The sequence below is a fragment of the Phyllostomus discolor genome, chromosome 2 (assembly GCF_004126475.2).
Source record: "Phyllostomus discolor isolate MPI-MPIP mPhyDis1 chromosome 2, mPhyDis1.pri.v3, whole genome shotgun sequence".
Taxonomy (NCBI): Eukaryota; Metazoa; Chordata; class Mammalia; order Chiroptera; family Phyllostomidae; genus Phyllostomus; species Phyllostomus discolor.
Window position 1 is genome coordinate 168,190,858 of NC_040904.2, and position 141,895 is coordinate 168,332,752.

Consider the following 141,895-nt stretch of genomic DNA (forward strand, 5'->3'; position numbering starts at 1 on the left):
GGGTATTTGGAACACACACACACACATATGCACCTTAAAACGCAGCAGCTGGTGGGAGATTTCAGCTACTAGTTTATGCACATTCGTTCATGTAACACCAAATTTCCCTGGTAGGCAGGCCTGTTCCCCTTCCTTTAGCACAGCTCCTGCCTTCTCTGCGGCTCTCCCTGCCTCTCCTTCCCTGTGGCCAGTGGCCACCCCCGCAGGCCTGCTCAATGGTTGTTTCCTTGCCACTCTCGCACCGGGATAGCCTGAGCACCAGCCCGAAGAATGTGCCTCCAGGAAAGTGTGGGATCCCTGCTCTTGCCTTGGTCATCTCCCCACTGGTCCCCGGCCCTGTCTAGCCTTCATGACCCTCCTTCTAGCTTGCTCACCTACCCCGCCCAGAGAAGGCAGGAGCCTGCCTCTCCTCTGCTTCCCTGCTCCACCACTTGTCACAAGTGGCTCCTGAGTGACTGGCTGTGACCTGCCAGTCCTAGGGAGGTTTGGCTCAGTGCCCATCAGCATTCCAGCCCCCGGTCTCTGCCCCCACCCCAGGAATGGGCAGGGAGGAGGTGGGAGAACTGAACTGGAACCATTCTGGGGGAAAGGAGCTTGGGCAAGCATCATGGGACCTTGAGCCTTCCAGAGCCAAAAGGTAGAGCCCCCAGGATGGCATCTGTCTTCTCTTCTCAGTCCCTCTTCATGTCAACCAGCCACGGTCAAGGTAGAGTCCCAGGGGACCTCTCTGAGGCTTCAGCGGCCCAGGTACCAGGCAGAGACCTTACACTCTCTGGTCTCCAAGCTGGCGCTTTCTGCAGGAAGTCTGGCCCACTGGCGGCCTGTTAGTTAAAACTTCCTCCAACCTCCCACTGTCCATTCCACCAATCAACCTCAAATGACATAGCCGTGTCTGTGAACAAAGTCTGCAGCAGCAGACAAAGGGAGAAAAGAGTGGAGGCAAAGAAGCTGCAAGGAGGGAGGGAAATGGAATAAAATGCCATGAAAAAACTGAAAGCCAGGACTGGTATAGCTCAGTGGGTTGAGTGTGGGCCTGTGAACCAAAGGGTTGCCGGTTCGATTCCCAGTGAGGGCACATGCCTGGGTTGCAGGCTAGGTTTCCAGCAGGGGACACATGGGAGGCAACCACACATTGATGTTTCTCTCCCTCTCTTTCTCCCTCCCTTCCCTTCTCTCTAAAAAATAAATAAATAAAATATTTAAAAACAAAACTGAAAACCACCCCCCATCCGTCCCACCCTGCCTGGGTGTAGGCCCTCAGTGGGCACCAGCTGACTTCCCACAGTTCCCATTCATTCCATTTCCACCCATAATCACTAAGCACCTGCTTTATGCCAGATGCTGTGCTGGGTAGGGAGGCCCAACCAGATTTGTGTGATAGGGAGACAAAAGAAAATTCCATTAGACTCTGCGGTATGGAAGCCCTGTATCTGCTCAGTTAGATCTTTAGTGTACAGCAGCGTTGCTGGCTGTACCTTTCCTTGCAGCAAATGTTGTGAACTGAATCTGAGGTTCTGTGGCATCACCTAGGAAGGGCGAGGAAGGCAAGTCTGACTGCGGTGACCAGGAAGGCAGTGCAAAGTGGTGATGAGGCATGCGGGCTCTGCGGTTGGACTGCCCGAGTCTGGCTCTGCCCGGTGCAATGTGTGACCTAGGGCAAGTTACTTCACCTCTCTGAGCCTCAGTATCCTCATTTGCAGGTAGGGATTGTTCTGAGGACTAAAAGATGATGTCTATAAAACAGTAAACACAATGCCCTGCACGTGGTCAGTGCTGGAAGAGGCCATCACTGGGCTGGAGCAGGTGCAGTGGGGATGAGGCATAATACACGGCTGTAACAGATTACTCATGAGCTGAATCAACCAGACTTGGTGGCTGATTGGATATAGGAGGAGGAGGGAATGAGGTCCCTTGCCTAGGTGGTGGTGAGGCTCCTAGAGCAGGGAGCTGAGAGGGGCAGGGCAGGAGGAGGAGCAGGTGAGTGGGAAGGGAGTTTCAGACCTGCCTAGTGAGACGGACCTGTGGAGATCCAGGAAGCTGTGGGCTCTGCAAGTGTAGAGCTCATCAAAGAGGGCCGGGTGGAAGGAATACAGGCCAGAATCAAAGCCAGGGACTGAAAAGCCCTCCTTACCCATTCACCCTCCTCGGCTCTTCTTTGGGAGCCTCTGGAGTCCCCTGACATCTGCCTGAAGGGAATGGGCAAAATGCTGGTTGTATGGGTAGACTGTATCAAGGCACCCTGCTCTCCAGCTTCCGTCATCTGCCTGTTCCTCACCAATTCTGGCTCTGCAGCCTGTGTGTCCCCCCCTCCCTGGGCATGGGGGAAGTGATTCTGGATGTTGGCTCCCCCCACCCGCCCTTGGTGGGATCTATCGGTATATTCGAGAGGCAGGACTGCAGAGGGGTAAAGCACAGACTCTAACTGCTTGGGTAGAATCCCTCACTGCTCCACATCTTCCTAGCCATGAGACCTTAGGAACATCGTTTGACCTTTTCGTGTCTCAGCTTCCTCACCTGTAAAGTGAGGTAATAATAATACCTGTCTCTGCATTGTTATAATGATTAAATCAGGGAATGTACCTATGTAAACTGTCAAGGACAGGGCCTGGTACATGTTAGCTGTTATTATTATTTATCTGTCTGACACGCCTGCCGGGCATCCCATGACAGTCAGAGCGGGGTGGAGGCTACGCCAGGGCACAGCATGACTGTCCCCAAGATGACTCACTGTCTGCCTTGGGATGTCCTCCTCAGACACACTAACCCAGCCCCTGCCCCTCCAGGCTGCAGCCGCCATCAAATGTCTGCTGAGCAGTCATTCCACGGGCCGGTCCCCTCCCAGGAATCCTGAGCCATAAAAACGTGCTCCGTCATCGGCCTTGGTGGGTGACAGAGGGCTCTGCCCCCCCGCCGCCGGTTACAGGACTGGGACAAGAGGAAGGTCCAACGCCAATGATCCCCCTTGGCTCCCAGTGAACAGGTGATCACCAGGCCACCTTCTCAGTCTGGGGTGGGGGGAGGGAATGAGAGAGACACACAAAAAAAGAAGGGCACGGGAATGGTGGTGTGGAGGGGCACACAGATGGGGGAGAAGTGGGTTTGGGACACTTTCATTTTCACTGATTTGAATGACTGTCTTTAAGCCCTGCACCGGCCTCTCAGCGCCCCTTTCCTCTGCTTCCTCTCTTAGACACACAGTGCAGACTAGAAGCACAAATGTGATGTTTACATAGTACAGCATAGCACGGGGTTAAGTGAAGCCAGGCAACTTGAGTGTAAGCCTCAGTGTCATTATATATCAGCTGTGTGGCCTCGATAAGTCACTTAATACCAGAGCCTCAGTTTCCTCAGCTGCAAAGTGGGAATAACAGCGGTACTGCTTCACAGAGTGGTGGCAGAGATTGCACACATGTGAAGCATGTGGAACTGTGCCAGGAACTCACAGGCTGCTGCGGCCTGCCGCGGGGTCTAGAGAAGCGGACATCTGGCCTCACTCCCCAGCTCCTTTCCCACACGCCCCAAGTAGGGGCAGCGTGCATGGCGTCCAGACTCCACTGAGAGTCTCTGGAAGCTCCCCCGCGAGAGCTTCTAGACCAGGTCACTGGCCACCCACCGCAACCCGAAACTTCAACTCACTCCCTACCTCCACACCAAACTCCCCCTGAATACCCGTCTCCAAGCACACCTGTGACCCCAGCCTGTTACCCCTTCCTGCCAATATCCAAGCTGTTCTTCCTTCTTCCAGATTCCCAGAACTGGGATAGGTGGTTTTGGGCTTGGGGCCAGATTCATCCACAGGTCCCCCTCTTTCCCTGGAGGGGCATTTAAAACTCCACTGTGGTTTCTCAAAGTGTGGACACAGCAGAGAACCTGGGGGCGTTTATTCAAAATACAGATTTTCCATTTCATACCAGTAGGATTGAATCTGAATTTGGGGGATGGAATTTGCACTTTGATAAGCTCCTGGGAAGATTTTCTAATACACAGTAAAATTGAGATTTTAATCAGAAAACAAGCAGCTCCACCCCAGCTCCAAGAAAACAATCATCGGTGGAACACAGGGGCTCCGCGTCCCGGAGCTAGGGGAAGGATCGTTAGAGATGTGCTTTCCCCCAGTCCAGGCAGGCGCAGCAGCACAGGGAAAACGACACATATGGGGCCGAAAGGGAGCGAGTCCTAGAAAGCCCGGGGCGGGGCGTGCGCCTCTTTCTACAACCCTCATTAACTTGCGGAGCAATTACCCGGCGCTGCGGGAGTCGAGTCGCTGTCGCAGAGCCTCTGTCTCTCCACGCTGTCAGAAGCAGAAGTGAGGCAAAGAGGACGGTGGTGGAAACTGAGGCCCAAGGAGGGGACACTCCTTGGTACAGAGCCTGCACAGAACTCTGTCGTCTGGGCTTCCACCCACACAGCCGCCAGGGAGCGCGGTGGGGGTGGGGCGGGGGCGTAGCTCTCAAAAACCCCCTGGTTTCTTGAAGCTCAGCCACAGCTTCATCCATCCCAAGGCGCATTCCTTCTTCTCCAGCCTCAACTTTCCCAACCGCGCCCGCCCCGAGTGTGCTCGTAGGGCGGGGAGTGGGGGCATGTTTTGTGATTATGGGAGCGCAGCGGTGGGAGGCTGGGCAGCGGGATTCCCCACCGGAAAGCAGCCGAATCCCTCTCTTGGGCTGTTCGAGAACCTGAACCGAAACAGGAGGTTGGACGCCCAGGCCGGGAAGCGCGGGAAGCGGCCCCAGCCCGGATTTCCCTCCCGGGTGGGGCTACAATGACTCACCCCCTCCTCCTTCCCCCCGGTTTCCTTGTTTGCATTTCTCTTCCAGGCCACGTGGCGGCCGGTGCAGCCACTCACCGCCCCTACCCGGTCACCTGGGCCTAGCGGCCTCGGCACACACCCCGCGGCCTCGGTACACCCCCCAGGCCGCTCCTCCCCACTGGGGTTCCTCAGGGCTGTGGCTCCTGCCCGCTCTGCATACCCGAGAGTCCGGTCTCCCCTCCAGCCCGTGCCGCCCCATCCCCTACACCCTCCGGACTGTAAGGCGGGGAGCCTCCTCTCCGCCCCCTGGGCCAGTCAGGGAGGGGAAGGGGGCGGGCAGTGCAGGGGGTGTGACAGCTCCCTCCCGGACCAGTGCCAGCTGCAGCCTCGCTTCAGTGCCCTGTGCCAGCTGGCTCTTTCGTCTGGGACGGAGGCGGAGGTTCGGGGCTCCTGTCTCTGAGGGGGGATCCCCCCCGACCCCTCAGCCCTCTACCCACCCAAGAGGAGCCTTTCCTCCCAGCCTTGCCTCTGGCTGCTCTGGCAGGCGGTCGAGCTAGAAATTGGCCCTGGTCACTGCGCCTGGGACTTAGAGCCCGCTCCCCTCCAGGATCCTCCTCTCCGAGCTGGCCAGGACTCGCTGGGGGTCCCCCCAGCCTTTTGCTAGAGCCTGCACGGCTGGGCGAGCTTGAGAAGGAACATGAAGGTGGGTAAGGTGGGGCCAGGGGCGAGGAGAGGAAGTGGACCCGATGGGGATTTTGGGTTGGAGAGAGAGGGTTGAGGATTGGTCAGGGGTGAGGGAGGAGGGGAGAAGGGTTTGAGCTGAAGCTGCATTTCTGGGGGATCCAGTGAGTCTATAGCCTCAAACTGGAGGTGGTGGATATCCCTGCAGGGACTAGGGCAGCAGGGTGGGGCAGAAGTTCAAAGAAGACCGGGAAGGAGGGCCGATCTCCCGCCAGCCAGCGGGAGACCCCTAAGTGCGCCAGACCGGCAGGCCCCAGCGAAGGTCTTCCTGTCCCTCCCCCAGCTCCTGGCAGGGTTGCAGCACCTCCGCCTGCTCAGTGCAGAGGATTCTAAGGAAGTGGTGCTGCCTGGGGGAGTTGTGCCCTGGTCCAGCTGCCTCAGCCCCATGGCTGGTCGCCTTCCTCCCTTCCTCACAGGTTGGCTGGCCAGGTGAGAGCCGCTGGCAGGTGGACCTGACTGTGGAGGACAGTCCCGCTCTGGGAGCACCACAGGTGGGAGGCCTTCCGGACGTGGTGCCAGACGGGACACTGCTCAACATGGTGCTAAGGAGGATGCACCGGCCCCGAAGCTGCTCCTACCAGTTGCTTCTTGAGCACCAGCGCCCCAGCCGCATCCAAGGACTTCGCTGGGTGAGTGCCCATCACCCCCCCAGGCTAGGGACCAGGGCTGGCGAGGTGTGCGGGGAGGGGGAGGTGTGGATTGGGAGCACAAGCATGCTGGAGGCGGCCCAGCTTGCTCTGGGGCTGTAGGGCGTACCACCGGATGGACAGTGGGTCAGGCAGCTTAGCCTCGGCGTGCATGGGTGGCTCACGCAGCTGCCTCAAGTGCGTCTGTGTGTGTGGTATCCAAGAGCCCCCATTTAACACGGAGGGAAGAAGCAAGGGATTTGCCATTTATCCATCACCTCTGTGTGCCTTGGGCTAGGTGCTTGTGTGCTCTCTAGGTGGGGGTGAAAGGCATGAGTGAAATACTGGGGACCAGGTCAAGTCAGGGGTGAGGTACGCTTGGTTACCATTCTCTACACATCACCGTGGCAACATTCTCTTAATGAGCGACTGAGCTGCACCAGTTCTGCCTTTCGATTTTGGGGTGAGGTGGTCATGTGACCACTGCTTGGCATCTGGCTTTGGGGTGGGGCAGGGAAGGATTCTGAGAAGTTTAGAGGATCTGAGATGACCGGAGCCCTGCCTGCCAGTGGAGAACAGCGCGGAGCTGCAAGGGTGAAGGAGAGAGCCGGGCGGGGGTGGGGGGTAATGGTTGCAGGTTTCAAATCGGCAGAGCAGCTCTCCTCAACCACTCAGACTTGACAGAGTGACTTCACCTAAGATACAGTGTGTGTGCCCACCTGTGTGTGGGCGTACTGGGAGGGCACTTGGATACTGGGGAGGGGGGGGAGAAGTGGAGGAGAAGCAGGAACAGGTGACAGACTTGGGAGAGCTTATCCCTTACAGGCAAGCCCCACTGAGTACAATGACCAGCACCTTCTGCCTCCTTCCTCCTGCCTCTCTCAGCCGCCATTTATAGTTACCAAAACCTGAGGCTGAGTAGAGAAAACGGAGGCCCACCAATATGGGGGGGGGGTCATCTTGCAATCAGAATTGAGAGAGGACTCCAGGAGACAGTCCCCCAAGCCCTCCTTCCCAGTGTCTTCCAGATAAGGGGCCTCTTGGGCCCGGGTGCTCATGATGGGGCCCTGGAGGGGACAAGGGAGCTGGTCACTTCTGGGCCTAACTCCCCCCCTTCCAGGTCACTGGCAGTAGCTGCTGCTGGGAGCCAATGGGCTGGAACACTCCCTCCCTCCTTCCCTCTGAGGCTATAATTACTTGTGCATTTCCTGTCCCCTTCCCAGCTTGCAGAGGCAAGGTGGGGAGCAGAGGAAAGGTCAGGTGCTAGGACAATGAGGTCACTGGAAGATCCCCTGGGACCCAAAGTCTGGGAGCGGGTAGAGGAGGCCGCCAGCCTGTCTCCTGATGCCTCCAACCCCTGGTGTGCTTGGGGAGGCCGGAAGGGTGGGGTGAGGGTAACTGGAGTATAAATGGGGTCAAAGGCACAGAAACAAGGCCTCTCCCCTGGCAGGTAGGGGGGCAGGTGGGAATCGGTGATCAGAGGGAACTTTTCGGGCTGGGACAGGGGCCCCACCCTCTCCTGATGACCGGCTCTGGGGAATGGAGGTGGGGTAGTTTCAGCCCATTGTGTCTGTATTTGAGACTCTGGGCACCTGTAAAGCTGCACCATTCATCTCTGGATGATGCCTTTGACCCATGAAGAGCTCACAGGAGGGACAGTGCCAGGCAGGGAGTGTGCACACACAGGGTAAAGGGTGGACATTGTGAGGGGGTAGAGTGCTCGGTCCCAGGAGGGCAGTGCTGGGAGTTATGCAGCCCATGCCCACCTCATAGAAAACCTACCTCATGGAAAACCTCATAGAAAACTGAGAGGGTTGCCCTGGCTGGTGTGGCTCAGTGGGTTGAGTGCCAGCCTGTGAACCAAAGGGTCACTGGTTCAATTCCCAGTCAGGGCACATACCTGGGTTGCAGGCCAGGTCCCCAGTAGGGGGCTCTTGAGAGGCAACCACACATTGATGTTTCTCTCTCTCTCTCTCGGTCCCTTCTCCTCTCCCTAAAAATAACGAAATGAAATCTTTAAAAAAAAATTAAAAAACAAAAACCCAAGGGGGAGCCCATCAACTTCCTGAGGCCTAAGGAGAGCACTTTCTGTTCCTGCTAGACCAGGACAAGAGAAAATATAAGCAGATTACACCAGGAAGGCCTGAGGTTAGATACAGAGAGGACTTGCCAACTCTGACAAAGGTGACACTGGGATGAATGGAATGGAAGAACCTCTCCTTTGGAAAACATAAAGGGGCGAGGAGATTGTCTGGTGTCTGGGAACCAGTGGAGGAGGGATCGTTTGGTCTCGAGGCAGGGGCAAGATCTGGATGACCTCTGGTGGGTCCTGTGAGCTCAGAGACACCTGGGGATGCTTCTCTTTGAGTGATTGTTGTGGGGGTGGTGTCACTGTGCTCTAACTCATTCAACCTGTCCAAATAATGAGAGCAGCTGCTAGTTATCTAGGACTTATGTCCCAGGCACTCTTATGAGGGTACCTACGACACATATGGCCTTTATTGTATCAAATACCCTCACAAGAGCCCTGTGAGACAGATGCCAATGTCATCGTCTCATTTTAGAGATGAGAAAACAGGCACAGAGAGGCTAAGTGACAGGTCCAGAGTTGCACAGCTGCTAAGAGACAAAGCTGGACTTCAGTCTCAGGTAACTTGGCTGCAGAGTCCAAGCTCATGGTATACTTTTTCTTGCTGCAGATGGTAACACTGACACCCCAAAGCGTCACCCCACCGCATACATCCTGTCCCTGTCCGCCCATGCGTAGCTCTGGCCTGAAGAGTCTAGCCATGGCCTAATGGAACTGGACAGACAGGGCCCCATGTGACTGCCTCGCTCTGTGCCTGCCCTGCCAGTGGGGCTCTGACAGTCAGCCCCACGGAGGGAGGGTGGGTCAGCCCGTGGCGCTGGTGCCACGGGAGCTAGCGACAACCCCTCTTCCACCCTGAGTCGTTCCTATGAAGGCGTGTGAGGGGGCGGTGGGCGAGGCCCTTCACCCTGGCTCATACCTGCTACTTCTTTGCTACAGAGAATCCCTAAGCTGACGCTCAGGGTCATCAGGTCAGGGACAGGGTCAGGCAAGGTCCATGTCTTGCAGTGTCCAGGTAATAGGTGCCCATCATGAAATAAAGATTAATCAAGTTACTCAACATTTACTAAGCAGTTACTAAGAGCCAGGCACTGCTCCGAGTGCTCTCTCGTACTACCTCATCGGCCCCTCGTGCTGACTCTGCAGAATAGGCGCTTTCACCACCAACCCCGCTGTACAGCTGAGGAAACCAAAGCACAGAGAGGTTAATGAGCAGCGCAAGGTCACAGAATCAGCGGGTAATGGGTGAAGCAGGATTTGCACCCAGACCCCACACACTGACCACTGTCCCTGAAGAGCACCCCCACCCCAACATGGTAGGGGCCCAGAGGGACTGTGGTGACAAACCTATTGAACTTTGTTTTGCCCAGGGTTCTCCAAGCCTACTTGCCCAGGGAACATTCCTGAGGGCACACTACCTCTACTGTCTCAACTTCCGTGGCACAGTGGGGGAAACGTGGGGCAGCTGCCACGGAGACAGCAGGGCAGAGTGGCTCCGAACATGGGCTTTGGGACCAGACAGGCACAGTGTGATTCCTGGGGCTCACATGTACCTACTCTCGGGGCTGCTTATGTAACCTCGCAGCCTCCTCTCCAGTGTGAAGGGGAGACAAACACCTACTTTCAGGGTCAGCCTCGGTAGCAGTTTTTCGAAGGATCTTTCATTTCTAAGCAGTGTTTAAATTACTTCATCTCTCTGGGTACCTGCTTTCCTTGGCAAAATGAAAGGGCTGCCTTCAGGTCCCCTCCTCAGCTGTACAGGCCGGAGCCCCCAGCGTCTGACCCTCACGCCCACCTCCTGGGGCAGGGCCGGAAATGGCTTCAGCAAGGCCTGTGGATCTGGGATCTGGGTGGTGACCAGCCTGGCCACATGACCTGGCACCTCCCCTCCTGATGTGCCCTCGGGGTCAGAATAATACCAGGAAGGGAGAGTGTGCTGGAGTCTGGGTCGTGGGCACCAAAGGGAGTTGGGGCAGGGACTGGAGCCACCTGGGCATTTTGACACGAACAACAACAAGTCATTAGCACTCAGCACTGTTTGTTCCAGGGGCTGGCTGAGGAGCATGCCTGCCCTTCCTCCTTCCCTGGCTCCTCCTCCTCCTCCTTATTTCCTGTTGCTAAGTCTCTAGGGCTCCGTGTCTGGCACCAGGCTGGGCCCCATGACCCAGGCAGGGATACCCTTGGGACACCTAGTGACTTCCGTCCAGCGCTGGGCCAGGCGCCTACGCATGCCAGACCTCCGGCGTCTGCCTGGCACATGGTGGAAGATGCCAGAACCAGGGAAGAGGGTTCAGGCCCCAGGCCTGGTCGTACACAGCTCCCCAGCCAGGTCATTTTCAGGGCCCTGAGTGCAGATGAGAAGGCAGGAGAACGCTGGTGAGAAGGAGGGGGAAGGAAGCGGAAGCGGCAGGTGTGGTGGGTGGAGCGAGACCAAGAATGTGAGCACTTCTGGTAGGAACTGGAGCTGATCCACGGCTCTCTGGCTGTCTCCAGTGTGTATGACTGAGGTACCTAGTACTTCACCTCAAGAGTTTTGTTTCCTCATAAATCAAAGAAGACAAGTATGACCTGCCCCGCCTAGCTCACATCTGACCCTGTTTAATACAGGATCAGAGGGAATCACAGAGGTGCTCGCGCTTTGTAAAGCGCTCTGCCATTGGGAGGGCTCTTACAGGGTAGGGTATCCTGTCCAGAGATGTCCACACATTTCAGTTCTCTGGTGGCAGAAGAGCAGGGGCGGGAGAGGTTTTCACGGCCACCATCCCAGGACACATAGGGTGGGTGGCATGATTAATACAAAAGGAGGGGAGACCTTGTTAACCCATGTTTCTGCATGAGCCCGGTCTTCCAGAGCCAGTCCCATGTACTTCCAGGTCCTCCTCACTCTTCCGGGGTTGAGGACGAGCAGGAGCGTCTCAGAAAGGAAAAGGGCTCTCGAGCGAGCAGCTGCCCTGTGACTGTTCACAGATGACTAATAATAGCCAACATGTACATACAACCATATGCCAGGCAGTGCTTTGAACATTCACTGTACATTAAGTCACGTAATCCTTCCAAAAGCCTAACTGGGTATTAGGAGTGTTTTATAGATCTTATAGACAAGGAGACTGAGGCAGGGAGAGGTTAAATTATATTTAACCTCTCCCTGCCTCAGTGACACTGCTGGGAAGTGGAGGAGGAGGGGTTTGAACCCAGGAGCGTGGCTCCAAGGTCTGTGTTAACTTGCAGGCGGCACCCAGGCCCGCACAGGGCAGGAGGTTTGCCCGGCGTCCCGGGGTCGGACGCAGACCCTGGCTCCCCAGTCAGGCCTTGGGGCCCCAGCCCAGGAGCAGGTGTTCCAGGCCTCCTGAGCCACTCACTTCTTGGCCTCTCAGGTCCCCGTGCTCTCCTAGGTGCAGTGTACCTGGGTGCCTGGGCACACCTGGGCCTGAGTGAGCAGAAGTGGGATCGCGGGCTGCTCCTCTGGGGGGAAGTGCTGAGGTGTCCGGGGACGCAGTAGCAGTGTGGGGAAGAGGTGATGCCCGGGCATGTGGGGCACTCAGTGAGTATTTGTTTACAGTTGTCCCCTCTTATCTCAGGGCTTATGTCCCGAGACCCCCACCACGCCTGACACCAGGGACCGGACTGAATCCTGTGTACACTGTGCTTTCCCTACACACACACACCTTTTCACTTAAGGAAGCACTGTACTGCTAGTCTTCGGCATGCCCAAACCTCTGGCATCACGACTGGTGCACTCCGGGGTCATTATTAGGTAAAATAGGGATTGCTCGAACACAAGCTCTGGGGTTCCACAACAGTGGGTCTGATGACCCAGATGGACGCTGAGTAACTGACCGGTGGGGCGTTTATACAGTGCGGACATGCTGGACAAAGGGGTGATTCACATCCCAGGGAGATTTTATCATACTACTTAGAATGGTGCCCAATTTAAAACTTTTGAATTGTTTATTTCTGGAATTTTCCATTTAGACCACAGTTGAGTATGGGTGACTGAAACCTCAGAAAGCAAAACCACAGATAAGGGGGAGACCGTCTTTATTGAATTAGTAGCTAAATGGACACATTTGGAGTTGGGGACTGGGCTGGGGTGGGAGATGGGGGTGGGGCAGGGTCCAGGAGCTGGGTCTGAAGGCCTGGCCTTGACCTGTGGACCCTTCCCCTCGCCCTCAGACGCCACTCACCAACAGCGAGGAGTCCCTGGATTTCAGCGTGAATCTGGAGCAGGTACAGGCCTGGTGGTGGAGCTGGGAGGGGGCAGCACGGCCTGGGCATCAGGGCCTGAGCCAGATGCTCTCCCCACCCCCCGCCCCAGGCGTCCACAGAGCGGGTGCTCAGGGCTGGGAAGCAGCTGCATCGACATCTCCTGGCCACCTGCCCCAACCTCATCCGAGACCGAAAGCACCACCTTAGACTCTATCGGTGAGTGGAAGCCTTGCTTGCCTCCTCGCCCGTCTGCTCTGTTTTCTCTTGCTTTCATTCTGTCCCAGACATCTGGGCCTGGCCCTGCTTCCAGCAGCACTGGGGCTAAGCCTAGGAAGATGACTTTCGGATGGAGAGTTCCTCCCTCTCCCTTTCTGCCATTTGACTTTCCTTCCTTTTCCCTGTCCCCCTCGACTCTTGTAGGCAGTGCTGCTCAGGTCGGGAGCTGGTGGATGGGATCTTGGCCCTGGGGCTTGGGGTCCATTCACGGAGCCAAGCTGTGGGAATCTGCCAGGTCCTGCTCGATGAAGGGGCCCTCTGCCATGGTGAGCCTGAGCCCAGGGAAGGGCACCCGGGGCTGGGCAGGCCTGGGGAGCAGGCGTCTGTGGGAAGGAGGGGTGGGCATTGCAGTCTATACCCACACAGCCTCAATTTCCTCTCCTCCCACACGCCTGGGCCTCTTCCCAGTCAAACACGACTGGACCTTCCAGGACCGAGATACCCAGTTCTACCGTTTCCCGGGGCTGGAGCTGGAGCCTGCAGGAGTCCATGAGCTGGAGGAGGAGTTGGTTGAGGCCATGGCCCTGCTCTCCCAGCGGGGGCCTGATGCCCTGCTCACTGTGGCGCTTCGAAAGCCGTGAGTTGGCACTCTGCACCCTGCGCCCCCTGGCCCCAGGTCCCACATGGCACCCAGACTCCATTGGTTTCTCACTCTCCTCTCCAAGGGGATCCCTTGCTTCTCATTGAGGGAAAGGACCCTGGCTGGATCAGAAGCCCCAGCTCTGATCTGCATTCTGCCACAGACTTGCTATGTGGTCTGAGCCCTCCTTTCCCCCCGGACCTATTTCTTCCTCTGCAACTGAGAATGTGGGGTACATGGCCTCTGAAGACCCCGCCCCCTCTGAGGGGCAGCGATGGCTGAGAGAGGGTGGCTTTTGGAGTCCTCAGGCAGGTCTGGGTTCATGTTCTAGTTCTGCCAGCTACTAGTTAGGTGGCCTTGGGCTTTTCCATGCCGGCTTCCTCTTCTCTCAAAGGAGAGCGAGAATGCCCACGTCATGGGGGTGTTGTGAGGGCGGACTGGAATGCTGCACATGCAGCGCTTCGTCCAGGTTGGGCACACAGCGTGCACTTGGGAATGGCTGACCGTTAGTGATGACAGTCCTCGCTGAGGCACCGGCTGACCCCAGACCTGTGCTCGGTGGGTGAGTGGTCTGCGCCCCGGCCTTGGGCCCAGAATTCATCCTTTGCTTCTGCCCTCCTTGCCTGCAGCCCAGGCCAGCGCACAGATGAGGAGCTGGAGCTCATCTTTGAGGAGCTGCTGCACATCAAGGCCGTGGCCCGCCTGTCCAACTCGGTCAGTCCGCAGGCCCCGCCCTGCCCTTTCCCCAGGGCCTCCTCTTCTTGTGAGCACCCTGAGGAGGCACAGCTGCTGGGCCGGCAGATACTCGCCTCCCCTTCTGCCGATGGCTTGGAAATTTCCATTTGATTTCCTGCTTCCAGCATCCTTGTGTGAAGATTCTTCTGCCTCTCTTAGCCCATTTCCCTGCTTTGCATGGTCTCCAGCCAAATCCCAGGCCGACTGACCGGCTACCTCCCTGCCCCTGAGCACTCACGTCTTTGGTCCTCACCTCTAACCTGGCCCTGGGCCCCTGGACGTGCCCACTGACCCTCCCCTCCCTGCCCCCCAGGTGAAGCGGGAGCTAGCGGCGGTCCTGCTCTTTGAGCCACACAGCAAGGCAGGGACTGTGTGTAAGTCGGCCATTGACAGGCAGCTGGGCACCAGGGACATGGGTGTGGGTGGAGGCCACGGAGGAGAAGGGGTGGGTACCAAGGGCGTGTCTGATCCGTGCACCTCTCAGTGTTCAGCCAGGGGGACAAGGGCACCTCGTGGTACATTATCTGGAAGGGATCTGTCAATGTGGTGACCCATGGCAAGGTGAGTCCTCCCTTCTTCCCCAGCCTCCTGGGGGGTAACCACTCCCTGGTTCCTGCCCTCATGGGCAGTGCCTTTGGTGGGCCCAAGGCTGTTGATCACCCTGGTCTTCTCCCGTCTCTGTGCTTCTCCCCGACACGGGCCTGTTCCACGAGGGCTGGGGGTTGGGCAGTTGGGCTGTGACTAAGACCTGGCTACAGGGGCTGGTGACCACACTGCACGAGGGAGATGACTTTGGACAGCTGGCTCTGGTGAACGATGCGCCCCGGGCAGCCACCATCATCCTGCGAGAAGACAACTGTCATTTTCTCCGAGTGGACAAGCAGGACTTCAACCGTATCATCAAGGTGCTGCTGCTGGGGATGGGGAGGGCAAGGGACATGGCCAGGACAGTTCTCTGGAGAAGTGTGGGGCAGCAGGAAGGACCAGAGAGCCTGTGAGGAGGCACGAGAGAGAGAGAGGAGATGGAGAAGCTCAGAGACAGTTGCTGGAGGTGGGAGCACAGCCCTGGGCCTGTGAGGAGGCCCACAGCATGCCGATGAGGTTCATTGAGCCCTGTGAACCCCACTCTGTGTGGGAGACCAGGGGGCAGTGGGGCTACAGAGTGGTGGGGGCCGTGTAGTGGAGGGCTGGAACCACAGAAGGGTGAAGCAGAGGAGGGGCTCAGGCTGAGGAGGGATGGGAGCGAGGAGCAGACCCAAGCTGGGGAGTTGAATGGGCTGGGAGAAGGGCTGAGGGCCCTTTTGGGGCTCAGGGTTTGGAATAGGGTGGGGGTGGAAGGACAGGCCTTAGAAATGGGGAAAGAAACAGTGGTGTGTGCTGAGCACTGGGTGTGGCTTGTTCTCCAGGATGTGGAAGCAAAGACCATGAGGCTGGAAGAACACGGCAAAGTGGTGTTGGTGCTGGAGAGAACCTCTCAGGGCGCTGGCTCCTCTTGCCCCCCAACCCCAGGCAGGAACCGGTAACATACCCACCGAGCTCCCTCTCCACCCACTCTCCTTCCTGTTACCAGGCTTTACTCACTTCCTCGGTGTCATACCCCTGGCCGCTGGCCTTCTGAGGGTGGAGAGATATCCAGGGACTAAGGTGCACCCCCCTGCACCAGCCACTCCCACACCCCAAGATGGGGCATGGCTGGCAAACAGAGAGGAGTGATATGACTGGTCCCTGGCATCTGCCCTAGTTGTGGTCGGGGGAGTGGCGGCACAGGGGCATGGATTTGCCATTTCTACTAGGTATACGGTGATGTCTGGGACCCCGGAGAAGATCCTAGAACTGCTGTTGGAGGCCACGAGGCCTGATTCCAATGCTCATGACCCAACAGGTAGCGTCAGGAGACACCTACCTGCCCTCTGACTCATCGGGTGGTCAGCCCAACCTGGGAGACAGCCAGGCACCTGCGTCTGATCTTGTGGGGTGCTGGATTGGTCTGTGGGGCCAGTCATCAGGAAGTCCTCATTCCTGAGCTATTGGCTTGGGTAGGGAATGCAGTCACGGGGGCTGGGCGTTGGTGGTACCTTGACCATGTGGGATTGGGGGATGGACACTCCAGCTGTGCGTGTACCTGTGTACAGTGGTCTTGACCTAGGAAGTCCCACCTCCCACATATCTCCTCCTCCCTTCCCCTGCTACAGAGACGTTCCTCAGTGATTTCCTCCTGACTCACAGAGTCTTCATGCCCAGCAGCCAGTTCTGCGCGGCCCTCCTGCACCAATATCCTTCCGGCCCCAGGGTGACTAGGACGCTGTGTGGAGTAGGGCGAAGGAACTGCTCATGGCATGGCTGTGCCAAAACCTCCAAAGCACCAGCCTCATGCTGGTGCCAGGCCCGGCTTGTCAGCATCCTGCCCCTCCTTTGCATGAGGTGTGGTGAGAGGCTCAGTTGGATGCTGTGGTTTCCTTGACTGGTACCCACCTTCCATGCGGAGCCCGCGGGCGGCAGTGAGCAGGAGCGTAACACCTACATCTGCAACAAGAGACAGCAGATCCTGCGGCTGGTTAGCCAGTGGGTAGCCCTGTATGGCCCCATGCTCCACACTGACCCTGTGGCCAGCAGCTTTCTCCAGGTACCTGGGAGTGAGGCAGGGCTGGACAGGGCTGCCCAGGTGGACACAGCTGCAGCATCTCAGTGAATCTTGGCTCCTCCCAGAAACTCTCAGACCTGGTGAGCAGGGATGCCCGGCTTAGCAACCTGCTTCGGGAGCAGTGGCCAGAGAGGCGGCGACACCACAGGTGATGCTTTGGCTCTGAGTTAACTTAGAGCCAAACGTGCATGACCCGCAGTGACTCAAAACTGAGAGCACCAGTTCTGGACTCAAACACGTGCCTTTAAATCCAGGCTGTACCGCTTACAGCTGAGCTGCCCTGAGCACATTGCCCACAGCCTCCTCAGGGCTTCAGGCCTTTGTCTATAATCTGAGTGAGCACCCACCTCATCGCATGCATGGAATGAGTTATTACCCCTTCGGGGCACAGAGCAGGGCCTTGCACAGGAGCACACCATGCGAGTGCTGTCTGTGGTAGCTCATTGGTCTGGTCCTGCTCGTTTCAATGAGTTGTTCCCGCTGGTCCCCTCGCTGTTTGCCCTCACGTCACGCACTCAGCCATTCTCGCACATTATGCTGTCATTTCTGTGTCACTCTCCTGTCCCGAGTGCACCTGCTGTTCTCACTTCCTCCATCGGGCACATGTTTATGACCGAGCTCTATCAGTGCCAGTTCCTGCTGGCCCTGCCCAGTAAATATCCTAGAGCTCGGCTTCCCCCTCCCAGACGTTCCCGTGGGGACGCTTACCTGAACTGGTGACTGATCCATCTGACCTCTGGGCCCACTTCCCTCTTGAACTCTTTTCCCCTCCCCCGCTGGCCTCGGAAAGTCACGGGAGCTAGGGCCCCAGCTTCAGCCCCAGGGTCACTCCTCTCTAGGTCACGTTCACCAAGCCTGAGAAACTTGGAGCCTCGGGTGAGGGCGGGTGGGATCCAGAGCTGGGGCACCTCCCTGCTGCTGGCCCTGGGGTGTCCGGCCCTCAGGGGTCGCTGGCCTCCAGTCTCACCTCCCTTCTCCCTTGCTCCACAGGTTGGAGAACGGCTGTGGGAGTGCGTCTCCTCAGATAAAGGTGTCCGCTCTGAATCCACTCCCCCCACCTTCTTCCCTCTGCTCCTCTGGGACTGCACAGCCCCTCCTTCGTCCCCCATCTCAGGGGCAATGCGAGGAAGGTTTCCCCCACAGACACACCCTCGGGTCGGGGTTGGCACTCATGTGGGTTTTGTGTGGTGCTGGGGCCAGGTCTTATGGGGACACAGAGGTCTAAGGTCAACCCTTCACCCCACCCTCACCCTTAGAGCCAGTCAGCGGTTGCTGCCTGGGAGGGGAGGCATGGTGCCTGAGGCAGCCTCTGAGGCCCAGCGGCTCCTGGTGGCCATGCTGGGAGCCCAGAGGAAGGCAGGACCCTGCTAGGAGTCAGAGGTAGCCAGTGCTGTTCCTGGCAGGGCCCAGGGGGGAAGGGGGACAAGAAGAGGTGACTGGAGCTGAGATTTGGTTGAGTAATGGTGGGGAAAAGGACTGGAAAGGTAGGTTGGGACTGCTGCATTGGGAATAAAATCCCGAGGCCTCACCTGGGCTTTCTGGTGTCCCCATCCCCAGCTGCCCCTCCCACCTCGCCCATCACCCCTCCTCCCTGCCGAAGATGCTTATGGGCTCCTTCTCTTCTGTGGGTGAAGCTTGTTCCCACCTGAGTGCCAGAGGGGACAGCAGAGGGAGCCAAGGATGCGGGCAGGGGCCTGGCATGCAGGGCCTTGTGGGCCGTAGCAAGGGGTTTGGTCCTTGTCCTCAGAGCAGTGCGAGTCATTGGAGGTGTCTGCACCAGGGATTGACAAGACTGGATTTGTGTTTTGCAGAGGGCAGTTAGGGAGCCTACATTTATCCAGCAGACAGTGATGGCTTTGAAGCCAGGTTAGGAAGCTTCATCTGTGGTCAGGCAGATTGGAGGAGGAGGCAGGGAGGCCCCGGAGGGGTCAGGGCGCAGGAGAATGGCTGGGCCATTGGAGTAGATAAGGTGTGAGGAGATGTGGGCAGGTGGCACTGGAGGGTTGGCCTGGGCTGGGGAGGGGGACGCAGGGAGACCCACTTCAAAGGACACGCTGACAGGCGGTGGGGAAGTGGGTGAGGCAGGAGCCTTGAGCCCAGGAGAACGGCCAGGAGGAGAGGTCTGAGAGGCAGGACGAGGGGAGCCGAGGGAGCACAGACGGGGAAGGATCCAGGAGGCATCTGAGGCCAGGGCTTGGAAGAGAGTTCAGCACCGGTGGTCTGGTTTTAAGAGTCTTTCACATGCAGATGGCATGTGAGGCTGCTGGAGAGGAACTCAGAGGAGAGCTCTAAGACTGGGAAATCCAGGGGTGAATCATGGTCTGGGTCTAACCTGAGCTGCCACATTCAGCTTCAAGGAGGACGAGAGTTCATACAGGGGTTGGGGAGAACAGTTGGGCAGGCAGAGGGGCTGTGGTAGGGGGCCTTTGCCCAGCAGGGGCTGCCCCCTCAGCCCGCTGTGGCTGGGGCCCGGGGAGGAGGGGTTGTGGGGTTGGAGAGGGCAGCCCACACAGCCGAGTGCTGGTAGGTGAGAGGGTGGAGTAGGGAGGCGCAGGTGAGCATTCCACCCGGGCCACTCAGCAGCTGTGCTGCCCTGGGCGTGGTGCTTGACCTCTCAGCCTGGTTTATCTGATCTATAAAGAGGGAATAACAACAACAACAATAACATTTTTGTCAAAGGATTATCCTAAATATTTAAATACTGTATTTTGCCATGCATAATAAGCAGCCATGTTTTTGGCCCAAACTTTCAGAAGAAAAACCTTTCATTTAAATTTTTTAATCCAATTATTTATTTATTTACTTATATTTAGATACTTGTTTTTTTGTATTATAAAGGAATTTTAGAATCTGTTTTTGAACATATGATGGTACAAGAAGTTTTACATCATAGATAATTACAAAACACAAGAACAGATACCAGGTACAAGAAATGTTATGTACTGGTAACCAATTAGTGCTACCCATATATAATGCGCATCCTTATTTTCTCCCAAAAATTTGGGCAAAAAAGTACATCAAAATACAGTACTTAGAAAAAGCGTGTCCTTAGCCTGGCATGTAGCAAACAGCAACCTAGCAAACGGCACCAAAGGACGCCAGGGAGGAGAAAACCAGCCGAGGCACGGTCCCATCAGAACAGCTCTGGGCCTGGGTGGTGGGGGCTGACACACTGCAGAGGGGCGCCCCCTCCGCCTTAGCCCTGCCCCACCCCTCTCAGTCCCAGGGTCTTACCTGGCTTGGGTTCACTCAGTGAGCAGGGCCCTGGGTGGTTTGCATGCCGGGCAGGTCCCATGCTCCCAGTGACGAGGCCCCGCCCTGGCCCTGCATGTTCCCCTCTGTGTCCTCCCGGCCTCACCTTCTTTTCCTCTCAGGCCCGGAACATACCTGTTTGGCTCCCTAGCCAGGATGAGCCCCTTCCCAGCAGCAACTGTACCATCCGAGTTGGGGACAAAGGTTGGTGGTCTGAGCCAGCCAGGACATGGCCCATACTCTGCTATGGTCACCCTTGACCTCAGTGTGTCAGGCCAAGGATGGTACCCTATACCCCTTGGGGCATCAGTTCCAGCCTCTCCCTCTGCTTGGCTCAGGGTCTCCCACCTGCTGTGTGCCGTGTGCCTACCCAGGCCTCTCCTTAGCACCCTTGCCTGCCTCCTTGGGACCCCACCCACTGCTGGCTGCCTCTCTCTCCTGGGGTGGGGAAACCCAGCAGCCCCTCCCACAGCTCAGTTTGGTCTTCCTCTCCAGTCCCCTATGACATCTGCCGGCCAGACCACTCCGTGGTGACCCTACAGCTGCCTGTGACAGCGTCAGTGAGAGAGGTGATGGCAGCGTTGGCCCAGGAGGATGGCTGGACCAAGGGACAGGTGCTGGTGAAAGTCAACTCTGCGGGTGGTGAGTTGTGTGTCTGAGTCAGGTGGTCCCACGGGCGGGAACCCCCTTAGAGCCATGCCCAGCTCCCCCAATTAAAATCATTATCATCTTTATCATCATCAATGTTAATATGGGAGGTTGATGATGTCTCTTCAAAGTGCTTTAAGTGTGGTGCTTAACAGCATGAGCTCTGGAACCTGCCACCCACATTGGATCCCAGCCCTTCAGCTCTCTGCCCGTGTGTCCTTGGGCAGGGTGCTTCATCTCCCCGTGCTTTGTTTTGTCACCTGTAAAGCAGGCATGATGAGGGTACCTGCTTCAGGGAGGAACTGTGACGACTCAATGAACTCATCTGTGGAAGTGTCTAGAATGGTGTGTGGCACACTGCCCTCCTTGGGTATTAGCTGCTACTACTGTTATTATCGTGCATACATACTCATTTAGTCCAGTAACAATACTACGAGATAGGTCCTTTTATCCTATTTCCAGACAAGGAAACTGAAGCTCACAGGGATTAAGCAACTCCCTCAAGCTCACATCGTGAGTGTAGCCAGCTGGTTGGGAGCTCTCAAGGAGAAAGAGGAAGGCCCGCCCCCATTAGGGGTTCCCCAGGGGGTAGAAGCCCTATAAGGAGGGGTCTCAATATTGGGGGTCTGCCAGGAAGATGCCTTCTCAGGAAGTCCCATTCTTCAGAGGCCCCTTCACTCCCTCATGCCCATTCACCTTGTCAGTCAGCAAATGTATTAGAGGATCAGCTGTGGCCCAGCAATGCTTTAGGAGCTCGGGGTGCTGCGGCAGGGAAGATAATGCAGCGTGGTGGTTAGGAGTGTCGACCGGACTCCCAGACCTGTGTTGGAGCCTGAGATCCACTGTTCCCTAGGTGTGCGATCCTGGGCAGTTGTTGAACCTCTCTGAGCCTCCGTTTCCTCGTCTGTCAAATGTGAGCCATAACTGGACCTATCACATAGGTCTGCTGTGACTAGCAAATGAGATGGCGTGTGTGAAGCATGGAGCATGAGGTCTGGCACCAAGTCAGTGCTCAGAACGTGGCAGCATGGGTTTTTGAGACCTGCCTTTGAAAAACTTGGGACATTTAAGAAAAAAACAGTTGTCTGTGAAGGATGCCACACAGGCCTGACAGCTGGAGCCCAGGGTAGACTGGAATTCGAGACATCCAGAGAATAGTGGCAAGGAGTGGAGGCAGAAAAGCAAAACCTCCCTTCAGGACTTGGGTAGAAAGGATGAAGTCACCTGTGCCCATTAGTGCTCTGGAAGACCTGCCCTCTGGTGGCCATCTGGAGAGTTGCAGTTGCCCAAAGCCAACAGTTATTGACATCTTGTCAGAAACCAATATTTTATTATAAACCCCTTGCTCTGTGTATATTTACTTATAAGTCATACACATGAACTCCTACACTAAGGTTATGTAACTATAAAGTGGCACACAAAATAGAGTTGTAAAACAGATAAGAAAAAACAAATTTAAGTAGAAGAGCTAATATTTTTTCCTGGACAAATGGATGGCAAAGCCTACCTTACTTTGGAAGCTACTGGTCTAGGGAATGAGGACTCAAACGTGACTTAAAGCACAGTCCCAGTCCACATGAGCTGATGAAAATCAACACCAAGCCTTCTCTAAGGCATTTCCCAATTTTCATAGGACTATGAAAGGTATCATATACTTTTAGCCACTACTTAAATTATTTAACTTGACTGTGCATAGTCAGGGCAAGTCTTATTGTCTCCATTTGACAAAGGAGGAAACTGAGGCTCAGGGTGATTCCCATCTTGCCCAAGGTCTTCCTGTCTCACTAAGCGTCCTCTTTCATCCTCCTCAGGTGTGCTACCCTGGGCAGTGTGTGGATGCGTGGGCATGTGCACCTGGGTGTTTAGAGCACTGGCCCAGGAATGTAATCCTGATCCTGGGAGAAGAACCTCCCAGCCCCCGCAGCAGGGCCACTACCCTGCCTCCAGCTGCTCCCTGGCCCTGCTCCCTGTTCCCACCCAGTGCAGCCTTTGCTCTCTTTGCAGATGCCATTGGCCTGCAGCCAGATGCCCGTGGTGTAGCCACATCCCTGGGGCTCAACGAACGGCTCTTTGTTGTCAACCCACAGGAAGTGCATGAACTGGTAGGAATAGGCAGGGTGCCAGGACCCAGGGAGCATCTGTGTTTGGGGGGTGGTAAGAATGGGTGCTGAGGGAGGGTCACAGAAAAGAGGGAGGGGGCCTGGTCTGGCTGCTGCTGGGCCTGAAGGGGCAATAGGAAGAGTGGGCCTCAGCTGATGGGGTATCCCAAAGGGTGGGGGCGGGGACAGCTGGTTGGGAGCTCTCAAGGAGAAAGAGGAAGGCCTGCCCCCATTAGGGGTTCCCCAGGGGGTAGAGGCCCTACAAGGGGGGGTCTCAGTATTGGGGATCTGTCAGGAAGATTTCTTCTTGGGAAGTCCCATCCTCAAAGGCCCCTTCACTCCCTCAGCACCCCTGCCCACCCCAACACTCTTCTGATCCCAGTACAGAGTCTCTCCCAAACTCTCTTTTCCCACCTGATCTCTTTCCTCTGGGTCCCTTGGGCACCGCTCTGAGTACTGTCCTACCTGCAGACCCCACACCCTGAGCAGCTGGGGCCCACTGTGGGCTCTGCTGAGGGGCTGGACCTGGTGAGTGCCAAGGACCTGGCAGGCCAGCTGACGGACCACGACTGGAACCTCTTCAACAGTATCCACCAGGTGCAGGGTGCAGAGCTGAGGGGAGGACAGCAGGGGGTGGGGTACCCCCCCGCCTGGCATGTGCTGATCTTTTGTGCTACCCCCCACGCAGGTAGAGCTGATCTACTATGTGCTGGGCCCCCAGCATCTGCGGGACGTCACCACCGCCAACCTGGAGCGGTTCATGCGCCGCTTCAATGAGCTACAGTACTGGGTGGCCACGGAGCTGTGCCTCTGCCCCATACCCGGCCCTCGGGCCCAGCTGCTTAGGAAGTTCATCAAGCTGGCAGCCCAGTGAGTGCCTGGGGGTCTATGGGGGTCTATGGCAGAGGCCCTAGGCCACTTTTTCTTAACTGAGCCCCCATCCTGTCCCTGGTCAGCGTGTTGCCAAATCTGCCATCCCCTGGTCCCCTGGAACCTCTGCCTCCCCACCGCATCCAGTTCCAGTCCCCGAGGAGGCAGCGCTGGCCTGGCCTGCCTGGGTATGGGTGGGTGCTAGGCCTGGCTGTTGTGTTGACATGGGGCTCTGTGGGCATGGCTGTTTCCCCTGAGGGTCTCTGGTTTTTTTGCTGTCAGCCTCAAGGAACAAAAGAACCTCAATTCCTTCTTTGCGGTCATGTTTGGCCTCAGCAACTCGGCCATCAGCCGCCTGGCCCAAACCTGGGAGGTAGGTGTGACCCGGAGTGGGGGCCAGGTCCCCCGCCACTCCCCCGCCAGCTGACTCTCTCCTGAGGTCCGGCTGCAAGCCCATCCTGGGTGTCCTGGTGGGGCCATGGCTCCTGCCCCAGAGCAGTGACGTCTGCATCGCCCTCCCCTTCACAGCGGCTGCCCCACAAAATCCGGAAGCTGTACTCGGCCCTCGAGAGGCTGCTGGTGAGTACAGGCCTCAGGGCCTGGTTCCCTCTGCACACGTTCAGGGAGCTGGTGTTGAGCATCATGGGGGTGGAACACAGAGTGTCGTACCCTTCGGGATGTGTAGGCACTGGGGGGTGGTGACCTTTGCTGTGGCTCTGAGGTCCTGTGTGAAGACCGGACAGACACACCCGGTGTCCGGCCCTGGGTCTGAGGCCTCAGGGGAGCAGCAGGGGGACGCTGGGCCCCAGTCGCCCCGCCCCAGGCCTCGGGAAGCAGGCCCTAGCTCCAGCACCCGCAGCGTGCAGGGGCCTGTCAGTGGGCCCTCGGGACACTCCAGGCGCCTGTGGGCCAGACCGGGCCAAAAAGTGAGGAAGGATTTGAGGAGACGAACTTCAGCTGCCAGGAACTGTTGGGGTTTTGGAAGTTTTTGACAGTGTTTGAGAGAACTGGCTCAGAGGTGTTTTTTTTCTCTCAGGATGGCTCTCGGAGCTCTTGAGAAAAAAATTCACCTCATGGGGCTCAAGAGGTTCAAAGGAGCTTACCTGCTGGGGGAGGGGGCGGTGGACAGAGAGAGACACAGAGACACACACACGCACAGAGGGGCAGAGAGAGAGAGAGAGAGAGAGACCCATGGAAACTCAGGGCCGCTGTGGCTACCAGCCATGAAGTTCCCTTGGGGGCTAATTGGAGGCCAGGCAGCCGCACGCACACACAGCCTTTCGGCAGAGCCCGCTGTGGTGAGATCTGGGGTGAGGAGAAGCTGAGCCCCAGCGGGGATGGGCATACGGCTCTTCTGGGTGGGGCGGGGCCTTGAGCTGTGCCTTGTGTGGCGGGTTGTGGAGTGGGGGACCCCCGTCTCACTGACTGCTCCCCCCAGGACCCCTCCTGGAACCACCGAGTGTACCGACTGGCCCTCACGAAGCTCTCCCCTCCTGTCATCCCCTTCATGCCCCTTCTCCTCAAAGGTAAGAGGGCTGGAGCTTCCCCTCCGGCTTCCGTCCTGTTCCTCGCTCCAGGGCCTGTCTGTACGTCCACCCAGCCCGCTTGGAGTACTTTCGCTGTGCTGACGCCTGGGGTGGGGGCACAGAGGTGAATTAGGTGTTCACAGGCCAGAAGCAGAGGCAGGACATGCAGGCAGACATCGGTGATGTTACATGGCCTATGATCTGAGGCCGAAGAGATACAAGGAAATACTCCAGGAGGTCGGGGGGGAGCCAGAGGGAGAGGGCCGTGCGGGGGCAGGACAGGCCCTTCACCTTTCCTGGGCTGCCGAAAGGGGAAGGCGTCTGGAGACCTCTGAGCAAAATCTGTTTCTTTGCAGACATGACCTTTATCCATGAGGGAAACCACACCCTGGTGGAGAATCTCATCAACTTTGAGAAGATGGTGAGTTCAAGGAGAGTGGTTGTTTACTACTGGAGTGGGTTGGGGGACACGACTATGACCTTGGAAGGGAGCAGGGCGTGGGAAATATTCTACAGTTATTAATAATGTGAATGTGAATATTTATGTTAACATAGTATGCCTAACCCCATTGTATCCGGGAGGGCCTGCTGTGGGGGGTGCTGGGGTGGCAACCTCAACTGTCTCACGGTTCAAGGGGAGCCCCTCCCAGGCCTCTTCCTCTTGGACCTTTGTTCTTCTTCCCACGTCCTGGCTCCTGCTGGGCCTCTGCCTGTGCTTCGGAGAAGCAGACGTGACCCCCTCTCATAGCTTCCTAGTCTCTGGGAGCACCCTGCTCAGAGGGAGCTCGGGTTCCCAGCGGCTTCACATGCCAGGCCAGGCCAGGGTCCTGCCCTGAGGCCAGGCCTCGTGTCCTCGCTCTGTCCACAGAGAATGATGGCCAGAGCCGTGCGGATGCTGCACCACTGCCGAAGCCACGGCTACGGTGAGAAGGCTGGTCCCCTGCGTGGGCGCCCCCCGCAGCATCCCCTGTGGGGCTTGGCTCTGTCTCCCTAACCCCCGCCTCTCCCCCCACCCAGTGCCTCTCTCACCACTGAGGAGCCGCGTCTCCCACCTCCACGAGGACAGCCAGATGGCGAGGATTTCCACGTGTAAGTGGGGGCAGGGTGGGTGCCGAGTTAGCCGTGGCTGGCATGTGTAGGCGCTTGCATGCATGATACATGTATGATACTCACTGATAACTTTACCACGCCTCTAGGAGGAGGGGGATGTCACCCCAGTGTAAAGGTGCGCCAGCGGGCCGGTGTACTGAGGTGACCTGCAGGAGGCCGCACTAGTTAGCGAGAGAGCCTCGACCCAGGCCGTCTGGCTCCCGGCCTGCATTTAAAAAATCGGCCCCCCGTTGCATGAAATGGGATTAACCACGCTCCACGGTCCCGGTCACACTGTTATCATGGGCCCTTTACTTTCCTTCACGTGCGTGTTTATTCTGATAGTGTCGGGAACATTCTTGCACAGCCGAGCACGAGCACGTGGTCAACTCTGCTTCTCTCTGTGTGACGGTCCCCTCTCCTGTCCCCTGGCCTCCCACCATCCTCACTGTGATCCTGAATTTTGAGTTGCTTGGTTTCTTGTTTTTGTAAATATGCATATATACATATATATTTTAAATGCCTCATTTTAAGTGTGTGTATATATACATATATATATGACAACAAAATGTTCTTTAGTTTTAATTGTTTTCAAACTTCGTAAAATAGGTATTGTTATGCTATATGTAATCTTGGGGGCCTGCCTTTCTCCTGCCCCCAGACCGGTGGGGGGCGGGGCAGCCGAAGGGCAGGGTAGATGGCAGAGGGCAAGAAGGCCGGTTTGCTCCTTGGAAGGGGAAGGGATGGACTCTACCAGTGGTGTCTGTGCTCTCCCTGAACTGACCCCGCCCCCCCACCCTCATTCCACCAGGCTCGGAGCAGTCCCTGGGCACCCGGAGTCCCAGCAGCACCTGGGCCTACGTCCAACAGCTGAAGGTCATTGACAACCAGCGGGAACTGTCCCGCCTCTCCCGGGAACTGGAGCCATGAGGAGGGGCTGGGGCCGGAGCAGCAGGCACTTCCCGCCTGGAAAGCCAGGGCACGCCCGGGCCGCGGGGCCCACAGGCTGGCCACAGCTGGGCAGGGCTCTCCGAGAAGCGGGCTCGAGGCCCTGGATCTGGCGGCGTGGAGGCAGCTGTCCCCTGTGATGACTGTCGGCCAAGGAGGACCTCAGAGTGTGATGAGCGGGCCCGTGCCAAGGAATGGGGGGCAGAGAGACCCTGGAGCGGGTGGGAGAGCAGAGCAGAGCAGGCGCTGGGACTCTGTGTTCAATAGAGCGCTCTCCACACCAGGTTTTTTCCGGATTCTGTGCTTATGGCTTTGTTGTCCAGCGCCCCCTGGCCCCTGGGGTTTGTCTCCACGAGTGTGGCATGTGTGTGGCAGGGGTAGGGCTGGGTGTGGGGAGGGCGGGTCCTGCTTTTCTTTCCACAGCACAGGAGATAAACACTTGGGTGTGGTCAAGGCTGTTTGTTCTGGAGCGGTGGTCCCTGAAGAGCCTTATTGTTACCCCGAACTAACAGATGGCTGTGTTCTGAGCCCAGCCCTGTGGGGGGGTGCTGACGGTGCAGCTCCCCAGCCTGAGTGTGGTCTCCAGGACCCAGGCAGGGCTCCCAGGTGGCTGACTGCTGTCCAGATCCAGCGCCACCCCCCCCACCCCCCGCCACCGCACCTGCTGGAGCCGGGAGCCCCTGTCACCCGCTCACCAGGGAAACCCTCGGCTCCTGATGGGGGTCTGAGAGGACTAGGACAGCCCAGCTACAACTTGCTCCTCCCACTGCCTCCTCCGGCTCCACTTCCTGTCCCTTGGCCTGGAGCTCATCCTGGCCTGTCCCCAGGTGCTCACACTGAATCAAGGCCTGGCAGGGGGGGGGGGGGGGGGGGGCGGTGGTCAGTGTCAGAGAGGACGCTGAGGTGTAGGCTTCTGTGGGGAGTCCATCCCTTGCTGAGGCCTCACAGGCTTCCAGGAAGTCAGGAGTTCTCATCAGTGGTGAGAATGTTCCCAGCAGGCTCTGTCAGCATTAAGTCCTCTTTTTGGCATGTCCCTTGGGGACCAGTTACTGGGAGGACCCGTCTCTCCCCTCTGCCCCCCCATGGCCCTGGGCCTGGCTGGGGGAGGTGGTGTGCTGTCTGCCCAAGAGGGACCTCTTGGTGTTGGGAGTGAGCTTGGGGCAGGTGTGGAGTAGCAGGCTCCAGGGCCCATAAAGGAAGTTGGCCCTGCACCTGCTCAGCGGGTACATCTGCCAGGGCTCAGGCTGGACACGCCCCACCCCCCTCACCCCTACACTGCCATACTTCATCCTGTGCTCACAGATGCATGCAAGCTGCTTCCAGAAAGTGTCAGAACCTTAGCAGGAGGCAGCACAACTGGGATTAAACCTCAGGTTTCCAAGTGAATCTGAGCCAGTCCATGAACAGTTCTCTGCCTCTGTTTCTCCATCTGTAAGATGGGTGTGATCTCAGTCCAGTTCTTGGTGACAAGCCAGTGAAGCCAGTGAAACTGCAGCGCTGCCCCCACAGCTGACATGACAGCTGTGGGCAATCCTGTGTCCTCAGCCTGACGGAGGGATAGCATCACCTCAGGTGAAGCCAGGCAGAGTCCACTCCCCAGGGAGAACCTGGGCTGGAGCAGGTGGCGGGGTAACCAAGCCAGTTCCCTTGCCCAGGGTGGAGATGGAGGACCACTGGGCACAGAAGCTTCCAGAGCTGAGCAATCAGGACAAGGCCGAGCCTCAGTCTTCATGAGTCAGGACTCCCAATGGCTTTCTTCTCTTCTAAACACATTGTCAGGATTTCGGCATGACCGCAGCCTGCCACGGCCCGACCCCATCCTCTCGGACTCAAGGGAGACCAGCCCTGTGTGAAAGGCCATGCCTGGTGAGGGCTGGCGTCCCCATCAGTGTTTCTCCTTTTCTCTGTGGTCACACCTGGTCCCTACAGGACCTTGGTGACTTGTGAATCTCCCTGCAGCCTAGGCTGCCCGTCAGCTTCCCAGCTGCTTCTGTCTCTTGTGCAGGACCCCTCTGAGCCTGGTGGGACAGGCCTCCCCAGGAGAACAGTGCCCGGGGTGGCAGGAGGACAAAGACTTGGAGTGAAAGGCCCCAGAGACTGGGCTGTGTCACCGCAGAGGGAGAGGCTCTAGATCACAGTGACTCTAGCTCTGAGGGGTGTAGCCTTCTGTCTCCCTGACTGCCCAGGGGTGGGGCATCCTGGCAGCCCAGGCTGTGTGTGTGTGGTGGGGGGGAGGGGGGGGCGCGGCGGGGCTCCCAGCTTCAGGAGAGCTATGATGGGAGGAGGAATTCATGGGATGGCTGGGAGAAGGAAGCGTGAGATCAAGCCCTTAAAATACTCCTTTACCTAAAGGGAGGTAGAGCACAGAGGCAATGTGTGTGCCTTGTAGGGCAGAACAGGATGGAAGGGGCAGTTCTTTCTCTCAAGTACACACATACTCCTACCCACCCTTACCCCTCATCCTTAGTTTCCCTGTGCAAGACTGAGGCAGGCTGGGGGCCAGGTCAGGACTCTACATTGTGGGGTGCACACCAGGGAGGCACACGACTCCAGCAGGCTGAGCAGGATCTGGTAAAGGAGTAGGGAAGGCTGGGAAGACCAGCCCTCCAGCTGCTCCAGCTTCTCTCCCTGGGAACCAGCCCCCCCCCCGCTTCTCTCTCCAGTCCCACTTGAGCTGGTGATCTAGCACCCTCCACCCCTATTGCAGTCAGTCAGCCATGGTGGTGGCTGCGTGCAGTTAGAACTCATGGTGGGGGAGAGAGGTCTTGATTTGCTTTCACGCTCGGCTTTTGTTTTCTCAGTGACCTTGGGTCTCTGGCTGCTCTGCTTCCCAAGTTGCAAAGATTAAGCTTCTTAGTATACTTGCAGCTGTCATTCCCAGTGCAGTCATACCTCAGTACCTGTTGGCTTCAGAACTCGTCAAACTTGCATTTTGCTAAGAAAAGACGTTTCAGCACTCGGTGCTTGCTTGGGACTCGTACTCGCTAGAACTTGTGAGTCACGATGCCGCCCCACAAAAGAAAATGCTTCGTCACTTGTTTACTCATGGGTTTTGGATTCACCATGAATTCCAGAATGAATTAACGACTAGAACCGAGGTACCACTGTACTTACCATGTTAATTGGTTTGAATCGTTTTCATTCTTTCTAACACACTTTCTATTATCTTATTTGGACCCTGATGATAGGGTAGGTATTTTTACCCCTGTTTACAGTCGAGGAAATGGAGGCACAGAAAGATTTGCCTGAGGTTACATTACTGGTCAATGACGGGGTGGACTGGTGAAAGAGCTGCATGAGTTTCAGCCATGCCCACGCCATGGGCCTGCTCGTCCGTAACCTCTCCTCATGCCCCGGGGCCCCCAGCTGCAGTCTCCCCAAACCCCAACATTTCAGAGCCCTGGGCATGTAAGTCCTCTTCTCCTTCCACCCGCCCTCCCTCCAGTTTGGAAAACTTACTAGGGGTCTGGTAGAGGCCCTGAGTGAGACAGGCAGTCCTGGCCCCTCAGGGGGCAGAGCACCTAGCCGTGTGGATGAGTGCAGAACACGGCCATCAGAGGGACAAGATGCCTCAGAGGACCAGTCCAGAGAGTGGTGGGTGCCTCGGGTGGCAGGGTCTCACTGCTCACCCCCAAGCATTGAGGCCCACGGCTGCTCCCATGTTGAGACGCAGGCACGCAGCCCTAGTCGTGGCAACTTCCGCCCCTCCCACCCGCCCAGAGCCATGCGCACCAGACTGCAAAGCTCTGCCTCCCAGAGTTGGGGGTGCTCTGCCTCCCAGAGTTAGGGGTGCTCTCACTGTACCCCCAGTACAAGGTGCTCCCCACTGGTATAACCTGTGTCCTGAGTGTCAGATACAGTGGCTGGGGCGAAATCTTTGACCTAGTGGTTGCTGTTCCCTCCCTCACCTCCATGGACATGCAGGCCAGAATGTGAATACACTTCCAAAGTGTGTCCTGATACCCGGCCCCTGCACAGAGTTCTGGGCTTCTCACTCGTCTGCCAGGGCCATGGGCTTGAACTAGTCCATGTGCACTCAGTCCTGTCCAGTTACTCTGGGCACCCCTCCCCGAGGTTCTGGACTCTTCAAGGCCTGCGCCTCACCCTCCTGCTGCCCAGCCTGACGGGGCACCTGACAGGGAACCTGAGGGCACTCTCTTCGCAGGGCACAGGTGGCTGCCATCCCTCCCAGTGAAGATGATGACAGGCCACTCTGAGAAGCTGTGCTTTGAGAGCTCCGAGCCTGACTCAGCTACACTCAGAGAGCGTCTTCTCTCCCATGCCTGGGGCCTTCCCGGGGCACGCGGCCTTAATGAGGCCACAGGCAGCTGCTGGTGGTGGTAGGGGATGGAACGCTGAGGCAGGAGCCTGCATCCTGTGACTCCCCGGAGAAGGAAGAAGGCTGGGCTCAGAGCCCCGGCCCATCTTTTTTTTTTTTTTTGAGAAAGTGTGAGATTCTGGTGGCTCATGTGCGTTTAGACTGATGAGCATGGACCCCAGGCCAGGGACCTGGACACTTAGGACCCTGCCTGACTCCGTCTGTCATGCTCTTCACCCTTGGGAAGTGCCCCCGGCCTGTTTTCAGGCTGGGGTGTGAGCCTTGGGCAGCCAGAGCTGTTTCCAGGGTGCCGGGTGGAGGAAAGTGCAGGCTTTCCTGGCACTCAGAGGACTCAGCCAGCAGAGGGGTGGAGGCAAGGTGACGTGTTGCTAGGGCCATGACAGCAGGGCATTTTAAGCTTATTTTGCTTTCCAGAAAAGTGCTGTGCAAACCAGAGTTAGGCGGCGCCGGCGTGAGTCAGGGTGGTCCTCCCACAGTGAGCCGTGTGTGGGGTGGAGGAGTTGGGACTCAGCAGTCACATGGCCCTGGGTGGGTCCCTCTCCCTCCTCAGGCCTCAGTTTTCTTACTTATAAACAGAGATTTGGACTCGGAGCGTTTGGGGATGTGCTCCTGCCATTAGTGTCAATGGCTTAGGCAGCTCAAGGAATCAGAACGAGTGAGAGGGCACAGACTGCCCTTGGTCATGAGGCCGGCGACCCCTCCAAGCATCTTCCCAGCAGTGGCCTCCAGCCAGACTGTCATCAGGATGGAGAGCCTGCAGCAAACACCATTTTATTAGAAGGGTCCTCAGAGAGGTTGCTGTCCTTCCACATTGCCTCCTGTAGCTCGCCCGAGTCCTGCTGGTCTGTGGAAGGTCCCTGTTGTGTGGATTTGACTTGGTCATATCCTCCCTGATATGACTTGGGAGGATTCTAAGGGGAAGAAGAGGAAGGAAAGAGCCTTGAGACAATGGCATTAGGGGAGTTGACATGACATGGGGCAAGGGGCAAGGTCCAGAGTTTTCCCCAGCACATATTGCAGTGGCCCTGGGAACACAGAGCAACCCCCCTACCCCTAAGGGAGAGAGGTAGGTGGCCAGCTCCATCTTGTCGACTTTGCTGGGGCTGGGCCCTGCAGGGGCAAAACCTGTGTGCTGGAGGGAGGCTGTACCCTGGTGGCCCACAGAGGAGGTCAGCCTTCTCCGTTTCTCCTCCCTCTTGGTCCTTGGCTGTTGCTAATCTCATCATATAAAGCAAAAGGTGAAGGAGGCTGGAGCTGTGGGTTTATTCCCCATTGAGGCTCTTGGCTTCCTGCAAAGCAAGGCTCAGTTCCCCGGAAAATAGGTGGTTACCTTTAGCGACCAAACCGGGAAAGCTAGACAGTGTAGGTCATTAATGACTCATCCCTAGGACTCAAAATTATTTTTAATGCACATTTGTTTTTGGAATTAAAAAAAAAATCAAATTATGGAGAGGTACAAGAAGCTGCCACTTTGTGTCTCTGTTTTAAATGTCATTTTTCCAGGGAGTACTTTCCTAATCATCACATGTAAATAAGATTTTCCGTGGCCCTATTTTGTTGTTTAATATACATTTGTCTGGTCATTTTATGTGCTGTGCATTTTTTAAAGAGCTTTGCAAGTATGAATTCATTCAATAGTCACAAAAGTCTTGTAAAATAGTCTTACTAGCTCTATTTTAAGTTACAGGGGAAACTGAGGCATAGAGGTCAGGAATATTGCCTAGGGTTGAGATGAACAGCTGGTGAGTGGAAGAGCTAGGATTTGAACCCAGGCAGTCTGGCTTTAGAACCGGTGGTCTCAGCACTGTGTCCTACTGCCCCAGTCATAGATTTCAGTGTACTTGGTCCATCCTCTCTGTCCCCCTTCAGACCCCGAGGTCCTCGCTTTTGCATCTACTTGGCGTAGCACAGTCCAGTGAATGAACGAGTGAACGAGAAAGGGGGAAATTAATTGCCCACAATCCAACTACCTTAGCACACTAATTACAATAATTTTGACAGATTGTAGAGCTGATTCAGCTCATGGGTCAGGAATGGCTCCTGCCAGGGCATCCCATCATCATCTTTGTGAGGAGAGAGCAGCTGGCTGTGCCAACACACCTGGGGCGAGAGACCAGGGAGGTGCCTTGCCCCAGTGCCCGGCTTCAGTCTGGCCTCCGCCAGGCTCTGTCTGGGTCTTGCCCTTGCTCACACCCTTCCTGTCTCTCTGAGCCTCCCTGTCACTGTCTGCCTGCCTCTTCCTCTTCTTCATTCTCACCTGTGCCTCCAGCCTCTCCAAAACCACTGGCATTGGAGAAGTGAAACAGAAATTTATTTTCTGATCACTGTTGGGCATGTGAGACAAACATCAGCATAGCCGGCAAACACGGAGGCAGGTGGTGGCCTTGGGATTCCCCAACCTGGAGTCCCACGTTCTGCCTGATCCCTGTAGTGGCCACCCTTTGCAGTGGTGGTACCAAGGGGCTTAGGTCCCCCAAATTCCCATTAGTTCCAAATGAACATATAATACAGCTAAAATGATGTGTTTGCTATGAAAACACAACAACACATAAGTCTCTAGACCCCATTATACCCACTGCCCTTGAGCCTCCCCTCCCCCCATGAACAAACTCTGGAGCCTCCAGATCTCCTAGAGGGGTCCACCGGCTCTCTCTGTTCCGCTCACCATCTTCCCTTTATAACAAGTGGGGCTGGAAGGCTCAGTTCATTCGTTTGTTCCTTCCTTCCTGGTCCCACGCACATGTGGACAGTTACCTATCACAGGTTGGATGACAATACAAAGCAGTAGAGGGGACCCATGAGACAGGGTATCAGTGTCAAGGAATTCCAGAGGCAAGCTGAAGACACACCTGTACGGGTGAAAAGTTAGACGACAGTGCGTGACAGTGCATGGTTAACAGCACGTTGGCAGCAACACCTCTCAGAGGTGGCTCTGATGTGTCACAGGACAAATACCAAGAACTGCGTCCATGGGCAGGAGGGGTCCTGCGGGCTAGAGGGAGGAAGCCCGGCTTTGTGGAAGGGGGGATTTGCACGGAGGCTGGGGGGTGAGCAGCAGATGGACAGCTGGCTGGGGGTGGGGGAGCAGGCGTTCCAGGCGGAGGATTGGCATGGGGCCTGGCCAGGAGGAGCAGAAGCACAACCTGGGACTCTGTGATGAACGGCTCAGGTGGCGTGGCTGGCTGACGTGCCCAGGTCAGGCCATGAGCGTGACGCTGAATGTCAGGGCTGCGCACAAACTTAAAAAGTGCCTGGAAACCCACGTGTGGCACGCAGTGTGCCAACCAGTCTGGGAGAAAATCGCTCATGGAACCTCTCTATGACTCCTTCAGTGAGAAGATGTGACAGACTGATGTGGTTCACAGGTGATCAGGTGCGGGTGACCGTCCTGGGCCTCTATCTTGGTGCACCCACCTGCCACAGTGGGATGGAGGCTGTAGACCCAGTGTCTTCAAGTGCTAGGGTCCCCTTGGGGGGCCGACTCCAGGCTGCAGCTGAGCTATACAGCTGCAGGACCCCTCCCAGCTCTGGTCCTGTGCTGGAGAGACTCCGTCTTGGTTTGACAGAGGACAAGGGTGGTGAAATAGGCTGAGCTAGGTGTATGTCCCCTGTGTCAGCCTCTCCCATAGCCTTTTGGTCCTGAGAGACCCCTGACCACTTTGGTACCCCAGACATGAGTGGGGTCTACTTCACAGTAGCCAAATGCTGGGACTGTTCTCTATCCCACTAGAAACCAATCAATTCCAAGAATAGTTTTCCAGCCCAGCCTGAACCCTGCCCATCCAGGGCCTGCACAGACCAGGCCCACAGCGGGCACCAGTCAATATGTACAGGTGGAATCCCCCGGCCCCAGATTGCTGACCACCAACTGCCTCCCAGAGCCTTGCCCAGGAGGTGTCACCCTCTTCCTCACACTCCCAGCCTCCTCAGAGGCCACAGCTGCACCCTCTCCTCACTTTCTGACGTCTCTGTTGGTGTTCACATCAGTGGGCATGCCACCACCATGCACTCCTCACCACTGTCCCCCCACCCCAGGTATCCGGGCCCCAGCCTCCTGGGACTCTCCCCTTGCCAGCTGCCTCCCATGGCGGCTCCTTGGGAAGTGTTTTCAGTCAGAGGGAAAGCAGTTGTGAGGAGCTAACTGGGAGGAGAACTTAGAAGGCTTAGAAGAACTTAGAAGGCAGCAGAGTTTTCTGTCCAGACCGGGTCAGCCAAGAAGAGAAACTGTCCACAGTGTAATAATAACACAAGAATAAACTCTGTTTTGTGTACTCACAACTGTAAGCCTAGTCTTGCCCACCCCTGTGTGTACATATATGTGTGCACCTAAGTTTATCTATGAGGCACCTTTGCATGAATGTATGGATATATACTCATGTGTTGACCGAATGGATGTTTTTCTACTTTTCTATCTACTTTCATCCACATCAGCTTGCCTTGGGCTGCAAAGTCCTGGGGTTTGGGAACAAGACCTGGGCAGGGGAGTGGGAGGGGGGTGAGCAGCCAGTAGCCCTGAGGAGGCAGGGTGCCTTAGCACCACAAGTATTCAAGTAGAGGCAGGACAACCGCGTAGGATTGTTTAGGGCATTGCACCATCATGTAAGAAGTGAAACTAGGTGGCCTCCGAGGTCCCTGTAATTCCAGTGAATCTGATTCCAGAGCTCATTGCACGGTCATGCAGACATAATGGCATGGTTGCTGCGGCGCCGTGAAGGTGCGATGCTTCCGGTGACGTGGCATTGGTGCTCAGTGGGGAGGACTCTGGCCAGAGACTTGGCTGCGTAGCTTCATAATTGTGTGTTCCTGGGCACATCTTCCAACCTTTCTGTGCCTCAGTTTCCTCACCTGTAACATGAGGATGACAAGAGTGTCAGTTAAGAGTTGTAGTGAGAATGAAAGAGCACGCAGGAAGTGCTTCACGTGTGACACAGGGTGAGAACAACCATCAGCACTGGTGGTGGTTGTTCAGTGGACGTTGTGGTCTTGTCGGAGGACCTGGTCTGAAGCACCTGGGTCCTCAGATGACCCACCTGGCTCTATGGGGTCAGTCTAACTGTCTGCCCAGCTCCCAGCCTGCCCCTGACCTAGAATTCCCCTGATGGGGGGCGTGCACACACCCTCGAAGCTCCATCCCACAGTCAGTTCAATTGGACATCAGGACAGTGGACATCTCGTCCACTGGCCAGAACCACTTCCACTCTGATAGCTTTGGCCTCAGCCAGTGTCCCTGCTGTGGACGCTTGGAAGGGACAGATCATCCAATCCCAGACTCTGAGGTGTCGTTGCTTCCTGGCTCAACCAGTGACACTCTGCTTTATTTCCTAAGCTAACCGGCATCTGAGCTATGCTCATGTGCTGTAATCTAGGAAGAATGAGAACTCGGGCTGGCAGTGGCCCAACAGCCTGCTTTCGTGTTGTGCAAATGAAACTCATGCAAACAAAACAGCCATTTCTGCTCCTACTCCCTTTACCTGGAATTCCTTCCGAAGAACTGGGCCGGACTTCCTCTTCGGTTGTGTTTCCGGGGTGTGTCCCTTCCCAGGTGGCTCGCCCAGACTGTCCTCTCTGCTCCTGAGACCACGGCATATGTGACCTCATCTCCACACAGCAAGGGGTTGGGAGGTTCTCCTTAACCCGTTGACAGCTGCTCGACCTGGGACAAGGGCAGGAAGCCTCAAAATAAAGTCTGAGAACTTGGAAGGGATTGTCAGATCCAACCCCATCTATTCAAAGGTGAGAAAATAGAAATTGAGAGGAAAAAAGTTCCACTGTTAAACTACACTGGCTGAGGAGGGCATGCAACCCCCACAGCAAAAAAAAAAAAAAAGTCACTGGAGAAGATTCTTAGTTGCTGCCTTAGAGTTTTGTCTTTTTATATGCGAGTTTTCCGAGAGGGCTGGGAATCCCCGTGCAGCACTCTTTCTGGGAAGGGCGCTGCACTTAGCAGATTGACTCTTTAGTAGGGGGGGGGAACTTGGCAGCCCTGAGTTGCTACACCTCTGTTCTGAGACTTGGGAAGAAAGGACCCCTGAGAGGCCTCGTCTCTCTCCAGGGACGGTCTTTGGGGAGAGGAGTGTGAGCAGGGGGAAAAGGGAGTGAGGCCCTGGGCTCCCAGCAGAGGAAGGGTGGCTCCTTTGGCTGCCTTGAAGAGGCCTCCGGCCCTTCTCGGGCCTCATAAACCTGGAACCCATGAGAACCTGAAACATGTAAGAGCTGAGATGCTGACTCAGTAAGAGTTAGAGGCCCATTTGCATAATATTTCTAAGGTGACTGATTTATATGTGGCTTGATGGTAACAAGAACAGCCTTTGTTTTCAACCCACTAACCCCGATGCTTGCTGGAGCACTTACTGTTAATCAAACTGGTGATGATCATCTTACTATGTTTCTCCCACTGAGGCCCAGCAACTCAGAGAGGAAGCCAGCCTGCAGCCCCTTCCCTGTGGAAAAGCTGGGCTTGAGGCTTGCAGGTGAGGGATGTTTGGGAGACATCAGCCAAAGATAAGCCCACGGGTGCCCCTAATGTGGACAGAGAACCCCCTAACTTAGGCCCATCTTGATATGCCTGCTCATATGACCTATTTTCTAGCTACAGGTGGCTAGCTAGCATTACCTGTTCTAAACATCTGGCATTACCTGCTGCTAAGTCACCTTCCCTCTGGCTTCAAACAGCTGGAGGGCCCCACCCCCTCTCCACCTCCAATCCATCTGGGATCCCTCCCTCCTTTTTTTTCTTTTTGGAAAGATCTGGAGGTACCAGATCCACAAGTTCTGATGTCTTTAAAAGGGCCAGCCTGAGAAATAAGGCTCATTTGAGAGCTGTGATATTCATCTTGACTCCAGTGGAAGTCCAACAGCCAGTCTCATTTTGGCCTCCAGCTGGGCACCATGAAGGCCTGTGTCCCCCTGCTACTGGCCGTGCTCTGCGGCCTGGCCTGGACCGGTAAGTCTCTATCTGGTGGTGGTAAAAGTGGTCCTGGGGAAAGAAGCGGAGATTTGGGGAATCTCCGTGGTAGGGGGTGAGAGCAGTGGGACGAGGAAGGATCAACTCTGTCCCACATTCATAGAGCACCTTAGACGGGTCCTTGTCTGAGGTGCAGGAGTTGCCTCTGGGGCAGACTGGGCTGTGTGGGGGCTGATGCACTTACAACACGGAAGCCACTTCCTGACGGCTTGGGAGGCCAGCCCCAAACATCCTTTAGTCCAACCTGACTTTCAATCTCTCCAGTGTTTGGGTTTTTGGAGTCATTGTATGATATAAAGCTGGGGTGGTGGCCTGCTGGGTTTGAGTGGCCTGCCTGTCCTTGGTGACTCCCTCCACTGCCTGGGGATGGGTGACGTTGTCTGGGGTGGGACCTTTCTCTGGGTAGAGCCTTAGGAGAAGGGCATGCTCAGGGGGAAAACTGGAAGGAAGCGCCCCAGACCAGGAAGCAGGCTGTGTGCTATCTGGGGCTAGACACGTGGTCCGAGGAATTGGTCTTGTCCCAGTGTTAGAGGAACGAACACAAAGAGAAGGGTCCCAGCCCACAGCTACTAGCGGTGCAGGGGATGGGATGGGATGGGATCACTGTCCTGTTTGGTAGCTGTGCAAAACGCTGATGCCAGTGTGTTAGCTGTGGTTAGTGAGTGAGTAATAATGAATGCCAAGGGAGGGAGCTGAGCTGAGATGTGGGGAGAGTGCTTGGCTGCCTGGAGGAGAGAGTCAGAGCTTGATACCCACCTAGACTCGGTGGTTCTTGTATGGGAAGGACTTTTGTAAGGGCTAAATAAGATAATGTATAAAAAGCACTCTACATGGGGTGAGATCTCAATGAATTGGGGCTTTATGATTATAAATATTCCAGGAGGAACTTACTCTCGGAGTCATTTCCAAGTAGGCTGTGGATAAGGAGACCCCTAATGGCATTTCCAGGTGGAAAGCATTTGGAGAGGAAACTATTCCCAGGCCTCCCAACCCTGGACAGGATCGTGTACCCACACTTTGCGATTATGGCAGAGCAGTTGGAAATCAGCTCTGACTGGGCCCCGGGTGGCCCAGGGCCAATGGTAGAGAGTGAGGGAGGACATGACAACGCCTAGCCTAGCTTAGTGGGGAAGAGTGGCCACTGGCTTGGTACATCCCAGTCTCAGGAGAGGATAGCAACTGAAGACTTTGGGTCCCTGGGTGGGGGTGGGGAAGGCAGGCATCCCTGAGGGCAGAGGCAACAGCGGTTTCACATGTGCCAGTGGAGCTCTGACCCTTGGGGGTGGTGACCTGATCTGGCTGTGGGATTGATGGGAGAGCGAGGTTCAGTGGCTAACGCTTCTTTCTTTCCTAAGGTGGGAGGGGAGAGGCTGTGCTCTTGTCTATCCTATTTCAACATATCAGAATTTTGATGCAAGAATATGAGTCACATGGGGAGTCATTGGCTGAGGCAAAAAGCTGGTCCTGAAAATGAATTTTCCGGTTGACTAGGTCTCCATGGAAATAGCATCCGGGCCCCTGGAGAGGCACAGATATAGTTGCTCCAGCCATCAGAGGGGCTCAGCACTGGTACATAGAAACACCTGGGCTCTTTTGGTGGGCAGTCTGGGTAGGGAGTGAGCATTCTAGTATACTGACATCTTGGAAGGTGCAGAGGAATTTAGTGTTTCATTGTGCGGGGGTTACAGTTCATGGCTAAGGTCTTCATGGGAAATGGAAAGACAATCTGAGCCTAACAGAAGAGAGACAGGGGCAGAGATGGGGCAGCGGGATGGGGTATGGGGGGGGAGGCAGATGGGGGGCGGAGCAGTGATTCAGGTGCCTGGCATCAGGTGGTGCACTGGTGTGAGTACTCAGGGTGACTAGTCATCTGAGTGTTCCCCAGCACAGCAGCACATGGAGGGGCCGCTCCACCCTCAAATCCCAAGGTCGTTTGAAGCCCACCAAGTTTACAGGGAAGTGTGAAGGATCCCTGGCCCAGGCTTCCTACTGGGGACAAAGTTCTTGAACAGACATGAGACAGCCCACTCCCACCGGGCCAGTGGGGGTGTGCTCCTGAGCACTACAGAGCTGACTATTCACTTGCAGCCCGTCTCAACCGGTGCCAGCTGCTGGAATGAAGTGAATTCTTTCCTTGGACTCTGCTGATCTGGCCCATTAAAAACGTTGCCCTTTTTGTCTGAATTCTCTCCCTTTGGATTCTGGGTGTACTGCCAGGCTGGCTGGGCAGGCAGCTGACAGAGCCTTTCTGCCTGGCTGAAAATTTCTCTTTAAGGTCTTTGCATTCAGGTTCTCAGGGAGAATCATTTAAGATTCAGAGGAGTTCCCCTGGGCCTGAGGGGAAGAGGAGCCTTGGGCCTGGTCTTTCTTAGGGACAATTCACTAGACCTGAGGCCTGCACACTGGAGGCCCTGCACACAACGCGAAGTTGCCTCAGGACCTGGGTTAAACTTGGTCTGACACCTCTTTGATGTAAAGAAAACAGACCTGTAACAATGATGTCAGCTAGGAAACTGTCAGCAACATAAATGCGCTGGCACCCAAGCCTACCTGCAACCGAGGGAGGGAGTCAGCTAGACAAGCGTGTTGGCAGGGAGGGAAGACTGTTCCAGCCAGTCTGAATTCTGGTCACGTCGAAGACGGGCATACAATATTGCCACTGTTTGTTTGTCTAACAAACACTAATATGGTGCTACTCTGTGTCACGCACTGTACTAAGTGCTTTACAAATATTAACTCATTCAAGTCTTATAAATATTCTACGAGATGGCCTCCATTATTACTCACTTTTACAGATAAGGAAACTGAGGCACAGAAAGTCAAATAACCTGCCCAAGGTCATGCAGCTAGAAAGCAGCAGAACTAGAATTCCAGCCCCAAGCATTTCAGTGCCAGAGTCCAGGTTTTTGACGTCTCTGCTCTCACCCTCATTAGCACAGTACAAGCTCTGATCCCAGAATCCAAAGCAGTAACTAAACCCATATTCCTGACACTCGCCTCTGCCCCAAGCCCAGGCTAAATTGAGATACTATACCTGCATGGAATCACAGTTAGTGCCAAATCCCAAATCCAGTCTAAGGCAAAACTGGGCTAATTCCTTCTCTCCCAATCCTGACCCATTCTGCAACCCTGAATGTGATCTGAAACCTACCCCCAATCTTCACTCAAACATGAATACAAAATTGTTACTTCATCAATAAATTTAACTGAAGCCCAAATTTGAACTGTAGCTCTTAATCTAAACCTAACTAACCCCAACTGTGGCCTAAATTAGGTTTCAGTTTCCTCATTCACACAAATTCCGATGCTGACAGTAATTCCGACTCTGATCTTGACGTTCTTAGGAACCCACAGCCTGACCCTAACTAACCCCAGCACTCACTACATCCAAACCTCAGGAACCTCAAATGGAAAGAAAGGCTCCGTTATCGCCCTTAGAAACCCAGAGTGGAAGGAAGGGCCCCCACAGCCAGCTGTCGCCTTGGCTTGAATCCTCCACTGTCTCTGCTGTGGTGGGCGTGGTGGGGCTTGTTTTTTTAGGGGTGGTAGTGGGTTCATACCATTTCTTTTAAAATTTCTTGTTTTATGCCCCTGTGACCAAAAGCTTGTTTCTGTAAGCCATTTGGCTGGAGTCAGGGATGTGGTCTGTGGTTACATAACAGATCTTAGTCCAGAGGCCAATTTTCACCCACACCCACCTCATTCCCCACCCTGAGATAAACTCATGTGAATGCATTCCAAAGATTCAAGAAATAGAAAGATATGGGGGGGGTGGGCAGAGGGGCCAGTGTAGGATGCAGAGAAGACCAGATGAAGGAGAGGACAGAACAAAGAAGCAGGAAACATAAAAGGCACAGGGTGAGAGGAAGAGCTGGAGGGGACGGGCAGGAGGGGAGGGGGAGAGGGCGGGCGGGACCACTGAAGTGGCAGCGACCCACCTCTGCCCACAGCACAGGTGAATGGCAGCCTCTGGGCCACACTCAGCCCACAGACTTTTTCTTTGGTCTGCCTGAATTTTTTAGAAATTGGGAAATTTCACAGAAAAAAATGAAGTCTTCTCTTGGAAGACCTAGAGGTGTGGCAACACGGAGCCCACGTGCCAACATGGTGGCACAGGGCTAGAGCCAAGGGGGGCTGTCAGCTTCAGGCAGGGCCTTGCTCCAGTTCGTCACGGACCCCACCTCTTCCTACAACCCCCCTGCTCCTTCGCTCAGTGACGGTGCAGGTGCAGCCCCAGTGGGTGTCTGCGTCGGTGAACCTGGTCTGCATGGTGGACCCTGCAGCATGTGGTGCTGGGCGGCGGGCAGTGGGAGGAGGTTTGTGTTGTGCATGGGAGGCTGTGGGTGGGCTTCCCCCTTGAGGACAGCAATGGCCTTTCCTGCCCGGTGGGGCCCCTGCCCTTGACTTGAGCCCTCCAGCATGGGTGCCTTGATTAGGAGAACAGGATCTTCTCTGAGCTGAGTTTGTGACCTTTAAACTGCCTATAGGAAAAATGGACTCATGCGCATCTCACCGTGATGAGAAATTTAATTGTGACGCTGCCTGCCAGGATGACCTCTAGGGTTGCCGGCACTGGGACTGCTGTGAAGACTATGAGTACCTGGGTATTGGGGAGGCGCCTTGTGGGAAGAAGGGCCTGGAACACACAGCAGGCTGAGCCATGTCTGGGCCAACTCCTCCTGATGGCTGCTGGCTTGGATGGCCAGCAGTCTAGGGCAGGGCCGATGATGAGGCTCAGAGGGCCTGGGAGGAGGATGCTTAGGGACACGGCAAGGTTCAGGGATTTGGCTACCACTTGTCCCAGGTATTGTAAGATAACCCCAGTGTAAAACCCCAACTTAAAACTAAATTGAGGCCTGAAATATCTGTCTGAATTATCAGGGTTAATAATATCTTGAAAGTTTAAGTAATCCCCCCCCAAAAAAGCAAAATGATAAAAAATGTTATTTTATTATGTATTCCATACCAATTGTTACTCAACACTTTAAATCACAAAAGTATAAAAAGTGGCAGCAAACCTTTCCAACTTGCATGCCACCAGGAAGGCTTCACGGCATCATAATGACTGTCCCCACTCACACGACTTCCTACGGTGAGGAGACCGAGTGGCCGGACATCTCCAACCCGTCAGCCCTAGTCCAGCGATTAAATGGGACATGTGTTGCCCTCAAAAGTCAGTCCTTCTGCTACTTCAGTCGCACAGTTTTAAATGAGTCACTTAAAAAAATCACTTTGAATAATCACTTTGTCTGTATGCTGCCAGTGTTTCAGACTCCCAGACAAGTGATCTTCTGCTTTATGGCAAAAAGCCATGCTAAGTTCACTGTCAGGCTATGTGTCCTGACTCCCAATTTGGAAAGCATGCTCACTGAAGCCATGGTAGGTCCTGGCCAGCAAGACTGCTGCGCGCTCGTGCAGACGGTGCACTGTGCAGGGGCACCTGGTGAGCAGGCAAAGCGGACCGAAGCTGAATCTCTATTCTTGCTAAGCCGTGCGCCAAGGGCCGAACTTGTGCCCCTGGAAAGGAAGGAGTGCCTCTTCCTAATTTGCTCAAAGGTGGTGTCTGCTGACCAGCCACGTGCCCACAGAGCTGCTCTCACCCAGAAAGGAACTTTATTCAACAACACAAAGAACACCATATGCACTAGCAGAAGTACATCTGTTGAGCAGGCTCAGGTAAGGAGGAACAGGCCCAGAGCTCACTGTCAGAATCGGAGCCTGCCCGTTTCTGCTGCCTCTCTCCCCCCGCTGAGCAGAGACACAGGAAGGCCTGTTCACTGTAGACCACCAGGATGGCCTTTCTAGTTAGAGATTATATTCAGTTTAGGAGCCATTTAATCTCCAACTCTCTGATTTGCAACTCGTAATATTATAAATGATGTCTGAGGCTCTAGATCAGCTCACGAAAGTCTGTCAGCACACAGTGTGACTGAGTTGAGAACCCTGTGAACTGTCGGCACGCAGAACACAGCCTGGCACAGAATAAGTGATTGGAAGACTTTTGGTGGCTGAATGGTGACCTGACCCGTGGCTCTAATGGTAATGACACAACATTACCCAGTGAACTCACTAATAGATTCTGAGTCACTTGGTAATAGTGTTGCTTCTTTGGGGGAAATTGTTCCACTGTGTGATGACAGAAGAGCTCAGAGTCCCCAGGAAGATTTCTCTTCTCCATCCCCACCCCACCCCATCTGGCCTCACCAGTCTGAGGTCTGAGGCCAGGGCAGAGGCTGCAGTCACTCAGCCTCCAGGCTGAGGGAATGGAGAGCAATAGGAACCCGCTGTTCTGAACATGCCCTCCCCTCAAACACAGCCTCTGTGGCCACTGTCCAGTGCGTTGCAAAGAAAGAACGGAAGCTGGTATCTCAGGAAACAATTTTTGTTCTGGGAGGTCCTGGGAGGAGCCCACCCTTGACTCTGATGGGATGTCAGTACAGGTGTGGCATGTTCCTACATAAGGGCCTTTTCACCTGGAGAATGTCAACCCTATCCATCTATCAACTTCCGTTAGAGAAAAGCTGTAGCCAAACCTGAGTTTTCAGTCCAGAAGAGACCACCTTCGGTCTCCCCCCCCACCTTTTTTTTTAAAGACTGAACACCTTTTTTTTTTTTAGATTTTATTTATTTATTTTTAGAGAGGGAAGGGAGGGAGAGAGGGAGAGAGAGAGAGACAGAGAGAGAGAGAGAGAGAGAGAGAGAGAGACATCAATGTGCGGTTGCTGGGGGTTCTGGCCTGCAACCCAGGAATGTACCCTGGCTGGGAATCGAACCTGGGACACTTTGGTTCCCAGCCCGTGCTCAATCCACTGAGCTACGCCAGCCAGGGCTCCCCTCCCCTTTTTATGAATGAACACACCGAGGTCCAGGAGGGGAAAGTGGTAAGGAGGGATGTCACCTGGGGAGGTGCTTTTCACTTTTTATAACAGTTTTCAACAATCAGCCCTCCTCTGTCTTCCGTTTTCAGTTTTTCTCCTCCTTCACTTGGTGTTTGCTCATTGGACCCTAGCTCCTGATTTGTATTTTCTTCCACTGCATATATTTGTCCCTGAGGCCAGAGAAACTGAGAACCAGAGATAAAGGGGAGGGATCCCTCGGAGATGGCTGGTGACTCTATTTCTCTGCCTTTCAGCTAAAAGGGACCCCAAAGAGCCAGAGCCATTCCTGGAGCTGGAGGAAGACACGGAAGAGGCCCCGGCTAGCAGTGAGTCCGCCTCCCCAAAGGGGACCTGCAGGAGAAAGGAGAAAGGACATGAGAGGGTGGCAGGGGAGGGGTACACATACCTACGGTGATGGGCCCAGGCCTCAGTCAGACAGACCCCAAGCCCAGCCCCTGGAGGTAGTCGGTCGCTGGACTCCTGGGGCCTGGGCAGGAAGAAGCCTGAGGACCTCAGTAGTCTGGGGTGGGGCGGGGGCGGTCAGCAGGAAAGAGAGCCTGAGGCCCGGCGCAGAGGCCGGAGAGGGAAGTGGAAGAGATTTTATTTTTAGAGTGGGGAGATTATAAAAACAACAGGCCAGAAAGTCGAGCGGGGCATCAGAAAGGACTTCCTGACTGAAGGGTGTGCACCAGTGAAGCTTGTTTGTTTTCCTTCCCTGGAGATCTTTAACAGAAGAGTCAGGGGAGCAAAGCTAAGTAAGAGTGGGGAGCTAGCCCTGACGGAGCGACCCCTAGAGGTCGGCCCGCACACACCTCGCCCTGTTCTCTCAGACCGGTACTCGGCGCCCAACTCCTGCCACAGCCGCTGCCAGGAACCCTTCGACAGGCGCCGCCCATGCCACTGCAATGCCCGCTGCCCAGAGTTTGGGAACTGCTGCAAGGATTTTGAGAGCCAATGTGGTCACGGTCAGTCTCCTGCTCCCTTTAGCCTAGCCCCGGGGACTCTCCAGAGCAATAGTCCTCCAAGTGGGGTCCCTGGGCTGGTGGCATCAGCTTTGGGAATTTATTAGATATGCTTTACCCTGGACCTACTGAATCAGAAACTCTGGGGGTGGGTTAACCCTAACCCTAACCACCCCCCCAATTCATTCCCCCCATCCACCCACCCCTCTGTTTTAACAAGCCGTCCAGGTGATTCTAAGGCATGTCAGATTTTGAGAACCGTCCTAGAGGAAGGGGCCAGTGTGAACATTCTCTGGACTTTCTGTGGGCAAGGCTGTGTGCTGATTTTGAGGATACTTAAGGCCCAAGGCCCCTGTCCTCTGGCTCCTGGGGGGCCTGATGGCAGCCCCTCTCCCTTGCCGCCAACTTCTGGAAGGTGCTCGGGAGGTGAGGCACACAGACATGGCCTCCCTCTGGCTCTGAGACTGCCCTCCCCAACCCCTCCCAGAGGGCTTCTCCCGCAGCAGCGACGCTATAACCGGGAAGGAGCTGCAGGCCATCTCGGAGACCATCTACAGGGTGGACACCAACAAAGCCCAGAAGGAAGACATCATTCTCAACAGCCAGAAGTACATCTCACCCTCTGAAACCAGAGACCAAGTGGACCACTGCCCAGAGCCGTGAGTTCCCTTTGCTTCTCTCCCTCAAAGTTTCTACCCCAAAGCTTCTCCCTCAGTTCACTTCTTTGGGTGCCTCAGCTCTTTCCTCCTCCAGGTAGGCAGGATCAAAGGGAGAGGGGAAAAATAGGTCTCCTGAGGCAAATGAAGACATGTTGGGGGGGGCGGGCAGATTTCTGTGATTGGCTAGGCCGACAGTGACCTCATGCATGGGCTTCAAGAGTACCTGAAGTCCCCACTCCGCTCCTCAACCCAACCATCGCGGGCCTGCCCTGGCCCACCTGGCCATTCCTGGAGGGGTTTCTACTCCACCTTCAGGCCTCTGGGCCTCTCTCCACCTCTCTAGGCTCTTCACATATGTCAACGAGAAGCTGTTCTCCAAGCCGACCTACGCGGCCTTCATCAACCTCCTCAACAACTACCATCGGGCGACGGGCCACGGGGAGCACTTCAGTGCCCAGCAGCTGGCCGAGCAGGACAACTTCCTCAGAGAGGTCCTGAAGACGGCCGTCATGAAGGAACTCTACAGCTTCCTCCAGCACCAGAGTGAGTGAGCCCTCCCCAGGCCCCGCAGAGCAGAGCTGAGGACTCAGGTCTGTCTGCAGGAGAGCCAGGAACCTCTGGGGCCTCCACAGTGGGCAGGTTAAGAACATGTGTGGGGACTCCCTGGAGGTCAGGGTACATTTGGGAGGGGCGGGGATACCGGGCCAGAGAGGAGCCCAGAGAGATCATGGACCTAAACAGGAGCTGAAGAATCCTCTGCCTGGCCTGGAAGTCACCCCATCTTTGGAATTCCTCTCAGCTGCCTTGTTTACACTCCCACTCACTGCTTCAGTCTCAGGGTTCTCCGCAAGGCCGTGAGCCCCCCACTCCACGCAGGGCACGTGTCAGCCACCTCGGCTGATCCAGCACCACGGCTGCTTTCCAGGCTCAGAGACTCCCTGATTCTGCTCCTTCCTCCGGCTCTAAGTCCAGGAAGGAGGTCGGCCCCCTCCACTTTTTTGTTGGGAAAACAGCAACAGAAGATCAACAAGACGTCAGAGGGGAACGTTCTACCGGGCAGAGTTCTGTCTGGTGGCTCCAGACAGAGACATGTGAATCAGACCAAAAAAGGTCAGGGCTGCAGGGCTTCTTGGCGCGGGCTGTGTTTGTCAGTGTCCTCCAGATTCCTCTCCTGAGCTCCAGGCAGCCGGCCTTTGCCTCAGCGCAGCTCTGCCCAGGTCTTCCCTCCCTGGCCACGGGATGGCTTCGCTCCTGCTCACAGCTGGCTGCCACATTCCATCCAGGGACCTCCCAGTTCAGAGTTAGTGACTGCTCCGTGTTTACGTAAAGTCAGTGACAAATAATCCCTGTGAAGAGGACACAATCCTGCACTGCCCTCTGGTGTTCTCTTTGTTGTAAACACATGAGAGAATCTTGGTGGTCAACACTGAGCACTTCTACTTTTTAAACGAGAGAAATGGAGGCCCAGACAGGCTAGGTGGCTTGCATGAGGCCACACAGGAAGTTGTAAGCAGAGGCAGGCTGAACCTCAGGGTTCTGGTACCGAGGCCAGGCTGTTCCATTACTCGTCTTGTCTTCACCCGGCTCCCTGCTCAAATCCCACTTGTCCTTCAAGTCCTAGCTCCCACCCCACTGCATTTATGAAGCTGCGCTTGCCAAGCTTACAGCTGGCTCTCATCATCTCTTCAGAGGTAAAAGGTTTGGGGTGTGGCCCCAAACCACCTTGGGCCAGGGAGACTTGATTACAGTCCTGGCTCTGCCACTCACTAGTGACGCGTCCTTGGGCCAATTATTCTACCTGTCTGAGCCTTATCTGTTGAAATGGGGTCTCGGAGGATTTAAGCTTGTAAAGCACCCAGTGGAAAAAGCCTGGTACCAAGTAAGTGGTAGCCCTTTAGATTGTGAAACATTCTGCTATTTTGTGTCTATTTAGTCTTGCTTTCCAATTGTGTTTTAACTCCTTGAAAGAAAGGAATCTGTCTGGCAGCACTTTCCTATCCTCCACACACAATTCTGAGCCTCGAACAGTCAGTATTTGATGGCTCCTTAATTTAGACCCCCCAGTGCTGGCCTTTGCCTTGGGTCCCAGCTGCCATCGTAACAGCCCTGCCTGCCTATCCTATGGCATCTCTTCGGAACCTAGTGCAGAGAGAACTCACGGTTCCTGCCCCTCCTCAGTCTTCCCCGTCTCATACATGACACCACTCAGGGGTGTCCAACCTTGTGGCGTCTCTGGCCACACATTAAATACACAAACACAAATGAAAACTGATGAACAAAAAAAAAGCTTCTAAGTAAATTTACGATTTTGTGTTGGGCTGCACTCATAGCAATCCTGGGCTGCGTACAGCCTGTGGGCTGCGGGTCGGACACCCTCATCCAGTTGCTCAGGCCAGAAACCCAGGAGTTGTATCTGATTCTCCGCTCCACCTCACTGCACCCCATCCCCATTTCTTCCACCAGTGATAACATCCATCACTCTACCTTCAAAATCTATCCCTGGTCTGTCCACTTCTCACCCTTCCTACACGGCTGCCAGCGCAGTCTAAGCTGCCGCCACTGGGTACCCGGGCAAAGCGTTAGCCTCAGATAGGTCTCTCTGCTGCTCACAGGCCCTGCTGACCTCTTTACACACACAACCAAAGTGATTTTTTAAAAACAAAGCCCGCAACACAAAATTCTCCTGCTTAAAACTCTTAGTGGCTCTCCCATCACCCAGCAGCTATAGAGTTGTTAGAGTTGTCGGTCTCCAGAGCTAGACTGTGGGGGCTCAAGTGCTGTCTCTACCTCTTAATAACTGTGTAATCTTGTATGAGTTGTATACCCTTTGTTTGCCTCAGTTTCCTCATCTCTAAATTGGGAATAACTAGCACCAACCTGATGTGAAGATTCAATGTGAGGATTGAAAGCACTTCACATAGTGCCAGGCACAAAGAACATTCTTAGTAAATCTAAAATATTTTTTGTTTTTTTTATTACTGTTTGACTGAGATCCAACCCTTCTACCGTGGCTTCCTTGATCTGGCCCCTGCCTACCTTTCCCCTTCTGCTCATGCTGCTGCAGCTGCATTGACTTTCTTTCAGTTTGTTGAACATCAAGCTCAAGTTGTTCTGGAGCTTTCACACTTGCTGTTCCCTTTACATGGAAGAATCTTTGCCCCAGACCTTTGCAAGGCTGGCTCCTTATCTGTCTGGTCTCTGATTAGTGCTACCTTCTTAGAGTAGCCTTTCTGGTCTTCCTTTCTCAAAGAGCTCCTACCCCATCCTCATCTTCAGTCTTCATGGAATAATCTTTATTTTCCTCATAGCACTTATCTGAAACTGTTGGTTACTTATGGTTTATTTTTTTATTATTTGTCTCCTCTACTGGAATGTAAACTATAAAGACAGGGATCTAGTCCTTGTGATTCCCTGCTAAATCCTTCACCTTTAGATCTGGGTCTGGCACAACACAGGTGCCCCGTAGATCGCTGTTGAACGAACAACTGAATACATTTGGTGGTTGAACCCACGTGTCTCAACATGATGGAGCAGGTGTCCCTTCCTTCCTTCCCAGGATTTGGTCCTGCCTCCCGTTCTCCTAAATCTTCTCTCTTCTTCCCCACAGACCGCTACAGCTCAGAACAAGAGTTTGTTGATGACCTAAAGAACATGTGGTTTGGCCTCTATTCTAGAGGCAACGAAGAGGGGGACTCAAGTGGCTTTGAACACGTCTTCTCAGGTGGGGTCACTCTTCTTGGAAAGAAAGAGATGGAAAGACAGCTTCCCTCCGGAGCAGGGCAGCACTGGGCATTGAGGAATCAGCAGCCACGCCAGCTAGCAGGGAGGGACATGTCTACTCCCAGGCCAAGAGGGTGGCATCTGAGGAGCCACTGTGTAGGGAAAGTTTCTCGGAGTATCTAGGGGAGAAAGAGGACCAGATGCTGGGGCTCCCGAGGGGCACATGTAGGGAGACCTTTTTGGGGCTATGTCTGTCCATCTCTGAACGGTCCTCTGCCTCTGGGACTTGGTCAGCTGCTTCCCAAGGGGGCCTTGGTCTTTCTCCCCACTACACCAACCCATAAAGCTTCCAGCAAGTTTGGTCACCAGAGTCAGCCAGGAGGAGGATTTCTCCCAAAGGCTTGAGCCTTCCTGAAGTGAAGGTTAGGGATGTTAGGGACTCTGAGAAGTCTGGGCAAGGGGCTGAGCAGATGAGCAATCTAAAAGTCAGAGACTTGAAAAGGGAGATGGCCTTGGCATGGGAGGGGAGGAAGGGGTTAGGAGGGAGGCCCAGATCACCCACCTTGAACTCTTCATTATAGGTGAAGTCAAAAAGGGCAAGGTCACTGGCTTCCATAATTGGATCCGCTTCTACTTGCAAGAGAAGGAGGGCCTGGTCGACTATTACAGCTACATCTATGATGGGCCTGTGAGTACTGAATGCGCCCCCCCCTGGGCTGGAAAGCCTTGTGATACCCAGACTGCCGGCCCTCATTCTGTGTTCCGAACAGTCAGACTTGCCTCTCACCCTGACCCCCTAATGGGGACTGTGAGTGTGGCTTCCTCCCCTGTTGAACAGCAGGTTGAACAGGCCAGGACACTGGGATTCCCTTCCAAACAGTGGAGGTTCCACAACTTCGGGGGCAGGAGGTGGAGGACACCACTTCTGGAGAAGGGTAGGGGCAGGAGAGGGTTCTCAGAGGGGAAAGCCAGACGTGCCATTACTTCCTGCCTGGGTGTTCTCAGTATGTGGTCTCTGCTGGAAATGTCAGTTTGGCTGGTCGGAGCTAAACTCCTCATAGTTTATAAAATTGAAACCTTTGCTGCCAGATGCCAGAAAATACTCTGGGAGCAATAAGTGGTCCTTTCCTTCCGTATGTGAGGGCACAGGGAAGCTATGTCCCTGTTCCCCAGCATCGGTCACCTGGCTGCTGACTCCGGCTGCCCTGCGAGATACACGCTGGCAGCTCCAGACAGAGGGTCTGAGAGGGGCTTACACTTCGCAGCAGGACAGACTGTTTGCTCAGTTGATTTAAAGAACCCAGCCACCCTGGAAAGCTTACACAGGCACCTAATGGGCCCTCAACAAATCCTGGCTGAATGCTGCCACTTGCCACCCCTCTGCCAGCCTCCAGCTCGGTGTCATTCACCATACCCCCTCTCCGTCCACAGTGGGAGTCTTACCCTGATGTGTTAGCCATGCAGTTCAACTGGGATGGCTACTATAAGGAAGTGGGCTCAGCTTTCATCGGCAGCAGCCCCGAGTTTGAGTTTGCACTCTACTCCTTGTGCTTCATCGCCAGGCCAGGCAAAACGTGAGTACTGGGCCAGCCAGCCCCGGGCTGGGGGTTGGGGGGGAGGATGTCCTTAGCCAGGGCTGTCAAGAGACCTGGATTCTGCCACTCAGGGGCTCAGAGGGCATGGACAAATCACAGTTCTGGGCCTCAGCCTTCTCCCTTGGGAAATGAAGCTGTTAGATTGGTGGCTGCCCACTTCATCTGAGCAGCAGAACCCTTGTCCCTCTTTCCCCCAAGTGAAATCTTATGCAGGACCTTAACGTATAAAACTGTGAGAAATGGCCCTGCCTGGCGTGGCTCAGTTGGTTGGGCATCATCAGTCCCCAGTTCAATTCCCAGTCAGGGCACATGCTGGAGTTGCTGACCTGGTTCCCACTTGCGGGCATGTGAGAAGCAACTGATTGATGTTTCTCTCCCTCTCTTCCTCCCTACCTTCCACTCTCTCTAAAATGAATAAATAAATAAAATCTTCAAAAAAAAAAAAAAAAGTGAGAAATGGAGTTGCCCTGATGCTCCAAGCCTCTCTAGTTGCCCTCCCCCGACCCCACCTGAGGTTGCTTGGGGAACCTCAGAGCTCCAGAGAGTTCAGTTGGAACCACTGGGCCTATATGCGCTAACATTTGAGGACTCTGGGTTCTGCTACTTTTAAACCCTAAGCAGACGTTTAATTTCTGGGGGCTTGGCTCTAGGATCTGGGGTTTTAGAATACTGCTCTGGGAAAGATGAGAAGCAATGTTCTTTAAGAAGACAGAAAATAAGGCATAGATTTTGAAAGGGTTCCATGCAGGCAGGGAGCTGGAGGCAGTGGCTGAAGTAAGCTGCGGTAGCTTCCTTAGGGGCCTTTTAAGACAGCGTGGAGTCTTTCTGCATGAGATGGGACAGAGGTGAGTGAAACAGGGGTCCCATGATTTGACAATGTTTTCTGCAGGTGCCAGTTAAGCCTGGGTGGACATCCCTTGGCCATCAAGACCTATTCCTGGGACAAGTCCACCTATGGAAATGGCAAGAAGTACATCGCCACAGCCTACGTGGAGTCTTCCACCCGATAGACCTTGGAGCCAGAAAGGGGCCTGAGGGCAGTGAGAGCTCTTGCAGGACCAAGGTGCTATCTGCTTTGGGCTGGAGAGGGGATGGAGGAGACCGGGAGGGATTCCCAAATCCAGACATGTCCAAGGGGAAAGAGAAAAAAGACACAAATGAAAATGAAATAGAAAAATGCAGGGAAACGGTCAAATCTTCATCCTCCACCATGTTGGAGCAGCATCCAGACACAGAAGATGCGGCCCTCCATAGCTCTTTGCCCCGATGGGAGCTGGAACTGTGAACAAGTCCTTGACCCCTCCAGGCCTCATGTTTCCTTTTCATGTCAAGGGAAGCGTTTACCCCCTTTCCTCTTTTTGGGGTTGGTGAGAGGAACCTGATGAATTATTACTGTGAAGGTGTTATCTATTGTTCTTAGGAAGAATGACTGACAGAAATTCAAGATTACTGTAATGGCTGTTATTGTACACAGCCCTGCAAACTGCATTTCAGCCCTATGTTGGAGCCTCAGAGATATCAGGCCATGGAAATCAAGCATTGGTATTTGGTCTTTTCTAGGGCTACATCCTCTCAGAACAGGGTCTGGGAGAACTCAGACACTGGACAGAGAGGGGAATGGTTGACACAGTGAGCGGGGAAGTGGACTTCTCCAGGCCGGAAGGGTTTTACAGCTGGCTCATTAACTGCATCAAGAACGTTCCTGCTTGTTGACATTTAGTGCAATTATGGAGCTGCATTTTGATCCTGAATAATTTGTGGGAGTGCTCCCATAGGATCATTTTGCATCAGAAGAAAGGAGCCTATAGCTTGGTGTCACTAACGATTATTTTAAGGCTTAACCAGCAGCCATAATTTGTATAAACTCTAGAAGGGAAGACCAGGGCGACTGCATTTCAAACTCAATTATGCATTTCTCCCTTAACCCTGCTGGGAACCAAACACTGTTTCACAGAGCCAGGTTTGAACTATAGTTAAGAGCAGTGATTTTCAAAAAGAATTTTTAAAACATGCAATACCTGACTCTAGTCAGGAACACTGACCTCTTTTCCCTTAGATTGTAAAAAAAAAAAAAAAAAAAAAAAAAAGCAGCCAACATAACAATAGTTATCCAGTGTAAATGCCCTGTCTTAAACCATAAATAGATAGGTCATATGATAGAGTTGCATCTTATTGGTCATGTCGCATAATAAGGTTGTATTGGATTGGTTAATTCTCGGTACTAGAAATCTTTATATACAAATATAGGGACCTGTTTTTTAAAAAGTCATTTTGGAGCAAAAGGGATAGGTCATGACAATTATTATTTTTTGTCAATCAATCAAAATTATATATATTTTTTGTTAGATCAGCAAAAATAAATACTTTTTGGTGTGTCACAGAATTTTAGTAATTAGTTTATGTATGCTATGAGATGGAAAAGGTTGAAAATTACTGGTTTAGAGGGTTCAAATCTCTAATTAAAGTCATTTAAGAAAATTTGAAATGTGTCTCTTTGTTGGCCTTCGTACTGCCTATCACTCCCAGAACCAGTAATTAGAGACAAGGACTGAATCTTTATGGGCACTTTATTGAGACGCCAGTAATCTAAGAAGACAGTGGGTTATGCACCCTAAAAACCACGTTCACACCTCATCTCAAGCTGTCCTTTTCATAAGGAGAAGAAAAGGGTAGGTCAAGGGTTTGGAAAACGGTTAATCTGATAAGAGTTTCAGTCCTGTGATCATTTTCCTTGTATTTCTTTATCTACCTATCAGCAATTCTTTATCCACTTCTTCCCCTGGAACACACTGACTCAGATACTTTACTTGCAGACCCCCTGGAGCACAAAGATTAAATTGCTTGTTGAACTCCTGGAGTCACAGAGGTCACTTATTCCAGTTTCTAGAACAACAGCTTTCCACATGTATTAATCACATAAGCCTATCAGTTATAACTAAAGCTAAATGCTTTAACTCTTGAGTTCTCATATCATGTTTTTTGTAATTGGCCTTCCTCGAGTGTCTGTCTCCCTGCCTTTTCCCAGGAGCAGGGCTAGGAATGATGCTTCTGGTTGTAGTGTTTCATCAGGATGGCTTGGATAGTGTGGTATCTGGGTGAAGTCCGTGAGGACTCACCAATTCTCTCTAACCAAGATGGGGAGAGAATTCTTCCTAGTGTACTTGTAATGTGAAGAATGGAAGAAGTGTATTTACAGCTTCTCGTTCCCCACATAGGAGCTTGGAAGTTGACACTCCATTCTAAAAACAAGTAGACAACTGAGTAGACTGAAAAACCAACAACCTTTCTTGGATCTGTAAGAGAAGGGAGGACACAGGCAAAACACTGCCCTCAAGATTGGAAAGACAGGAGAATACAAGGCTTACTGGGGAAGGGATCTGGAGCACAAAGCAGTGCTGGGGGTTCCGACACAGGCAGGAGAAAGAAACCATTTCGAAATACTCAGAGCACTCTGTCCTTCTTAATAAAGCCTGCTGTCAGGGGCAAATAATTAGCTAGAGTCTAACCTGAGGTGGTGTTATCAGCGGGAGGGGCAGGTTTGTTAAAGCTCTTACCATGTCCCAAGCTGTGCTAAATAGGCCTTTCACATACATTTCCTCACTCCAGCAGCTATTTTTATTTTCACCATTTAAATGATATCTAAACGACTGAGGTTTATATTAAGCTTCACTTTACAGATTACATTCTCAGTAAGTAGCAAAATCAGGACTACAAAATTCAAGCCTTTTTCTCATGTTATAGTGAGTCTGGATTTCTAGGAGTTTGACTGATTGATTGATTGATTGATTGATTCATTTTTCAAAGGATACTTATTAAGGCCTGGGATAGAGGTTCCTGGTTGTTCCTCAATATCTGCTCTTCTCTTCTTATTTATTGAGTTATTAAGTTTTCAGGTAAGCACATGACTGCCAACAGTTAAAAACTCTCACACTCCTTTGGAGAGAAGGGGGCTCCCAATACAGGCATAGTTTTTTTTTGTATGACAATGGGAACCTCAGAATTGGGTAATGATGGACATCAAGACCTTTGGACTAACTCCTCTCACTTTGATTCTGTACTCACTAAGCAGCTGTCTGACTATTGTAAACTGAGAGAGAAAAGAATTACCCAAGGGTCTAGTAAAATGAAATTTTTACTAGAGCAGCCAGCTGGCTCTTTGCTCTTTCATCTCAACCGACTCTGCAAGAATAAAAAAATTGCTTTTCTTAAGAAAATCTATAAACCAATATCTACTTAAAATTTTTACTATTAGATTAATTTTAAAACACAAAAACTCAAGTCAGTTATCTATCCCTTTAAGACAAAAACCTAAAAGAATCACTTCATTAGAATAGTTTAATAACACTTAATAACTATGACTTTAAAATACAAAGATATCAAACAACTATACAGTGAGAAAAATGTGACCTAAATATGTGACCTTGTAAGGGAGGGCTCCATGGTGGCTTTCCATTGACCATTACCTGGATTAGTGGCTTCTCGTCTCAACTGCACAGCCATATTCTATGCTTTAAAAAAATCATGAGCCCGGTTACACTAATTAAATCAGAATCTCTGGGTATGGGACCTAGAAATCAATTTTTTCCATGCTCCCTAGGTAATTCCAAAGTTCATTCAAGCTTGAGAGCCACTGATCTGGATTTTTGGGCTAATGTTTTAGAACACTGAGGTGTTTCAAATGGAAAGTTTTTGCTTGTTTCTATGTTTTCGTGGAATTAATTATTTCTGTTTTACAATTAGCGTTGTCATGAAAATGAAAAAAGCTCACTCACATTGGAAGCAGAAACAAGAAATGTTACAAGCTTCATATTCTTTCTGCTTTGTAAGCCAGGCACATCTAAGACAGACTTTAATGCTCATACGCGTTCTAGAAAGAGACAGACACAGAAAAGGAAAAAGTTTACTTGCAAAGGTGTGGGGGGCGGGGGGCGGACTGAAGAACTGATTTACCAAATATAAGCACTTAAAGGGAAAAAAATCCCTGTAACACTGCCAGAGTTACAAGTTTACATAGTCTGTTCGCGGCAGGGAAACAGTAACTTTCTCATAAATGTATCATATTCGGGAAGATCGTGACATACCGTTAGACACCAGCCAGGCAAATATCAGGGATTAAATCGTTTGAGGGAAGTTCAAGGAAATACTTAAAGTGTTACTATCTTGGGAACAAGTCAGGACGACCCTGCAGGTTTTGGGTTATTACCTCCTAAAGAAGTTTGGTCAGACTGCGCTTTAAGACATCTGTCAATTCCCCAACCTAGTTCTACGGAGAGAAAACGCGCCGTATCTGACCGTCTGCGCATGCTCCGGGGGGCGGGGTGAGGCACGCGGGGACTTGTGGGAAAGCGCAGGAAGGCGGGGTCTTGCCCGCGTCGCTGTGGGCTGGACGGGCTGGAGGTGTGGGCCTTAACGGGGTGGAGAGGTAAGCCGGCTTTTCCGTTATCGCAGAGGAAGCTTTTGGGGTCGTCTGGCCGGTGAGGGGGCCGCGGCCGTGGGTTCCGGGTGAAGCGTTGCGACTGAGGGCGGGCTATGGGAGCGCGGCGTTGGGTTGCCGCGGTGTCGTCCTGGGTAGCAGCGTCCAGGAGCGCGTTCCGGTCAGGGTTCGCCCCGTGCGCCCGCGCCTGGACGTTCTCCTCTGCTGAGGGCCGCGCACCCCGTCTGCTCCGGGAGTCGGGCTGTTTGCGGTGGTCAGCACCTCAGATTCCTCGCGTAGGGAAGACCGCGGTGGGGCCCGCCCCCTTTGGGCGTGTGTGTGTGCCGTACTTGCCTGCATATTGGGTGTGAGAGTGATGCTACCCGAAAGCGCTGGACGTTTCTGGTTGCTGGACTGGACCTTTGTCAGCCCCACCGCAGGTTGCGCGAGAGTCGTTGGGCCTGCGGGAGTAGCAGAGGTGATGGGTGAAATGGGAAAGGTTTTGACCCCCTACATACTCTTAGGGGCTTGCTGCACTTTATTCATATTTTTGAATCCGCAGCAAAGCATTGTACTAGTTTTTTAAACAGTTGTTCCTGCGTGATCAAACATGGACACTGCCCAAAAGGAGCTTACTCTTACTTGAGTTTCTGAGTCTAGGCTGGGGGTCAGAAGACCTCTTTGCGTTTGCAGTCATCTCTTCCTCCCCCTAAATGAATCCCTTTTCTAATCACTTCTCTCTCCTATCCAACTCGCCCTTTCCCCTCTTCCTTTGAGCTTGGAATCCCCTCTGACCCTTTGGTGACCTTGCCCCATCACTTATCCTTTTTCTTATATCCTCTTTTACCGTGTCGCTCCCCAGACCCTCCAGCAGCCCTGCACCACTGAACGATGAAGATGAAGATACTTCTGGGAATAGTTATGACAAATGCGCGGATAGGCGATCTGTAGTGGTACGGAAGTCAGAGTGCACTTGCACAAACTTGGTGCCGCCTACTGCACGCCTGGGCTACGCGGTAAAGCTTAGTGGCCCTGGGTGCGGGCCTGTGCGGCTTGTTACTGTGCAGAAGAGCTTTGGTTAAGTGATGCACAAGAGAAAATGGTGGGTGAAGAGTCTTGGTAAACACGACATGGTGTATGAGGCTGCTGGTGTAACGCCGCATCTTGTTTTACAGCAGCCTTTTTTTTAATAAGTAGAAAGAGTAAGTAGAGTGTAGTAACTACGTAAACTAGCAACATAGTCTTTTATTATTATTATTACTATGAAGTACTATGTACTGTGTAATTGTATGTGCTCTACTTTTATATGATGGTCAGTGCGGTCGGTTTGTTTACACCAGCATCGCCACAGACACTTGAGTAATGCATGTATTACAATGCTGCAATGTCACTAGTGATAGAAAGTTTTCAGCTCAGTTATCATCTCATGGGACCCCAGTTGGATGTGTGGTCTGTTGACCCAAACCTGCTTATGTGGCGCACGAGCAATCTTACATTATCAAAGACAAAATGATGTCAATCTTCATATAGTAATCTCATTTACTTAGCTCATTTTGTTTCCATTCTTTTTAAAAACCCCATTAAAATTCAGTAATCTCTGTATGACTAAACGTAAAGACCATATTTAATCTTTAAAATTTTTTTCCCCCATACACCCTCTGTGGCATTTGGTACTGCTAACCTATCCCACCTTCTTGAACTCTTGAAAATGCTGTTCTGTAACTCCGAGTTTTCCTCCCAACTCCCTGGAAGCTACTGCCCAGTTTTTCCTATATCCACGTCTCTTTCTGGGTTTGTTTCCTAAATATTAGTGTTCTCCAGAACCACCTGTAGTCGTACTGCACCCCAGTAGTCGTAGTATTTTAACATGTCCACATTCCATGGTTGTAGGTTCCACCTTTATGCCGGTGACACACAAATTTATAACTCCAGCCCTCTGTAATTACCTACTAAGATATGCCCTCCTTATGTCCCATAACCACTCAAATAAAACATATCCCAAACTAAAATATCTGTCTTTTCATTTGTCCTCCAATCCTGAAACCTCTTATCCATTTACAGTTGTGATTCCTGACTCAAAATGTCACCACTGACCTAACCAGGCTCCCAAACAAGAAAATCTGAGACACGAAGTCTGTGCTCCACAATTCCTCAATCTAGTTAGTCATGTCCCTTTTATTTTACCACGTCAATACTTTCACATAGCTTTCTGGCATTTCAAGATCAGTTTTATTTCCACCTTGTTAGCCTTCTCTTCCGTGGAAGAGTCCCTCCTAGTCTCTCACTCTGCCTGCCAAGCCCTTCATGTTAAGTCACTTGACTGGCCCCTTTTGAAACTCCACTAAAGTTACAGCTCCTCTGGGGATTCTTTTCTTGAATCTACCGCTCTACCCTCTGATTTATGCCCGTCCTTTGTGGTCATTCTCATAGCATTTGCATGTATCTCTAAGCACAGTGTTTCTCCCAGGGGTTATTATGCCTCCCAGGGGACATTGGACAGTGGAGACATTTTTGGTTGTCAGAGTCTGGAGGGGAGGTGCTGATACCATCACCTAGTCAGCAAAGGCCAGGGATGTTGCCAGCCATTGACAACACACAGGCTAGTCTCCCTCCAGTAAAGAATGATTCAGCCCACAATGCCAGTAGTCCCAAGGCAGAGAAACCCTGCCTAGCATAGTATTTTGTTACTCAGTCTTTGATTGTTTTGTTTTCTTCACTAGACGAGGGACTTTGTCTTACTTGTTTTTGCATCCCTAAATCTTGATACAGGATGTATGATGTAACAAGTTTAGTAAATATTGAAAGAAAAAGGAGTTAATTAGGATAGATTTATTAACTCTAGAGATGAGCAGCCAGTCTGCCACCGTGGACTGCTTGGCCAGTTTCATTGATTCTCTCCCCATTGCCTTTCTTTCATATTGCATTGTGGAGATGCCTAAACTTGTTTGTTCTTAAAAAAGCTTTTTTTATTTGTTTATTCAGCAAATACCCATTTTTAAAAATAATATACTGATATTTTCTTTCTTCAGAATCTCTTTTATCCGTACATCCTGGCCATATATGAGAGGTGAAAAGTAATTGATTAGGTTTAAAAAAATAAACCAAGTAAATAATTCAATTTCTTATGAGAGGTTGGTTGGTTCAAACTCTGCAGGCCATAATGACGTCAACTAATAAAGCAATTGAATTACAACTGCAAGTGAAACAAAATGCAGAAGAATTGCAAGACTTTATGAGGGATTTAGAAAACTGGGAAGAAGATATTAAACAAAAGGATATGGAGCTAAGAAGACAGAATGGTGTCCCTGAAGAGGTAAATTTCTTTTTTTAATGGCTAAAGATGTTTTTTAATTTTAATCATTGTTCAAGTACAGTTTTCTCCCCCCTACTCCCATTCCAGCCCACCCACCCAACCCTCCCTCCTTCACCCCCATTACCCCCCACCCCTAGTTTTTGTTAAAGATTTTTTTAAAAGAGTTTATTTATTTTTAGAGAGAGGGGAAGGAGGGAGAAAGAGAGGGAGAGAAACATCAATAGGTTGCCTTTAGCACGCACCTCCCCTCTCCACCACCTGGGGACCTGGCCAGCAACCCAGGCATGTGCCCTTACTGGAAATCAAATCCACGGCTTTTCGGTTCGTAGGCTGATGCTCAGTCTACTGAGCTGTACCAGCCAGGGTGTAAATGTCCTAATTGAGTTCTTACTTCAGAATCCAGCAAAACTATTTATTTTTAAATAAAGCAGCTTTTAAAATGGGTTGTGAAAGTACTGAAATTGAAGTGATTTGCTTCCTGCTAACATTTAAAAAAAATTTTTCCTTTTGAAAGTATTTGCAATAGTTGTGTTAACTATAGTAAGACAATTTTAAGGTTTAGTGAATAGTTAGTTACTGAAAGGAAGACCATATGATAATTCTTAAGTGAACAGCATCATAAAATATGTAGGTGTGTACATATATCTCATATATCATATATAAATATATACTCAGTGACATTAACACACACTATTGCCATAACAACGTAGATTACCTAAGTTCAATCAACCTTTTTCTAAAGACTTTTTTCTTGCTGTATGTAAGGATGTGGAGGCAGTTTAGTTTGCCATTGTACTATTGCCAATTCATTGTACTAAGGCTGAAGATCAGTTAGTTTTTGAAGTTTGAATTGAGGATTGTAAATTAAGTATATAATTAAAATTTCTGGGTAATAACTTTTCTTGTGACTAAATAATGCTCAACATTTGTCAAAGAATGAGTCAAACTTTTCAAGCATAAATTATTATAAGTGAAGTTAGTAAACTGGTATTTTTAAGCATTTGGAAATTAAATTTAAAAATACTTCTTACATGAAATATAATTTAGTGAGAATTTTAAATGTTGCTAGTTATACAAAAAATTAATAGAGTGGTGCTCAAAACGTATTTTTCCCCCCAGAATTTACCTCCTATCCGAAATAAGAATTTTAGGAAAAAGAAGAAAGGTAAAGCGAAAGAGTCATCTAAAAAAACCAAAGATGAAAACACAAAAAACAGGATAAAGTCTTATGATTATGAGGCGTGGGCAAAACTTGATGTGGTAAGTTAAGTTAGTTATGTGCTTTTTAGTATTTGAGTAAAATTTTCTTGGCATTAGTTGAGAGTCATGAATTAAATGGAAAATAATATCAAGTTCTTACAACTGCTTTTTTCTCTTATAAACATTTTATGTGTAATAAAAATTTAATTATATAATTCTTCATTTAACCAGATTAGTTGTTCTCCTGTAGTTATTTTTCAGTGAACAGTGGCTAAAACAGCCAGGATTCTTTTCTTTTTTCCTACTTTTCTTTCTTTGCAAAAATAGCACATAGAGGTCCCGTGTGTTCTTCACCCAGTTTTCCCCAATGGTTACATCTTAACTATAGTGTAGTATCAAAACCGGGAAACGGACATTGGTGCAATGAATGTGTATTTGTGGACCATTTTATCACATGTGTAGATTTGGGTAACTGCCATTTCAGTGAAGCAGAGATCTCCTTTGTGTTACACAGTTGTAGTTGTACCTACTTCCCTCCTCCCCACCATCTCTAATCCCTGAATTCTAAGGTAGTAATACTCAGAAGAGAACAACTGCCAGTATTTTTTTTTTTATATATACTGAAGGACCTGTTGAATAGTAGCTGAAAGAGAATGCCTTTGTGTCTGGTCTTAGGACTGGGGCTTATGACAGTAAAAGCAGGTCTGTCTTGATGTCAGGAAGGTGGGCTTCACCCTTCTAGACCAGGTTTAGCAAAGTGTAGTGTGTGCCTCCCATCTCCTACCATGACACACAGTGTAACTGGAGAACCGGTGTTCTGCATCGGAGCTCCCTACCCAGGGCTCCAGGCAGCCACTGTCAAGTCAGGGAACCTGTGAAAGAGGACTTGAGTCTGACCCATCTTAAGGGGTGATTTAGTTAGGTTGATTTGGAGTGTACATTCCCTTTCAGTCTTTTAAACGTGTTTACGTAATATTTGATTCATACAAAAGAGCATATGGAGATACATGTTCTGAATCATAACAATAAAATGAATACAGGGATGGGCAAAAGTAGGTTTACAGTTGTTCATATGGAAAACAATACAATAATTAATAAGTAATAATATAAGAATAAATTTTGTTTTGCGTACTCACAATTGCAAACCTACTTTTGTCCGACCCTTGAAAGAAACCTGATACTGGGCAAGAAGTTGAAAGGCAGAAACCAGTCAGATCGCTGTCAGTAAAGAGTCAGCTAATGGTGGCTTAAAAAATTATTGCACATTAATTTGCTGCCCACCTACATGTCTAAAACCAGAAAGAAGTTCTTTTGGCGAGTGTACACACTGTAGCAACCATGTAGACACCTACATTACACTCAACAAAAACAAGTGCTGTCTTAGTTACCAGACTGAGAATAGCCCAACTCAGCAAGAAGTCTAGTGTACAGGGATGGGCAAAAGTAGGTTTACACTTGTAATAGAAATAAATAATGCAATAATAAGCAACAGTACAAGAATAGACTGTTTTGAATATTCACAACTGTAAATCTACTTTTGCCCACTCCTGTATGTGAATCCACCATCTAATTTAAAGAGAATTTTTCCAGTCTTGTTGAAGCTGCCAGTTTGCTCCTTTCCTATCCCATGTTCTTTTCTACCCCCAAATGTAACCACTATTCTCATTTTTATGTTTGTTATTCTTTGCACTTTTCTGTTTAACAGTTTTATTGAGATATACAAGAAATCCAAAAAATCTTAAGTGTATAGCTGCCTCGATTTTTACTCATGTATTTATGTGAGAAACCACCGTCCAGATCAAGATACAGAACATTTCCAGCAGATCACAGTTTCACTGTGAATGTATCAAAATTAGTGTATCCATTCTATTGGCATGCATTTGGGTTTCCAGTTTTGAGCTATTATGGTAAACCTGCTGTGAACATTTTTGTACATGACTTTTGATATAAGCATCTGTGGTAGAATTTGCTGGGTCATAGTTTATATGTACATTTAGCTTTAGAGGATACTGCCAAATGGTTTTCCAAATTAGTTGAATTTTTCTTAATGAAATCAAGCAAGGCTAATTGACTCGGGAGTGCTGGCACTATTACTTGAGTAGTTTGCCATTTGTATATACTGTAAATTCAGTATTGTCCTGATGTAAGAAAAATATGGTTTTGGGTCTTGAATTTATTGATGTTGGAAATGATACTTTCTGAACTTGTGAGTTATTCTCTGCTTAGTATCATATAGTCTGCTTTCATTTTTTTGTAACTTTACCCCCTCTTATAAAGCCCTTTTTCTTTGCATAAGTTAGTATCTTATAATGCTTTTTCCTGAAAAGCACCATTTCAGATGATTTTTTAGAGAGGCGTTTTCTACACAGTCATTTACTCATTGAACTCCAGTTTTGTGTGGCCAGCGTGTCATGGTTGTGCTGCATTGCTTGACCTTGTCATTCTAGTGTATCTATACAAGATAGAGGTGCTTGCTTACCATTCCATTCTGGTTCAGGTCTCAGCCACTGCTCTAGTGCACTGATGTCACTGATTTTCTACACATGTCAGCGTAGGAGGGTTGGGCAGTCTTGGCTTTAATGTTGGTAAGCTGGTGGTAGTTCTAGCATTTTCATGCTAAAACACATAGCTGAATTTCAGTCCATTTTTTAACATTCACTCAATGAAACTAAGTATAGATTACATTTTGTTTTTAACTTACCAGCAATTTTTTCCTAAAGTAAATTATTTTAAATAGTATGTTATTTGTTAAATGCAAAAAGGATTTCATTTATATAATTAAAATTTTTGTTTAAATGAGCTTCAATGAACTTTTTAATGCTTAATGGTTTAAAAATCACTGCAAATTATTTATCATATATGATAAAGATATGATTGTAAAAAATCTGTTGGGGTTCATGAAATGACTTATTACCTTGAAAGGAATGTGTGAGTCAAAAGCAATTGGGAATTGCTACACTAGCATATTACATATTTTCTTTGGTAGAGCAGCTACATTTTAAAGTGTAATGCAAGACAGTATATTTCAGTTTCTGTGTTTCAGTCTCTTCAATTGAAGATCATGGGTAGTTATACCTACTTCATAGGTTGTGAGAATCAGTAGTTAATGATGCTTTATAAGCAGCAATTGTTTCAAAAAGAGAAAAGAAAAAATATTTTTAGAAAAAAAATTTCTTTGTTATTGGTTGCTGTTACGTTACTTTGGGGTTACTTGCAAACTTTGCTTACATTAAACCATAATATCTCACTGCTAATAGTTTGTGATTTAGGGGTGGTTTGTAGACTCAATATATTGATTTAGATTACTTTATGAGTTCAAAGTCAGATTCTTTAAGTGGGTTGGATCTTGGTTTTCTAAACAAGGTACCTTTTTCTCTGTATGTAACTTAACAGTGAGAGATTATTTGGGTTGCTTTTGTAGGCCTTTCAGTCTTTAGAGCATAACAATTTAAGTTCTGTTGAGTGTCCTTTTTTGTAGGTCTTTTTTTTAAATGTTCATGTACTTATGAGCACTGTTTTACTTATGATTTCAGGAAAGTATTCTTGATGAACTTGACAAAGAAGAGACTACCCATGATTCTCTGTCTCAAGAATCAGAGTCAGAAGAAGATGGAATTCATGTAGATTCACAAAAGGCCCTTGCTCTAAAAGAAAAGGTACTCTTTAATAGTTAGCTTTAGGTTCCTTCAGATGGGAAGGATGTATAGAAAATCATGTGGATTCCAAGATTTCTTTAGCATAGTTTAGGGATGTTCACCCTCTAATTGTTTATTGGCTGTATCCCTCTCGGGAGGCACATGCTTAGTGGTTAGGAGTGTATGTTCTGAAACTAGATTACTTGGATTCAAATCCTGTCACAAGTTCTTTAAATTGCGTGTACTGAGTTTTCTCAGCTGTAAAATAGGATTAATATATTTTTTAAAGATTTTATTTATTTATTTTTAGAGAGGGAAGGGAGGGAGAAAGAGAAACATCAATGTGTGGTTGCTGGGGGTCATGGCCTGCAACACAGGCATGTGCCCTGACTGGGAATCGAACCTGCGATGCTTTGGTTCACAGCCCGTGCTCAATCCACTGAGCTACGCCAGCCAGGGCTTAGCATTAATATTGTTAATAAACCTCAGTGGGTTATTGTGAATATTAAATGGATTCTTTCATGTAGAGTGCTGGGACTGTACAGAGGGTCGTTCCACGGTTTTAGTAGTAGATGGGAGTAACCTAAAATCAGCATATGACTCTTGACATGAATATTACATCCACTCCTCCATATCTCAGTCCATCTGTGGTTACTATTTGGAATATTCATCTCCCTGAGGAGTGCCTCATGATTATAAAACTAGATATATTGTTTTTAAAAAATGTGGCACTCTTTTCACATTAAACTTCATCTCAATACCTTTTTATGGTTACATTTTTTGGGGTTATTATTATCAATAAAAAGTATATAATGTAAATATTTTACTCATTTTTCTGCTAGGACTCTCGGATTGTGTTCATGCTATGACTGTATAGTGAATTTCAACAGTTGTAGAAAAGACCATTTGCTTCGTCGTCTTTTCTTCCTGTTAGCCTTGATCACACAGCTAATGAGTTATATAAACACATGGATAATATTGAAAAAAATTGGGTCTGTAATTCTGTGCCAGTATATATTTGACTTGTATGCTTTTTCAGGGCAATAAGTACTTCAAACAAGGAAAATATGATGAAGCAATTGAGTGCTACACCAAAGGCATGGATGCCGATCCATATAACCCTGTGTTGCCAACAAACAGAGCATCAGCATACTTTAGAATGAAAAAGTAAGGAATATCTGTAAACTGTGCCTATTTTATGTATATGGAGACTGGCATTTTAAATAATTTTTCATGATAAAATGTGTGGAAAAGTTGAAAAAGTACATTTCTTTTCAGCTGTAAATTCTTATAGCTCATTCCTATTATTGAGCTATTTTATTTAAGCCATTTTAAAAGTCAGGTGCTCAAACAATACCCCCATAACTCATTTTACTGATGTGTTCCTCCTCCAAAAATCAAATAATTCACAAAAGAAAGAAGAATTTGACTGGTTAAACATTTTTAGGAATCAATTTCCTCCATTATTTTGAAAAATGATTTATCTACTATTTACCCTTGAGAACTTTCATTATGGTAAACATAAAATATGTTCCAACATTTATCTCTAAGTCATACTGACTGTTTAAATACATTCTTACTGTTAAAAAACATAAATGTGTCATGGTCTTATTATAAGTAGGGAACTGACCTATCATAAGAATTTTTAAAATGACAAATACCATCAAGGAAGACATTCTTACTGTTTTTTTTTTTAAATTTATCATATTCTTTTTTTTTAAGATTTTATTTATTTTTTTATTTTTTTAGAGAGGGAAGGGAGGGAGAGAGAGAGAGAGAGAGAAACACATCAATGTGCGGTTGCTGGGGGCTCTGGCCTGCAACCCAGGAATGTACCCTGGCTGGGAATCGAACCTGGGACACTTTGGTTCCCAGCCCGCGCTCAATCCACTGAGCTACGCCAGCCAGGGCTCATTCTTACTGTTTTAATTATCATTTGGAAGTATGAATTATATTGGTGTCTGAATTTTTACTGTTTTAAATAGCATATTTTTAGATCTTTGAAATTTATGCTATTAATATCCTGACAAAGGATAGGTGGATATTTACATTTTATAATATTTGATATCTATAGTATGTATAAGTGAAGAATAGTTTTAAATAATTCCATTTGAAGCCATCATATACTTTTAAGAACCAGGACATTACTATTTTTGAGGCCACCTTGATAAGCCTTTTACATATCCTGACCATTCCTCTCTCAGTTAACCACTATTTGAATTGTACATTATTCTTTTGATTAAGAAGTTTATTATCTACATATCCTGCTTAAGGTATTAGATACTTTGCTTATTTTTGAACTGTAAAAGATTATTATACTGAATGTAATCTTAAATTTCTCCGAATATTAAATTTCTCAGGTTTATCATGTTTCACATATAGCTGTAGACCTCTCTTTTTCCCTGTTAGTTATGGTTTCTTTTTAGGAATATACCATTATGTATCCCTTCTCATGTTGCTGAATTGTTGATTTCTTTCTTTTTTCCTCTCCTTCCTTTCCTTCTTTATTTATAAACAGTGATACTATGAACTCATGAACGCTTTTGTACGTGTTTCTTGGTGCTGGGTGTAGGGTGCTCATGTGTTCAGCTTTAAATGGTGACGACCAATTGTTACGAAGGCAGTTGTACAAATTTACATTTCCTATTAGTGGTATGTAAGAATACCTGTTCCGTATGGTTTTTAAAAGAAATTTTTAATTGAATCTATTGGGGTGATATTGATTAATAAAATTATATAGGCTTCAGGTATACAGTTCTGTAATAGTTCTGTAATACATCATCTGCATATTGTATTGTGTGTTCACCACCCCAGTTCCTATTCTATTTCTTTACCAGTGTTGATATAATAGGGCTTCTTGATTGTTTCCAGTCAAGGGATTATAAAATGATAATTCACTGTGGTCTTAATTTGCATTTTCCCAGTTTCTAAGGAGACTGATCATCTTATATGTTTATACACTACTTATATTTTCTGTAAAATGCTTGTTTTGTTTTTAGCCTCTTTTCTGTTAGGTTGTTTTACTATTAATTTTGAAGAGTTCTTTATTCTGGATACTAATTCTTGAGTGTTTGTTTATAATAATCATCTCCTAATTTGTAGCTTATCTTCTTTCCTTTCTTTATGGAATCTTGATAAACAAAAATTCATAACTTTATTGATTTTTAGAAAAAATGTTAGCGCTTTTTAAAATACAATTTGTTAAAAGTAGTTTCCTTTCCTGGGATCATCATAGTCTCCTATATCCTAAAAGTTTTTGTTTTACTCTTCACATATGCTAAGTATAGCATGTTTTACTTTTTATGTATGCTAAAAGTAGAGTTCCAATTTCATATCTTTTCATATCATCATCCCAATTGTTCCATCCCTAGTTACTGACTGTCCATGTTTTCCTTGTGGATCTACAGTGCCACCATGTCACATGTCAAGTTTGTATGGGCCTCTTTTTCATCTCTTTCCCTGTTCTTCAGGTTGCTCTGTTGCCTATTGCTATACCCATTCCACACTGTCTTTAATTACTATAGCATCATAATTATGTCTTGTATATGGTGTACGGTATGTTACCCTACCTCATTCTTCAGGAATGTCTTGGGTGTTCTTGAACTTTTGCTTATCAGTATAAATTTTAGAATCATCTTGTCAAATTCCTTGAAAAATTCTGTTTGGATTTTGATTATAATTGCTTTGGATTTATAGATTAGTTTGGAGAGAATTACATTGTTATGCTTCTGTACCTTATAGGTTAATGTGAAATATCTCCACTTGAGTCTTCTATATTTTTTTAAGATTTTATTTATTTATTTTTAGAGAGGGAAGGGAGGGAGAAAGAGAGAGAGAGAGAGAAACCTCAATGTGTGGTTGCTGGGGGTCATGGCCTGCAACCCAGGCATGTGCCCTGACTGGGAATTGAACCTGCGATGCTTTGGTTTGCAGCCTGTGCTCAATCCACTGAGCTATGCCAGCCAGGGCAGTTTTACAGTTTTCTGCATGTGGGACTTCTACATCTTTTGTTAGATTTGTTTTTTGTTGCTGATCTGTAGTAAAGTAGCCAGCTTGCCAAACTTTGTTATTTGTAACACTGTCTCTACATTGTTTTGAGATTTTTAGGGGGACCATCATATCATCTGAGAATGTCAGTTTTGTTCCTTTCCAGTCCTTTTAGCTGTCTTTCTTTCTTATGGGACAGTATTATGAGGGCCTATAGTACAATACTGAGAAAAAAACAGTAATAGTGGACATTCTTATTCTTTGTTTTAAAGATATTGCTACTTAACAGTTTACTGTAAAAAATTACTGCTTTTAATAGGCTTATTAAGTAAAAGGAGGTGAGAAACATCCCTTTCATTGGAAAATTAATTGCCTTTTTGGGGATTTCAGAAAGAAATTTTGAAGTTAACAAATTATTTTTATTAACTTTAATTTTTTAAATTACAGGTTTGCTGTTGCTGAGTCTGATTGTAATTTAGCAGTTGCCTTGAATAGAAGTTATACAAAGGCTTATGCAAGACGAGGTGCTGCTCGATTTGCTTTGCAAAAATTAGAGGATGCCAAAAAAGGTATTAATATTTTCCAGGTCATCAGTATCTAAAAAACTTCTTTAATGGTTTAATTTAAAAGATATTATACAAAGAATATTGGGTAATCACAGTTAATACTTTCAGAGAGCTTCTGTATTGGTATAAAGTTCATTTTTATAATTTAAAAGTTATCTTGATATTTTGGGAAAGAATGCATTATATGCTGCCAAGTAGACTTTGGTTCAGATTCTCATTCCACCATGTACTAGCTGTGTGACCAGGGGAAGGTTGTATATCTTCTCTGATTTTCAGTTCGTCATCTGTAAATGGGGATGAAAACATCTTGTTGGCTCTTGTGAGGCTAGAGATAATGCATGCAAAGCTCTTAACATATTTGCATCATATTACTCCATAAAATTGGTTTGTGTAATATAAATTATAGTCTGAGTAAAGTTGGTATCTAAAAGAGTCTGCTGCGTTTTGGTTTTATGATGACTTACGACAGCAAGTATCCTTCCTGGGGCTGGAGGGAGAAGGTGATCTAGTAGGATTTTGTCTGTCTTGGGGGAGAACGGGGAGAGCCCAGTAGCCTAATGTTAGTATTTCTTCATTCCTTTCAATTTTGCTGTGGGACAGTTGCCTGGTTGTCACATGTAGCAGCAAATGATGATTGTTTATATATATATATATGTCTTTCAAATATTCTTTATCTTCTGTTTTACTCAGATTATGAAAAAGTGTTAGAACTGGAACCAAATAACTTTGAAGCAACAAATGAACTCAGGAAAATTAATCAGGTAAACCAGTTATTTCAATTCACTAGATTACTTACTGCCTTTTTTTATGAAGTAAGGATTTTAGTATAGATTTTGTACTGTAGACTATTTTTAAGATTTTACTTACTTATTTTTAGAGAGAGGGGAAGGGAGGGAGAAAGAGTGGGAGAGAAACATCAATGTGTGGTTGCCTCTCACACACCCCCCAACTGGGAACCTGCCCTGCCTGCATCCCAGGCATGAGCCCGGACTGGGAATGAAACTGGTGACCCTTTGGTTCACAGGCTGGCATTTAGTCTACTAAGTCATACCAGCCAGGGTGTACTATAGATTATTTAATATGGACATTTTTCTAATTTTAATTCTTTATTATACTATAGAGTTTTACCAAATTTGCAAAAAAGGTGTAGTATAATGGTATTTAAAGAACCTTAACTAATAATCATTTTAGAAAGTTGTTTGAGATCTTTAGAACTACTATTGCTTTATTTTTTCACAGGTAGACAGAACTGTTTTTCATTATCTGATTCTCTTTTTTTGTTTGTTTTGGCGTGTGTTTTGATTTCTGTACTCAACTTTTGCATATTTCTTTGATTTTGTAATTTTTAAGTTGCATCTTTGTAATTTATATCATAGCAAAAATCTTATTATTTTTGTAACAGTAAGAAAATAGTTATTATTTAAATGTAAAATTTGTTTTCAGATGATACTGAACAGTTACATTCCTTTCACTTTGCCATTGAATCGGTTATAATTATTTTACCATATGTTGAAACTGAGAAAAAAGTGACGATGATTGGGAAAAATCTTCTTTTAAATATTGCCATTATTTATTGCACATAAAATCTGTTGGTAAATATATCAATTTGTTTATAATTGTGAAATATATTGTATATTTTTGTATTTTGTCCTAGATTAAATAATGACTATGAAAATTAAATTTGAGAAATTTGGTGATGTAATCCTAATTACCTATTTTAGTTTTGAAAATAGTTCTTAGAACAGTACCTTGTTTGTAGAAATTCAATAAATACTTGTTGAATAAATAAACGAATACCTACATTCAGTGGATACTACTTATTTTAATTGCAATAAGATGCACATTAAAGTTATAGTCTTTTTTTTAATAAGTAGAAAGACTTTGAATTAGTAAAAATGTTGTTTTGAGAAATGTGGCAGAAATTCTAATATGCTTTAGTGGTCTAGTATTTTAGAGTCAAATACATATATGCATCTTGCATTACTTGTTTCAGTTTAGCTGCTCTGTCTCCTAGGCTTTAACATCCAAAGAAGACTCACACCCAAAGGAAGCCGGCACGGTGATTAAGTCAACTGAAGGAGAGAAGAAGCAAGTTGAAGAGCAGCAGAATAAGCAGCAGGCCATTTCAGAGAAAGATCTGGTAATCCAGAGTTCCAACATATATATGTTTTGCTGAGTTTACTCTTAGTTTCTTATATATTAGTTAAGTTTCTCTTTTTTCTCATATTATACTAAAATTATTTTTCAGTAGGAACTAAAAGTAAGTATAATAAAACTTTTGAATTAAACTATTCAAAATTTGAGTAATTGATGACTTAATACATAATTTTTAAAAAAGCATTTAATTTTGGGGAACAAATTACTTATGAGCATTTTAACATATATTTACATGTGGTTATAAATTTAACAGAAATAAATTATCATTCATTCTTATTTATAATTCTTTTTTTTATTAGTTCATACTGAACTATTTCTGATAAAAAATTCCAATAGAAATCCTGATTTGAGATTTATATATTTATAGCATTCAAGGACCCACAGAGGACCCTAGTAAATACTTATGGAATGATTCTTGATTGATTTACCTGACTTTGATTATAAATAAATGTTACAATAAAATCTAGTATACATACTTCAATGCAGTTTTTTTTTAAGATTTTATTTATTTATTTTTAGAGAGGGAAGGGAGGGAGAAAGAGAGAGAGAGAGAAACATCAATGTGCGGTTGCTGGGGGCCGAGGCCTGCAACCCAGGCATGTGCCCTGACTGGGAATCAAAACTGCAATGCTTTGGTTCGCAGCCTGTGCTCAATCCACTGAGCTACGCCAGCCAGGGCAGTGTTTCTTAAGATTTGAATTCAACTAATTTTTTGTGTATGTTTTCATCCTTTTTCATACTTCTATCCAAAATGATAGGGGAATGGATTTTTCAAAGAGGGAAAATATGAAAGAGCAATTGAATGCTATACTCGAGGAATAGCAGCAGATGGCACTAATGCTCTTCTTCCAGCTAACAGAGCAATGGCCTATCTGAAGATTCAGAAGTAAGTATTGGTTACATTTAATGTTTTTCAGGATGAAAATGAAATTTACCATAAATTGGCATATTGGTTAAATAAATTAAAATGTATTTACTCTTAAGCACTAAAGATAAAATGAGAGGGGGAGAGAGAGAGAGAAAGGCAGTGTATGTGTGTCATAGTACGTATAAAGTAAATTTACTCTTATAAATGATTTCCACTTTAATAGTCTGGCATTACACAGTTTAATGCTTTTTAAATTTCTTTATGCATGTTATTCTGAATTAGTGATTTGAAAATTATTTTTAACCTTGTAATCCTTTGGGCAAAGTCTTATCTAGAAGTGTTTTTTGTATACACACACACACAACACAAAAGGGAATTGCTGTCATGGAAACGACTAGTCGATTATATATGCAGCTAAAACTTGGTCCTGTGATAGTCACCAGCTGTCTCTGGATACACTCAGGGGTTCCGGGTTGGGCATTCAGCAAGATAATATCTGATGGCAGAAACTGTCTTACATTTCTTTGTATCTTTCGTAATAGTACTTCACACACTAGTGACAGATTTTTTCTAATGCTATAAGTATTATAAGTAGAGATTTTAAACTTCTTTGTGCCATGGACCCCTTTGGCTACATTGCGAACCTTTCTCAGAATAAGTTTTAAATGTTTAATTACACATTTAGGATTATAAAGGAAACCAATTATTTTGAAATATAGTTTTAAACATACTAATATTTTTGATGTATATATAAAATTTGCAGTGTATAAAATACAATGGTATGTATACTTTTTAAAAAGCACTACATAATGAGAGTACATTTAATGTATAAGCAAGTTAAAGTTAAAAATATTTTAAAGACAGTAATATAAAAGCTTGAATAATGACATTAGAATTGGGTGATCTTTGACACATCTTCTACATATTGATTAACCAATAAGTATAGATAAGAAATAGAGAGGAACATCGATGATTATGTTACTAGTGTGATAACATATGACTTCACTCTTTGGCATTTGATTGACTGCTAGGGATAGAGTTGCCCAGCTGTTAGCTAGCTACGTTGTAGGAGCATCTGAAACAGGGATGGTACCACCACATTGAAACAGCTAGAAGGTTAAGTTGCTACTGTAATTCTGAAAAGCAGTATTTTGAGATAATCTACTTTTACTAATATGGTTTGTTACTATAGTTGTAATTGAAAGAAAAGCAAAATTTTATTTAAAAGTTAGTGAAAATATGGATGTAATATTTATCTCATCCAAGTTGTCAGATCTCTTAAAGGGCCTCGTGTTAGGAACCCCTGTTGTAGAAGTAAATTTTGGTTGTATGTTTAACCTCATTGAAACTAACAGACATAACTAGAGATACATTTTTTTGATTAAAGATCATTGCATGTCTTCCTAGCTTATGAAAAGGTTGTATTTTTGCTATTTACAAATTGTGCATGATTTAAAAATTGTAAGACCTGGATTCTTAGGTTTGACTAATGCCAAGAATAATACCTTCTAATAGGTGAGAGATGATACTCCATTTATTTACTTATGTATTTATTTTTAATAATTCATTTTTTGTAGTATTTTCCATTACCGTTTATCCCCACAATACCCTGTTCCACCTTTACCTCCCCCACAATTACTGCATATATCTATGTTTATAAGACCTCTGATTTATTTTACTGTTTTAGTTGGTGATCACATTAGTATATTATAGCAAGTTAATGGTATATTTTAAGTTAAATATGACTCCTTTTATATTTTTTTCTAGTGTATCTTTTAGATTCACACTTAATGCAAAGGTGAATTTTCTTTTCCACATGGTGACTGTTGTCAGGCATTATAGACTAGAGGAGGAATATGAAAAGGGGCAACTTTCCAAACAGGAGTTTGAACTGAACTGATCTAAAGGGGCAGTGAGGTGAAAAAACTGATTGAGTGACCCAGTAGAGGTTCAGAGGCTTAGGAGTGGGAAATTTCATGGTCACTCCTGAAAAGGGCAAGTGGTCCATACATATTGCGGCTGTCACACAGGGGATAATGGCAAGGATCAGGCTGGAGAGTCACACAGGCCCCTTGTGTTCTGCAAAGGAACTTGTTTACCCTGGAAAGTGTGGGGGCTATGCAGGTGTCATGAATGGAAGAATGGTCAGGCTGTCGGGTAGAAAATGCATTGATACAGGCATGGACACACGGACCTTGCTTTCTTGTTGAAAAGTGAATTAAAGAATTCAGAGATGTCTAAGTTACTAGAAGATCTGGTTTTATTCATATGAGGTCTTGTTTTGAGGGTAGAATAGTATTCACTTAGGCCTTGGGGAGAATGTAATCATAAGAGATTGTTTAAAAAATATTTTTGTTATGAAAGTTTTCAAACTCTATGTACCAAATTATCTAGTTTCATAAAGCTATGCCTTCTTTTGTCATACTTGTTTCAGCTTTCACCCACCCTGAATTACTGTAAATGGTTGCAGACATTATGACATTTCATCCCTAAGGGATAATTCATACATAACCACAGTACTGTTATCATGCCAAATAAATTTACAATAATTCATTAATGTCATTTTGATGTATAGGAGGGTCTCAAGTTTTTGTGTTTTAGCTCTTCTTAGCTGCCTGTTATAGAGCAGTACCTAGTCAGACTGAGTTGATGGGTTGCATGGCTGAGTAGAATTTATGGATAAAGCGTCAGATGTTATACTCTGACACATAATGTTTTGTGTGGGTTGCTTTTCCTTAGATGATGTGTACTACAGGTAAATATTAATGATGTTTTATTAGAAATTAATGCCGGTTATCATTGTTAACATAGAGCATGTGCATATTGAGGGTTGGAGGGGAGGTAGACTGCCAGCAGTGCTATTCTTTTGTCTGATCTGCTCATACTTAACCATCCTAATTCCATCCTTTTCGGACTTTCCTTTAATCTGGATGCTTCCAAGAGTTGGTGAGAATATAAAATTTTACAATCACTTTCCCCCTCAAACACAGAGTTGGGGGTTGGTAATTATAATTATATGCATGCTTTTTGTGTTAGAAACTCAGTCTATATGAAGTTTTTCTGTAAGCTGTGTTTTTCCAGTTGGTAATTGTATCATGTTTAATAGATATGAAGAGGCTGAAAATGACTGCACACAAGCTATTTTATTAGATGGCTCATATTCTAAAGCTTTTGCCAGAAGAGGAACTGCAAGAACATTTTTGGGAAAGTTAAATGAGGCCAAACAAGGTATGACTCTCGGAACATCTGTCATTCACTCACTCATCCTGATGAGATTCCCAAGTTACAGAAGCAGGTTGTGCAGCTTTTTGATGGTTCAAGGTTACAGAACTTGCAGAAGTACATTTTCTTTCATAATTTAGGTCATAAACAGGTGGGCAGATTTGAGGGAATGCAGCTTCTGTAGTAGATCTGATTATCTTTTAATAGCATATAGTGTACTCTGGCTAGTTGCCAGTCAAAATGAATGAAAGATTTGAACTATAGGTGAGAAGAAAAAAAGCAAGAACAAGGCAAGAATGAAAAGGAAGGGAGCCAGCAGCTAGGGTACAGGATAGTGTGAGGTCTGTAGTGATGCCTCCTCCCCATTTTTCTTGATACTAGCTATATGGTTTTTTTTTTAAGATTTATTTATTTATTTTTTAGACAGAGGGGAAGGGAGAGAAAAGGAGAGGGAGGGCAACATCAATGTGCGGTTGCCCATTGCGTGCCTTCTACTGGGGACCTGGCCTGCAACCCAGGCATGTGGCTTAACTGGGAATTGAACCAGTGACCCTTTGTTTCACAGACCAGCACTCAATCCACTGAGCCACACCAGCCAGGGCAGTTATATGTTCTTTTATTGTTCCATGATCTGTCTTTTTAAGTATTCGTTAGTCTTTTTGAAGAACCTACTTGTTTCTGTTGTGTATGTTTTCTATTTATTTCTGCTCTTTATTTTCTTCCTTCAGCTGTCTTTAGGTTTACGAGTAATTTGCTGTTTTTTTAACTTTTTAACATCAGTACTTAGATAACTGTTTTTCAGTCTTTCTTCTTTCCTGATATGTGCATTTAAATCTGTCAGTTTCTCTCTAAGCCTGGCTTCAGCTGTAGCTCATGCATTTGTTCATTATGGTAAAATACACATAACATAAAATTTACTGTTCTAACCATATTGAGTACATTCACCTTGTGCAGCCATCACCATTATCTATCTCCAGAACTTTTTCATCATTTCATTCTGAAAATTATACTCATTCAACAGTAACTCTCCATTCTCTTTCTCCAGCCCCTGGTAGTCACTATTGTACTTCCTATCCCTGACTGACTATCTGAGGTACTTTGTATAAGTAGAATCATACAGTATTTTGTCCTTTTGCGTCTAGCTTATTTCACTTAGTATACTGTCTTCAAGGTTCATCCTTTCATCCGTGTTGTAGCATGTATCACAATTCAATTCCTTTTTAAGGCTGAATAATATTTCATCATATGGAAGTATCTTAGATTCTATGTTACCGTGCCATTTGTTAACAGTGGGAACTTTGGATGACCTCTAGGCCTCAGTCGTATCATCGGTAAAGTGGGGTTTTAGTGAGGGATACATGAGAATTCATACAAAAATAGCATTCAGTAAATGTTAGTTCTTGTTATCGCTCACCTATTTCCTAGCATCCTGAGTAAAGCTTCTTGAGATAAACATGGGATTACTTAACTAACTAAATATGTCATGTCTTGAACTTTATAAAGTGTTTTCACTAATTTGTTATATTCCTTAAAAATTCATTTTAGATTTTGAAACTGTTTTACTTCTGGAACCTGGAAATAAGCAAGCAGTAACTGAACTTTCCAAAATTAAAAAGGTAATTAATGTATTTTTTTCATCAAAATATGCTTTTATTTTCTGCAACATAAACACATTTATTTGTATAATTAACAATAATATTTTTATTTTCATGGTTACAAATATATTTTCAAGGAATTAATTGAGAAAGGACACTGGGATGATGTCTTTCTCGATTCTACTCAGAGGCAAAATGTGGTAAAACCCATTGATAATCCACCTCGTCTCGGATCAACTGTAAGTAAGGCAGCTTTGTATCAGTGTGGTAGGGATAGGAGATGGAAACTGTTGAATTAATTTCTTAACAGAAATGTTGAAGTCTCTTCCTAGGGCCATGTTTAGAATATTTAAAAAATACTTTTTAGGATTACTGATGTAATAACATTGAGGGGGGAAATAGAGCTATTAAGAGTTCTGGGGTAACTTTTAAAGTACCTTCAGTTTTTAATACCTTACATTTAAATGTTTCCACATATTTTCTGATATTAAAGGGATTTAAAGCAGCTTTACATTTTGTAATACTTAAGAATGTTTTACTATTATTCTTATTTGAGATTGGGATTGTATTATAATAGTTTTCTATCTCATGTGGAGTTAGGTCTAAAAATCAGCACTTAGGCAAAATCTTGTATAGGCAAGATTATGTTTTAAAATATGTACTGCATATTGTTTTTGGTATACCATACTGTTTTTCATTAAGTCTAATAACAAAGCTAAGTTTTTTTCTGCAATATTGGAACAAAAAGAGTAGCTGGCATGAATTCAGAAGTTTGTCTTGTGCTAAACTTTTAAAATTGAACTCATTTAAGGCAACTATATAATGTGATGCTAAGGTAGTTTCCATCATTGACATAGTTTTAGATATTATATATATGTATTTGAGAGGTAAAATACATACAGAAAAGTATACAAGATAAATTAAGATTTAAAGAATAATTATAAAGTAAACACCCATGAAACCACCAACCTGGTCAAAAAATTGGGAGGCATCAGTGCCCGGCCCCCCACTCCCGCCTCCCGAAATTTCTCCGCAGGCCCCTCACTGATAATGATCCTCTCCCTGCCCCCTAGGAATAACCGTTACGCATGGATGTTGCTTTGAGAGAAATAACAACTGTAAGAAATCATAGCAGATATTTTTATTCTCTTTTTTATGAAGAAAGGAAGAGAGGCAAAGCATGTTTTAATTAATTGTTTTGCCAAGTTCATATTTCATAATAGTGGCAGATGGATGAATCCTTAGTTTAATGCCTTTCCACTCTTCTTCCCCCCCCACCCTCACTGTTCTTATTGTGACTTTATTCTTGAATTTTCTGAGACAATACTCGTTTCATATATCAGGCATAAATCTAGTTGCTTTCATACATTATATTCATTTTCTGTTCTTTTCAGTAAAGGTGATTAAATGTTTAATTAAATGTGATTTAAATTTCTACATCTTTGTAAGACTTCTTCACAAAAATGAATTCACAGGTTTTAAGAAAGCCTTGGCAGACTTTCCTGTCCGTACTTATAAAGACATTGACATGTTACATATCAAATATCAGTATATGTAATGTCTCGTAGCCAAGATACTTTCAGAAGCTTTTGCAAATCTGTGGGGTTCTCTTCTCCCTCACTTTACAAATCAGTTTATGTTAATAGTTGTGAGGATGCAACATGAATTTAGTCTCTTGTGGCACAATTTCAAAACAGAACACCTCTATGAAATGAAAGATGTGGGGTAAGCCATTCTATAAGTGATCTAACATGAACAAAATTATTAATAGAAAAGGGGGAAATGGCTGTTTATTTTTATAACAGGTCTCCATAATGAAAATGTGGGCATTATTTAAAAAGAGAAGGTGCAGTTTGGCATAATGCTTTGTAAGAGTTGATTTGAGTCCCTCTCTTTATAAACTTTCAAATCTTAGGCAAGTTACCCAGTGCCTGTGTGATCCTGTTTCTCAAGTTGAAAATAACTCACAGATTAGTTGAGATCAAAAGAATAATGACCATTAATACTAAGGCAGTGTCAGGTGAAACAAATGTTAATTTCCTTTTCAGCCACACATTTCCTTTTCAGTCTACCTGGTCACTGAGGAAACTGGTTAGAAGAAGGGAGTCTGGAAAGTAGAGAGTTCTAGGGTTGGTTACTTTACTCAAGTGAGGGTCTGGGTCAGGGTAGCCTGTGCTTCAAGGGCTGGCAGCTTGGGAGTACTTTGGGCAAATCTCCAGAGAGGGTGTGGGAAACCAGTGATGTAGGTAAGCTAAGCAAGGGCCTTTGGTTCCCTGAGAGGGTGGTAGTAAATGAAAGTTTTCTCTGATTGCTTAGTTTCTGCTACAATGAGTGAATGAACGAATATTTATTATTTTTAATCCTCACCTGAGTATATGTTTACTGATTTTAGGGGGGCTGAAGGGAGAGAAAGAGAGAGAGAAACAGAAACATTGATGTGAGAGAGAAACTTCCATCAGTTGCCTCCCATACTTGCCCTGACCAGGGATCGAACCTGTAACCTAGGTATATTCCCTGACTGGGGAGCAAACCCACAGCCTTTTGGTTTATGGGATGACACTCCAACCAACTGAGCCACTCAGCTAGGGCAAAAGTTTTTATATTTATAAGTTTTTGACTTAAGATTGAACTGTACAATTAGATTGAACACTTAAAGCATACTGAAGAAAGTTTATTGTTAAAAATAAGCACAGTATGTAAACTTTCAAAGAAATTGAAAATGTTTAACACTGTAATGGTTGAAATAGTGAATGCAATTTATTTTACTAAATTAAAAACCATTGTTATGGTCAAATACTTCCTGAGTTTGTAAATATTATTTGGTAAACCTTTAATCCTAGGCTAGTTTTTTCCAGCTGCTACTTTTATAGAAAATGTGCCTAGGTTTTAATTTTGGTCTGTTTCATACAGAATGCTGATTATTGCCTGGCCTTGTCCTTCTTGCCCTCCATTAGCCCACAATATTGCTGTCAGTTTGGTCATATTTTTTTCTTAGCTTTATTGCCTCTAGGATAAAGTCCAAACTCTTTGACATGGACGCAAGACCCTTCATTAGCTGTTCTTAAGGAACCTTGCATTCTTTGTCTCCATCACTCCTTCCCTTGCACCACCCCCACTGGACTAAACACCTTCTCACTGACCATACCGTAATTATCTCCCACACTGCCATTCTTGTGTACTTTTTCTGTGAGGTCTCGGTTGATGCCAGTATTTATTATCTTCGTCTGTGTTCTCTTAGAGTTTTGTCCTTTCACCTTTTATGGTGTGTCTCCTATCGCCTTGTCATTATTTACATATGCATATTCTTCCCCCATTTAGACCAACGTATAGTAGATGCTATGCATCTTTTTATTTGTACTTTCAGGCAGAGCATGACTCCTAAGTCTGTCTAGCCATCAAGTGGAATTTACTTATAATTAGGACATTAGCTGTAAGAACACTACAACCTTTTAATTTGTAACCCTAAAATAGAAAACCTTTATGTGTTGATTTAAGGAATTGATTTTAATTGTTTTAGAAACCACTAAAGAAGGTTATTATTGAAGAAACTGGTCATTTGGTACAGACTGTTGATGTGCCAGATAGCACTACTGCTGCTGCTCCAGAGAGGAATCCTGTTAATCTAGCAAACGTAACAGCAACCACAAGCACTGCAAGTAAGAAGAGTTCAAGCCAAGATGACCTGTTGCCCACAAGTGATATTCCAAAAGCAAAAGTATTAAAAACAGAAGAAATCAGTGATACTTCAGCCCAGCAGTAAGTGGAAATACTCTTATTTGATAATCTCTAGAATTGTAAAGCCAGATCCAGGATATAGTAATTCCCCTAGAAAATTGATGTTATCAATGAGAGTTTTGGTTTGTACTCATCATTGTAATTTTTTCAACTGCTCAACTTCACTTTCTAGTTTTTCTTTTTTGTTTGTTCTTACTTTTCAGAGATTTTTGCATAAGGAATGCTCACTGTTCCTTTACTATTGTGGGGAAGTTAGAGATCATAAGAAACTGTCTTTAACAAATTGACTTCGTTCATTTTTTTCTAGAACATATTGTTTCACTTCTTTTAAAATTTTTAAAAAGATTTTATTTATTTATTTTTAGAGGGAAAGGGAGGGAGAAAGAGAGGGAGAGAAACATCAATGTGTGGCTGCCTCTTTCGTGGCCCCTACCGGCGACCTGGCCTGCAACCCAGGCATGTGCCCTGACTGGGAATTGAACCAGTGACCCCTTGCTTTGCAGGCCTGTGTTCAATTCACTGAGCCACAGCAGCCAGGGCGCACTTCTTAATTCAACAAAAAATTTATTTATTAAAAACATTCTAAAAACAATGTAGAATTCGGGCATTAACATTACTCCACCATTCATACTTAAGATTATTTGTGAGCTGTTTAAATTTTGTTTGGAATTTTTAAAATTAGTCACGTGTTTCCTTAATGATGAGAATAGGAAAAGATAGACTAGGTTTGTTTGGGGTATTGAAACTTTTTTCATACATTCTGCATTGCATTCAATAATCCTATTGGAAATTTTTTTTTAAGCTTTGAATTTTAGTAGTAGTTCTATTTAAAGTGACAGTATGGATTGTGGGAAAATACTAAATAAGTATGTTTTTTTTCTTTTCCCTAAAGGAGGAAGTATTTCTTCCTTCTCAGAATATCTTTCTTGAAACTGATTATTCAGATTTCTGAAAGGTTGAGTTGTAAGTGTATGTGATGCAATAATGAATGCAGTGTATAGAAATGATGTGCTCAAAAGGTGGCCAGGCTAATAGCCCAACAGATTGCAGAGGCATAATCTGTCTTGCAAAAAAATATATTGCCAGCTAAAAGAGTTTACTATTATTAGAATGTAAATAGATAAGGCAATATTAGTAAAATCAGAAATTTTAAAGTCTCTATTGATGTTTTCTTATATAAGCTTTGACTAATTTTTTTTCAATTGTTTGATGTCTCTGAAATATTTCAGACCTCAAGTTAATTTGAAACAGGATGTATGTCAGTCTTTCAGTGAGAAGATTTCTATAGAGGTAGACAAAATGCCTGCTCAGTTTATCACAACTGTTCTTCCTCCAGTTCCTGCAAACTCCTTTCAGCTTGAATCTGATTTTAGACAACTGAAAAGTTCTCCAGATATGTTATATCAGTATTTGAAGGTAAGAAAGAGGAAGCTAGTAGTTCTGTTGTAAATAAAAGGTCAAAGAACGTTTTTGTCATTATATAAGCCGGGACCCAGAAAGCCCCAAAATTATCTTCTAGAGGGCAGGCCCCTTGTAGTACATACAGGCTTGCCCCCACTAGGTGAGTGTTCTAGGACCCCATCTGCATCAGTGCACCAGGTGGTGATGTCAGGAGAGGCTGTGTTCAGCTTCAGTGAATTTTTTTTGAAGGCTATTCAGTGCATTTGCCCATTTCGTGATGGGTGATTTACAAGCTCACCTGCCCACACCGCACTGAGTGTCAGCAGTTTCTGACCAAAAATGGTGTGACCCCCATGCCCACCCCCCATACACCTGATGATCTCACCCTGAGTGACTTTTTTTGTTTCCTGGAGTGAAAAAAGTCCTCAAAGGGAAATGTTTTGCTGATGTGGAAGAGGTGAAACAAAACCGTGTCTAAAGCACTAAAGGGCATCAAAATCCACAAGGTCAAAAACTGTTTTGAACAGTGGGGAAAAAGTCTTGATTAGGTGTATTGCATCAAATGGAAAGTAATTTGAGGGTAACTGAAGTTTAAACATGTAAGAATAAATACACAATTTTTTATAAATAAATTCCATTCTTTGGGTCCCCCCTTATATAATAATGGTTGCTTTTTGTATAATACGATTATAGAAAATGTTTTTATTATCCCTTTCCTGACACATAGATCACCCTGGCCAGACCATTTTAAGTATTTGCAACCAGGGAACCTTTGGAAGTAGGTTCTTTTTTTGAACTCTCTGCTCTAAAAGGAGCTTAATCTGATTTCATATATCATAATTTCAACTTGATTCTTCATCCTTCAGGATGGGAAAAAAGCTAAACTACATTGAGTACCTTCTTTGTGCAAGTAATGCATGCAATATTTAGACATTCTCCTCAAAATGAATTTTTATTTGCTCTAAGAATCAAATCATGAAATTTACTAAATAATGGATTAACAGTTTTTCTCCAGTGTAATTATAGTAATACTCCCTTATAATTATGCAATATACAGTTACTTCCAAATATATATTATCTCATATAATTTTATTTTAATTTTTTAAAAGATTTTATTTATTTATTTTTAGAGAGAGAGGAAGGGAGGGAGAGAAACATCAATGTGTGGTTGCCTTTCTTACATCCCCTATTGGGGCCCTGGCTTGCAACCCAGGCATGTGCCCTGACTGGGAATCGAACCAATGACTCTTTAGTTCACAGGCCAGCACTCAGTCCATTGAGCTACACCAGCCAGGACCATATAATTTTATTTTTTAAACTCTCCATTTTTATTGCCCCTTTAAGAGCTCTCAAATTTCCTGTCTCTCTCAGGGTGGTGTGCATCTCTCTCTTCATGAGGTTTTTCTCTGACTTGTACAGAGTGATTATCTTACAGTGCCTCTGACCTTCTTTTTTCTATCATTAATTACATTTCGGTGTGACCCACTGCCCCAGTAACTCTAATGCATAGTAATTATTCTATTTTTTTGAAGGTTTTCTTTATTTATTTTTAGGGAGAGAGGAAAGGGGGGAGAAAAGAGAGAGAGAAATATATGATGTGTGAGGGCAATGGCGATCAGTTGTCTCTCTCACACTGCCAACAGAACCCAGGCATGTGCCCTGACTGAATGGCAACCTTTTCGTTCTGCAGACTGATGCTTAATCCACTGAGCCACATTAGCCAGGGCATAGTAGTTATTCTTTCCTATATTCACCTAAGCAGTTATTAGCTAAGTAATTTATATGTGAATGTTGCCATAATTTAATTTTCTAACTTTTTCCCCCCAGAAAATTGAACCATCCTTGTATCCTAAGTTGTTTCAGAAAAATCTAGATCCAGATGTATTCAACCAAATCATTAAAATTCTACATGACTTTTACATTGAGTAAGTTGAAATTTTTTAAGTTATACTTTCATGTTATAGTGCTATGCTATTTCTAGTGGTTTGGGAAATTAATTTGTTTTGATATTATTACTACATTCTATGTAGCAGAATTAGTTCTCTAGTAAATTTTACTATTGCAGAAGTTGTAAAGAGATGATAAGTGCAAGCAGTAATAAGATAAATTATTAAATAGGAAAAAGGACTAATTTTTTAAAAGAAATGGGATATGGAAGTGACAAGTGTCAATAGCAGATTAATAACGTCTGTGCTAAGCCTCACATTTGAGAATATTATAATTTCTTCAACTGACTTGATAAATTTCTTCATCTGGGCTCTTGAAGACAGTGTTCAGGGGAAAAGATAAAGTGAAGACCTTTTTTATATGTAATTAGACATAGTGTGTTAGCAAAGACTCAAATGAGCTGCTTTTAATGGGTTGCTTGTTTGATGTTTGGTTTATTTCAGGAAAGAAAAGCCATCACTCGTCTTGGAAATTTTACAAAGGCTTTCTGAACTGAAAAGGTTTGACATGGCAGTGATGTTTATGTCAGAACCTGAGAAAAGAAGTAAGTTCTATGATGGAAGCTTTTCCGTCTCTCTGTAGTCTTACATCCCTTAATTTTTAAACAAATGATAGCAAACATTTATTGAATGTTTACTATGTCCAAGGCACATCCAATTAAACTTAAATTAATTGTAATTAAGTAAAATTAAAAATTTTAATCCTGCCAGTAACATTATGAGGTATTGGTATGATTAGTGTTTTGCATTTACAGAGGAAGAAACTGAGGCACGGGGTGATAAGGGAAGTGGTGAAGGTCATATAGCTAAGGAGGTCAGACCCAGGATTTAAACGTAGGCAGTCCCGGTCTAGAGCCTGGCCTGTTCTATGTGAAAATGCAGTAATAACAGAATGGTTGGGCTCCTGCCATCATGGAATATGTAAAGGCTCCCTGCTACATGGGGCATGTAACTGGGCGTGGGTGCACTGGAAATCTAACCCCTTCTGTGAGAGCATATTTCCTTGACTTTATTTGGTTTAAGCTCAATTCTCAAAGAAATGCAGGATTCAGTTAGATGGAGTGGGTAGGGAGGAGTTTTAGACTGAGGGAATGATGTGTTCTGAGGCTCTGAAGCAGGAAAGAGCCAACTGAGTTTTGAAAATTAAGAGAAGTTCAGTGTGGCTGGATTGTAGAGTTATAGGGGTAAAGAGTGGCAGGTGATGAGCCTGAAGAATTAGATCCCTTACTTATTTTTATATCTCAATCTTTGGCAGAAAGGATCCATTTTGGGAAACCCTAATTTAAGTAAGATCAAACTCTGCAGAAACTTCAATTACTTAGAATTTTGGGCTGTACTGTAGTTTTAGGGAAAAGAGAAAAATCATAGAATACCAGAGTACCAATTTTTTTAAAGATAACAAAAACTTGTACTACTTTCCGATCTCCTAGGTTGAATGTACTCTGAGCTCCTTATTTCTTTATGTTTCCAGCAATGACATTGAATGGGAGAAATGACATTAGTAAGAGAAATACTCTTTATGTTGTACTTAAATTTAGAGAGATTTTTTGAGTTTAAACCAAAAGAAATTTCTGCTTTTTTAAAATTTTTTTTATTTTAATTATTGTTCAAGTACAGTTTTCTCCCCCCTACTCCCATTCCAGCCCACCCACCCAACCCTTCCCTTCCCCCGCATTACCCCCCACCCCTAGTTTTTGTCCATGTGTCCTCCAAATTTGTTCCTGTAAACCCTTCCCATTCTCCCCTGAAATTCCCTCTTCTCTCCCCTCTGGTCACTGTCAGACTATCCCCTATTTCAGTGTCTTTGGTTATATTTTGCTAGTTTTTTTGTTTTATTGTTTAGATTCCTGTTAAAGGTGATATCATGTGGTAGAAATTTCTGCTTTAAATTCAGTCAATCAAAAATTATCCCTGGAATTTCCTGAGAACTATTACTCTTACTTATTACTACTCTGATGTTATCTTCTGCCACTTCTCTCAGTCATTGTGCCCCACCACACTACTTTGTGTTTTTTTAATATACCAAATTGCCAGACTTAATTTAGCCTCCGGCGCTTTGCATTTGGCTGTTCCCTCAGCCTGGAGTGCAGGGTCCGGATGAAGTAAGGCTTGCTTGAGTTGCTTGTGGTTGGCAGGGTACGTGATTGCCTCGCACGAGATGGATAGCAATTTGAGCATTTCACCTAAAATGTCATATGGTGTGCTTGAGTGTGATATTGTCATGTTACAGAATTACGTGCTTATGATTTTGTAATGAAAAAGAGGCGTTATTTGGGTCTGACCCTGTATCTTCCCACATATCTTCACCTTGCCTGCTTCCCCACTTCATTTAAGTTTCCCCTAACAGATGCCACTTCAGAGATGCCTTTTCTCACCAGCCCTAGTTAAAATAAGTGCCTGCCTACCCTCCCTCGCCACCCTGTGTATTCTTACCCTGCTTTTTTTCCCTTCATAATACATAACTAGCTGATGGTATTTCACGTACATGTTTATTATTTCTCTCCCTAATAGAATGAAAGCTCCATGAGAGCAGGAACTTTGTCTACCCTGTTTTCTAGGCCTTCGGCATAGAACAGTGCTTAGTACCTAATAATCTTTCAGCTTAAGCATGTTGAGTGAATACATTTCCATCTTGCCATCATAATGTGGTCAGTTCAGTTGTACTCAAGGAAATGTGAGTTGGCTCTTCAGACTGGCTTTCTATCTCGGTTGGGTCACCACTGTCCAGTGAATTAAACATGGGAAGGACTTGTGGTTCCTGGCATGTAACTGAACATTCAATAAATACTAACTGCAGTTGTCTTCTTTTGTCACCATTGTCATTAACAACTATTAGCTAGTTCTAATGTGGAGAAATAGATGAACTATAACAGCAATTTCCAAAGGGATGATTGTGGACCATTCAGTGGTGAGAAATATAAAGATTTTATGTGGTACGCAGGAAGATTTGTCAATTCTTTATGGTTACATACTTCATTTTATTATATATTATACAACTGTATAACTGACCCATCAAACATGATTTTGTAGATATTACTGCTAATTTTCAATTTAGAGAAGTGATACAGAATTTTCTTCTAAAATGATTTAAGTTTGAAAAACAGTTGATAATACTAAGTGTGAGTACACTTGTTAAATACAGTAAAAGTTTTAGGAAGCTCAAAATGAATTAAGGTTAATCTGCAAAATTAATGTTATTGAGGTCTTTGGGAAATTTTTTCTGCTAAAGCAAAATGTTCTGGTAAGAAACATTATTGAATTACTGTATAATTTTCTTTCTCAGGTTGGCTTTTTTAAATATCTGAATTAGAATTTATAAATAATCTTAATGATTATTGCTTCCCAATGTAGAGTGTTTTATTTGACACATAAAATCATTCCTTTTAATTTTTTTCACTGAGTTTTTAAAAATGGAGATTAAAATGGACACTTTTTCTTTTTCAGTTGTACGTGTATTATTCAATCACATAGAGAAATCAGGATTGAAGGGTAATTCCGTTGAAGAACTCAAGAAAAGATATGATGGTTGATTTCCATTTTTACTGGAATTATTGTCTGACTTCCACTGTACATTTTTTTCTATTGAAATAAAGTGTTTTGTTCTCTTTTTAAGAAAATGAAATCACAGGAGAATACAATCTTTGGATATAAGTTAATTAACTGTAAAGTGAATCGAGATTTAACTGGTGAGAAATATATTCAAGTAAACTATTTATAAGTCTTTTTCTGACAATAAAAATATAAATGAGGTATACTTGTAAAGATCAGTATTTTATAAGTCATTTACAATGTTGGACGTAGATACATATTTCAGTATCTGTAGATACATTTTGTATTTTCATGAGTTTTGCAAGCGCAATGACAAGGTTGCTTCGTTAGCACGTGAGTAAAGTTGTGTTTGTGTGGAGGGAGTTGCACAGGTAGCTAGATTGGTTCTTTCTAAGCTTTTTAATATCATTGTGCCAGCTCACTAACAAAATTACTTAGTTGCAGGATATGTATTTTTAGTTTTTATGTTGAAAGGAGACTTTCAACTAGACTTTCTATATTGGTTAATTGAAGAGTCACAACCTCCTTAGATTTAATGCTTCAGTTTTTTTCCTGAAGATATCCATGTCATATGTTAACTAAGGCATATAATCTAAAGCAAAGCAAGGTGTAAAAATACTGAAGACTAGGAATGTTTCCGCAGTCATCAGCATATAGGGTGCGTGTGTGTGAGTGTGGCGTTGGGAAGCCTTTGAGAGCAGGGCTGGTGCTCTGCTCATCCCTGTGCAGTGCCTGGCGCAGTCCTTGGCCCCCGGTTAGGTGCTCAGTTGATATTTATGCGATCGAATGTATTTTGACAGCAGGAATTGATTTTAGTGACTGTTAAAGGAGCAGCCTAGCAAATTTTGGGCATCCCATCAATGTTGTTAAAATCAACTTAATTTTAGAGGCTGTCAAGTTGTTAAAAAAAAATACTAGGTCACCATCCCATAGCTGTTGTCAGTGTCAACAGTACAGTCAAATTTAAAAGTTTATACTGTTGATAATTTTTGTTGCATCATACATTATTATGCTTACAGTTGCTGGAATAATCATAATCTATTTGCAAAGGTAATTTCTCCAAATATAAATTATTGAAAGAGCAAAATTTGTATAGCCTCAGTGTTTTTACAATACATTTAGGGTAGAATTTCTTAATGTTATGCATTGCTAACTGTATTGTCTTTATGGTACATGACAGGCAATGAAATTTAGCCTTTTATGTGTAGCTTACACATGTGTATTAAGTTTTGAATGACCTGAAATTTCTCAAATCATTAGTAAGAACTTGACTTAGATCAGCAATTTTCAACCTTTTTTATCTCATGGCACATGTAAACTTTTTAGCAAGATTCTGCAACACACCAAAAAAAATACATTTTTTGCTGATCTGACCAAAAAAGTGGTATACTTTCGATTCATTTACACTGGCTGGCTACTGTTGTGTTGGTCGTTGTCATTTTCTTATTTCATAATCTAAAGGAAAGGAGGTCAGTGCCCCTGACTGAATAGTCCGTTGTTGCATGTTGTGAAAGTCCCGGTGGCACACCGGTTGAAATCATTGGCCTAGATGAATAGAATAGTATTCCCAGGGCAAATAAGTTCTCATATTTTCTTACATGATGATCCTTAGAAGAAACTTCCAAGATAGGGAGGGTAGGTAGTGTGATTGCCACTTTTAACATGAAAAAAGGAGATTCAGAGTAAATGTTTCCATGACTACAGAACCAAAAAATAGCAGAGCAGGTTGAGAACATGCTATCTTCTAACTCTTAATCCACAGCTATTTGAACTATTCCAGTTGGAGTATTTATGTTGTGTTTTCTGTGTAGTGACTTAGCCTGAAGAAGTATATAGATCCCAAGATTTGCTTTATAATTTACATTAAAATTTTTTTGATGTTAGCTTGCTTTTCATTATTAGCTCAAGGGCTCATCATTTAGCTGCGGCATCCATGGTACATTCTCCTAACTGGTCCGTGTTCCCAGCTACACCGCCACAGATCAGCTCCTCATCACCACCAGAATGAACTTAAAACTCAAGTCACATGTCACTCCTTTGCTTAAAATCCTTGAGTGGCTGCCCATCACTTTCAGAAAACTGGTTTCTTTGTCAATGCAGAGAAAGCCCCTCATGACAGCCAAGCCCCCACAAGTGTCCTGCTGCCAACAAATCCCTGGTCGTGTCCTGTTCTCAGGCCCCTCCATCCCAGGCTGTTCTCTGCCTGGACCCTGCCACCCTGAATCACCCTTTCTAATCCTTCGTGTCTGAGCCTAGACATCTCCTCTTTGGGGATGGCTTCCTCCACCCCACAAGGTGAGCTGTATCCTGTGTCTTGGGCTGCTGTCATTGCATTTGTCAACTTCTATAGTAGCTGCTAATTCTTGTCTGGTTCCCCTTCTAGTCTCAGATCCTCAAAGGCAGAGGTGGCAGCTTTAATTTTTATATTTTTAATAACTCACACAGTGTCTGGCATATAGTATAATGCTGCTGAATTTAAAATTAAGTCCACAAATCAGAAAGACCTTTGTGAAATCATGCATTCCAATATTAAGTTCAAAAGACCATTACTATCCTACAAGAAGTGTTCATGGATGACGGTAAGTTGATTCAGTGGGAACTAAAATGAGTCTTCATATCATTGGGGCTACAAACATGCATTGTGTTTTCAAGGGATGGCTTTCCAAAGCATGTTACTTGGCACATAATATAAAGTTAAATAATTGCTGAATACATGAATTCAAGCATTATAGAAAGAGATAGAGTGTCCAGATGAAGAGTGTTTTGAATTTGGCTCAAAGAACTTGACTGAACATTGAAGACCTTTTCATCATCAGTGGGGATTAATTTAATTCTCTTTTACAGATTGTGTTCAGGTGGTTCCTGACCCTTCCCCCCCACCAAACAGCTCTTAAGGGGAATAGGCATTTTCTGTTTCTCCTGTGGAACTCCTGTTGGTCACAGCAGTTCAAGCAGGCTTAGTGATTGATACAGCTGCTATTTATATGCACTTTATTGTGCAGTAGGCTCTGTGCCTGGGGCTTTGCGTAGATCCTCTCCATTCCAGAAGCAGGCCCTGAGAGAGAAGTTGCCTTGCGGAGCTGGGAGTCAGGTAAAGGTTTGTCTGACAGGCTCTCAGGCTCTTCCTTCTACACTGCCGTCAGTGCTGAACATGTCATGATAAAAGCAGAGAAGCTGGAGAAGCTACCAGCAGCTGGCATTTCTTTGGTATTACTGCCCCCTTCTGGATCTTTTGAAAATAGCACATACGTACCTGAAAGCATGCTGATGAGAATCAAAGTGAAAGTGAATTTTAATTTCTTAGTGGTGCTGTTCAGTATCCAGAGAAATCATCCAGCAGGTCTAGCAAACACGAAGATATGTGCCGTCTTTGATCATGTTGTCCAGTACTGAAACCTGGGAAGAGAAGATGGTGAGAGCAGGGAGTGTGGCCGACAGTTCTGCCTGAGTTCAGGCAGCCACAGACAGGTCCTGGAGGCCGCCTCTGCCCCTCACGGTGGTGGTTGGATCGGGTAGTTGGGACATGGGAAAGGAATTTGTTTATTTGGGCCCTGTGCTGAGCCTGATTCACTCTGGCCTGCTATAGGTGCCTGATCCCTGTTCCCTGGTCATACTGGGAGGCTGTGAGGTCAGCGGGGGAGTGTCACCTCAAAGTCAGTGCCCAGCCATGGCTGTGCCAGAAGCTCCAGCTTCCTACACCAAAAAAGCCCCTTTCAAGTGTGTCACAGGGTCTTTCTAAGGACATGGAGGGAGTCGTTGGAGGGAAATTCCTTCTTCAGTACTTTAGTGCATGGGATCTGGGTCCAAAATAAATGTCAGAGCGGGCTTTGAAGAGGAAGAGATGTCACAACAATGCAGTCACAGGGGGCCGAGAGGGAGGAGGTGTGCCATTGTGTGTGTGTGTGTGTGTGTGTGTGTGTGGTGGGAAATGGCTAAGAGTCTGTAGGGTACTTGGGCCTGTTTATTTATTATTATTATTTTTTTAATTTTTAAATATTTTATTTATTTTTAGGGAGGGAAGGAGAGAGAGGGAGAGAGAGAGAGAGAAACATCAATGTGCGGTTGCTGGGGGTTATGGCCTGGAACCCAGGAATGTACCCTGGCTGGGAATCGAACCTGGGACACTTATTTTTTAAAATATAATTTCACAAAATTTTTATTTATTGACTATAGAGAACTTGGGTCTGTTTAACTGGCACACAGAGATTCCTATTTCTCTTCTACTTTCCCTGCCTCCCCATTTCTGTAGTCAATAAATTGTTTTGATGTTTACTTTATGGAGTCCATTTAAGTAATGGTGATTTTGGTGTTTGTTCTCACTGGGATAATTGACTATGCGTGTAACCTCAGAGCAAAAACTAGTAGGAAGTCAAGGCAGATCCTGAATTAGGGTGAAATAGTGCGTTTGCAGTGACACAGGCCTGGTTGAGACCAAGAAGTGGCCATAGTTCTGTGGTCATTGGTTCGGTATCCCAAAGATTATGCCATATTCACTCCTCTGTTTTCTACTCTGTACCAAGCCTTTTGTGAGTGCTGAACGTCCTTGAATTCTTTGTGATTAGTTACTGCTCATTGGGCAGGTGGTGGCCTGTTAGGATAGCGAGAGGACGGAAGGACTCATCTATTTATGACTCAGCAATAAATAGAGGAAACTGACATGCCAGTCTGGTTCTCTAGCTACTGACCTGATTGTAGCACTGGGAGCCTTCAATTCCGAACCCAGGGCACTGTTATCCTGGGGGCCTGGCCGTGGTGGGAGCTCTGACCATGTCGTCTTCTCCAGCCCTGGATTGACCGACAGCCATCGAGAAGTGCTGAATACTTCTCCCCTGGCATGCTGCAGTGCCTGAAAAACCTAGTCTAGACCTCTTGGAGACACAAACAGTTTTACCTTGGCCCAGGAAAATTAGTATTATTAAATAATATATTACCATTTATAATTCAAAAGAAGTAACGTAAGAGCTAATTGGTCCATTTGCAAAGATAATTTTATCTGATAATGCCCATAGTACCTTCAGGCCTGGGAGAGGAGGCTTCTGAAGGAGTGCAAAGCCAAGGTGGAGTTGAGGGTAATCCAGAAGTGAAGAGGGAGTGATCTGAGGCACCGAGAGGAGGAGGGCAGACTAAGCCTATTCACCTTCCAAGGGCCAGAATTTTGCTGAGTGGGGCCCGCGGGTGCAGAGATCCCAGGTTCACAACCTGACGTAAGTATCTGGGTCTCTAGGGTGAATGTTCTGAGTTGATTCGGTACTGGCACTCATAATTTACAGCTCTGGTCACTGTTACCTTAGTAACAACTAGATTGAGGTTAGTGGAGGGTGAGGTAGGATGCTGTAAGGTAGGCCCCCACCTCAGCCCTTCTGTAAACCAAATAGCAAGGTCACCTGAAGCCCCCATTTGCAGACTCCAGAGAGAGCACCAGGTTCAGATTGATGTACATAACTGTCACCAGGTATCCTCAAGGGCTCCAGCTCTAGGGGGTCATTCATCCCTTTGATGGTACAAACAGCCTGAGCCTCCTTCCTGCGTCCTGTGGAAGACATCAGTCTTTCCTGGGTCTCAGAAACACCCAGTCCAGGGAGTGTTGACACATATACAAATCTGCCCTGATGGCCCCTTGTCAGCTGTCTGGGCCGCTGCTGCTACAGGTTCCCCTGCCATGGCCGCCTCTAGCCCCTTCTCCCTGCTTCTATTCCTCTGCAAGCCTGCTTAGCTCCAAGCATGCCCTGCTGTGAGCCTCCTGTTCACTAGAAGGCACAGTCTGGTACAACGTAACTAATACTTGAGTATGCAGCCAGAGCACTAAGGGACAGAGAAGAGGAAAGGCATCTGTGCTCCTGGTGTCCACTGCGTCTTAGCAAACCACCTCCCCTCAACCCCCACCTCAAGTCCATAATTCTGCTCTACCAGCTGGTGGAAGCCATAGGAAGCAAAAACCAGCTATTGTCCGCAGAGGTTCACTCCATTCTGAAGATGGGCTTTACTGGAAGCTCGTGCACCTGGAGCCCTCCTCCTCCTCCCAGGACTTCCCCGAAAGAATGGGTAAAGCACTTACTTTAGACACACTTGGGCAAAACATAAATTATGTTTCCAAAATAATGGGAGAATCTTCCCAAAGGAAAAAGTCCGAGAAACACACAGGAATGCAGAAAATGCTGTAATTGCCCTAGCCTTGGCTTTAGTTGTTTGTTTTATGTCAGTTACCTTCTGTGCCCGAGGTTTGACTTTGCCTTTTTACTCACCCTCTCCCCTTCTCTTCTATCCAAGAAAACCTGATTTGGATAATTAGAGTCAGTCAGTCAAATGTTCCAACTGGGTGTGTAGGCTGCAAGCCAACTCCAGCCCTGGAGTCTGAACCCGGACAAAAACAGGCTGCCCTGCATGTTTGTCGTCTCATTTTTCATCCCACTTGACTTGTCGTTGCATTTGATAGAGCAAAGCAGAACAAAGTCTTCACTAACCAATCAAGCAAAGACATCAACCCCAAGAGGATATTGAATCCAGGCCTGATAGAAATTCAGAAAATCATGTGAGGGCATGAGGCTCCTTAGATGAACTTGGAAGATCCCGTTACCAGGTCAACTTTCTGTAAATCACCTGAATTCAGCTCTAAGATTTTCATTACTCTAGTGATCAATATTGATTTTAGTTACATTACCTGTAACATTTGTTAGAAGGAAAGCAAAGAGTCTTGTATAATTTTCTTAGGCCGTCTTTTGACTTGGAGCTGCGTTAATCCTCCTAAGGGCTGCATTATTAGCTGTGACCCAGGAGAGGGCAGTGTGCCTTTCGTTTTGGGATTTGGATGTGAAGTCAGACCTCCCCCTGTAAGCTGTCATGTATAATAGGGTGGTGCATTGCGAAATCATGATGTAACGCGCTCGTGGATCTACTATATACATTACAACATTAATAAAAAATGGAATCTGAAATATAGGAATGGGGTCATTTTATACATTCATAAAATTATTTATTTTTATCAATCAAGTAGTGATCACTTAATACCATACTGGATATTCAGTGGGTGAAATAGAAATATGTGAACTCACACGGCTAATAAAAATAAAACAGAAGACAGTTACATACTGAATGCAATAGGAGTTAAAAGAAAGGAGTGATTACTATGGTCTGACATGGGCAAGAGGACTTTTCAGAGGGAGGTGGTAATTTAAAGGATGGGTAGGGACTTCGGGATAAAGGTGGGTGATTAGACATTCATTCCCCCTGCCCAGGTCCTACTAAAATAGTAAAGGATTAAAAATGAATAAATCATAAACAGCATAAAGGCAACAGGGCATTAGGAAATGTATCAACAAATTTTGGAGGAAAGATGAAGGTGGATGTAATTTAGAAAGGATTTGCATGAAGGAGCAAAAGGAAGGTGTTACAGCGTGAATTGTGCTCCACCCCAGAATTCACGTGGTGAGGATCTTAACTAACCTCCAGCACCTCAGAATGTGACTGTATTTGGAGATAGGGTCCTTAAAGAAGGAATTAAGTGGGCCCAATTCAATATGATTGCTGTCCTTATGAGAAAGATTAGGAAAGTTCTGGATCTAAAAAAAAAAAGAAAGAAAGATTAGGACATAAATAGAGAGAAGACCACAGGAATGCAAGGAAGAAGGGCCATCTGTAAGCGAAGGAATCCAGAAGAAACCAACCCTACTGAACCTTGATCCCAGAATTCCTGCCTGTAGAATTGTGAGAAAATAAATTTTTATTGTTTAAGCCACATAGTCTGTATAAGCTATGGCAGCCCTAGCGAGCTAATACAGAGGTACTCTACATTCCAGAACCCTTCATAGGCTCTGGACTAAAGGAAACCAGGTACAATAGGTAGGTGTCTATCATTAATTTTTTTGAAATTCTCAGTATTATTGCTTTAAACATTTCTTGTTGGAGTCCGCCCTGCCTTGTCTCAGGAAGCTGTAACGCCCCGTGACTTAGGCTGAGTGAGAGACCTCTGAACCAGGAGCCACTAAGGAGACAAAACTTATTTCCCTGGCATGAACGCTGCCTGTTCTGTGCCTGGCCTCCTATGCTTGATCAATTAGCCAATGATGGGTAAGATTTCCCACAGGGGGAATCGCCTAAGACAGGCATGATCAAGAGGAGGCCTCTGGGAAGAGACTCGGGGCTGTGGAAATGAAGGGGTGATCGATATCGACCTTTGCCCCTTCGGCTTTGTCAAAGCCTGAGTCCTTGTTCTTAGTTGTGAGAAATCCAAGTTTCCTGGCTGCCTTTGTCTCCTCTGCCTGACTCAGGCCTGCAGAAATAATGGGCAGTGCAGCCTAGACCAGAGTCAGCGGCCCCCAGGGTAATCAGGCCTGGGACATAGAATATGCAAGATCCTGTGAGATATGCTTGCTGGAGGATGCTATTGAATTAGAATATGAAGGCACAGGCAGGAAACGAAACTAGCCTTTTAGGTCCTATAGTCTTTTTAAGTGATAAAACACAAACTCTCAGCCCAGAATCCCAGTGGGAGTTCTGTCCGTCCCTTTGAAAACTACCTATTCCTTTTGATCTTCCCTGCCAGGCTGTAATCCACAAACTGTGTTTGTATTCTTAATAAAAGCCTACTCAGGTGGGGACTCGGGGCGCTCTACACTAGAGAGAGTGGCCATTTTGTCCCTATTTCTCCACAGGACCTGGTTGTCCCTGTGTATGTTTTTCTTGTGTTTCAACAAGCATCCGCAGCGTTCCGCGGTCACTGCAGGCTGGTGGCCATGTCAATTTCTTCTTTTCTTTCTTCTGGCATTCCTATCACATGTATGTAACACCTTTTGTAATTGTCCCATAGTTCTTAAATATTCTATTCTGTCATTTTTTTTCTTTGCATTTCAGTTTTGGCAGTTTTGTGTTCTTCATTTAGATCTATGAGTCATTTTGAGTTAATTTTTAGAAATTGCACTGGCCAGATCTTCTAGTGTCATGCTGGATGAAAGTGGCGAGAGTGAACGCCCTTGGCTTGTCCCCAGGTTTAGGGGGAAGCAGTCTTGCCCTATGAAGCAGAGTGCTCACTGTCGGTTTTGTTTGTTTTGTAAATGCTCTTTACTGAATTGAGGAAAGTTCCTTCTATTTTCATTTTTCTGAGAATCTTTTTAAAAATCAAGAACGAACATTAGATTTTTTCAAAAGCTTTTTCTGTGCATAATGAGATCATGTGATTTTTTTTCCATTAGCTTTTTAATATGGTGGATTACATTGATTGATATTCAAATATTAAACTAGGCTTGGATCCCTGGAATGAACCTCATTGGATTATGGTGTAGAATATTTTTTTATATAATGCTGAATTATGTTTGCTAATATTTTGTTAAGGATTTTTTATATCTATATTAATGACAGATACTGGTTTATAGGTTTTTTGTTTTTTTTTTTTTGTATGGTCTGTGTCTGGTTTTGGTGCCAGAGTAATACTGGCTTCATAACATGAATTGGGAAATGTCATCTTCTATTTCTATTTTCTGGGCGAGATCATGTACAATTGGTACTAATTTTTCTTCAAACATTAGATCATGTTCTTCAGTGCAACAATCTGGGCTTGGAGATATTTTTTGTGGGAGTGGGGGTGCAGTTTTAATTTACAAATTAAAAGTTTTAAATATTATCAAATTATTTCACATTGAATGATAATGGTAGCCTGTGTTTTTGTGAGGTGTTGATCTATGTCTTCTAAGTTGTCAGATGTGTATATACAGATTTGTTTGTGATTTTTTTATCCTTGAAATAATAATTTCAATCATTTTAAATTGTTGAGATCAGTTTTATGGCCCAGGACACAGTATATGATTTGTGGGCACTTGAAAAAACTAAGTGTTCTGCTGATGTGGGTGGAGTATCAAAATTTTATAATTGCCAACACATTGGTTGATGGTGTTGCGTTCTTCTGTGTCTTTGCTGATGTTTGGGTCCAATTGTTCTATCAATTGTTAAGAGGGGACCGTTGATGTCTCCAACTATAATTGCAGTTTGTCTACTTCTTATTTCAGTCCTATCGGTTTTTGCTTCCTGAGTTTGCAGCTCTGCTCTTTGATATGATACATACACAATTAGGATTGCTATGTTGGTGGATCAATCCTTTTATCACTATGTAATGTCCCTTCTTGTTTCTAGTAATTTTCTTTGTTCTGAAGTCTACTTTACTTAATATAGCTACCCCTGTTTTCCTTTGGTTAATCTTTGCATGATATGCCTTTTTCCATCATTTTACTTTCAACCTTCTTATATCATTACATCAAACTGAGTTTCTTGTAGACAGTGTATAGTTCAGTCATGTTTTGAAATCCTACCTGCTGATTTCTGCATATTTAATTTGTATATTTAGACTATTTATATTTAATGTAATTATTGATAAGTTAGAATACATCTGCTGTTTTGTTTTTGTTTTCTGTTTGTTCTTATTGGTTTTCATTTTTGTTTTCTTTTTCTTGCCTTTGTGTGTTACTGGAACATATTTTAAAATTCCATTTTGATATATCTATCTTATTTTTAAAGTGTATCTTTTAATATAGCTTTTTTATTAGTTGCCTGGTTTTACATTATATGCATATACATAACTTACCACAGTCTACCAGTGGTGTCGTTTCACCAGTTTGAGTGCAGTGTAGAAACCTTACCTCTCTTTCTGTCCCTTCACCTTCCCCTATTTGTAAGTCTTAAACATTTTCTCTGTGTACATTAGGACCACATCAGACAATGTTATAAAGTCCAGACTCTCCCTCAGGCCTCCTTTGAAACACCCGTCAGGGAGGGGGTTGGGCATCTCAGTACTGCTGGGTGGGGGTGGGAGCCAGGTTGCCCCATGTGATCACCACTGATACCATGAGTGGTTGGCCTGCTAGTTATTGGCCAGCGGGGACAAAATTCCTGCCTCTCTATTTGGCTTCACTTACATCTGCCTTTTTGAGTGCGGGAGCTCCTCATGAGACCCTCATTAGTGGCAGCCTTGGCTTCCTGTTTGGCGTTTGCTGGAGTGGATGAGAGTGGAGCTACAGATTCCTCTGTGATGTTTGCTGGAGTAGAGCAGCTATTACGTAAAAGTTTCTGTCTTGTTCCTTTCTTGATCCTTTGGCGAGAGAGAACAGAATTTCAGGGGGCCTTTTTGGTATGTGCCCCCTGGTGTTTCCAGGCTGCGGTTCTCTTCAGCAACGCATTTGGAATACATGAAGCGAAACGCCAACCCAGAGTATTCACCCCTGTGTTCTCCGGGTCCTGAAGCCCCCAGTCCCTTCCTCTTTCTCTCTATTTTTCAGTCTTCTTATATTTGATTTCTAAGTAATGTCCAGAGTTTTTAATTGTACTTAGCAGAAAAAAATATGGAAAAGTACACCTGCCACTGTTTTAAAATATTTGATGTACTTTCAAACTTAATCTCACCAAGTAAATTAGATAAAAAACATGTGCATCATGCTCACTTCCTCTCATTTTCCATCAGGAAGTCCTCTTGGCTCTATCTCTGAAACATACTCAGGTCCTCTCCTCTCCGCCTTCCATCGGCCAGGGTCAAGTCAGCATCTCCTTCCTAGACCGCTGCAGTTAGGAGTAACTGGTCTCTCTGCTTCTGCTCTTGCTCCTACAACTCAGTCTCTATACAATTGTTAAGAGTAAACTTTTAAAAACAAATTACTTCATGTCATAACCCAGATTAAGAACCTCTAAAAGGCCCTGGCTGCTGTGGCTCAATAGACTGAGTGCAGGCCTGCGAACCAAAGGGTCTCCAGTTCGATTCCCAGTCGGGGTACATGCCTGGGTTGTGGCAAGGTCCCCAGTAGGGGCTCCATGAGAGGCAACCACACAATGACACTTCTCTCCCTCTCTTTCTCCCTTCCTTCCCCTCTCTCTAAAAATAAACAAATAAAATCTTTTAAAAAAAAGAACTTCTAAAAAGTTTTTCATTACGCTTTGAATAAAATATGAATTTGTTATCCTACTCTATTAAGTTCCCAAATATGTACCCCTTGCCTACATGTCCAACTGCATCCCCTCCATTCCTCCCTTAAATCAAAGTGCTCCCACCATACTTACCTCATTTTTCTCTTTTAAGTCCTGTATCTCGTACCTGCCACAGGGCCTTTGTACTTGCTACTGCAGAGCCTGGAGTGCTCCGCTCCCAGGTCTTTACAGGGTTCCTTTTGCTCTTGCCATTTCCAATTTAACCATGACCTCTTCTGAGAAGCCTTCCCTACCACTTCCCTTACCCAAATCACTTTCTGTATCAACACCCTATTTACTTTTCTCTAGTGTTTGCCACTAATATCTCTGGTCTATTTATTTGTTTACTAATCATTAGCCATCTTTTCCCTCTAAGACATAAACTTCATGAAATTAGGGTCATTGTTTAGTCTGTCTACTGAGATACACTGGAGACACAGTAAATAATTTTTACTAAAAGTGAATTTAACTCCCATTGAGCTAATTATGTATAAGGGTCTATGTTGGATGTAAGACAGTATTTTACATCTGACATCATTATATCTGAACATTGACCTTTGGTACAGATATCTTTATAGAGGAGGAAACTGAGGCTTGAGGAGATTCAGGGCTTCCCCCGGTGGGGATGAATTCAATTCCGCCAACATTCACTGAGGGCGCACTGCATGCCATGCTCAGTGCACGACACCAGGAGCACGCAGGGGATTACAGCAGGGCTCGTGCCTGCTCGTTGCTCTGGCTGGTGTGGGAGATAGAGTGCAGACCTCTCTTTGTACTGCAGGGCGATGTGTGAGCCCACACTGGCAAATCTCATTCCAAAGGTATGAACAAAACACTGAAAGATAAAGAATTGTGTGACTAATTTTGTGGGATGGTTGGATGTAGATTTTGAAAAGCTTTACAGAGAAGATGGCGTTTGAACTTGGCCTTCAGAGACGAGCAGGGCTTTGCCAGGTGCAGGAGGGGCGATAAGAGCTTCCCAGAGGAAAAGAGATGAGAAAGCAGAGAGGCCGAAAGAGCACACCTCCCAGCTAGTTAGCTGTTTGAAAGCAGGCTGGACCTCCACACATGTACTGAGGTCAGCATTAGTGTGAATCTGGCTGAAAAACTGAATAGGCTCATTCTTTTCTGAGTTAATGAATTTTTGATTTATCTCCTAGAGTCAATAAAAGTTAGCTTTGTATAATTTTTTTTGAAGTGTTATATGATTTTTCCTCAATTAGCCTCATCTATTTGAATGAACCTTGATTGCACCATGTGGGGGTGGGGGAGGGCGTGGTACCCGCACAGATAGCCCGGTTTGCTTGTTCGTGCACTTGGCACAGGTTGATGAGCTGTCCTGGGGAAGGCTCTCTTACTCCCTGCCAAAATGACCACATGGTGTGACGTGCCATGGCTAGTCATGCCCAGCCCTGACGTGCCCAGTTCACCGCTGAACTAGGAATTCTGCTGTGGAGTCAACCTTGCTGATTGGAACACAAACAGCACTGGAAGAGAAACACATACAACTGTTACTGGATGTTAAAATCTTCAGGAGAGTGAACTTGTGAGCATCCTCCCTCGGTGCTAGCCAGCGTCCTTAGGGACAAGGGAGTGGGGTTTTGGTTGTGGGGGAGTGACGAGAAGAATAAGGAAGAGTATTGAACATCTGCCAGACACGGAGCTAGGTGCACTGGTACTTTCTGCATTTTAGTGTACTCAAGGCTAGTCTCCTAAACTTGCAGGCTGGCTCACTGAGGCACATAGAGGCTGAGTAGCTTGACTGAGGTCACACAGCTAGCAGTTGTAAAGCTGAAATTCAAACCCAGGTCTGCTTCCAAAAGACACTGACCCTCTACACCGCCTCTTGTGGTAGCCTGGGTCACTGTGGTGGTGGGGGTGGGTGGGGGGTGGTGAGTGGCAGGAGAAGAATGGTAAAGGGGGTAGGTAGAGTGTGGAGGTCAAAGCTCACTCAGTTTACTGTCACACTTTGGGTTGGCCCTGGGAACAGCGCAGTCTCTCTAGTCCAGGAGTCGTCTCCTTGACCTTATCTCTGTGCTATCTTTTGAGCATTTGGAGGGATAGAAACATTATGTGGATTGGCTGGTGAATTTCTTGACAAAAAAAATGTATCAGACAAATATTTTAAGTGGCCTGCATGCTTACTTCCTGTGGTGAGTCTGTGGCGAGTCTGCGGCTTAGAGGTAATCAGAGACCCTTTCATCAGATGGCATGTCACAGAGGAGTCGGGCAAACAGCGTCAGGTGCAGGCTGGCTTGAGCCCACAGTCCCCCCCATCCTTGGGAAGACCGGTGTGATTCTTGGCCAAGTTCCCTTCCTGCTCACACTCAGGTCCCTTGGAAGCAGCAACATGACTCCTAAGAATCTGTCACCCGGAAATGAGGATGACGGTCTGCAGGGAATGGCCTCCTCTGCGTGTTAGGTAAATTTTGTCCTTCAGAGATTAAAGAGGACCGTACACAGAGCCAAACAAGAAAGCTATTGTGCAAGTTGTGACTGGGGCACCACACACACACACACACACACACACACACACAGCAGTAGCCTGCCCATCTCCTACTCCTTGTGTTCTAGACATGCAACAAAATACAAAGGGCCTTCGACTGGCAGGCAGTTCTCCAGTCTGTGGTTTCTAGCCACCAAGCAGGCTCTCGTGTGCATGTGGGGTTAGTGTTAGGGTCTCAGTTCCCGCAGGCCACGCCAGGCTGTACCTCCTTTCTCAGAGCTGGAAGCTGGATGTCGCTCACTCTTTCACTCCTTTAAGGAACAAGCGTTTTATTAGGTGACTATAACTACATGCACCTTGAACAATCACCAAGTTCTGTGGATTCAGTGGTCAAGGAGATAATGTTGGCTCTTTATTACAATGAAAATAAAATCTCATTAGCATCAGGGAGACTCTGCTTATTTATTTCACTCCAGCTACACTGCTTTCTATTTCTCGAACACACCCGGGGCCTCTCCCTGAGACTCTTGTCCCTCCTCACCTGGCGGGTCTCAGCTCGGAGGTTACCTTATAAGAGAGGCCCTCCCCATCACCCAGACTGAAGCTATGCTCTCTCTGTGGGCCGCACACATGAACGGGTCATGCTCTAGCCAGCACATCTGCTTCTTTTATTGCAGCCTTACCATTATTGCAATCACTACCTGATTTATCTCTTTAATTTATTCGATACTTGTTTCTTGTTTGTTTTCTCACCTCCAGAATATTAGCTTCTTGCAAACAGGAGACTTGCCTGTTTACTATACTCCTGGCACTTGAATAGCTCAGAAAAATCTGTAGTAGTTGTTCAATAAATTTCGTTGCATGAATGCATGAATAAATGGCAGTGTTCTTGCCTTGCTGCTTACAGTCTAGAGAGGTGGTATCACATTAGAACTTAACTTCAAGAGTCAGGCAGCCAGGGTTTGAATCCCAGGTCTGGGGCCACAGATCCAAAGTCCCTGAACTTCAGATTCTCCATCTTTAAAAAGAAGGTAGTACTCAAGCACCTAACTTCACAGGGTTGGTGTGATGATTAAATGAGAAATTTCATCTAAAGTGTGTGGTGTTAGGTTTGCAACATAGTGACAGTAAATGTGTTTTATTATTACTGGCAGTGAATCTAACAGCAACCAAATAAAATGTAAAAGCCTGTAAGAAAATGTAGTAAGTGAGATCCAAGTAGGTGGAGGACAGGCAGCCCCAAATGAAGAGCCATATCCAGCCAGTTAGGCCTGTGACCCAAATCAATAAACCATTTGATGAGGGTCCTCCCTGGCATGCTAGTCCTGGGAGGGTCCTACCCACGTTCTCCTTGGCCCTTGATCACCCTGACCATTCACCTGCAGCCCCAGAGTCAGGCTCTTCATCACAGTAGGGGCAGCAGCCATCTAGCTGTGAACACTTTGAGATCACTTTCTCTTGTTTGTAATAGATTCTGGGTCACGCATTGGAAGAAACGCACTAGCCCTGTATCTGCTGTCTGTTCAGATTTCATGCTTCCTTCTACATGTTCTATCTAAATTAAATCACTGTTTCCCTGAGGAGCCCGTTGGCTATCAGCTCCTATTTTTGGAAAAGTAGTCAAAACTTGGATCTCTGAAAACACAATGCCCCAGGGTCCCCACTCTAGCCTGGGCTCCCCTGACTGCTCTGCATACTCCCACTGGCCACAGTGGCTCTGGGGGTTACTGTTTCTTTTTTTCCTGCCACTGGGAAATTGTTCAGCCAGGGACACCAGTGGCATCTTGAAGTCAAGGCCTTGTCTACCAGTAATTCCAGGATGTCCCTCGCAGGCTCCGAAGTCAGCGCCCCAAGGATGGCACTGAGGTTCTGCCTCTCACGGCTGTCTGGCTCGTTTGTGGATGAGTAGATAGACTCCCGAGAAGAAATGACATGTAACAGCAAGCTAGAGGTCTGCAGGGGAAAAAGTAAACTTGGAAACTCAGATTTACATACTGGGTTGAGAATGTTGCCGAAAGCCAGCTGTGAACAGTCCTGGGCTCTGTTGCTGTTTTCAGTAACACTTGTGGGTAGAGCCAGGGTCTGGGGATGCAGGTACCCGATGGTGCTCCTGTGAGCCAGCTATGTGGAGGTCTCTCTTGCAGGGCCGGAGGGACCCGTCAGACGGGGAAGTGTGGTGGGACCAGGGGCTAGGGCTTGGCTTTCGCTCGGGGCACTTACCCTGGAATGGGCACTGCTGCCGCTGGGCCTGGCTCCCAGGGTGGGGGATTAACCCTGAAAACTGGAGCCCACAAGCAGAGGCAAACCCCTTTCTTTGGTTTCCCTCAGCAGAACTTGGACAAACTGGTATTTTCAAGAGGATTTTATCAAACTCTAAGAGAAAACATAGCTATAAATGAAGACAAACTTAGGAGCATAATAAGCTTAGCTCACACTGTCCAGGTCCCTAGTGTCACCCTGGGTAGTCTGTGCCGTTCTGCTGTGTCCTGTGACCCCGATCTCAGCTCCTAGGCTGCCTCCAGGTGGGTGCCACCTCCTCTCTTCCCTGATGGCAGAATCTGGTTTCCCAGACGTCAGCACTTGGTTTCCCTGATGCTTTCAGTTCTTCAAGGTCAAGGCCAAGGCCAAAGCCAAGGCAAAATGCTAATTCTGTCTCTCATATAGGGACTTTCCACTCAGTTTTAGATGCTCGTCTAAAGATGGGTCTTTCTCCAGCTACCCAAAACGATGGCACATTTCAGGCAAGATCTTTCTCTGCTTAGAGAAACAGTTTTGTCCTTAACATGCCCAATGGTGAGACAATAATGAACATTCACTTGAGAACTTCCAACAGAGCTTCATGGAGGAATCCCCTGATAAATGGTGCTCCAATGGCGCAAATTTATTTTTTTTAATATATTTTATTAACTATTCTATTACAATTGTCCCAATTTTCCCCCAGTCCTGCTCAGTACCCCTATTCCCTCCAGCATTCCCCCCCCATTAGTTCATGTCCATGGGACATGCATATAAGTTCTTTGGCTTCTCTGTTTCCTATACTATTCTCAGTCTCCCCCTATTTTGTACCTACCAATTATGCTTAATCCCTGTACCTTTTCCCCTTCCCAGCTGAAAACCCTCCAAATGATAACCATATCTATGATTCTGTTCCTGTTCTGGTTGTTTGCTTAGTTTGTTTTATAGATTCAGTCGTTGATAGTTGTGAGTTTTGTCATTTTACTGTCCATATTTTTTATCTTCTTTTTCTAAGATAAGTCCCTTTAACATTTCATGTAATAAGGACTTGGTGATGATGAATTCCTTTAGCTTTTCCTTGTCTGGGAAGCACTTTATCAGCCCTTCAGAGTAATCTAGACTGTAGGTCCTTGCTTTTCATCACTTTGAATCTTTCTTGCCAGTCCCTTCTTGCCTGAAAAGTTTCTTTTGAGAAATAAGCTGATAGTCTTATGGGCACTCATTTGTAGGTAACTTTCTTCTTTTCTCTTGCTGCTTTGAAGACTCTCTTTATCTTTAACTTTTGGCATTTTAATTGTGATGTGTCTTGGTGTGGTCCTCTTCAGGTCCAACTTGTTTGGGACTCTCTGTGCTTCCTGGACATGTATGGCTATTTCCTTTGCCAAATCAGGGAAGTTTTCTTTCATTATTTTTTTCAAATTTCTTGTTCTTCCTCTTCTCATACTGACACACCTATGATTTGGATGTTGGTAAGTTTGGAGATGTCCCACAGGGTCCTTATGCTATCCTCATTTTTTAAAAAATTCTCTTTCTTCTTGCTGTTCTGATTGAATACTTTTTCCTTCTTTGTGTTCCAAATCATTGATTTGATTTTTGGCTTCTTCCCCACCACTGATGGTTCCCTGTAGATTTTTCTTTATTTCTCTTAGTGTAACCTTCATTTCTTCCTTTATGTTGTTGCCATGCTCAGTGAGTTCTTTGAGCATCCTGATCCACCAGTGTTATGGACTCTGTGCCTGATAAGTTGCTTATCTCCATTTCACTTAGTTCTTTTTCTGGGGTTTTGTTCTGTTTGATTTGGCCATATTTCTTTGTCTCCTCAATTTGGCAGCCTCTCTGTGTTTGTTTCTATGTATTAGGTAGAGCTGCTTTGCCTCCTTGTTGTACTAGCATGGTCTAATGTAGAAAAGGCACCTGTATATTGGGTGTGAGGGGGAGTCTTAGGTAATTGCTAGAGTGGGGCAACCTGCTTCACTGCTCTGTGGCTCTGTGTGCAGGGAGGGCTTGGAGATGAGGCTGTGCCACTGCCTGGCTTCTGGAGGTTTGCCTGGAGCTTACCCTGTTTCCAATCACTTCACCCACTTCCTGTATGTGACTGGTGCCCTTCCAGCTGTTGCCCTGGTGGTGAATCCCACAGCGGGTAGGTTTGTGTACATTCTAGGTCTGTGGAGGCCCTTTAAACAGAGACTCCTGATAATCTGGCAGTTTCTTCTGCTGCCTCAACCCCCACTGGTTTTTATAGCCAGAAGTTATGGGGCTTTATCTTCCTGGTGCTGGAACCCTGGGCTGTGTGGTCTAACCTGGAGCTGGGATTACTTGCTCCCAAGGCATCCTTCCCAATTTTTATCCACCACACGTGAATATGGGACCATCTGTTCCACTGCCACTAGCTCTTCACACCACACTGTATCTTGCACCTCTCAGACTGTCTCTGCGGTTCCGCCCCTTCCTACTTGTCTGGATGCATGTGGCTTCTTTAAATCCTTGCTTGTCAGACTTCCATACAGTTTGATTTTCTGATGGTTGTGGGTGTTATTTGTTTTGAGATCTAGTTGTAATTCTTTCTATGGTTGTGTGAGGAGGTGAAGCATGCCTACCTATGCCTCCATCTTGACTGGAAGTCCCTAAAGAGTGAAGGTTTAGAAAGACAGTTTGGGAACCTTTCCCTTTGCCTCAGTGCCTTTCTCAGAGTATCTCTGTTTTGGTGTCACTCACAACATTCACACATTTAATATATTTCTTGTCATTCATTATACCTGTGAGCTTTTATAAGCTTCTCTGCCGGTGGGGTTTCCACCCTGTACGGCATGTGAGGAACACCGCCTTCACTGCAGCGGGAGGAATCTTGTCTCTGGGGTGGGGGGCCGGGGAATTCTTTCTACAGTGTGAGACAAAGCGTTTATTGGACTGGATGGTTTCCGCATTTTTACTCCTAAAGGTGCCTTTTATACCTTTCATATCTCAGTGAGCTCCTTATTTTTCGACCAGATATACTGCCTTTAATAAAACATTTGCTTTCTCACTTTTTCTTTTCTTTTTAAAAGAAATTTACTTTTCAATGACAGTTGATATTCAATATTATTTTATATAAGTTTCAGATGACTTGCTCAGTTTTAAAAATTAAATTTGTTGGGCTGACATTGGTTAATAAGATCATATAGGTTTCAAAAGTACATTTCTTTGATCCATGATCTGTACATTACACTGTGTGCCCGGTACCCACAGTTAAATCTGCCAAGACATGGAGACAACTAAAGTGTCCTTCGACAGAGGAGTGGCTAACGAAGCTGTGGTACATATGTGATATGAAATACTACTCAGCCATAAAGAAAGATGTAATACCGCCATTTGTGAAAACAAAAATGGACCTTGAGAATATTATGCCAAGTGAAACAAGTCAGTCAGAAAAAGCTAAGAACCGTATGATTTCACTCCTATGTGGAATGTAAAACTGAAACTCTTTGACACAGACAACAGTGTGGTGGTATTTTTTTTTTTTTTTTATCCAAGACTCGGTCAGCCATTTGTTTTTATGACATAACCAGTGCTTCTGCATTGAGGCGGTAATTCCAGAGTGAGGCAAAGAAACTTGGACATATTAGTTAACAGCTAAGCTGTGTAGCACATGTGATGATTTTTCATGTTTTAAAATAGCAACGTAACCTTCTTAATGGTGCAAGGGGACGCCAGGTAAGGAGGTCGGAGGAGGAGTTGGTTATGTGAACCGAAAGGGGTTGGTACAGCTGGAGTAGCTGTGGGTGGTGGGGCATGAACTCAGCAGTTCTGTGCAGTGAGTGTGGAGAGGCAGCAGGATGATGGGGCCGCTGCAGGCAGCATAGCGAGGGGGGCTGTGACTGGCTGTGTCGGGGTGTCATGGAAGGTGGAGCTGAAATGCGGCAGATTGTGGATACCTCATGCCCCAAACCGAGCAGGCTGGAGAGGATTTGAGCTCAGAAGCAATCTGATGAGCCGCCTTTGGGAAACTGGTGGCTGCCACGTGCAAGATGGCTGTATTAATTTTAATTGCTGAGTTGTAGACAGCAGTGCATCGAATGAGGAAACCATAACCTATAAATATTTTATTTACAAAAACATAACATTTATATTATGTTGTGGATTTTCAGATACTAATGGGACATAGTTTTCCTTCCCTGCACTTCCTTCTGTCTCTTCCACATTGGCAATTGGTTGGTCCTGTGCCCCTTCCTGCTGGGGAGGGGATGTGGGAGAGAGATGTGTGTGGGCATCTTCTTGACTTCTGTTTTCAAAGCCTTCTCCTCCAAGGAACAGGAAATATATTCTGAGGAATAGAAAAAATATCCTGGCCAGAAACTGAAGGAAGTGCCATTCTTCAAAGACTAGAGAATGAAAAATCATCTTGTCCCCAATGGTGGGTGTGACCTGCTTCCCAGCCAGAACCCCCCAGTCAGGGCCCTGCAGGGGCACCGGGACCAGGAGGCCGTGGGCAACTCCCCAAAGACCTGGGACTCGGAGGGCTTCATGGACACTGCCCAATACGAGCCAATGACACGGTCACCAGAAGGGACCCTGCCCCTGTCCCTCCAGCACCTGGCACTGGGTTGGATTCCAGAACTGTGGCTGGAAACCGACACTTCTGCGTGTCTCCCCTTTACTCTCACACTACTGCCCCTCACAACACTTCTGACCTCCTGTGTGTGGAGGTTTCTCCTGTGCCAAGCAATTCTCTGTGGCACCAGCTGGGGGCCCTGCAATCTAACTCAGTTCTGACACTGTCTACCTGGAGATAGTGTCAGATTCTGCAGGTTAAGGGCTCAGTCCCAAGAGACCACCCCCACTGCAGATGCCGATGCCGAGTAGTAGGTCCTCAGATTGTTGACACTTCTGTCTGACTTGGCTGCAAATCAGAAGCTCCCATGACCTCCTCTTCCTTGAATTCAATTATGTGCTAGAACAGCTCACAGAACTCAGGGAGACATGTTTATTAGTTAATTTAGAATAAAGGATCTGATACAGGATACAGATGAACAGTCAGATGAAGACATACGTAAGGGTTTGGGAGGGTCTGGAGCACAGGAGCCTCTGTCCCCGTGGAGTTGGGGTGCCTCACCCTCCCAGTGTGGATGTGTTCACCTACCTAGAAGCTCCCCAAACACTCTCCAATGGCAGTGTCTGTGGAGGCTTCCTCACGTGGGCACGAGCAAGTATTGCCTCCATCTCTGGCCCCTCTCCCCTTTCTGGAGGATGGGGGAATGGGTCTGAACATTCCCAAGTTCTAGTCACAGCGTGGTCTTTCTGGTGACCATCCCTCACCTGGGAGCCGCCCAGAGTCACTCATTAGCACAAAAGTTACCGCTGTCAACCAGGAAAGTCCAAGGGTTCTAGGAACCCTGTGCCAGGAGCTGGGGACAGCGACCAACTGTGCATTTGCTGTTGTCTCACAGTGGCTCCTCCCAGGGAGAGGCGGGGGAAGGTGTATCTCTACTCTCCCAGCTGCAGCAGGATTTAAAATAGCAACTAAGCTGAGTTGTAAAAAATAAAGCTATAATTTTTGATACCAGGGCATATGGATTGAGATTCATACCTGCTACAAGGTTAATTTAGCAAGAGTGAAAAATTTCAGTGTACATGACTATGTGAGTACCAGACAGAAACAGATTTCTGTAACTGTCCCTTTGCAAACCCTGGTGGGGAGTTCAGGCCCCCGGCCCCCGGGGTGATGGAAAGAGCCCTGGGCTTGGAGACGCCCTGTTTTGGAGACAGTCCCGCACCGCCTCATACCAGCATGGTGGCGGAGCCAAGGTTGCCATATAAACACAGGATAAATAATGTTTGGGACATCCTTACTCTACAACATCATTTGTTACTTATCTGAAATTCAAATTAACTGGATGTCCTGTGGCCTTCTCCTCTAAGTCTGGCAACCCTACTTTGAGTAAATTATTTAAACTCTTGGAACTTCAGTGTCTTCATCGGAAAGACAGGCGGAGTGACGCCACGTTAGAGGCTGTGGTCAGGTGCAGCAGGTCGCTGCAGGGGCAGGGTCGGTTCCCTGCACCCTCTGAGGGCCCCTGGCTGGACGGCACACAGAGTTGTTCAGTGTAAGTTTTATGTGACATGGGAGCCTTCATAAGGAAATGAAGACCTGAACAAATCTTGTTTTCTTAAAACTTTTGTTTATTTATTTTCAGAGAGAGGGGAAGGGAGGGAGAGAAACATCAATGTGCAAGAGAAATACCGACCAGTTGGCTCTGGCATGTCTGCAACCCAGGCATGAGCCCTGCCCGGGAATCAAAGCGCGACCTTGCGGACGGCAGGCCGGCACTCAGTCCACTGGGCCACACCAGCCAGGGCAGAGCTGAGTATTTTTATGTGGGATTTGATGGGGAGCGGACAGCTGTGGCAGAATGTGACAGGTTAGGGGATGTGAGGTGGTGTGTGCGCTGGGGGAAGCTGAGCAAGACCTGTTTGCTGGGATTTTTCTCCACATTCCTCAGTCTTCCAGACGAGGAGGCTCCTTTCTTCTGGGCCACAGGGAGGGCCCCTCTCACAGGAGAGCTTTATGACTTAGTTCAGGGGAGAAGGCCAAAGGGACCTTTTGTGTCTTTGGTTTTCTAAAAGTCCTTCAGCTTAAAATATTCAATATGTCAAGGTACCATATTTTGGGGTAGGGTGTCCTGAGCCCCATCATTACGGTGGATAAACTGATTTAGAACCAGTAGTCCAATGCACTTCTACAATGGTTCCATAATAGTTAAGTCAGGCAAATTCAGGTTTAATTCTTCTGCTAAATAGGTGTGTGTTCTTGAATACCGATAAAAGAAGATGATGCTATCTACCTTGTAGTTATACTCAGTGAGGCTTAAATGAGTTGAAGAATGTGAAGCACTTAGCCCCGAGTATGGCACATTATACTGCAGTGATGCAAATACGATGTGACGTTATTATAGTAAATTGAGGAGACTTGGAAATGTGTCGTGAACCAAGGACGGTTTATCGAGTGCCATCCTCATACACAGCGCAGATGGGCTATATCCTCTCCATTAGTTATCAGCAGAGCACAGAAATTACCAAGTTTATCTGGAGAATGACTTTACAAATTTTCTTGAGTATGTTAAGAGACAGAGATAATACCTTTGTGAGCATTTTCGAAATCACTAAAAAATTTTCCCGAATCTCCGTGCATTCTACACACTCAGAAGAACACACCCCGATGCCTGCCTCTCCCCGCAGGCAGAAACCTCCCTCATAAACAAACTGGTGTTCTCTGCAGCCTTAGATGTATTGCTGGCCTGAGGCGGAAACTCTCTCTGCTTATTAAATAAAACACGCCTGATCTGGGTCACAGAATTAGTGAGCGGTCAGCTGGTCTCTCCTGATTTCTCTAGATCCCTGAGCAGAGGAAGACAAAAAGAATTAATCAAGCAGAGCCCCACCAGGGGAGCTTGAGGGGAGGCTCTGATTCCTTTTAATACAGAAAAACATTAAGATGTAACCACATGGAAAGGCAGAAATAGAAGCTAGATATTAGTGGCAGCAGCACTGATTTTAAAAAAAAATTGAGCTCATTCCAAAACCATGAGTATTTGTTTAGCTGCCTCTTGTGGACTACCAGTGCTGACTTTTGCAGGGACTTCAGAGATTAATGGAAAAGTGAACTGCTAAGCAGGTGCGTGGGCCAGCCCCACGGCGCACCAGAAACCCCACCTCCCTCCCCAGCCCTGCACTGGCCCTGAGCCCTCCCTAACGTGGGCTGCAGGCTTCTCTGAGCTGCTCCCCATTTTTCTCTCTCAGTCTTTCTCTCCAGTGTTTCCTTTACCAAGTCCTTCTATTCCAAAGCTTTTACACTACAATCTTCATGTTGCTGCTTTGTGTCATTTTTAACGTTTGGTTGGTTTAATTGCTCAAGTAATTATTTTTTTTCCCCTGAACTAATGTGCTGGGGTGTGGAGTGGAGTCACAAAGTGAATATATATCTGCTTATAGCACTTGAAGGCTGATAAACAGATTTATATTCATCAAGCTGCATAGTCTGAACTGACATGGAAGATGCCCCTTGGGAATATTCTGATTGTTTTTGTTGTTGTTGTTTTGTTTGGTTTTGCTTTCTTCTCCTCTCACTTCATGACCTTTTGAAGATTTTAAATATGGCAGGCTCGTTGTGTTGAAGTATGTCCCTTGATTTGGGTTTGATTCCTCATGACTATATTCAAGACCCTGCAGTTTGGGCAGGAATATCATACAAATGCTGTGTGTTCTCATTTTACCTTATCAGGTGATGATAACTCCGAATGGTTTCACTGCTGATGATGTTGACTTGGGTAGGATGGTCTACTATAGTACTCTTTTTTCCTTTTTAGTTAATAAGTATTTGTGGGAAGGGATGTTGAAGCTATGTAAATATTCCGTTTCTCAACACATTTTTAATTAATTAATTAATAACATGATTTCCTATTTTATTTATGGATTATAATTTGTTACTGTCATTATTTATTTGGAGACCCAAATTTCACAAATTGAATTAGTGGCAAGTCTTCCAATGGGTTTCTGTGCCCTTTCAAGATGGCTTCATTATTCTTTGAGTACATCCTTGCCTTCTGACCCAGATGTCCTCATGCTGGACTTTTCCTGCTGCAGCCCTGGGATCGACCTCTTCTCCAAGGATCCCTGGTTCCTTTGTGTGGCGAATGGTGCTGAGGAACTAAGAGTTATGTGCTCACTGTGCTCACTACCGTTGGGGTGTCGCTGCTCTCAGGAGGTCTGAGTACAGATCAGTATATGTGTGCTTTTTTGTGCATGTAAGTGTACATCTCTGTCTACTTCTATGTCTCGTATATATTTCAAACACTGAGTTTGCCTTAATATCTCCAATTCCTATCTCACGTCACAGGATTGATTCTAATTTTCCCCCTTTCCATGATTTATAAACTGCTTCTTTGACATGGAGAGACCAGGCTCCTATTTTCTTTAACAGTTACTCATTTGTTCAATCCCCGCCCCCCATCACCTCCCCCGCACCACTCCGCACCGTATGTACCCATCTCCCATCTCCACCAGTACCTCGCTCCCCCGTGCAGATGCTCTCCTCATGCCCTCTGATACCTGCATCAGTCCTAACCCTGCTGGGGCTGCCGTAGCCCTCCCAGGTGAAGTCCCTGCTCACCGTCCTCAGGCTCCAACTGCCTGTGCCAGGCTGCCGCCACCTGTGGCTGCCCTCCTGACCAGGCTTGCATGCTGGCTCCCTACTTTGGACCACCGCCAAAATCCCTACCTTCTGCCACAGCCACTCACTTTTACTCTGACCCGCCTAAGAACTGTAGAATGGAATAATTCGGAAAGGCAAGGGAGAAAGGAGGAAGGTGAAAAAAGTGGAAGCACATACACTTTTTAACTCTTCGACATTTTAATATAATTTTGATTTTTTGACAAATAAATATTTTAGTATTTAAAAAGAGAGTTCTTAAAATTGAAAACAAATAAATGTAATTATATACCAAAATGGTAACAAGCACACCAAGAAAATAATTATTTCAAATGCTTTAGAAGATAATATTTTAACATGCTTAATGGAGTATGTTCTCAAAATAAAAGAAATTTCAGATTTAATTCAGGAATTTAAAGCAGTTATAATACTGATATTATTATTTTGAAACGAATATACAGGGGAGGGCAAAATTAGGGTTACGGTTGTAATAACCCTAACCTGCATGTCTTTTCCATACAAACTAATGTGAACCCACTTTGCCTACCCTTGTATATTGCAAAATAAAACAAATAAATGATATTTTAGTGTTCTTAGCGACTAAATTATTAGTGTAAGAAAAAAGCAATGGGAGTATGCCACGGTCCGGCCGCAGCTGGGTCCAGGGGTTCCTGAAAGGTGGGTAAGGCGTCGGCAATGGGAGATAGACAACAACACACCTTAGAGGACGGTGATGGTCTGTTCTGTTTATTGCAAGTACAAGCAGGTTTTTATATTTTCATTTTTGGTAGTGGTTAACATTTACGCTTAGGTGAAGCAGAAAAAAATTAATACAAAGGTAACCAGGAAAAGTACGAAAGTTTCCATAGATTCAGTTATATTAAACAGAGATTGTTTTGACCAGGGGAGCCATAAATCAGACAATTAGAAATAGCTGTACGTACAGAGTTTGAATGTCTTATTGTTTATTAAAGTTCTCAGAATTTGTCATGGGGCAAAAGGATACGCTAGATTGAGTAGAGGTTATAGGAAATTTATTATAAGGCCTTTATGATGTCTAACTTAGCTATTTACCTTTTCTGTCTAAAATATTTCTCTATGCACCATGGACTCTGACTCCCTGGTAACTGTTTCTACGTGCTTAGTTTGTAATAGCTAACCAACTTTTCTTATTTCTTTGCCTGTCTAATTCTACTTGATATATATTCCTATTCAAGGTAAAGGAGGGGCTGTTACTCTAACAACTTTTAGACATTCAGGGGCTATTTCAGTAGAGGGGATTTTGTTCTCTGGTCAATAAATTATTTTGCACAACTTCATTGGAATTATGCGAATCAATAAACCTGAAATACAGATGTATAACAATCCCACCACCTTTTGATCTCCAAAACAAACACGTAAGGAGAGATAAACAGGAAATCCAGCCACAATAAACCTTTTTTGCTCCTTAGTTAATAAACACCAGGGAGGTCTGCTTCGAGCTAGCCTTTCCATGAAATTTAGACTATTATAAGGCACTTGGACTCCGTCCTTATTGACCATTCTAATGCCATCCTCATTATATGCTCCTGTATAAGGCAATGGGGGATCTGGAACCCTCTGGAGACTATTAGCTCATCTTGGGGGATACCATAATTTGCAATCCAATATGCTACCCAGGGGTATTCCTGGGCTATGGGTAGGGGTCTATGTAATTTTTTTCTTGTTTTCTCGAAAGACTTTTTGTATCTATGGGTAAGGAACAGGTGTGGGGAAATCTGCCAATAATTCAGCCTGTTGTAACTGATTCATGAATTCTTTTATGGGAACAATTGGGGATAATTTCTTATTCAGGTTTATAAGCACCTTGTTTAAACAATTTGGGCAGGATTCAATAGTCTGGGGAGAACTAGTTGTCCCTTCAGAATTTCCCTCAAAGTTAATTGTTGACTTACTTCGAGCCTTTTTCTCCTCATGGCCTGTTCTTATGGGAATCAGAGTACAAAGTAAGACCATAATCAATATTAGCAAGGAAATTATTAAGAGCAATCCCCAGGAAAATTACCGCCCCCCCTTTGTATGCCACGTTCTCTTCCAGGAAGATAGATTCCTTGAATTCCCTCTTTCCACGTTCAGACCTTGTCAGAAAGCATGGTTGGAAGAGGGCGTGGCAGGAGTATAAAAATCAAAAGTGTTAAAGTAAAACCTTTGTGTTGTTTAATTTGAATTGGAAATTTCAATATGAACATACAATTTAAAACATACACATGTGTATTTCTCCCCAACTCTGTCCATTGGAAGGGCCTAGAAGCATTGACAACCCAGCTGTAACGAGTACCCCTAGCACCAGGAGTTTTGGTCTCTAAGTACTATTCCCACTGAAAGAAACATGGGCTCTTTAGAGAAATGGTCGATTCTGGGTCTGAGCGAGGGAGTGTACAAGGTGAGCCTGGGACATCTGGCTGTGCTCGAAAAAGAGCCACTTTGAAGGGACTCTTACTGGCCAAAGATGGGACAATTCGAGCTTCAAAAAGGATGACTGCGGTGGAATGAAACACATTGAATACACAAAAATCTGTAAATCTATAAAGTAGTACTCAGAAAAGAGAAAACCAAAGACAAAACAAAAAAACTCCACATGTCATTTACTCCTTACTCTGAAAAGTGAAGATTCAAAATAACTATTTACCTTGCTTTTCCAGCAGCAGTTGATGAGATAAAATCTCTCTCTATTTTGCTCTTTCTCTTATAAAGATTGTCAGTTAATAAACATAGAATGAATAGTAGAAATAGGAAAGTCATCATTTAAAATCCCCTAATGGAGCAATTGATTAAGGCAAGAATAGTTAGTAGGTGATACAGCAGTTAGATGAGGGAGCACTGGATACTCTCAGGCTACTGAACAATTACTCCACAGATGGTGTGATGGCTTAAAGAGAGAAATGGAACTTTCTAATGGAGGAGTGAAGCCACCAGTTTGCCATCACCTAATGCCTGATCTGTATTTAAATTTTGCCAACTGCTCCAAAAATGTATGCTCTTTTTTTTTAAAACAATTTTTAGCAAAAAATATTGATGAGACAAAAAGTGTTAACAATAAAATAAATGCAAAAATTGCAATTATTAATTAGGTAATAGGTATATGGGTGGTCATTGTGCCCTATTTTCTCTGGCTTACTGATAATGAGTCAATTAGATATGATGAACCTTGTGACCTGTTGTAATGTCACACAGTCTCAATAACCATGTCTCACCTAAAACGTTTAACCTGAATGTCACCCAGCCTCTGGACCGAAACGCTGGTTTCCTGGGAGTGCTTGGGTGAGTGGAACAAGTTGAATGACCCTACAAATTTAGCAGCAGGGCAAATTCAGAAAGAAGGCCATTCTCAGGGACAGCTGGACTGCCTCTTCACCTAGTTAATGTCATGCCAAAGAAAGGAGTTGGAGGGACACTCTTCTAGGTTATAAGTGAGTTAAGAGATACAGCAATGTAATGTGAACTGGATCCTGGTAAGACTGAATTATGAGGAGCGTACATTTTTGGAGCAGTTGGCAAAATTTAAATGTAGATCAGGCATTAGATGATGGCAAAAAATTATCATTAATTTTCTTAGCTCTATAATGCTGTTGATTTTAAGAAGAAAAATGTTCTTATTTTCATGGTGTCCATATAACTTACTTAAACAGCTTTAGCAAAAAATATTGGTGAAACAAAAAATGTTAACAGTAAAATAAGTAGTTGTAAAAAAATTGCAACTATTAATTAGGTAATGGGTATATGGGTGATCATTGTACCCTATTTTCCCATGTTTGAAAATATGCATAATAGAAAGTTAAAAATAATTCTGATTCCTAAGCCCCAACCCAGACCTGCCAAATGAGCCTAAACCCTATTTGTTACCTGTGTGTGATCAAGAATCCCTTCTCAGTGAGGGAATGGATGGACAAAGGTCTTTTTCATCTGTGGGATCTTCTTCAGCAAGTAACTATTAGGTCTTTGCTATGGGCCAAGCACTGTTCCAGGTGCCGAATTTCAGCAGTGAACAAGACATATACAAGGGACACATACAAGGGCTTTTAAACCCATGGAGTTGGCACCCTTCCTCATCCATAGTATGTCCCTTAAAACAAACTAACTTTTAAAAGTTGTTAAGTACAACGCAAACACAGAGACTGCATAATGCAGATGGACAGCTTAATTGTTAGTCACAACCCTGCCCTCCCCAGCACCCTGCCAGTCGGCAGGAGTTTTCCTTCCTTGCTCCCGTAACTCACAACCTCACCCTCCCCTCAGGAGCATAGTTTAGGGCACAGGTGGCAAACACAAGGCCCATGGGCCGAATCCGGCCCCCTACCTTGTTTTATCTAGCCTGCATCTTGTTTCTCCCTGGCGGCAGCGCTGAGCTCCTTGTCCCTAGTTAAGGAGTAGTTATGTTTATACAGTCCTAAAATTACATTCAGCCCTTTGAAGGCAACCTCAAGGCTGCTGTGGCCCCCCGTGAAAAGGAGTTTGACATCCCTGTTTTAGAGCTATGGGAAGAAATCAAAGACGAAGTTCAGAACCCTGCCCTCGATCCTCTTCTGGGTGTTACTCTACCCACCAAAACCGTGATTTTACATTTTTTCTTTGTTTCAAAAGCGTTTTCAGTCTCCAAGCTTTACAAAACCGCACCACTCAGACGTGCACTATTAGACACGTGACTTTCGCTTTGCAATATCAAGTCAGCGGAGTGGCTCTGGGGCAGACTCCTTCCTGATCACAGTGCATTCTGAGAACTTAATGTCATAAAGGATCTTCAGATACCAACGCGTAATTCTATCACGGCGGGATGAAGAAATTAAAACGGTATTCAGAGCTGCCTCAGTGCCAGCCTCGTAGGAGTGGCTCTGGTCCCCAGAGATGGAGCATGGAGCGGTCCTGTGGCAGCGGTGTTCACGGGCTACCAGAGGCACGGATTGTCACCTGGGCCGGCTGGACCAAATGAGAAACAAGCTTTTTTCTCCCTTTAAAAAAAGAAGAAAACACTCGGAAAACGTTAATCTTCTCCCATTTTGTATGATTGTTTGCTCTTCTAATTTAGATCTTCCAGACCCAGAGCTGAAATATTGCAAAAATGGATGATGTGTTCCTGACTAGTCTCAGAATGCACAGATCTTGGTGACAATACAAGGACTGGAAAGTCAAGACACGTGCATGTCATTTGGAAGTCTCAGAGCTCTAATACCAGGCAATTTTTAATGCCCAATGGCATGCCATGTTCACCAGGCTGTTGTGTGCATTAAATAAAATAATCAGCACATGGTGCGGCTTGGGGCACACCCCAGGAGTGCAGGGAGAGTTTGGGAGGCAGCTGAGGTGGGTGGAAAGGGTTCCCGACTAGGTGGGAATTGGGGCCCCTTCCAGCCACTCCGCCCTACCCGAATAGCCCGTGTGGTTTGGTCAAACCTCAGTCTCCTCACGGGTAAACGGGGGAGGGCACCAGTTCCCCCCAGGGGTGCCGTGAGGGTTAAAGACGGCGCTCACCATGGGCCTGGTACGTGCCGTGGGCCTCTGTGTCTCCTTACATTGTCGCCTCATATATTCTTCTCAAGGTAGCCACCCTCTCCGTGTTGCTCATGAGCAAACGGGAAGTGTAGGAGACAGAATTCTGTTTTAAAAGGTGATATTTTTGCCACACTCGTCCCCTTCTTCCAAAACAGGAGGCATCTCCCTTGAATCCTGGGTTCTCATTTAATCGTTTTAATCTCTTTCAATTTACTTAATCTCTCAAAACCTTCATTTCCTCATGTATACAATGGGGATTAAAATAGTCCTTTTCCATGGGGTTCCAGTGAGGATTACATGGGATAGTGCATCTTCGTTTTTATCAGAGTCTGGACTGTTAGGGGGCCTGGGATCCTCTGCCCCTGAGGTGCTGGGAGGACTCCCACCTCATCCCTCCTGGTATGAATCCGGCAGAGGCATCTCAGAGGCAGTGGCTGGGGCTAGAGGATGACAAATGTGGCTGGGGGCATGTGATGGAAACTCCTGCTACTGCCCGGGCTCCCCACAGTGGGCAGAGAGAGAGGGGGAACTGTGCGACCTCCTCTTTCATCTGTCACTTCCTTTCTCCAGTCAGTGAATGTCTCCCAGCTGTTGCCTCTCAGCATCTTTCTTGGGGTTTAGAGCTTTACCCTTTAAGTTTTAATGAGGAATAATAGCCATAGGTGGCTCTTTCCTTTCTTGTGCAAAGCCTTATTGTTGTTTGCTTTCTGGAAGAAAAATAAAAGTGTACTGCCTTGTTGGTCCTGGGCTGGACATTGAATATTGTAAAAAGCGTCAAATTGAAACGAAATGTCAGCAACAGGGCTCAGCTTTGGCTCCGGGTTTTCAGAGGGGGAGCTTCCTGGCTCCTGGGGCCCTGGGAAGAGCAGCTCCTCACAGGAGGAGCTAAAGGCACAGGTTGTTTCTTTCTGGAAGATTCTGAAAGGGCCTACTGTATCAAAAAGCCATTGGGCTACATTCTCAAGTTGGATGCTGCCTACTGTCTACGTTTGTTTTCTCCTCGTGGTGTTTATTTGAACACAGGATGTGTGCGCAAGGGTGTGAGGGAATCAGGCTGCTCTGAGGAGCTTCATGTCCCCAAATATCTTCTTTGCCCACTAGCCTAGAGTCCTGTTGCTGGTCACCATCTGCAGAAGGCCACTGTTTAAGTGCTACCCGGGCGGTGTTCTGTCCCACAGACTCAGTCCCCTTCCTCGGAGAGAGTAGTGTGGGCACAGTTGCCTCTGTGTTGCCTAGGACCCCTTCTTTCAGGCTGGAGGCTCTGGGCCCCTGACGCCTTGGCGCTCTTTGCCCACTGTCCCAGCTCTCCTCACTCCCTGTCCCCCCAGGCTCAAGGGTATTGCATCCAGGAGAGCATTTACTGGTGAGTCTGGCAACTTTTTATCCCCCTGAAAAAAGTACATACGCTTTTTGTGAAATACATTTTATGGGTTAATTTCTTCCTCCATTGTAAAATTCCTTGGCATGCCAAATGTGTTGAAAAGTACAAAGTTTTTTTAAATCTCCCTTCTGTTCCAGGGAGTTAAGATTTCCAGAACACAGCAAATTTCTTTCCTCAGTGCAAATAAAACAGCAACAAAAAAATCATACCTTCTCTTTAGTAGTGTGATGTATGAGCAATTCTCACAGGAAATGACACATAATTTTTTCCTGTTCTTTACAAATATGATAAAGTCACTTTGAAACTATCCTTCTTTCTTTCAAGTGGAATGAGTGTCATAAAGTTTACTTGTATATTTCTAGCTATTGATAACTAAAGTATTTACTTTATGTGTATACTTACATGACCCAACACACTTCATTGGGTTCTTTGTCTTTTCTCTGGGGATATCTGTCATTCATTCATTCAGTTACTTTTTTTTAAAGATTTTATTTATTTATTTTTAGAGAGGGAAGGAAGGGAGAAAGAGAGAGAGAGAAGCATTAATGTATGGTTGCTGGGGGCCATGGCCTGCAAGCCAGGCATGTGCCCTGACTGGGAATCGAACCTGCGATGCTTTGGTTTGCAGCCCACACTCAACCCACTGAGCTATGCCAGCCAGGGCCAGTTACTTTCTATTAATTCATTCAATAACATTTTAAATGTCTTCTATCTATTAGATGTTATACAGTCTACTATGGGGATGTTATGGAATACCTCTGGTCACCAGCTAAAATACTACATTTGTCAGCCATCTGAACAGCTGCAGTGGCCCTGTGCAGCAAGTTGGGTTATCTAGAAGCAGACTGGAGATGGGGTTCAGGATGCACAGTTTATTAAGCCTTGACTCCCTGTTCTAGACAAGGTCCAGTGGTGTTTACACTGTTCTGAGATTCAAGAGAATTAATTCTCTTATTTTAATTTTAAATTTTATTTCCCTATTGATTTTTTTTAGAGAGAAAGGAAAAGAGAGAGAAAGAGAGACATTGATTTGTTGTTCTACTTACTTATGTATTCATTGGCTGCTTCTTGGGTTCTGCCCTGACCAGAGACTGAACCCACACCCTTCGTGTGTTGGAATGGTGCTGTAACCGACTGAGCTACCTGGGCAGGGGAAGAGTGAATTCTAATATCAGCTCTGTCCCTAACAACTGTGTGATCTTGAACAGACTGTGTCACCTCTCTGGACTCAGTTTTATAATGGCAAATCTGGAGGAGAGGTTATACATTCTACAAGGTTCTTTCTTATCTTAGCATTTTAAGTAATACCTCCCATTTCATTTGAAGAGCATATAATAATTATGTTACTGCTTACACTTGGATACTTCATCATTTATAGATATAGAAAATCTCAGTCTTTATGACATCCCTGTGAAAGAGGCTGGCAGAGACATCCAAATTTTACATATAAGAAAATAGACTTGGAGAGCTTAAGCAACTTTATTAGGATTACACAGTGGCCAATTTACCTCAGTGAAATCATCAGATCAGGAGTGTAAAATAGTTCCTCAGTTCACCCTGGGTCCGGTGGCTTTGGAAATGGAGTGTTTGCTTGGAAGGGAGGGGACCAATATTTACCCAGTGCTTACTCTGTCCAGGGCACCTGATTCTTTCATTGTGTGTGACCACATTCCTGTGTCATGTGTCATCCCACTTTACAGAGGAGAAAGCTGAGGTTCAGAACAGTTATGTGGCTTGCTCTAGCAAGAGGTGGAGGTGGGTTTACACTTTGTCTCCTCTTACGCCAAAGCCTGGAACTGCCAGGGATCATGGAGCACAACCTCTGACTAGACCGTTCCCGTGGGGCCATCAGACGGGGCTTCTCCCAGACTAGATAGGGTGGTCTCAGCTGGGGTGGGGGTGCAGTCTCAGCCTGACTATCCCAATACCCATCAAGTGTCTCGAACCCCACTCAGTCAACGAGGTTCATGGGAACCCCGTGTCACTGCCACTGTCAGTGATCTCACGCATCTGTGGGGCAGGCCACGTCCTTCACACGGTAGTCACGTCATTTTCAAAGGGCAGTGGGGGCCTGTTTATTTGTTTGGCCTCCTCTGACGGATAAACATAGTCTGTTAGACTGGCTCCCACTAAAATTTGTTATTAAAACATTACTGAAATATAACCAACTTCCTGGTCTCTAGGGCTTATATGAGCCCTCATGGTATTGGTACATTATCCATTCTACATTTGAATGTTTACTTAGATTCATAATAAATCACTTTGTCCCTCTTCCTAACTCTTACTTTTACATAAAGTTTGGCTTAATGGCTGGTTAGATACCCTCCAATAACAAGCCTTTTTATAATTCCATTTCCTCCCCCAAAAGAGGACAAGAAGTTGTGAATATGTGCAGAGCAGGAGAGTGTGGGAAAAATAAATTTACAGCTCTTGGTAACTTTGGGCAAACCACACACAGCATCAGAGAACTGAGAAAAGTTTGGTCTTGTGGGCAAATGTTTACTGGAAAATCAACACTGGGCGTAAAGTCCATAGATTTTAAAAAGAAAATTCCCACTGATTATTTTTCTTCAAATTTTTAAACTGTCTGATTCATCAAGGAAACATTGTTTTTAGGTAGTTGCTGCGGATCAGGTTTTTAAATGGACACTTATATACATAGTGTTTATTTCCTTCTTAAGGAATTTTGAGCTTCGGAAGGACTTTAGAGGAAGTTTGCTTCCCTCCCGTTGACAGGGGGCTCAGAGGCAAGGACATTGGCCTGAGGGCTCACGGTTGGCTGGGGCTCGGCTGGTAGGAGACCTGGCCCACAGCTCCTGCTCCCTCTGCAGTGAGCCCTCCTGTGTGAGAAACAGAATTTCACATGTTGGCTCAGAGAGCGTTAGCACACATTGGGTGACTGGTTACAGATGTTTGTCATGCTACACACTTGTAAAAAACTCAAACAATAGGAATGTGTATGAGAGTATATTACAGTGAAAGCCCAGCACCCCTGGGCCTCCTCCCATCTGGTGCCTAAGAGCTCCACCGCCAGGCTGGCCTATAGCCATCTGGATTCTTCTGTGCCTGTTTAAAACACAAAGCTTATTTTTTTAAATTAAAATTCCAATTGTCTATAGAGACATAATCTTCTGTAATTTGCTTTTTTAGTAAAAACATAGAGCATGGGCTTCTGTCCTTGTCAGTATGGACAGCCCTATCTGCTCCTCTGTGTGGTGCTCCTGTGGGTGGAACAGAATGTGTTTGACCGGATTCCCACTGATATAAAATGAACTGTCTTCTAATGACAATTAAAAAAATTACAAACCATGCCATGAAATACTATGTTAGTGGAGCACACACCATCTAGTCCACCTCTCCCCTCTCCCTTGCAGTGGTAGGAGTTCCTTCTGCCTGTCTCCGATGGCCAGTCAGTCTTTGGGCTGACTTCCCCGGTGGGGCAGTGAAGTCACTACCAGGATGTGCTGGGCACCACGTAACACAAGTTCTAAAGTCCCGCTGAACCTACTTTGTGCTCCTGCAGTGATTCAGAGTTTTGCCAAGCTGTGGGCTCATTTATTAAGCATATGAATAACCATCATTCTGTAGAAGCCAGGCAGTGCCAGGTACTAGAAGCTCGGACCAAGAGAATGTCAAAGTCATCAGCCGATGTTCACCTGAAAAATGCTGTGCTGTTTCATTCTTTTTAAAATATGAGAGTAGAGAGACTTAGCATCTGAAATTAATAGATTTAAAAAATTATATATATTACCCCTTAGGTCATTCATAATTCAACAGCCATTTATTGAGTGCTTACTGTATGCCAGGTACTGTGTCAGACCTGAGGCTTCAGTGCACGTGACACATGGCCACTACCGGAGAAGCTCATGGCACAGGAGAGACCCTGATGCTTGAAAAGACAGTGTGTTCTTTGGGGGGTATTGGATGCTTTGTTAACATTTAAAACTTAAAAAAAGAAAGAAAATAATAAAAGATGATGATAGAGGAGGAGGAGAACTCTAGTCTGAGCCGTGTTGAAAATGAATGAAGAAGACAATTTAGGTGGCACCAACTCTTCATGAAGTGGGCTGTCTCGCTTCCCAGCTTCCAGAGAACTGCAAATGGAGGGGGGTGGGGGAAAGAAGATGCATTTATTGGCTACAGAATGAGGAACAAGGAAGGGAAAAATAGAAAGTGAATAAGGAACAAGGAAGTATATAGAGCCCAGAGTTGTCTTGGCACTTGGGGATTGGCTGACCGGGTAGACTGTGTTTCTGGTCCAGCGGAGCACTTGTAAGAACGCCCCAGTTGTCTGAGTTTCCATCCCCTCATGTGGCACCCCTCGCAGCAGCAGCTCCATCGTGGGCCTACAGATTTATTTCCACACCTGAGGTCCAGAGCAGCGGTCTTCACATTTAGCAAGTATCAGAAAGGTTGGAGTGCTTGTATTCAAGCACTCATCACCACTTTCGTAAATTATTAGGAAGGAAGGAAAGAAGGAAAGAAGGAAGGAAAGAAGAAAAGAAAGAAAGAAAGAAAGAAAGAAAGAAAGAAAGAGAAAGGAAGGAAGGAAGGAAGGAAGGAAGGAAGGAAGGAAGGAAGGAAGGAAGGAAGGAAGGAAGGAAGGAGGAAGTGAGCACACAATCAGCTCATGGCAATCTTCCTTTTATTTCCTGTGTTTCTCCTTTCACCAGGGCCTGCCCCCCAACAACTTCCACTTTCCTGCTCTAACTCTCAAGGGCTTCAAGCTGGTCCCTAAGGCCGTCCTTCCCCCACCCCCATCACTGCCCCCCAGCCACCCTTCAGGGGGAGAGAGCGGTCCCATCTGCAGGAATTCAGGTTCTCAGCCCCCCTCCTAATCTGCGTTGGTGACTGGACTTCCTGTGTCATATTTCGTTCTACCAGAGGAGTCCCACTGCTTTAGCGGAACTAAACAAACCAAGTCTGAAAGCTTACCGTTCACCCGTTGATAGACACTGGGGTTGTTTCTGGCTTATCTTTACATAATTCAGCAACTATTCAGTGGCACAAAGCAGGGCTCAGTTCTGCACCCCCTTTTGTAAAAGTTAAATATTAACGGTTTGAAACCAGCTTTGGTTAATGAGGATGCCCATCTGTCGGCGGGGGAACACGGTGGGGTGGGTTTCTTCTGTGCACCTGCATCAGTGTCACAACCTGGAGGTGGCCCCTGTGGGTAGTGTGCCCCACGATCAGGCTGCTGACAGACAGAGTGGCCTGAGATCAACTAATTTATGATTAAAATAATTATGTGGGTGTTCTCCAATTGTAGTGATTCTAAGTTTAATAATTCCATTCAACCAGCTACATTTTAAGTTATTTATAGCAGTGGCATGCCAACTGTTTTAATTACACAGCTCATCAGTGAAAAAATATGTCAGCATGCTTTCCCAGTCTGTATAGATTTATTTATAACTTATATACAGCCCCAGTCTGTATAGATTTATTTGTAACTTTATATATAATTTATTATATATTGATAAATAAATTAGTTCATGTGCTATTATATCAGTATGCTATCTATATTATAAAACACCCATAAAGGATGTATGTATGACAAAAAGATGATGTAAAGATGGAATAAAGGGTTTTTTCCCCTTATCTTACCCATTATTAGAAGAATACCAGTTAGCTACAACAATGAATGTTCTGGCTGCTTCCTGTTAAAAGTTTCTTGCTCATCCTGATGCCATCACCCTGCTGTTAGCCAGTATCAAAGGAACACTGCAAAGTCAAGGCAAAGCTCATAAGGAGCAAGAAGAGAGGTACATCCATATTTTAATTCTTTTGATTAGTTTTAGATGTGGGATTTGCCTTTTTGTCAGATACAAGCAGGCCCTTCTGTTACCTCACAATGTGGCTGATGGAAAGCTGGTGTGTCCACGGACCGAAGCGGCCCCGGCGCTGCCGTTGTCTTCTGTCCGCCCGCGTGTGTCACTGACGTCCCTCCAGCCCTCCCGGTCCCAGCGGGTTTGGTTCCCGCAGACGCTGCATGCATTCCGCCCCTCTGCTCCACGGGACACCCCCGAACTGCAGCACGGGGCCACTCGTGAGGGGAAACGAAAATGTTCCCACTCTCTGTGTAGGGAACCTGCACTGTTCCCTCAGGATACCCCGGGAAGCACGGGGGGTGACGGGGCTGGTGACGTCCGGCAAGCTGACCAAGCAGGTGAGGCACTTGGATCAACCGGAATATTGAAACTGCGTTCCAGCGTGGCTTCTCTCATGTTATCGCATATAGAGATGTAACTCCTAACATCCCTTCCCACACACCGGCTGGCACAGGCGCTGCGGTGCGCAGGCTCCAGTCCGGGGTCTGCTGCGAACTCGCCCCCCGGGACACCGGTGCGGCTCGCGGCCGGGCGCCCAGGTGGGCGCTGCCTCCCCAGCGCCAGGTGTCGACGTGAGAGCTTCGTACGTCTGGCTTCCCTACACACCCTCTGGACTCTTGCTTAATCAGTACTGATATCTATATTAACTGACTTTTGAAACTGAAATTTATTTAAGAAAAACCATTGTGTCACTGGCAGGAAAGGAAGAATGTGTATCATTTCAAGTTGTTTCACAGACCCCGACTTTTTTTTTGCTCTAACGCCTCCCTTGAGGACATTTGTTTCTTTAATCTTCACCCGAGGATATGTGTTTTGACTTTAGAGCGAGAGGGAGAGAGAGAGGGAGGAAGAGAGAAATATCAACATGAGAGAGAAACGCTGACCGCACAGTCCAGTCCTCACCGCCGTCTGCGCACGCGCCTGGCGGGGCCTGTGCCCCCCCGGAGAGCCCCGCGTGCTTCCTGCCCACCTCCTGGCCCACCTCCCAGCCCACCTCCCGGCTGTCCTGGGCACTCAGCCGTGTGAGGTGAGAGCCTGAACAGGAAGGGCATCGCCCTGCTGCCTGCTGAAGCGCTTCTCAGCCCTGAGGGTGGGGAGGGAGGGTAGGGCAGCGGTGTGTCGCCGCAGATCAACTGGTGCACCTTGCTTGGGGAAACATATCTCTTTTGACTTTGCTTCTAGGAAATGCAGAACCAAACATCAAACTCAAATATAGTCGTGATATTGTCCTTATGGCTTCCATATTTGGGGCAGTGTCTCTGGCCACTCCCAACCCTGGGTCATGATTTTCTATTATCAGGCACATTTTTCTACTTTGGTTACTTGTTCTTATATATACTATATGCTGGTATTTTCGTGTAGCAAGCAACCTCACAACTTTGTGGAACAAGGAAAAAGACATAAATACATAAAATATCTCACACAACATTCCCTGCCCCCAATGTCTTTGCCGGCTTTGTCTCTAGTGATGGTGTGAGTCGGTGTGTCTTATGGATGGCAGCACAAGACAGGACACATCAGTGACGTCTTGCTACATTATATCTGCTTTATGACCCTTCATGACTTATAAATTCTACGCAGAGACGGTCTCATTTAGTACCCAAGACAGTGCTGTGAAAAGGGCAGGCCACGAGAACCTGGGAGAGGTGTCAGAGGGCCAGTGTGGAGCCTACACCTCATTCCCTTCTCCCCTCCCACCTTCCTCTATCTCTACCCCGCCTCCCAGCTCCCCGCACCCCACGCACGCCTGCCCCACCACGTGAGAACGATCCTGGGGGAGCCTGCTGGAGGATGAGGTAAACTGCATGCAGCCCATGCAGTTCATCACAGCTGAAGCCATCCTACAGCCACCAGCTCCCAACTGATCTGCCAGCTGACCCCAGGTGGACGAGCCAACCCCAGGTGAGCTCAGGTCGAGCCTGTCCTAGGTCTGTAGAACCACCTGACCAATAGACATGTGAGAAATTGTAAGTGCTTATTGTTTTAAGCCACCATGGTTTGGGGTGGTTTGCTCCATGGCAATAGCTGACTGATACAAACATTCAGAGATTTAGGTTACATGACAGTCTGTTGGTGGTGGGGCTGGGAGTTGAATTGTGCTGCTTTTTATTCCTGGTCTAGGTGTCTGTCCACCACACCATCCTGCTGAATCCATCTCCCCGCCTTCCCTCAACGAGCTGACCTCCTCCTGTCTTCTGAAGAGCGACCCCCAGTGCACTCTGTCCCCTCGGGGAATCAGCAGCGGCCACTCGGGAGCACGGACGGCCTGCGTCGGCAAAGAAGATGCATTTGGATGTTGTAAGATTAATCTGTTTTGGAAGACACAGTAAACATCCTTCATTGTTCTGCAACTCTCTGGCATCTTCCTCTCCCTGATTTTCACATAAAATATTTATAAACCAAATCAAATTAGCTCTATTAGATTTTCCATCTTAATATGTGGCAGTAAAATGAGACACCACACTGTCATCAGGAGGTCATGAGCTACATCACGGTGATGTCCTGGGGGTTTTCTTTTCTTTAATTCTAGAGGTCTGTAGGGAATGTGTCCAGGTGGACCTCCCTCCCACCCACCCTCGGCTCGAGGTTCACTTTTGAGTGTTCTACAAAAGTTGACCTACAGCTTGTACCGGGCTTGATTGTTAAGGCCACACCCATTCGCACGCTTTGTAAAATCTCATAACAACATAGTAAGAAAGGTCACTCGACAATGAGACAATTAACATGTTTCCTCCCCATGAATGAAGTATGGTGAAAAAAAGAAGCAAAAATAGTGCCAGAAACAAATTACTGGCTTATAAACATGTTTATTAAGTGCATCATACTTGCAGCACCAGATGTGAGGAAGACAGAGGCTAAATGCCAGCAGCAGGGCTGCTCAGTAAATTGCGTGGCGCATTGCTGGTAATGAAGGGCTGCACTTGAAGGGAGTTGCCACAAAATTACATGTTTCTGCTGTTTTGTTCCTTAATGAGCCGTGATCAACTCTAGGAATTGTTTGGATAAGTTTTCCTTTTGGTGTTGATAAAAAAGATAATTCTTTCTAAAAGAAAACCTTTATAAGTGCCAATATATATTTTTTTATGAATTCAAAATTTCTTTATGTCTTCATTTTGGGTTGTTTGTTACTCAGCAATAAGTAAATGAAATTGTTTAATATATAAATCAAATGTAAATTATGGTTACCCCTAATTTTTCCTTTTCCTCATACCTTGCCAAAAAAAAATACTGTTAATTTGAGTTATGCCTAAGACTTAGAATGAGCAGAAGGAAGAACCTAGAAAGATGATGCTGCTTTGTTAGCATTTCCAAATACATTTCTGCTGCAGAAATGGGCAAATCTTATAATAAAGCTGCTGATTTGATTAGTCTAATTTGTAACAAGACTACTAATTACACACTGTAGCGGCACTCTCATGCACAATCTCCTATTCATGGATCTGACACTCTTCCCATTTCTTCTTTAGAAAAATATTTTCTGGCTTGGCTGGGAAGAATAAGTCACTAGAAGCTCCAGTAAACAGTTCTGTGTGGGGTGTCCATTTGAGCCAGCAGCTGTCCTTTGAAAATTGTCTTTATAGTGTGAGGCTCCCAATTTTGCAGTCAGGAGGTCGTATAAAATCAATTAAGCCAGAGGATCGCTAGCCAATCATCTCTGAGAACTGTCGTCCTAGCTGTGACTATGTGCCGACTGCCTTTCCTGTGTCACTGGAGCCCACACACTGGCCTTCGTCTCCTGGCAGCACTGTGGTCCCTGTGGTCCCGCCTCGCCCACGTTAGCTTCTTCCCTTCCCCATCCTTGCGGGTCCAGCCCAGGCTGCACATCCCTGAGCCTTACCCAGGCTCTCAAGAGATGCCCGGAGAATGCCCTGCTGGTTTAAGAAGTGGTGGTTCTCAGGTCCTCCTTGCCAACAGGTAGGAGGAAGCTGGAAGGAAGTACCACAAATTGCTGCTGTTGCTATGGCAACCAGAGCTGCTCCTCAGAAAAGCTGTTAAGAAGGAAAAGCTTCTCTAGCCTTTTGATCTATGTTTCTATATCTTCCCCTCCCTCACCCCTTATTAGGCACCTCAAACAATCATCTCTTCTTATCTCCCCACCCACCTCCCCCTGAGAAAATCACTCACGCTGAGGCTTAAACAACCGAAGAGCCTCCATCCTTTAATAAGGCACAAGATCTTAAACCAAAAGAAGGAAACTTCATATTATATCTAATGTTATAATTTTAAGCATCAGTTGGCTGGATGGGGAAAGCACCTTGAGGTGTAGGATAGAGAATTCATTCATTCACTTATTCATTCAGCACTTATTAAATACTCACCAATAAATACCAGGAAAAAATTGCTAAACACTGAGGATTCAGAGGTAAATGGCACACAGTTAATACCTGACAGTCTGGGGAAGTGGCAGATGTGAAAATACATTCCCACAGTTAGGTATCGCTGGTGTTTGATAAAAGTCTGTCTGGGCCTGGCCGGGCGTATGTCCTTCTGTTGGGAAGGAGTGTGAGTGGGGTTAGTAAAGGCTTATGGTGGAGGTGAGCTGTGCGGGACGGACAGGTGTGCAGTGAGCACACGCATTACTCTGGAGATCTTTTATACTTCCCTGAGGTTGTTACTGTGACTTAATTCATTGGCTAGTAGTTGAGACACTGGAGGCCCAGAGAGCCTTTGTGAAAAATAGTTTAAATGTGACTTCAGAGAAAGACAGTGGTGTCTCAGTTGTGCGTGCTTGGACGGTGGAGGGGGGTGGGAATGAAGGAAGAAGGGGGGGGCTGGGAATAGGGAGGGGCCCCTTCAAGGACCTGCATGGGGGGAGAGGTCTGGCTAGAACATTGGACCGGGCCTCTGAGAGGTGGGAGCGAGGGTGGCTGGAGGCTAGTGAGGGAGCCGAGTGGGGACACGGATGGAGAAGAGCCGTCTGACTGTTACTGAGGGTGGTAGTGGAGTCTCATGGTGAGCAGCTGAGCTTTGGGATTCAGCCGATCTGGACAAGTGACAATCTTTCTGGGCCTATTTCCTCAGCTGTAAAATGGGAAATATATATTCATCATTGATTGAATTGTGTCTTTCCCCCAAATTCATATGTTGAAGTCCTCACTCCCAGCATTGTATTTGGAGGTAGGGTGCCCAGAATTGACCATATTTGGAGACAGGGCCTCTAAAGAGATGGTTAAGTTAAAATGAGGATGTTAGGATGGGCCCTCGTCCAATATAACTGGTGTCCTTGTGAGACACTTGGACACAGACACATGCCAAGGGAAAATGATGCAAAGACACAGGGAGGAGACGGCCACCTACAAGTCATAGAGAGGCTTGGAACAGCTCCTTCCCTCACAGACCTCAGAAGAAAGCAATTCTGCAGGCACCTTGACCTTGGACTTCTAGAATTCCCTTGGGATGGTGAGAATGAAAGTCTCTGTTACTGAAGCCACCCGGCCTGGGTGCTTTGTTATGTCAGCCCTAGAAACCAGTGCATGGACTACTGTGAAGAGTAGTATAATACATTATATAATACATTAAAGCATGGGATAATATTCAATCTATGGTAGCTGTTATCATCAACACACTAAGACTGGCTCTACTTCAAATAAAGACAAATACCCACTCACTTGCATTTTGGGGTTGTTAAAGCCACCTAGAGTGACAGGCCGCTCTGGTTTCCTGAGTGCCACAGCCCTTCGCTTTCACTCTGATGCTGAAATCTTTTAAATATGCTTCATCCATCCTTACACTGATTGAAAACTGAGACTTTTTTAAAAATTTACAGGCCCGAGTGCCTCTCTTTAATCGCAAGAGATTAAAACTGAACAAGTATGGTTTCTAGAAAGAAGTTTCATTTTGTTTTTAATAAGTCAATTGTCAGCATTTTCTAACAGTTTGCTTCTTTTTTTTATTTTTTCACGATGGAGTGCTGAAAATTCTAGTTAACTTTAAGGTTCTAGACAGTTGGGCAGATCCAACGTGTCAACGTTGTTTACTGCCCCTGAGCACATTTTATGAAACGTAGTCTTACATAACTGCTCTGCAGTGTAAGCACTCAAACTTGTTTCTGAAACCTTAATTATAATAAAATAACACATGCAAATTACTATCATTGTCTCTATTTATTTAGGGCCAGCTGCTTCTAAACAATCAACAAATAGATCACGTAAATGTAATTAGTTAGAAGAAATACCAGGCTTCAAACAGAAAACAGAAGAAACTGAATCTACTTATGATCTTCCAGATTGTGCTTCTTGATTATATTTTTGGGAGCTGGTACCAAACAGTAAACTGTACTTTATTATTGCCCTCATCTGACATTTCTTCTTATCTTTAAGAGTAAAATTTGTTTAGCTTTTCTCCCTCAGTAAGAAGGTTATAAGCTGTAGAACAGACAGTCTCCACTGGTTCCTATCTACCTAGAAGATGCTGTGCCTGGAATGTCAAGTAAAGAAGAGTGAGGTCTTCAGCTTAATGTAGAGAAAGATGGCAGTTTAGTGCCCCTGGGGCCTGTGTTAGCCTGGGCTCGTGCCGGTTCCTTGGGTAAGATGCAATAATATTTATTGTGGGGGCTTATCCTTCCTATTTTATTTAGCAATATTAAGTTTAAGGGGAGTACATATTTATTAGTCTATTAAGTCTAAGGGGAGGACATATGTATTGATGTATTTAGAATGTGAATTCTTGATCATGTGATTAGAACCACAATGATTTATTTAAGCAGGGTTGAAGAAACATGGGCCTGGGTCAGGAGACTGGGTTCGCCACACCCCCGCTGCGCTGCGAGGTTCAAACGGTACAGGTGAGAGATTCAGTGACCAGTCATCAAACTGCCAGGGGCCCACCCACCCCCGTCTCTCACTTTCTTCCTTTCTCACTTCCTTCCTTCCATTAAGATTCTAGGTGCTGGCAGAGAGACATAGCGGACATGTGCTGCTTCGCGATTAATTTCTGAAGCTAGCTGTGTCTGGTTAAATGTAAAAGGATGCTTACCTGTGGCCAGAGGACACTTTGCTCTCTCGTGCACATCTCTAGCTGAGGTGGCCCAGGTCTGGAGTTTTAAGTTCTCATGTGAGGGTGGAGGTTCAGTAACAGCTCAGAAAATAAACACTCTGTCATTTCTGCTCTGGACTTAAGGAGCAGGCTTTGCTTTCATTTTTTAACTGTAGCAGGCTTTCAGCTACGGAGATGGTGGGAATGGGTTCTGTGACTGCTGAGGGCCCTCTGTGCTCCTGACTCTGTGAAAAGGGCACCCTCTTTCAGGGGCAGACACACAAAAGGCCCGGGAACATCCTCACCAGCTCCGGTCAGTTCCATCTCTGGGGTTTTTTGGGAGCTGCTGCCCAAATCACGTATGCTACTGACAACCAAGAGTAGAAGGGGAAGCATTTTTGTAAAACATCTGTACAGCGTCCACTTCCAGCAATGCTGGGGAGTGCTGGGAAAATTAATGGTTGTTTGGACAGCCTGGGTCTTCCAGCTGAGGCACTAAAAAGTACTTTTCATTCCGTTAAATACAGCTTCCCTTCCTTCCTCGAAGTTGAGATGTAACAATGGATGATTACTATGCGGAGGCTTCTTTATCTTGGCTATTTCTCAGTAGCTCACATGGGAAGGTATTAATCACAGCGATCTTTGGAGGCTAGGATAGAATGATTTTAGTCTTCTTAATAGGTTTGACATTAAATTGGTGGAAGTACACACTTGAAATGTAGGCAGCCTCATAACATGTTAGGGATATTTATTATCTCTGGGATTTCAGGGACTAAACATATGAACAGTTCGGGATTACCTCTTTACCCAGATGCCTTTTATGTGGAGGGATGGATTCTTGGTTCTCTGAGTCGTAGATGCGGGGAACCAGACCAGTGTTGAGGATAGAGTTTTGGGTTTAGAGTTGGACCACTTGGTCAAAGGAAAAGGAGTTTGTTTTTATCCAAACATCACTTCAGTTTTCAGATGTCCAGCCAGTTGATGGCTACAGCAGACACTGTGGACTGGCTGAGTCAACTCCATTTCCATCCACGTTCTCCTTGTCTGCTTCTACCTGAAAGGCTGTGCAAGTTACAATGGCATCTTCCAGCCTTTCTGACAGCCAGGGGTGGCCCTGCAACACAGGGCCAGCCAAAGAGATGTGGGAGTGTGGCTAACGGGGTTCAGGATGGGAGCTGGCCATGCCAGCAAGCCCATCCTTGTGCTTGGGGGGTCAGGCCTTCGAGCCACAGGATATGAGCCTGACTTTTGGGGGAAGGAGGAGGTAGAGACTGAGTTCAGTCATATGGCCAGTGAGCCTGTCAATCATGTCTATATAACGAAACTCCAGTAAAAACTCCAGCTACCCACAGCTCAAGGGGGGGTTCCCTGGTTGGTGACACACAGTGGAGGGCCAGGAGGGTGATGCCGCCCGAGGACACAGAAGCTCTGTGTTCGGGACCCTCCCAGACCTTGCTCACTGGGTCTCTCATTGGCTGGTTCTGATTTGTATCTGTCTGCTGTGATAACACTATTGTTGTAGGTACAGTGCTGTCCTGAGTTCTGTGAGTCATTGTAGCAGATTGTTGGATCTGAAAGGGTAATAGGAACCCCTGAATTTGTATTCAACTGGTCAGAAGTCCAGGTGGCCCAGGAACCCCCAAGCTTGTGGCTGATATCTGCAGGGAGGGTAGTCCTGTGGAAGACTGTGCTCTTAGCCTGTGAAATCAGACCTGACTCCAGGCAGTCGGCATCAGACTCTCACTGCAGGGAGGAATGTCTTCTTCTAAACAGAAAGAAAGGCAAAAGCGTGTTATGAGAAATCCCTCTGCCGTTCAGCCTTGGCCCTTCTTTCTTCTTCCTGCCTAGAATTTGGATACTGTGCTTGACGGTGCCGAAGCCACTTTGTAACAATGACGACTTTGTAACATGAAGAAAACAAATCCTTATGTTTTCAAGCTCCTCTTGGTTGGGTTTCCTGTTATTGGGCTAAATATGATACATTTCTAACTGATATGTATCATATTTATGACATATCATACTTATGACATATGATATTTATGACATATGGGGAGTATTATGATAGTTCAGAAAGGTGGAAAGATTTGGCAAAATTTTATGTAACACAAATTGAATGTTAAACAATGTGTCTTATTATTTTTTTTTAAATGACTGCTTGACATATATTTGGTGTGACAAAAGGAATTATGCTAAAAAATGAACCTTTTTTTCTTGACATATTGTTGAGGGTTTTTTCCATTCTAAAGTATTTTTCTGCTTCTCACAATTTGGTGAAAATTTGAGATGACATTGTCCATAGATATCAGCAGTCACTGCTCCACTTTGGACAAAAATAATTTTAAAATTAAAGTTATTAAGTTTATTCTATCTGACATAACTATATTTGTCAAACAATTGGTGAACAAATCAAATTGTACCTGTTTATGGTCCTAAACTAACAAACTTACTCACAGTTTTCAAAATTACTTGTTATCCTTAGAAATCTGTAGATGAAAAGAAACTTTACAGAAATATCGACTAGTTGCAACTTACACACCTTATTTGGATACTGATTTGAACAAATAAAATGTTAAATTTGTGAAACAATCAGGATATTGAGACAATGGCTGGACGTTTAGTGATTTTTGTGTGTTTTTGAGGTGTAGTGGTGGTGCTGTGGTTATAGTTTGGAGTCTTTATCTTTTAGAGACAAACCCTGCATTGCTTATGGACAAACTGCCTTGGACTTGACCATGAGCTCATTCCATATGTTCATGAGGCTCACTGATGAATCTGGGAGCTGAGGTTCATTCTATTGGTCTCTCAAGTTTTCTGTATCTCTGTCATTTCCCATAACAATATAAAAACAAGCAGACAAATGTGATTAAAGAAGTGATGGCGTTAACAGGAAAAAATAAGTTGATAGTTCTGCATGTAAAGAGCATGGAAGTCCCCACTCTAACAACAAGAAAAAGCTGAACAGTGTTGGCTGGTGTGGCTCAGTGGATTGAGCACAGGCCTGCAGACCAAAGGGTCACCAGTTGGATTCCCAGTCAGGGCACATGCCTGGGTTGTGGGCCAGGTCCCCAGTTGGGGGTGCATGAGAGGCAACACACATTCATGTTCCTCTCCCTTTCTTTCTCCCTTCCTCCCTACATCTCTAAAAATAGAATCTTAAAAAAAAAAGAAAAAAAAAGGCTGAACAGACTGAAAAGTCATCAGTTCTTGTAGGACCGCAAGGAGGTGAGGAAAGGGTAAAAAACTGCCTTTTCTGGTTGGGGTGCATGGGAGAGGCAAACAAACAAGGTTTCTCTCTCACATAGATGTTTTTCTTTCTTTCTCTCCCTCCCTTCCCCTGACTCTAAAATCAATAAGCATGTCCTAGGGTGAGAATTTAAAAAAAGAAAGATTGGAGAGACAGACAGGTGAATACAGAGCATAACAACTTATCTGAGCAGAGACTCAGAAACTGCCGTGGGAACCAGTGCGGGGCAGGAAAGCCAGAACTTCAGTCAACAGATTGCTGGAGGCTCAGCGTGAGCTCAGTGTGGACAGCTCTGAGCACTAAGAACTCCTGAGTTGAGAGCCTGATCATGTCCCCACAGTAAATATCAGAGAAAGGTCCCCTCATGCCCTTGGCCAGGAGAGGGGAGGAAGAACCGTTCTGAAATACCTGGAGCACGCTGTCCTTCACAAGGCCTGTCCACAGGGAAACCACTTAACCAGTGCCTCTCCTGCTGTGGTATTTTCAGAGCCTGACTGGCCTGGGGAGGGAAACACTGAACTCCAGCCAGGTCTAGCCTTCCACGGGGCAGGAGTGAAATGCCCAACCCCAGCCCACCTTAGCCGTCCTGTCCTGCCTAAGGGGGTGGGGTGTGAAGAAAACTGAGAAACACTTGTGAAGCTCACAGTCCAGAGGTGTGGGCTCACTAAAAGACCGAGACACAATCACAGGACTATTGAACACTTCTTCTCTCCCCACAGCTTACAACCACCTTACTAAAGGCCATTTATAGCAGTTCCTAGTAGGAGGTCTGTCCGGAAAAAGTCCAGCTGTTGTTAATATAACAAGTATGGTTTGCATGACATCATGTAACCTGGCAGCAAGGAGAGTGGACTGGAATGTGCATGTGTGAACAATGACGACCTCACTGTATCAGTGGGGGCAGTAGACGCTCTTGAGTGAGCATGTGTGCTGTGTGGCCATCGCATTCAAAATGACTGAACAAGTAGAACAATGAACTTGCATCAAATTTTTCATTAAGTTTGAACATTCCTCTGTGGAAATGATTCTGACTGGCAGCTTCATCAGGACAACGTGTCTGCTCTTGCATCATGTCTCATGCAGAATTTTTTGGTAAAACATCAAGTCAGCCTCCCTACAGCCCAGATAGGGCACCCTGTGACTTCTGGCTTTTCCCAAAACAAAAATCACCTCTGAAAGGGAAGAGATTGCAGACCATTGAAGAGATTCAGGAAAATACGACAGGGCAGCTGATGGTGATTGGGAGAACTGTGTGAGGTCCCAAGGTACCTACTTCGAAGAGAACTGAGGTGTCATTGTCCTGTGTATAAGGTTTCTTGAATCTTGTATCTTCTTCAATAAATGTCTCTGTTTTTCACATTACATGGCTGGATACCTTCTGAACAGACCTTATGCATCATCCCTGGTTATTAAGAAAAAAATTACAAAATATACCAAAGGCAACCCCCCCAAAACCCCCCACAATTTCAATTGAAGAGACAGAGCAAATATCAGCACCAGACATGACAGAGATATTGGAATTATCAGAGTGGGAATTTAAAATACCTATGATTAATATGCTAAGGGTTCTAATGGATAAAGAAGCAGGCAGCATGCAAGAGCAGATGGGCGGCCCTAGCTGGCGTAGCTCAGTGGATTGAGCGTGGACTGGGAACCAAAGTGTCCCAAGTTCGATTCCCAGCCAGGGTACATTCCTGGGTTGCAGGCCATAACCCCCAGCAACCGCACATTGATGTTTCTCTCCCTCTCTCTCTCTCTCTCTCTCTCCCTTCCCTCCCTAAAAATAAATAAATAAAATCTTTAAAAAAAAAGGAGCAGATGGGCAATACAAGCAGAGAGATGGAGATCCTAAGAAAGAACCAAGAAGAAATTCCAGAGGTAAAAGCAACAACAAAAACACTGTAACAGAAATGAAGAACACCTTTGACGGGCTTATTAGTGGACTAGGCAAGAGTGAGGAAGGAACCTCTGAGCGTGAGTTTATCTCAGCAGAAACTTCCCAAACTGAAAAACAAAGAGAACAAAGACAGAAAAAACAAAACAGAACATCAAGTACCATGGGACAACTGTAGCAGATGTGATCCGCATTCCCTCCTTCTGGGAATGTCAGAAGGAGAAGAAACAGAGAAAAGAGAGAAAAAAATATATGACCCAAACAAATGTCAGACACCGAACCACAGATCCAGGAAGCTGAGAAGCACCAAGTGGGACAAATGTTCCCTAAACTATTCATTTCACTGATGTTTTCCATGGTGTGTCAAACACTTAGCATTTAGAGTCCTGCTTTTTGTTGTTGTTGTTCTCTGCATGGATTTTGGACAAGAGAGATGTTCAGAAAAACATTCATGTGATGGCTGGCTCTGGTCGTTTGTAAGGCTTTACAGAACTACTTACATCTTATTTAATATCTATATGTGTTTAATGATTTTTTAAGGGAGGACAGTCTGCTTTGCTTAATCTGTAAATTCAGTTGTAATCTGATCCAGAAACAGCCTCACACATTCAGAATAATATTTGATGAAATAACTGGGTACCCCAAGACCTAGTCGACACAGAAAATGAACCATCACACAGACTAATTTCAATTTCATATAAACAGTGAGTGATTTTTAGTATTGTTTAATGATTTTTTAAAGCACATTATCTCTAATCTTTAGAAAAACAACCGAAAGGGAGATGTTACCATCCTTAAACAGATGAGCAAACTTAGGCTCAGTGGTATTAAAATGACTTGTGGCCCTGGCTGGTATAGCTCAGTGGATTGAGTGCAAGCTGGGAAGCAAAGGGTCACCTGTTCAATTCCTAGTCAAGGTACATGCCTGTGTTGTGGGCCAGGTCCCCAGTAGGGGGTGCACAAGAGGCAATCACACATTGATGTTTCTCTCCTTCTTTTTCTCCCTCCCTTCCCCTCTTTCTAAAGATAAATAAATAAAATCTTTAAAAATAACCCAAAACTTGTGTGAGTCATGAAAGGCAAAGACCTACATCCAAGATTACTCTATCCAGCAAAGCTATCATTTAGAATGGAAGGACACATAAAGTACTTCCCAGATAAGGTCAAGTTAAAGGAGTTCATCATAACCAACCCCTTATTATATGAAATGTTAGAGACTTATCTAAAAAAAAGAAGAAGATAAAAAACATGAACAGTAAAATGACAACAAACTCACAACTATCAACAACTGAACCTAAAAAAAAAAAACAAATTAAGGAAACAACTAGGACAGGAACAGAATCACAGAAATGTAGATCACATGGAGGGTTATCAGCAGGGCAGGAGAGGGGAGAGAATGGGGGAAAAGTTGCAGAAAATAAGAAGCATAAATGATAAGTAGAAAATAGACAGGGGGAGGTTAAGAATAGTATAGGAAATGGAGAAGCCAAAGAACTTATGTGTACGACCCATGGACATGAACTTAGGGGGGAGATGAGGATGGGAGGGGAATAAAGGGGGGGAAATGGGACAACTGTAATAACATTAAAAAATCCCTGCTTCCTTGATAACACCAAAAAAAAAATGACTTGTGTAAAAGCACACAGGTAGAAGTCAGCAGAACAGTGATTCTAACCCAGGCCTGGCTAATTCTAAAGAGCTAACTCTTTGCACAGAATGCAGAAGTGGTCCATATCCTAGGAACTCAGAAAGGCTGAGAGGCGGGCTTCAGAGGAGACTTCATGGTACTGTCAGACTGCATTTCCTTCCAAGCTAATTGTATACATGACCTGGGGGCCAAAAGAGAGAAGTGCTGGGCATGCAAAGCCCACCCACCCCACGAAGTGAAGAGCGCCTCAGCTCTTGTCACTCAGCAGTGTCGTCTCAGAGGCAGAGCTTCCAGGGGCTACGACGGACCTCTGAGTGTGTCCTTGTGAAGTTCCCGCTACCAGGGACTGGAGCACTTTTAAAGTGAAACAGGTCTGCCCTTGAAAAAGAAAAATGCCTGCCCGAAGGGTCCAGGGAGAACGTGACAGGGCACAACACGGCTTCATTGCACCGAATCATGTTTAGCGGTCTCTCTCTTTCTCTCTTGCAAAAGCTCTCCCCAAATTCTTCCCTGTTCCTCTCTTGTTATCTGGAGGCAGTACCAGCCTCTCATGTCCCTACCCTTTCTCTTTTCAAAATTGTACAATTCCCAGCCCCAACCTCATGAAAAGAGAGGAGAGAGAAAATGGCAAATAATGTATTATAATGTAATATTTTTATTCTAATTCACATTGTACAAAGGTGCCAAATAAAATATTAGCATTTATCCCTGTCCTCGATCCTGCTCACCAGATTTAAAATGCACCCTTATAATAAAGGACACGTGGGCAATAATAACTAGGGGGGTGGAAACAGGGGAGGGAGGCGGGGAGGGCTGGGGT

General features: G+C 46.3%; 3 protein-coding genes and 1 long non-coding RNA gene across 6 annotated transcripts; all 4 read left to right on the top strand.

Moving 5' to 3' along the window:
* The first annotated feature begins 4,693 nt into the window (after window positions 1-4,693).
* RAPGEF3 (Rap guanine nucleotide exchange factor 3) lies at window positions 4,694-27,361 on the top strand. Its single transcript, XM_028532126.2, has 28 exons — window positions 4,694-5,453; window positions 5,908-6,120; window positions 12,380-12,433; window positions 12,522-12,628; window positions 12,833-12,954; window positions 13,097-13,265; window positions 13,898-13,982; window positions 14,317-14,377; window positions 14,488-14,564; window positions 14,762-14,908; window positions 15,410-15,522; window positions 15,797-15,885; window positions 16,196-16,274; window positions 16,476-16,626; window positions 16,710-16,792; window positions 17,635-17,674; window positions 20,019-20,100; window positions 20,392-20,538; window positions 22,549-22,646; window positions 23,115-23,240; window positions 23,332-23,513; window positions 23,796-23,886; window positions 24,042-24,092; window positions 24,952-25,039; window positions 25,396-25,460; window positions 25,908-25,962; window positions 26,057-26,128; window positions 26,940-27,361. Exons 1-28 carry the CDS (start codon window positions 5,448-5,450, stop codon window positions 27,056-27,058), a joined length of 2,772 nt encoding a protein of 923 aa, XP_028387927.1. The 5' UTR covers window positions 4,694-5,447; the 3' UTR covers window positions 27,059-27,361.
* A 9,254-nt stretch (window positions 27,362-36,615) lies between these two features.
* ENDOU (endonuclease, poly(U) specific) lies at window positions 36,616-53,327 on the top strand. The gene is made up of 9 exons (XM_036019128.1): window positions 36,616-38,358; window positions 45,512-45,583; window positions 46,088-46,222; window positions 46,707-46,878; window positions 47,222-47,421; window positions 50,486-50,599; window positions 51,180-51,286; window positions 52,030-52,172; window positions 53,083-53,327. Exons 1-9 carry the CDS (start codon window positions 38,304-38,306, stop codon window positions 53,201-53,203), a joined length of 1,119 nt encoding a protein of 372 aa, XP_035875021.1. The 5' UTR covers window positions 36,616-38,303; the 3' UTR covers window positions 53,204-53,327.
* Window positions 53,328-57,510: 4,183 nt separating this feature from the next.
* RPAP3 (RNA polymerase II associated protein 3) lies at window positions 57,511-89,680 on the top strand. 3 transcript variants are annotated; one of them, XM_028532526.2, is made up of 17 exons: window positions 57,511-57,615; window positions 60,761-60,919; window positions 62,039-62,179; window positions 65,653-65,775; window positions 66,794-66,921; window positions 70,189-70,310; window positions 70,998-71,068; window positions 72,322-72,447; window positions 73,223-73,350; window positions 76,439-76,560; window positions 78,100-78,170; window positions 78,287-78,388; window positions 81,667-81,905; window positions 83,114-83,300; window positions 85,113-85,210; window positions 85,676-85,776; window positions 88,676-89,680. In XM_028532526.2, the coding sequence occupies exons 2-17, from the start codon at window positions 60,767-60,769 to the stop codon at window positions 88,759-88,761; spliced, it is 1,998 nt and encodes a 665-aa protein (XP_028388327.1). In that variant the 5' UTR covers window positions 57,511-57,615; window positions 60,761-60,766; the 3' UTR covers window positions 88,762-89,680. The 3 variants fall into 3 exon arrangements, with proteins under 3 accessions (XP_028388327.1, XP_035875022.1, XP_028388326.2); XM_028532525.2 differs by lacking the exon at window positions 57,511-57,615 and having other exon boundaries at window positions 60,739-60,919; XM_036019129.1 differs by lacking the exons at window positions 60,761-60,919; window positions 62,039-62,179 and having other exon boundaries at window positions 57,597-57,615.
* Window positions 89,681-129,062: 39,382 nt separating this feature from the next.
* Window positions 129,063-129,662, top strand: LOC118499098. Its single transcript, XR_004901611.1, has 2 exons — window positions 129,063-129,281; window positions 129,436-129,662. It is a non-coding gene; the product is annotated as an uncharacterized LOC118499098 (long non-coding RNA).
* The last annotated feature ends 12,233 nt before the right edge of the window (window positions 129,663-141,895 follow it).

Excerpts from the sequence above, each read along its gene's own strand:
- RAPGEF3 (XM_028532126.2), top strand. Across the intron at positions 22,647-23,114 it reads CACAGGAAGTGCATGAACTG|ACCCCACACCCTGAGCAGCT; the intron begins GTAGGAATAGGC and ends TCCTACCTGCAG. Across the intron at positions 23,887-24,041 it reads GCCTGGCCCAAACCTGGGAG|CGGCTGCCCCACAAAATCCG; the intron begins GTAGGTGTGACC and ends TCCCCTTCACAG.
- ENDOU (XM_036019128.1), top strand. The coding sequence starts at position 38,304 with ATGAAGGCCTGTGTCCCCCTGCTACTGGCCGTGCTCTGCGGCCTGGCC. Across the intron at positions 38,359-45,511 it reads CTGCGGCCTGGCCTGGACCG|CTAAAAGGGACCCCAAAGAG; the intron begins GTAAGTCTCTAT and ends TCTGCCTTTCAG. Across the intron at positions 46,223-46,706 it reads TGAGAGCCAATGTGGTCACG|AGGGCTTCTCCCGCAGCAGC; the intron begins GTCAGTCTCCTG and ends AACCCCTCCCAG.
- RPAP3 (XM_028532526.2), top strand. The coding sequence starts at position 60,767 with ATGACGTCAACTAATAAAGCAATTGAATTACAACTGCAAGTGAAACAA. Across the intron at positions 72,448-73,222 it reads CCATTTCAGAGAAAGATCTG|GGGAATGGATTTTTCAAAGA; the intron begins GTAATCCAGAGT and ends CCAAAATGATAG. Across the intron at positions 83,301-85,112 it reads TGTTATATCAGTATTTGAAG|AAAATTGAACCATCCTTGTA; the intron begins GTAAGAAAGAGG and ends TTTTCCCCCCAG.